Source organism: Chelonia mydas, chromosome 6 (genome assembly GCF_015237465.2).
Source record: "Chelonia mydas isolate rCheMyd1 chromosome 6, rCheMyd1.pri.v2, whole genome shotgun sequence".
In the NCBI taxonomy this organism is placed as follows: domain Eukaryota; kingdom Metazoa; phylum Chordata; order Testudines; family Cheloniidae; genus Chelonia; species Chelonia mydas.
In genome coordinates, this window is record NC_051246.2 from 122,794,349 (window position 1) to 122,938,527 (window position 144,179).

The 144,179-nt window shown below is 44.3% G+C and overlaps 1 protein-coding gene and 1 long non-coding RNA gene across 2 annotated transcripts; one reads left to right on the forward strand and one right to left on the reverse strand.

Annotated features, from left to right (window-relative positions):
* Nucleotides 1-8,958: 8,958 nt before the first annotated feature.
* On the reverse strand, nt 8,959-103,798 carry LOC119566480. The gene is made up of 3 exons (XR_005225637.2): nt 103,386-103,798; nt 28,847-29,107; nt 8,959-9,715 (listed from the first exon to the last, which is right to left on the reverse strand). It is a non-coding gene; the product is annotated as an uncharacterized LOC119566480 (long non-coding RNA).
* A 2,458-nt stretch (nt 103,799-106,256) lies between these two features.
* Nucleotides 106,257-115,522, forward strand: OTX2 (orthodenticle homeobox 2). Its single transcript, XM_043549756.1, has 5 exons — nt 106,257-106,505; nt 106,648-106,750; nt 110,841-111,059; nt 111,581-111,732; nt 113,877-115,522. Exons 3-5 carry the CDS (start codon nt 110,963-110,965, stop codon nt 114,495-114,497), a joined length of 870 nt encoding a protein of 289 aa, XP_043405691.1. The 5' UTR covers nt 106,257-106,505; nt 106,648-106,750; nt 110,841-110,962; the 3' UTR covers nt 114,498-115,522.
* Nucleotides 115,523-144,179: the final 28,657 nt, after the last annotated feature.

Consider the following 144,179-nt stretch of genomic DNA (forward strand, 5'->3'; position numbering starts at 1 on the left):
TCCTATAAAATTGAATACATATAAACCCAATTGTGTGCTATTGAAATTACTCTGAAAGCCTATAAAATTTAAAAGAAAATGATATTTGTTCTATAAGAATTTTTTAAAGCTGCCTTTGGAATTTTATAGCTAGTATATTAAAGGTTAACATTTCTATAGGGTCAATAAACCAGTACAAAAGATATTATTTTCTGTTATATTCTATAGGAGTCTTCCATTAGGGTTTGCAAGTGAAATTAGTGATGAGCATAAAACAACAATAAGCGACGAATGTAATACTGAATTGTGAGGTGAAATGTCTATATTTTGTGTCTATCTAGTGTGTACCTGTCTGTGTGTGATATGTGATTACGATATATACACACACATACAGTGTATCTGCTCTATATATGTATAGTGCTGTGTATATACGAGTGTAACATACAATAATTTGTAATATGTGTGGGGTGAGTGTGTGTGTGCGTGTGTGAGACAGAGAGAGAATGTCTGTAGACAATTTAAAACTGCTGTAACTATATGGAACCCAAGTGAAGTTAAAATACCCAGCTTGTTTGGGTGTGTGTGTATATTTATCGTAGTCTAGAGTTCATGGACAATAAAAAAAATTGTTTAGCTTGACATTAGGATTTATTTTGCTTACAGTATATTCTCTTGATATTTGGCTCATCTCTTTGTACTGTCTTTTATCTTAATTGCTTTTCAAACTATAATTATAGAGCCACCATTCACACGGCTATAACACCACTATAGTTAAAGCTGACAGTCTTTCTATTACAACTTCTATTTTTAGTTGTTGTTTTTAAATTCAGGCATCAAATGTACATACTGCAGGCCTGTAATTTAGCAAACAAAGTCTAGGCCTGGGAGAAAAATCCTTTTTTACAATATTTGAGAAAATCAAATAATGTGCTGCATATTAAATTACAGGTGAAAAATAATTAAATTAGTCATCTCAAATTCTGCAATTGCTAAAGAAGAAAAATGCTCAATTTAAATATTCCTCTGAAATGTTGCATGCCAATAACCCTTAAATACAGACTAGTGCATTTGGGTATTTTAAGGTGCATATGCTGAAGACATATTGACACAGCAGACTATAATTACTCCTTAAGGAAATACTATAGGGTTTAGTCTCTTATGTAAGTAAGCTATATGAATTTTGAATGTTTTCACTGGGTTGGTTTTAATAACATATTGGTCAGCTATTCTTATTTTAGCACTTCTCTAAATATCTATTTTGAGAATAGACTATACCAATCCACTAAGCCAGTAACACAGTCGAATTTTTAAAAAGTCTATATAGAGCTGTTAACACTGTGTCCTATCATCTCTAATCCATCTCTCTGAGGGAATATTTGTTCTTTTTCTTTTATCTGAAACTAACATAAGATGAAAAAGAAGATACAGACAACTGTTTCATAGCACCCCCTCTCCCTGTGCAAACATAAGTAACATTAGAATTGGGACACAAAGTGATGAAAGAAGGAAATTCCACATTTCACCGAGCACTCCATTCTAGAGAATTCATCCCACTGGGTGCACCCCTCAGGAGATGAGATATATAATTTCCACGGATGTCTTGAGGTAACCTGTGGTTCCCCTTTAGGCACATCTCTAGCACTGGGTTATCTCATGTCACTGCTGTATGGTTGGCACATCAGTGCATAATATGACCCACAACACAGTATATGTTGTAGTACCTAGCTTCAAGAGGACGACTTAAAGACAGCTGGTCTTAATGTTGAATTTCCTTGGGTGAGTGTGCTTGTATTACAGCCTTAAGGAACAAGGAAGGTTTTTGGTGCTAATGCTGTCTGGATGCTTTGATAAAGACAGGGTCAGTCTTCGAACAGTCAAAAGCCATTTTTTTTATGCCTTTCACGTCACTATTTGTAAGCAGCCTCTTTCAGGTTCAGAGGTACAATTGAAGACCTACTTCTTGGTAGGCCATATTTCATCGAAAAGCAAATAATAAGGGTGCTAAATACTGCCGATCGTAAAAGAGAATGACAAAACCACAAATACACAGATTGCAATAAGAACAAGAACACTGTGTCTTTTCTCCCTCAGAAATGACTCTGAGCTTCCACTCACCCTCCCAGCTACACTTACTGTGGCTTGTTTGTTTTTGTGTCTCTAATGTGACTTTCTGAAGGGGCGGCCTGGAGCACCCAACCCTGCTGAACACCCGCAGGAGCAGCAGCTTCTCGGTGGCTGCTCTTACGCCACCTCACCGAAGTCACTTCTTCCAGTTGCACTCGTTGCTAGAATGGCCGATTATGAAGATCTGAAACCTCTACGATAAAATATTTTTTGAAAGGACTGTAGCTTCACCACTCTCCCAGCCATTTCCAGTGCCACGATATTCCCCCCTCCCCCTTCCTTTGTGTTCCATTCAAGGTTTTCTGAAGTGAGGCAATCGTTTACATTTTTTTCTTCTTGTCTGCATCAAAGTTAGGACTTTGTTAGGGATGCTTGCTATCGGCATCTGTTACCTCTTTTTCTCAGGGGCTAAGGAGGAGGCTGCTGTATGGCTGAAAAAGACTCTCATTCAGTTTGGAATTGCTTCTCTTTGCTTTCCTGTCACACTGTCAAGCTCAATCAGAACGCAATGAAAGTGATACAGAAGCAAAGCTTTGCTGGCTAGTCTTAGAACAAAGAGCGCTCCATAGCCTAGTACAGATTTCACATCCAATTTAACTCTTTGGAAAAGGATTTCAGGAAATACATAGTCAAGAGTTGACAAAATGGAGTTGGGTCTACTATAAAGGCTAAAAGTATTATCCTGGCTTAGATAAGCTACAAAGATAGGTTGATACTATTTTCTAGCATAAACCACATTAGCTGGCATTACACATTGAGCTTTCTTTACTCGTTAAGTTGCAAGGAGATTTGAGAGGAATTTAGCAGCTACATAAAATGACTCTTTCATGATTCTAGCTTTAACAGTCATTTTAGTTGTACAAGGTGCATGAATAGCGAGGACCTAAATCACGTTGTTTAACAAATCTGGTATTAGAGGGTTAGTCTCAGTTTACTTATTAAGAATTTAGTTGAGTAAAGGATTTTAGGACTCAGTTCTTTGTGTAGATAACAATGAAACAGGCCAATACTGGTATTTTTGGGAACATAAATCAGCTACACATGTTTGAACTATGCTCTTGGGCCCATAACTAATGTTTTGCATTGAGTATATTTTCTGTTTGGGCTCACAGTAAAATAAGGAACATTGGGAAAGACAGAGACTGATGGTTATTTCACTGCGTTACTCCTCAGCAATATTTCTCAGATTTACTATGAGCTTAACGTACTTCTGCTTCACTTTGCATAAGTCTTAGTGTTACATCCATAAACTTTTTTGAAACTGATCCCATTGGGAAAAGGGATGGAAAAAATTAGATCCACCTATCTTTTCCCTTCCATCATTAAAACCACTCTTTCTTTATGTATGTATAAGGTCCATTCTAAATACTGAATTGCACCAATTTAATCAATGGCAATTCTTTATCACACAACTCAGATCGATAGATTAGATCATAAACATCGTTAGTGGCACAGCCCCATACACTTTAAATTAACGTACAGTTTAAAAACTTCCCCAGCTAATGACACATTTTCTTTGCAAAAAGGAGAAAAAAAAATCCAGTGTTTATATTTCAGTATAAAAATGGGGTTTTGTTTTTGCAGGTCTGCAAAAAGTCAAATATTTTTTAAGGCTGTTGGCATTTTATAGACACTCTCTGTATGAGTGAGATGGGTTTCACATATTATGCTATTCAGAGAAATGCCTCTTAAATAGCTTATAAAAGTCATCTTGCTCATAGAGAACATCTCTCTTTAGAAATTCCCCATGAACAAGAGATGATTACAAGGAAGCAGTATGACAGACACCAACATTTCATCTCTGCATACAATTATGGTACAAATTAGAAATGCTATTATGTTAGTGCTCCATAATTAAGTAAGCAATTAAAAACAAAAACAGTTCATTAACAAATTGTCATAGCTATGCAGACAAGTGACCAGCAAGGTCATGGGAGGCAATTGCATGAGACAACTGAATGTTGGGAGTAGCAGAAAACCAAACAGAATAACACGCTCGTGGTTTATAATTTGTATATTTTGCCAACAATTATTTTGAGGGCAAGACATAGGTAGATAGATAGATAGATAGATAGTTACCTAGATAGATATCGATATAAAAATCCAAGTGGGATTTGATTTTTAAAAATAATCTTTCAGAAAATTAGTAGAGCAACTGGTAACGAACCAAAGATTTGGGTCATCCATGGGGGGGAAAAAAACTTTCATAAATATAAGTCAGTTCCTTGTGTATCTTCTTGTAGTTATTTTGAAGACTAAATAGGTTTTTCTGTTTCACTTTATTAAAACACACAGTAAATTAAACATTAAATTCAGACTCTGATTGAGCGTTGTTGATGGGCTGAAGGCTCTAAATGTTTATTGACTATCTCTCCAATGACGTCAGTGTGACATTTCCTCTCCTCAGCATCAGATTTGTTCCCAAATATTTTTTAAAATATTTTTAGCCATATCAACAAAGGGAATAAAAGAGCCCTATCTCTGTTAAACAGATTTGGTAAATAAGGACAACAAAACAGTGAAAGAGTTAATCGCCATGCTAATGATTTGTCCTATTTTTGTTAATACAAATTAAATGTTTCACTTGGTTAATGACAAGTTTGATCAAACAGGTTCATAAACTGATGGATTGACTTTGAAATGAATTCACGGGGAAAAATATGACAGGATGCAGATTTGGCAGAGGGCCGTCTCTAGTGGGAACAGATGCCCAACAAATTTGGCGTCTAGTTTTGTTCTCTTCTATCTGTTGCAGTTCACAATCCTAATGAATGTTATGTTTAAATAACATGAATAAAGATAAAGTGAAAATGAATTCAACTCCAGTTTGAGCAGCAGAATAGAAATGAGCAAACTGTATTATCTTCTGCCACCTAATCTGGGTTGAATTTCCTCTGTATCTTTTTTTGTTTGTTGAAGAATCCTTTTCTTGAGTCTCCTTGGCCATTGACAAGGTCTTTTGAGATGAATATGAAAAGATAGATTTAAAGGTTAAGGCCAGGGTCAGATGGTTGCAGATGTTTTGTGAGAGATTGTTCGGTTCAGTTGTGGTACTTCTTCTGACTAAGGTATTTCAAACAGGCAGAGTCATGGCCAGCAACTGTCAATGAATTTTGTTTGTTGCACAACTGATCCATGCAAACACAAACACAGATGAGATGAAGTGTTTGGGTTTTTTTTCTGAAGGCAGGCGAATTCTCTTCCCCCCACCCTGTTGCCAAAGGGTTGCTTGAATCCAGAGCCATCGCCTGGGTTTTGTTTCTGGGAAGAAGGGGAGGGGCAAAGTCCTGGTCCATACATGCACATCTGTGAAGATGTGTTTAAAATACGATCCTGGCTTTTAAATAAACTTATCTGAGATGCAGAGCAGCTCAAGCCAATGTGTTTTCAGGGATTTGGGAAGAGGAGTGCAGAAAGGACAATGAAAGGTCCTAGCTTGCAAACCTTTACTCATCTAAGTAATGCCATTAGGGTCAAGGGGCCTACCTGTATGAGTAAAAGTTTGCAGGGTTAAGTCCAATATCTCTGATTTGGTATGAACCCTGTTCTGGGATTCATATGTTGGGATGTTGGAACCAATTCACCACTGTGTTACTTCTTTTATACCAGCACGTATCTTCTTTAACTTCGGTAAAACCAAGGACACAGACTGGAGGATCAGGCCCATTGGGTCAAGATCTTCCCCCTATAGACATTAGAAAGAGAGAGGATCCAAGGAGAAACATTTCTACTGTTAACCCTACACGAAGAAAAACACCTGTAAATGACTTCATTCTATAAACTTTGGCAGACCCTACAGTCCTGACTAGAACCCAAAAACAACCTATAAAATGAAGAACTTACCCTACAGTGGTAGCTCCTGTGGCTCCTGCCCTACAGGGTTGTGTCTGGCTTACTGCTGCAGGTTTTGCGGCCTACCGCACTGGGTCTCAGCTTCTCTGAGGTTTGGCCCAGGCACCCCTCTGTTATGACCGTATCCCCCTCCTCCAAGATCTCCCATCCCCCGCAGGGGGCAGGACCTGACACTCCTTCCAGGGCTTCCCACAAGAAAATGAAATAAAGCAAAATTCCCCCCAAAATAAAATGAAAAATTATTTAAAAATAAAAAGCGTTTCACAGGGCTCTAGTCCTTACTCTAACAAATCTCCCATTGACGTTAAGGGAGCTGTGGGGGGGGGTGGGGTCCGGATCCAGTCTGAGAATGTTCAAATGTCACAGAAATAGGTGCATTTTCTCAACTGGTTACCACACAGCCTGCCTGAGCTCTATTCAAGGGCTTTGGTTTTTAAAGTATGAGTTGGAAAATCAAACGTAGGATCTTGCGTAATACTTAAAAATCTAGAAATCTCCCCTGGCAAAATCTATATAGCAAACTTCTAGAGTTCATACTTCACTCATCATTTCAGCAACAGTCACTCTTGACTTCACATTCTTCTGAATTTTACCCTGCATAATGTTACCAGTATGACTTGGTTAGTCTGACATGATTTTTTGTAAAACGGGGGCATTATTAAAAAAAAAAATCTAAAATGCTTATCCATTCAAACTTCTTCTCAAGGGACAAAGATAGCGATCCATTTTCCTACCAAAGGCAAAATTATGTTTTTTTGTTTTAATCAGTTCTCTGCCACACAGAAGAAAACCAAGTTATATTGCCAATGAATGGCTACTTTCATTCTTGATTCTTACTGTATCTCTGATGGCTTTTAAGCACAAATGATGAATGTTCTCCTGGCACTCGTCAGAGAAGCTTTGGCACCCCTTGAAAACAGGTGTCAATATACCAGACAGCTACTATGGGTTTTGGTGTAACGCTATGAACGCTTGAATGGGTAGAAAAATATTGAAGTTGTTCTCAATACATCTTGCGTTGGACACCTGTGTCATCTACCTGCTCTATGTATATACACAGTCAGGGAAATGTATTTACGACATAACTCCTGCTAACGGGATCCAGGAAATATTTCTAGTTTTGCAGATTGTCCATTGAGATGATGTCGGTTCTATATAACGTTTCCCTTTTCATTCAGACATAACCCCATCTGGGATATAGAACCTCAGGATTTCAGCTTGGGATTTTGGTTGATTAAATACTATTACCATAGCTTCTGTGTGCCCGTGGAATGTCATTTGAAGTAGTGGTGATCACTTGTTGTTTTCTTTGCTATCCTAGATATATAAAATGTACTTTTTTTTTTTAATCTATAGCTCAAGTAGTCAACTGCTTGAAAAAAATGTAACTGACAGTTGTGGGTTTTATGCAAGTGCTAGCATTAAACAGCATTATTTAAATTTGCTTCTAAATACTTGTTTGATAAGTAGGGATATGTATGATTTATTCATATCACAATTTACTAAAGGATGTTAGCTAGTTCTTTTCTAATTCATACCCTACTGTCACTCTGTTTTTATATATGTTCGTTTTAAAAGATTTACCCAATGTAAATAAGAACAATTTCAGAATTACAGAGCAGGATTACTCCTGAGAGAAAAAAAAAACCCACCCTGAATTGTATTCTCAGTGGCTATTCTATTTGACTTCATCATTAAGGAAAGTATTCAGAACGTCTAAAGGGTGAAGAGTGGAGGGGTGTGTTTTCTTTTCGATATGATAGCTGCATTCAAGTTATTCTTTCCTTTACAATAGATTTTACCTAGCTTTATCTTCGTAGGAAGCTGCTTTCAGTGGAAAAGCAGGAGTGAATAGGAGTGTCATGACATCGGATTAACAGTACAACTGGATAGTAAATCAAATGTTTGAGATGGAAAAATGTAGAATGTGACATGCATCCGTCGAACGAACTAGCAGGACTTCCTGGAGACAAGTGAAAAGATAATATATAATTATCTGTTCAGGTTCTTGAGACCTGTACTTTAATTCAACTTTCAGAAACACATGGCCTATGTTAACCAGTCAATCTCTGTAATGAATCTAATCACAATGTAAAACATTCCTCAGGACTTTAGGCCTTATGGAGTGCTAATTATATATGAAACTGGCCCAAGCCTTTATATAAAAAAAAGAAAACCATAGTGTTTCAGATGGACCCGAAATGCCAATTTAGGGCAAATAATGCAAATGAAGGGGACAGCTAACACGTGCCAAAAAATAAAGAGCGAAGAAAATGCAGATATAAAGTCTTAGATATTTTGCTACCATGCAAGAGAATGCTTATTAGTCTTACAACAACCTGCATGTATGGGACAGAAATTACAACCTCTTGTTATCATTCATATCAGAAAATACTCTGTTCTCTCTCATCAGGTTTTTTTTTAATGCTTGGCACTATTATCACATTAAAATGAATCACTGAAGATAACTTCATTCAAATTTTGAATTTTGCTGTATGATTTTGATGCACTTACTGTTCTATAGTTATGATTTAAAATACATAGCAGAGACCAACTTGCAATACTTTTAACGAGGTATAATCTGTCTGGTTTTAGTCTGAGATGGTGAGACATTTCCTATGAACAGCAATGGATTCATGTTGCCTGTTTAGAAAATAGAAATGGATTTCCATTAGCTTTAAATTTATCAGTATCTAGTCTTTATAAGGTTTGCAGAGGAAAAGGGGTTAAAAGAAGGTTTGAATTCTGTCTCTAATATTTCCTAAAAACTTTGTACAAAAATATTCTATGCCACAAAAGCCCATTAAATATTCAAACTTTAATATATGTTCCTCAATAACAAATGTACAGTTAGATAACACATAAAGAATTATGAATGACTAATTATATTTTGCATATTTACAGCAAAGACAATTAGCAAATAGCTTTTATATGCAAAATAAATGAAAAAGTAATTAAGATGCACTAACTAGAGCAGCAATATCAAGTCTGTTGTCTTGCGATTCATTCCTAACAAACATAATAATTATGCATTCATTGTCGTATAATTAAAACAGCTCTGTCCTTTAGAAAACTGGTTATTTACTGTATAATAACCTGAAGAGTGGCAGAAGTTCCTCATAATGGTGAGAAGGATAATTAAATATTTCTTCTTGGAGTCTGCCTACCCAGTTCAGTTTATTATCTGAAACTTGTACAGGAAAACACTTTGTCTGGAATTCCAAAACATCTTCCTAGTCCTTCTGTTCGATAGTGTGAATGTTCTGCCTTTCTGTCTTTATATTGCATGGAATAATGATGCCTTTGGCCACCGCTCACTTCTTCCAGACCATCCAGCTGACCAAACCATTCACCAAGAAGCTATTCTATTACGAATAGCAATGAAAAATTGCCCCACGTTTAACATTCTACAGTCTAGAAGCAGGATGGTTAAGACACAGATCTGAGGAGATCTAGGTTCAACTCCTACCTTGCCATGGACTCCCTGTGTGACCTTCGTAAATCACTTATGCCCCAGTCCTCTAAAGACATGCTGGATCCATGAAAGAGAGCACTTGCTCTGGCCCCAGCTGCCTCCGTTGCTCACCTCCATGCTGGCAAATTCCAAACCTTTTGGGGTAAGAACAGGTAGTGCCTGGTGCTCACTGGGTTCCCTGAATAGCTGCTCTGCCTGTACTCCTTTCCCTCCAACGTGCACCTGCAAGTGGTTTCCAGGCAGCTAGATGTGGTACTACGTCTTCGATCCAGCTTCTCATTGGACCTGGATGTACAACAGATAAAGCAGTTCCAAATATGCCTTTGCATTTAATGAATCAGCGAAAGGTGGGATTCGCGGTAGCATGGAGGGGCCTACACAAAGAGGGTCTAGCTTATCCCCAAGGCAGGATTACCGGGGGGGGGAGAGATGCAGGGGAATCCCCTGTACAGGTCCGTCTCTGTGTCACAGATAGGATTTCTGCAAAGGCCAGTGTACGTAGAGGGAACACCAGAAGAGGGACACTGAGTATCACTCTCGGGGGTTACTGGGCTTGTGCAAGTAGCACAAAGGGCTGCAGCTTCTATTGCAGATCATAGGCTAGAGAAGCAGCCGTAGAGGCCATCTCCATGCTTTGAGGCCAGGTTGTAGGGTAGATTTCATTGTCTTCAGAGCCAATTCTCTGCATCTGCAAAGAACCCGGTTACTAGGGCTGTAGGTCGGGGATCTGAACTTCACCCAGAAGGAATGAATAAACCAGACCTTTCTAACAACTCTGGTAAGTGATCAGTTCTCGTAAATAAAATTGACTAATTCTCCTGCAATTCCACAGTACGTGAGGGAAAGCCGACTCAGACCCTACGGCAGATTTCATCGATTCCAAGGCCACAAGAGACCACTGTGATCATCTAGTCCGCCTTCCTGTACCATCACACAGGCCAGGGAACTTCCCGAGAATAATTCCGAGAGCAGAGCTTTTACAAAAACAGCCCATCTTGATTTAAAAAATGTCAGTGATGGAAAACCCATCACAACCCTGGGTAAGTTGTTCCAATGACTAATCTCACTCCCTGTTAAAAATGTGCACCTTACTTCCAGTCTGAATTAGTCTAGCTTCGACTTCCAGCCAGTGGATCTTGCTATATCTTTCTGTGCTAGATTAATAAATGTTCGCTCTGCATGTAGATATTTATAGACTGCAATCAAGTCACCCCTTAACCCTCTTTGTTAAGCCGAGTAGATGGAGAAAGATTCATGTGCAACTTCTCAGTAGATAAGGAAGTTCTGCGGTGAAAATGGAGAAGTAACTTTACAGTCTGGACTGGATAATTTACTCAGGCTAACATTGCAAGAACCATCTAAGGGCCAGATTCACCACTGCATTATTCCAGCCATGGAACCTTTCAACTCTCTATCCATCATCTATATAGCAAGGTCCTTATATTGACAAGCACCACTGTAGTACATAGGCATTTAATGGGCCTCGTCCCAGGCATACTGAAGTCAGTGAGGCAACCCTTTATAAACAATGTTTCGCTAACACCCCGGGACCAAATTCTGCCATTGGATGGGTGAGGGCAACCCCCTTTGAGCCGAATGGGCCCAAATGTGCAGGGGTGTGAGTTACACCTGCGCTGAGTTACACCTGCTAGCCCTATCGTGAGACTGACCCACGGGGAGTCAAGTGTTGCTGTCTGAGAGCAGAAATTGGTCCTGTTCCGACAGCATTATTACAGTCAAAGGAAATGCCACGCAGACTGTTGCTTTCTCCTTCTAAAGTAACAGACAATGTGGAGCCTTTTTCTGTTCAGTAAGACTTGTTTATTTTACCCAGACTCTGTGCTGTCTGCATCGAAGAGTTGATGGCTACAGTTTGTTTTGGCTTGGCTGTTTCAGTATCAAATTGTACTGATCAGAGCGTAAGAAATATAGGGTCCAACCCCGCAGCCCCCCCCTCAGGTGGCGTGGTGCCATTGAAATCACAGGGCCTGCTTATGGGAGCAAGGCTTTGCAGGGCTGCACGGGTGGTTTGCGTCCTGCTCAAGGCGCGGGTTCGCTCCTGCTCCCGCTGACGCAATGGCCAATCTCCCGTTGATTTCAGCGGGAGTGGATTATCTCCTTCTGTCTCAGTAGCTACTGAGCACTTCGTTTTCTAAATAGCTTCAAATAAAAAACGAGAGAGCATCGATTTATTATTCCCATCTCGCTCTCCCGTCACAGAACTCTGAGGGCCCAGTCGGCCTTCTGCAGTGCTCCGCACTCCACAGGAGCCCAGGCCTGGGGATAACTGTTCACTCTGCTCCGCTGCTGAGGGCAGGGCTGTGTCCGGCTGGGTCCACTCGCAGCCCTAGCCGCTCCACAGAGGACACTGTCCAAAGCTGACATTCTAGAGAGCGCAGCTTTATGCTCTAACTCCGCATTGCACCCTCCCGGCCTGCTGCGCTGGCCACACTCTTACAGAGAGCAGTGGGTGGGTGCACGTGGTTCTCCCTGCCAAAAAAACCCTTAGGGGATGGATGCTTAACAAAGTACTCTGAAGTATCCGGGCTGACATCTTTGCCACTCCCTTCATTCCCCTCCCCCTTCACTGTCTCCCATCTTTTCCTCTTCCACCACCCAACCTAGTTCAACCAGATACTTTCCCCCCTCCCTCTCCCCAAATCTAATCTCCTGCCTTGATCTTTTTCTTCTCAGCACAATCATGTCTCTGGCTGATACAGCCAGGTTAGACCCAGTGACTCCCATTCTCTCCCTCGGGGTTCTTTCTCCTTCCTCACTTGCCACCTCACCCCCTAATTTTGCTGCTGTTTCCAAGATGAGATTTGAGCCCGCTTGGTAGCCTCTGCTAAACCCCTTCTGGGCGTTCTCTTAAGACCTTATGCTCTCTGGAGCTTCCCAAAGTTAGAGGCATCACAGAATAGTGTCTGCATCTCTGACTCCGGGGAAGATTTGAGACCATCAGGACTGGAAATCAGCCTATCACAGAACCCCCCTGAGAACCCACCATGAAATGTACTGAGTGTCTAAGAAAGGGAAAAGGAGAGTGGACTGTACTATGTATGAAAGGAATGGCTTACACGTTGATGCAATGGCCAGGCCAAATGTTAACAAAGGTGGGGTTCAGTTCAAGCTTTGGGTTAGTCCTCCAAACTGTTGTTGTCTTTATCAGGGCCCAAAGCTCCCTTCCCATGTAAAACGGATTGAATGGGAAGTGACGCATTTCAGAGAGATCCTCTATTAACCACTACTTCGAACATCTTCTCCCTCCATTTGGGCAAGCCAGCAACAGCATGTAAGTAACATGGCCTACAAATACTGCCCAGACCCAAGATCTGCAGGAACTGCCTGGGAATACCCCTGGGCAGGGTCCCCCATTGGATCCATGCTGTTCCCCACAGCACCGGCATGTTTTATAAAAGTGGCATGCTGCATTGACTGACCTACCACCAGCCCATGCTCATACAACTTCCATGGTCTACCAGAGCTCTGCGGGGAATGAGGGAGATGCTGGGCAGCACTAATATACTACACATGCTCTAGCCATCTTTATTTATCCTGCTCGGATGGAATATGCTGCACAGAGTGGCTCTTCCCCCCACATCTCCCCCTTCTTGCTGGCCATCTGGAGGCGATACCATGGCATACCCTCTTCCTCCTCCCCCGCCCCTCCAAAGCATTGAGGATCCTCCTGCTCCTCTTCATGCTGTGAAAGTGATGGAGAGCATTGAGCCCTTATAGTGAAGCCTAGTGGTTAGAGCATGAAATTTGGAAGCAGGATTCCTGGGTTCTAGTTCCAGCTTTGTGGGTCACTGCCTGTCCTTAGGTAAGTGTCTTGACTTTTCTCTGTCCCAGGTTACCCAAACAGGGATAGTGAGAAGCGTAATTAGTGTTTGTAAAGTGCTTTGAGATCCTGTTATAATAGGCACTATGTGAGTGCAAAGTACTATAATTATTATGACACACATCATAGGAGAATTATATTATCTAATTAGACTATATTCATTTCAACGCAGCAGGCAGAAGTGCCCAATTTCCATTTTAACTTCTTATTGTACTTGCATCCAGAAAATGAAAGTTTCTTAAAATAAAACCAGCTAAGAAAGAACAACAGCCCCAACCTCTGTTGAATATTGAATCATTAGATGTTACTTTATGCATAGCCTTGCAGGGATTCGATTTTATCAGTAAATGTTGGTTTCACCATACACACACAAACTGACAAAAAATATTTCCATCAATAATAATCGAAATTTACAGGAAGGCAAAGAAAGAAAAATGCTGCTTGAGAACTTATTAGGGTTTGACCTAAGGCTATTTCCCGTGTATATTTTGACACGGGATGTTGACAATTTGCACTTTCACAGTTACAAAGCTTTAACTTTCTGAATCCCAACGTCGACCGTCATTAAGTAATTATTGTTTGACCCCAACCCCCCCATTGTCTGACCTCGCCCCGAATTTAAATTGATAAAAGCGTGGGGGGGGAAATGCGTAAAAATAAATATTGATATTATCTGCTGAAATTATAAAAAAACAAAACAAAACAAATTCTGCTAACCTGATTTACACAAAATGAGTTGTCAGTTGGAACTTTGAAAGCATGTAATGAAAAACGAGCAACACGTATATGATAAGACACACGAAACACAATATACAATTGCTGCGACAAATAATGCATACATTCATTTCTGACTAGTTATCTTGGTCTTTTTGGAAAGCTGATTTTGATTTCCAACTTTTCTGTGTCCTTATTCTTATACCCAGGATCTCAAACACAGTTTGGCGTACAATTAGAGGAGTGAAGACTTGTGTAGGAAGTTTTATACTTACCCATACAAGTGCTGACTGTTTACGTGAAAATAGGAGTTTCTCCTTGATCTCAGATGAAATCAGTGGGAAAATCTGTGTCTCCCTCGAAGTTGCAACACACTTTAAAAATTGGGAAAGCAGAATACTGAGTAAAATATACACAGAACCGTCTATATCAGGATGGTTATTTCAGGGTATGTCTATACTACCCGCCGGATTGGCGGACAGCGATTGATCCAGCGGAGGTCGATTTGTCACGTCTCGTCTAGACACGATAAATCAACCCCCAAGTGCTCTCCCGTCGACTCCTGTACTTCACCGGAGCGAGAGGCACAGGCAGAGTCGACGGGGGAGCAGCAGCAGTCGGCTCACCGCAGCGAAGACACGACAGTGAGTAGGTCTAAGTACAGCAATGTTATTCACTTAGCTGAAGTTGCGTAACTTAGATCAATTCCCTCTCCTAGTGTAGGCCAGGCCTAAGAAGAATAGATCAAACTAGGCCCTGGAGTGAGTTAACATTAATTTAACACGGCAGTAAAATCTAGGGGCAACCGTAAGTTTTAAGAAGGGTGGCCTCCCTTTTGCACCTGCAAAATGAATTGTGGATGCTGAGCTGAGGGCTTCTGCCTCTGTCACCTGATTCTGGCCCTGATTCAGGAAGGCGATTAACCAGATGTATAACTGTAACTATGTGAGTAGTCTCACTGAAGTCTCTGTATATAACGGCCATACTGGGTTAGACCAATGGTCCATCTAAACCAATATCCTGTCTTCCAACACAGGCCAATGCCAGATGCTTCAGAGGGAATGAGCAGAACAGGGCAATTGTGAATGATCAATCCCCTGTCATCCAGTCCCAGCTTCTGTAATTTGGAGGTTTAGGGATACCTGGAGCATGGCATGGCGTTGTGTCCCTGACTATCTTGCAGTTCATAGTTAGAGGCAGAAGTACTCAGATTTGCCCTCCCAAGCTGGGCCTCAACCCTCCTGAAAATGTCCATTAAAATTAAAAGGAGTACTTGAGGCACCTTAGAGACTAACAAATTTATTTGAGCATAAGCTTTTGTGGCTCACGAAAGCTTATGCTCAAATAAATTTGTTAGTCTCTAAGGTGCCACAAGTACTCCTTTTCTTTCGGTGGATACAAACTAACACGGCTGCTACTCTGAAATCTGTCATTAAAATTAAGATGATGACTTTGTTTTGGCTGCCATTCTCTTTGAAACCATAGAGTTTGTAAAGAGTGTACAGCAAGGCCAGCTCCATAAATTGGTCTTTTCTTTACTTGGGAGTTTCAAGGCAAAAGACCAATGATTTCCTTCCCCTTTCCAGGGTGCGGTTCCCATGCAGTTTCTCTTTCTGTTGCAGAAGTGGTCCATTGTTGCATTTCCCCTAAGCACAATGGTCAGAACACTGCACTAGGCCAGCAACTGGGGTTTCATAAAGCAACGTTCAAAGAGGAGCAGAAAGGTGCAGTTATGTTATGGGAAAGAATGTGCTTGGTTAGGGATAAGAAGCCTCTCTCGCTATAAAAAAGAGCCCTGAAAGTAGAGAAAATAAAATTCCACTCGCTACAAGCCAGCTACATTCTCCTGAAATAATCCAGAAATGAACATTGATTCTGAAGAAGTCGCTTCTTCAAACTTTAATGCAACAATTAAGTATTCCATTGTCATGGCTCAATTAAATGGTATGGCCTGAGAAAATTGGGGATTGTAAAGTGAGGATGGAATGTGCTTTGATCCTCTTTCCAGGGTTATTGTTTCATTAATAAATGAACATGTCATTTGTCTCACCAGAGGGAGCTCATGCCCTCCAGGCTTTTTCCCTTTTTTGTTCAGGTTTTATAAAGATGAATTTCCAGTGCTCTGAAATACCATGGATTAGTAGTTAAGCCTGACAGCACTTCGGGGAGTAGTGGGCTTAAAGTGCCTCACACAGGTCTCCAAAGCACTTGTTTACTAATAGAGGAAATCAGCGACCGTCTGCAGCTGCTGATATCGCATTACCATTTGGAAAGACAGTAGCTGAGATAACAAATCACACAGTTTTAATAATTACTCCTGCATTCCAGTTTTTTGTTTCCTGCATAACTGCAAAGGCTGGATTTCTTCCAAATAAACAGATAAAAACAGTATGGAACTTTTATCTTTTAATGATAATGACAACACATCATGTTTCACTAAAAGTTTCCTGCTGAATTTTTTTCTGATTTCTAGAGTTTCAATAAAATGTAATTATACTTTATAATTCAACTCTTTTAATCTTCACTTCAAAAACTATTCACAGTTAGCAAGTTTTCTAGGCATGGAAGGCGGGTGACAACGGCAACGGACTTCCCCCATATTGGGCGCTTCATAAATTCTATCTTGGGGTAAACCTGTCATTGAAACTATATACACAAACTGAGCTACTTTGCATTCAAATTAATACCTCATTTAATTTGAATGTAAACTAGCTCCATTGATGCGGTTATTAAAAAAATAATAACTAAGGCATCTGGCAATGAATGGATGTTTAAGCTATGATACATTTTACAACATATTTCTTATTTTTAATCCCAGATTGAACCTACATGAGATGAACCTTATAAAATCTGTGTAGTTCATATGTGTTCTGGGAATCAAAATGTGCCCATTATACAAATACTGGATTTGACTTCATGAGGTTTGTTCAAACAACTCTGCACATTGTTGTTTTAATATAGTAGAAGAAGGGAAACTTTATTTGCTAAATAATTACAGAGACTTATTTTGAGAGGATGGGGGCGGAAAAGAGAAGAATACTTAAATGGCATCTTCCTCTCCTACCCTGAAATGTACAAATTTGAAGGTAACCAAAACTTTTCTCAGAGCTTTTAGTTTGCTTACGATCAGCCCATGTTCCACTGGGTGATTAAAGAAAGCTTTTTTAAAGCATTACTTCAGAATGATCTTAATTGGTGCAAGGTTGAGCCCTTTCTAGGAGGGGAGGGAAAAGGTTGAATAGCCTTTTCAAGTCACATGAAAGTTTCTAGGATGAATGTACGATAATTAGATTAATAAGTAGCTTAATTTATCACAGCTGAGGATTTCAACAGCCACACATTAGAGCAAGAAAAAAAAAGATTAGTGTGATTCCAGTTTGTAAAAAATTGTACTGAAACTTGATTAACCTTAAACACAAAGTGCCTTTCTTTTTGTGTGTAAATTTGGTGGTTAAAAAAAACAACACTAAAATAATCAGGAAAGTCCTGTTCTGTTCCTTTGTGTTTTCCACTAATGAGAGTATCAGGATTGTTCACAACAACTTTTCCCTATGACGTTATTCTTCCTAACATGTTGGATTTGAACTGAAATCTGCAGTATTGGATTTTTCCGTTCTCAAAGATGTGCTTCTGATGTGGTGTCTATTCTAGTTATAAACAGCTCTGGTCTTAGCCATTTTAATAAGAATCTAATGAACATATCAAGAGGAAAAAAGACCCTATAGATATATAATATTTTAATGCTAAATTTATACACCTTTATGCCACTGACAAAAAAAAGTGTGTGTGTGGGGGGGTAAAACGGGTACTGCATACTACTCAGGTATGGAAAATGACTTGAACTGAAGACAATGCAGATTGGTCAACTATTGACACTGATCAGTTATGAGATATCAGTTAGTGCAATGTACAATTCGTAAAACAAGGATTCTTTTTATAGCAGAGGAATTCCTCTGTTGACCTGAACATCTCTTTGAAACCAACTGTAGGCAGTCTAAAAGTAGGCCAACAATTCCACGTATAAAAGAGAATCATTGAGTGTAAACAATAGATTTGAGTAAAATCATTCTAGAACTTCTAGCCATTCCTGAGTCTCCTTCTCTTTTTTCCTTACAGAACAATCCCTTCACAGAAAGACTGTGCTTTCTGATGTTCCCATCCATGCCGAGGTAGCTGTGTGTGTTGTCATTATTTATCAGCGCGAACGTCAGATTGCATTAACCTAACCCCCTTAACTCTTGTAGTGCTCTAAACAAAATTTCCCAATGCTTTGATTAAGCCTGTTGGTACCAGAGTTAGCAACACTCACTGAAGACTCTGGAATACAGTGGTAAGGTACCTGTCAACACTCAACAGCCATCAGCTTGTTCAGAAGACCTAGTGCAAACCCAGCAGTACACAGATGTGTTTCTCCAGAGTGTGTGATTCCCTGTACAAACCACCTCTTTGAAACAGGATGATAGGGGAAGGTTTGTTAATACTCATCGGCAACTGTAACCAGGTACTCGCAGCCTAAAAATATAATACTTTAATGAAATAAAATATAGGCCGTTTCTTTTAATTTTATCTGGCACATAAGAGATGACTAGGAGTGCTAATGAAAGGGAAAGAGTTGAGAGTGTAATTATAGCCTAGAGTGCATATTGCAAATTCTGTAATGTCTGAAAGGTTAACACAGGCAAAGAGAGATCATACAAATGAAAGTGGTTAAGGGCATTCATGCATTGGCCCGTTTGATAAGATTGATAACTGTAACCACTAGCTTAGGAGAATCGATTTCCACTGTAGGAGAGCTCTCCGCATGCTCACATCTTTTCTTCTGTTTATATGAAAGTGAAGCTTTAAAGATGTTTTATCATCTAATGGCAAATATGACACACAGTTACAAACAGAATCTTTTTATAATCTTGGAAAGAAAATTTAAGCAGGCCAGTGGTTCACTTTAATTATGTATATTGAACAAATTTAAAGAGATGAGAAGAAACTTGTTTTTCAGCCCACTGAACCCAAGTGCTTGCCTTAATCTAAAATGGGTATCTAATTATTGTTTAACATTATTTATTTAGGAGGAGTTATGACCTCTAATTTGCCTTTAAATCATTAATTTAGTGTTTAAATAAAGCTCCTTTTATTTAATAATGTTTTCTTTAACCAATCTTCACTAATGTCAATAAACTCTTTGTTTAACCTTCTTAAAGGAAACATTTTCTCAGCTCTGAGACAATTATGAATTACCAAACCCATATAGAAAAATGAGCTAAGTAATTATCTAATTTTATTGCAACGTGGTTAAGAATAAAATATTTCACATCAGTAACATAAAGTAGGAAACAGGAAATTATTTCCTTAATACAGTGCATTTTAAACCACATGCAGGAGTTTGAGATGGTAATGCAGTGCAGGAGTACTACAAAATATTAATAATTTGGCTAAATGAACAGGCCCACTTTTATTCTAATTCTGAAGTGGTGCTCAGATTAGAATTTTCAGACACAAATTGAGCAGCAGTAATATACATCTACATATGTGGATGGATGGTTAGATTTGGAACAGTGGCCTAGATCCTCAGGTCCAGCCAGACCGTGGTAAGCACAAGACCCAAACTTGAAGGCAAAGGTGGCGTTATGCCACTTCTATGGTTCCTCAGGCTGGGGCCAGCTGGGGGCTGCTTCAGATGCTGGTGCTAGTTAGATCAGTCCAGTATCTCTAGCGTGAACTGGGTAGCTTTCAGATTATACTTGATAAAGCATGTGTGTGTGTGTGTGTACATGTGCACACCCCTATATATATAGGATTGTGCATGTGTGTGTGTGTGTCTATATATATATATATATATACCCCCACCTTCCAGCCCCGTCCTGATTTTTTAACACTTGCTATCTGGTCACCCTAAGTGTATGTAGAGTGGCAAACTTTAAGCACCCACTTTTGAATAGACACACACATGCGCGTGCATGCACACAGACACACACACACATATATGGATATATAGGCCAACATATTCAAAAGTGGGTGCTTAAAGTTTGCCACTCTACATACACTTAGGGTGACCAGATAGCAAGTGTGAAAAATCAGGATGGGGCTGGGAGGTGGGGGTTATAGGGTCCTATATAAGACAAACCCCCTAATATTGGATGGTCCCAATAATATCTGGATGTCTGGTCACCCTAACACACTTATTTAGGCTCTAAATATGGATTTATGTGCCTATCATTCGGAACCTACTTTTGAATATGGTTGGCATCATGGATATAGTATTGTATATGCTGTATTTATCTTATGTATATGTTCTACATTGTGCCACGTTCCCTGGCCTGAGAAGCCTACCCGATGCAATAAGACAAGACAAAGGAAGACAAGACCCATTGCCGGGCAGGAAACTTCAGGAAAGGGAAGTTGTGGAAAGTTACCCGGCGGCACCAAGAAACCAAGTTAGGCTTCTTTTAAAAAGGGGAGGAGGAGGAGGAGAGAAAGAGGTTGCTTCGCTCCAGGGGAAGCCTAGAAGAAGAGCAGCAGGACTCAAACTGCAAAGCCAAGTGTGGGAGAAAGTGACGAAGAAAACAGTCAGGAGAGAGGTTGGGAAGCGGGTGGAGAAAGAGAGGAGGAAATGAGAGCAGAGTCTCACAGGTGAGAATGAGGAGCTTGAAGGTAAAGTGCGGTGAGAGGCTGGAAGCCAATGTAAGGTGCTATGGCTGGAGCATCAGGAGCTGGCTTAGCAGCTGCGCTTTGAATAGCCTAGAGGAAGGAGAGAAAGTAATCGGTACACATCACACACTTGGATTGCCAGGTTCAGTCCAGTTGGCTCAGACACGAACATGTGACTTAACATGGACAGGAACTATTTCTCTTTTGGGTGGCTGGTGAGTAGACTTCTGAACGACTGATGGGCTCCCCTTGGTTGAGACAGGTCAGATGACCATGAGAGGGAAAACAGAGAAACCTCTGCCCCAGGTGACTGCAGCTGCTGCAGAGGAGAGGGCAAAACCACCCTGAGCTGCTTGAGACATTAAAACGTAGCCCACGCTAAGTGCAGCAGCTGGAGGCTAGAGCATATTTATTTGTCCTCTCTTATCCTTAGGCTTGTCACCTGCATTGTAGCAGACAGGGGGACTAGTTACATGCTGTTTGTGAGAGCCTAGGCGAGGCCAGTACAACCCAATGTGCTGGAAGAGGTGCTGTTATAGCTGCATGAAATACTGAATCCTTTAGGGATGGGTGGGAGAAGGTCAGCTGCTTACCCATTGCTCCAGGGAGTCCCCTCTAAAGGGGGTTCATCACCCTAGAGGGCAGTCTTTGATCTTCCCTGGCTGCAGCAGGGAGTGCAGGGTAGGGGGAGGGGAGAAACAGGGCCTGTGAGGGAGGAGAGGGTGGGCCATGAGCGCTGGTGGAGGGCACCTCATATTGCCCCACCCCGCACCCAAAGGTCAAGGAGCTTCTTGAAAGTGAAGAACCGGGGCAGTCTCAGCCTCTAGATCCATGTAGCCCAGGAGTAGGGGCAGAGACAGAGGGAGGAATGCAGAGGAACCCCTCATTGAGTTTCTTTACCTCAAATAATTAGTCCTGTAGCTCAAGTGACAGAGGTCTGGGCTGGGGACCTGAAGGTGCATGGTTCAGAAAACCTGCTGATGGATAACATGTGGTGTCTTTATTACAGGAAGGGCTGGCAGCTCTCCCTGTCATTAAGGTTGCCCAACATTTCCCATTATAAGACCCTGTTTTCAACTGCTTATAACTTCATCAAACTGTAGCTGTTGAGGTGGAAATTCTCCATGCCAGGGATCTACCTTGAGCTAAAAGTTTATGGAAAATTTCAGCCATAATGTTTGAGCCGTTTCTAAGAACAACGGGTGGTGGGAGAGGAATACATCATTTTTGCAACCACTTTGATGAGAAGCTCTAACACCCTGATACTTTGGAGCAGGGCCCGGAAACATGTTGTGGGTAAGTGGATTTTCCTGGTGTCAAGGGTCTGCCTTTGGCTAGCTCTGTGAAAATTTGCTCACATTTGGCCAAGTTACAAGCATCCAAAAAATCTCACTCTGCACATGCTCAGTAGAGGCTCATTTGAGCTTGGTAGCTAAATTCTCCAAAGAGTTTGTCCTCACTGAGCATGCTCTGTCCACGGCACATGCACCGTCCCCACTGAGAAGCTGCAGCCAAGGCCAGCAACAGCTGAGCAGAAGTATCTCTGCAATTTGCACTGGACACCAGGGCTGAGAGCAGGGAGACTGTCTCTCCTGTGCTCTCCATGCACCGTGTCTAGGCAGGGGGAAGGAGAAGGTGGAGTCAGCCTGACTGGAATGTAAAGGGGTGAAGAATAGGGGAGAGGAGGTGGCAGGAGCTGGCAGAGTGATGGTGGGTGGAGAGGAACAGAGAGGGGAAGAGGGTAGGAACCGAGAGGGGAGAGGTGGAAGTGAGGAGGACATGGTGGGTGGATAGGAGCTGAGGAGAGAGAGAGAAATGGGGGCAGGAGCAAAGGGGGAAGGTAAGGAAGGAGAGGGGGATCAACTGAAACAATAGTATGTGGTCCTCCAGTTAGGCAGTATCATGTTGCATACACACAGGAGAGCCGAGTTAAATTTGTATGGACATCCTGAATTCTGGCATTTCCTGACTTTTGAGTGCTTGACTTTGCAACCTTAAAATCACTCTTTTAAAATATTTTTTCCCCAGGTGGGGTGGGGACGTTTGTTTGTTTTTGGATGTAAAAGAATACACAGAAAGCTCTGTGCTTAGGGCTCTGAACCTGGGTTCAGTTTCCACCTCGGCCACAGACTCCCTGTGTGCTCCTTGAACAAGTCATGTAGGGTGTATTTAGAATACAGAAGTATTTAGGCACCAAAATCAATGGGAGTTAAGTATCTAAGTATCTCTGTGAAGTAAATAAATTGGTTAGTCTCTAAGGTGCCACAAGTACTCCTTATCTTGGTGATGATGGCTCTACGTGGCTCTGGGAAGAAGGATAAAGGAGTTGGAGGCGCAAGTGGTGTTCTCGTCCATCCTCCCCGTGGAAGGAAAAGGCCTGGGTAGGGACCGTCGAATCGTGGAAGTCAACGAATGGCTACGCAGGTGGTGTCGGAGAGAAGGCTTTGGATTCTTTGACCATGGGATGGTGTTCCATGAAGGAGGAGTGCTGGGCAGAGACGGGCTCCACCTTACAAAGAGAGGGAAGAGCATCTTTGCGAGTAGGCTGGCTAACCTAGTGAGGAGGGCTTTAAACTAGGTTCACCAGGGGAAGGAGACCAAAGCCCTGAGGTAAGTGGGAAAGCGGGATACCGGGAGGAAGCACAGGCAGGAATGTCTGTGAGGGGAGGGCTCCTGCCTCATACTGGGAATGAGGGGCGATCAACAGGTTATCTCAAGTGCTTATATACAAATGCACAAAGCCTTGGAAACAAGCAGGGAGAACTGGAGGTCCTGGTGATGTCAAGGAACTATGACGTGATTGGAATAACAGAGACTTGGTGGGATAACTCACATGACTGGAGTACAGTCATGGATGGTTATAAACTATTCAGGAAGGACAGGCAGGGCAGAAAAGGTGGGGGAGTAGCACTGTATGTAAGGGAGCAGTATCACTGCTCAGAGCTCCGGTACGAAACTGTGGAAAAACCTGAGTGTCTCTGGATTAAGTTTAGAAGTGTGACCAACAAGAGTGATGTAGTGGTGGGAGTCTGCTATAGACCACCGGACCAGGGGGATGAGGTGGATGAGGCTTTCTTCCGGCAACTCACGGAAGCTACTAGATCGCATGCCCTGATTCTCATGGGTGACTTTAATTTTCCTGATATCTGCTGGGAGAGCAATACAGCGGTGCATAGACAATCCAGGAAGTTTTTGGAAAGCGTAGGGGACAATTTCCTGGTGCAAGTGCTAGGGGAGCCAACTAGGGGGGGCGCTTTTCTTGACCTGCTGCTCACAAACCGGGTAGAATTAGTGGGGGAAGCAAAAGTGGATGGGAATCTGGGAGGCAGTGACCATGAGTTGGTTGAGTTCAGGATCCTGACGCAGGGAAGAAAGGTAAGCAGCAGGATACGGACCCTGGACTTCTGGAAAGCAGACTTCGACTCCCTCAGGGAACAGATGGCCAGGATCCCCTGGGGGACTAACATGAAGGGGAAGGGAGTCCAGGAGAGCTGGCTGTATTTCAAGGAATCCCTGTTGAGGTTACAGGGACAAACCATCCCGATGAGTCGAAAGAATAGTAAATATGGCAGGCGACCCGCTTGGCTTAATGGTGAAATCCTAGCGGATCTTAAACATAAAAAAGAAGCTTACAAGAAGTGGAAGGTTGGACATATGACCAGGGAAGAGTATAAAAATATTGCTCGGGCATGTAGGAAAGATATCAGGAGGGCCAAATCGCACCTGGAGCTGCAGCTAGCAAGAGATGTCAAGAGTAACAAGAAGGGTTTCTTCAGGTATGTTGGCAACAAGAAGAAAGCCAAGGAAAGTGTGGGCCCCTTACTGAATGAGGGAGGCAACCTAGTGACAGAGGATGTGGAAAAAGCTAATGTACTCAATGCTTTTTTTGCCTCTGTTTTCACTAACAAGGTCAGCTCCCAGACTGCTGCGCTGGGCATCACAAAATGGGGAAGAGATGGCCAGCCCTCTGTGGAGTTAGAGGTGGTTAGGGACTATTTAGAAAAGCTGGACATGCACAAGTCCATGGGGCCGGACGAGTTGCATCCGAGAGTGCTGAAGGAATTGGCGGCTGTGATTGCAGAGCCCTTGGCCATTATCTTTGAAAACTCGTGGCGAACGGGGGAAGTCCCGGATGACTGGAAAAAGGCTAATGTAGTGCCAATCTTTAAAAAAGGGAAGAAGGAGGATCCTGGGAACTACAGGCCAGTCAGCCTCACCTCAGTCCCTGGAAAAATCATGGAGCAGGTCCTCAAAGAATCAATCCTGAAGCACTTACATAAGAGGAAAGTGATCAGGAACAGTCAGCATGGATTCACCAAGGGAAGGTCATGCCTGACTAATCTAATCGCCTTTTATGATGAGATTACGGGTTCTGTGGATGAAGGGAAAGCAGTGGATGTATTGTTTCTTGACTTTAGCAAAGCTTTTGACACGGTCTCCCACAGTATTCTTGTCAGCAAGTTAAAGAAGTATGGGCTGGATGAATGCACTATAAGGTGGGTAGAAAGCTGGCTAGATTGTCGGGCTCAACGGGTAGTGATCAATGGCTCCATGTCTAGTTGGCAGCCGGTGTCAAGTGGAGTGCCCCAGGGGTCGGTCCTGGGGCCGGTTTTGTTCAATATCTTCATAAATGATCTGGAGGATGGTGTGGATTGCACTCTCAGCAAATTTGCGGATGATACTAAACTGGGAGGAGTGGTAGATACGCTGGAGGGGAGGGATAGGATACAGAAGGACCTAGACAAATTGGAGGATTGGGCCAAAAGAAATCTGATGAGGTTCAATAATGATAAGTGCAGGGTCCTGCACTTAGGGTGGAAGAATCCAATGCACCGCTACAGACTAGGGACCGAATGGCTAGGCAGCAGTTCTGCGGAAAAGAACCTAGGGGTGACAGTGGACGAGAAGCTGGATATGAGTCAGCAGTGTGCCCTTGTTGCCAAGAAGGCCAATGGCATTTTGGGATGTATAAGTAGGGGCATAGCCAGCAGATCGAGGGACGTGATCGTTCCCCTCTATTCGACACTGGTGAGGCCTCATAGAATCATAGAATCATAGAATCATAGAATATCAGGGTTGGAAGGGACCCCAGAAGGTCATCTAGTCCAACCCCCTGCTCAAAGCAGGACCAAGTCCCAGTTAAATCATCCCAGCCAGGGCTTTGTCAAGCCTGACCTTAAAAACCTCTAAGGAAGGAGATTCTACCACCTCCCTAGGTAACGCATTCCAGTGTTTCACCACCCTCTTAGTGAAAAAGTTTTTCCTAATATCCAATCTAAACCTCCCCCATTGCAACTTGAGACCATTACTCCTCGTTCTGTCATCTGCTACCATTGAGAACAGTCTAGAGCCATCCTCTTTGGAACCCCCTTTCAGGTAGTTGAAAGCAGCTATCAAATCCCCCCTCATTCTTCTCTTCTGCAGACTAAACAATCCCAGCTCCCTCAGCCTCTCCTCATAAGTCATGTGCTCTAGACCCCTAATCATTTTTGTTGCCCTTCGCTGGACTCTTTCCAATTTATCCACATCCTTCTTGTAGTGTGGGGCCCAAAACTGGACACAGTACTCCAGATGAGGCCTCACCAGTGTCGAATAGAGGGGAACGATCACGTCCCTCGATCTGCTCGCTATGCCCCTACTTATACATCCCAAAATGCCATTGGCCTTCTTGGCAACAAGGGCACACTGCTGACTCATATCCAGCTTCTCGTCCACTGTCACCCCTAGGTCCTTTTCCGCAGAACTGCTGCCTAGCCATTCGGTCCCTAGTCTGTAGCGGTGCATTGGATTCTTCCATCCTAAGTGCAGGACCCTGCACTTATCCTTATTGAACCTCATCAGATTTCTTTTGGCCCAATCCTCCAATTTGTCTAGGTCCTTCTGTATCCTATCCCTCCCCTCCAGCGTATCTACCACTCCTCCCAGTTTAGTATCATCCGCAAATTTGCTCAGAGTGCAATCCACACCATCCTCCAGATCATCACTCCTCATCTGGAGTACTGTGTCCAGTTTTGGGCCCCACACTACAAGAAGGATGTGGATAAATTGGAGAGAGTCCAGCGAAGGGCAACAAAAATGATTAGGGGTCTAGAGCACATGACTTATGAGGAGAGGCTGAGGGAGCTGGGATTGTTTAGTCTGCAGAAGAGAAGAATGAGGGGGGATTTGATAGCTGCTTTCAACTACCTGAAAGGGGGTTCCAAAGAGGATGGCTCTAGACTGTTCTCAATGGTAGCAGATGACAGAACGAGGAGTAATGGTCTCAAGTTGCAATGGGGGAGGTTTAGATTGGATATTAGGAAAAACTTTTTCACTAGGAGGGTGGTGAAACACTGGAATGCGTTACCTAGGGAGGTGGTAGAATCTCCTTCCTTAGAAGTTTTTAAGGTCAGGCTTGACAAAGCCCTGGCTGGGATGATTTAACTGGGAATTGGTCCTGCTTCGAGCAGGGGGTTGGACTAGATGACCTTCTGGGGTCCCTTCCAACCCTGATATTCTATGATTCTATGATTCTATGAGGGCCATATGAGTAACTAGATAGATGTAAATATTTCACAACCAGACTACTCAGGTAAAATTTCCATTGAAATCAATGGGTCACACCTGAGGTGCTGCCTTGGATTTGGTGGGAGTTGCAGATACCCAGGTACCTATCAGCATTTAGCCCAAGAGAGTTTTGCTTGATTAAATGCTTTAGGATTTGGCTCAGTTTCCAGCAAATCAGTTATTTGTCCTTCCTCTGGGGGATCCAACAAGGGTCCAATCCATGCAGGTGCTGAGCTCCATCAATGTCCAATGAAGTGGTAGAACATGCAAGTACGATGTGGACTTCAGTATTGCCAACCCCAAGCATTCAAAAATCATGAGTCTGACCCCTGCAAAATGAGATTGGCTTAAAAATCCTGAGACTTTAAAAAATAATAATTAGTGGGCTCTTTTTATTTACTGTCTGGTTTCCGAGCCTTTAGGGTGCACTCGGGTTGTGGTTTTAAGCTTTTCCTCACAACCTTGATGAAAGCTGAGATTCTCACATATTCACATGACTCCAGGAGCGAGGACTTGAAGAAATACATCAAATATCATGAGAAAAGTTGAGCAGAGAGCTGAGTCTCCAGTCCAAAGCCAGCAGCAAAGTTGGGGATGGAAGCTAACGATTGGACCAAGCGGAGGATACTGGAACTGGGTACCTTCCCACTAGGGGCTACCACGTGTAGTTTTTCACCACCGGCGGGGACCACATGCGCAGCAGGAGCCTGCTGAGAAAGAGCTGCTTGAAAGCACTTCTGTGCACATTATGGAAGTTCCATCTTCTCTGTAGGAAGCACTTCCTTGTCCTGCAGTTTGGGTTTTTCTCCCATCCATAGTTGGGTGAGATACAGGAAAATGTGTGTTCTGTGGAAAGTAGTTCATTTAATGGTACGTGTACTGCTGTTGCATTGGGTGTCAATGCAAGGTGAATGGGGAACCATCATCAAGCAGGGATCAGTTCCTGGCCCTACACTACAGTATTTAACCTTTTTATCAATGACCTGGAAGAAAACGTAAAATCATCACTGATAAAGTTCCACGGCCTGTGTTCTACAGGAGGTCAGACTAGATGATCACAATGGTCCCTTCTGGCCTTGGAATCCATGCCTGAGCACTCTGTATTGCTGTGGGTCACCTGACCCCTTTTGCAGCTGGCCCAAATAAGTCACAGCACTGATGCATATAATTAAAGACCTTTGGCTGCCACTTTATTAGCAGATTGAATTTAGCTGGAAAGTAGGATGTTGCTTAGCAGCATCCCAGGTCCAAGTGATCCTATGAACCCCACATAGACCCAAATGCCCTGGGGCACAACTATGCCCTACTTTTCGGAGGTGGACAATGGTAAGACAACCCCACTCTTCATCCCTTCCCTGTGGAAGGAAGTAGGCCCTTTGCCATGCCTGTACTTGGTACTAAGCCTTGTCCCCATCACCAGAGTCACCACCAGCAGCCATAGCCAGTCTAAACCTGCATTTGGTGTCCTAGAGAGGCCAATTAGCCAGGGATTCTGCAACAGGTGTTTCAGTATTGAACATATTCATTCCCCACTACCTAATGCTGATATTTGTAATATTCCATCCTCACCTAGCTCTTTATAGGAGTATTTGAGACCATACAACAACAGGGTCTGGATAATGCCATCTCGACAACCAGATGTCCCTTTTAACCTGAACCCGCAAACTAACCTCTTTGTAAGTAATGCAATCGTTGCCCACAAAGTGAATGATAAGGACTGTGGAGCCCAGAAGTCCCTTCCAAGGCTAGCGATGATGGGATGAGCAGCTTCCGCAACAACCCCTTGATGCTGTGCCAGGACATCTGGAATGTAGAGGCTCTGAATCCAGCTGTGTGCCTTACCCTGGGCTCTCTGTGTGCTTCTGTTCCCAATGAATGCAGCTGTGCCCACCAATCCAGATATTCACAGAGGAATCCAACTCTCACAGTCCCTAGGTAAAAGGGGAATAAAAGGATATAAGCAATTACCTGGCACAAAACCTCTAGGTTGTCACCTCTACTCAGCCTTTTGGCTCCTGGCATATGATGAGAAGCAATCCAAGCACCATCTCAGCTGTGTCTGGGTGCCTGATGCATACAGCCAATGATGGCGATAGACGTGGCTGCCTCCATGCAGCATAAGTGGGCGTCATACTGCTCTCGACACAGCCATCGCAGGCTAGTCCCTTCATTAAAATGCCTATAAACCAGCAGCCAACCATCCCTGTGCATGACCAATTGCCCTTTGCCCACTAAGTGTAGAGAGAGGTGCCAGGATAAATTGCCCTGCTCCATCTTTCATGCAGGAAGGTCTATTCCTCTGAACTCACTTGATAGGTCTATGGAAAACAGGGCTGACCCATATTTTCCCATTCCCCCACGGGGGGTTGCTTAATTGCAGTCTATCCTTGGACACACATGGGAGGAGCTTTCCCAAGCAAAATGCCTCCCAAATCATCACCCTGAAGACTGTCCTAAATAGGATGTAGTCCTGTTTATTCACCTATATGGTCCCAGGCACCTTGTAGCACTTGGATGACAAGGATCCTTCTGATTAGCACTCCTCCTTATTCTCATCACCCTTAGAACATGGATTCCCCAATTACCCTGCAAAGACCAAGAGTTCCAGCTAGCCAAGAACAGAATCTTATGTCTCAAAGGCATATTGCAAGGGTGGATGGGGAGACAGCCGTTGCCTGACCAGCTAGACCACAAATTGAGCAATCTAGATTTCTGGCAAGGCCATCGGTAGCCCTTGTTCCTATCAGAAAGAAAAGGAGCTGAAGAAACTGCCCCAATAACTTCTCCCAGCTCTCTGGGGCCGCTGATTTTTCTAGAGAGCCATGCAAGATCTGAACTGTTGAGAGTCCAAGGGACTTTGAGAATTTGGAGCCAGCCCTTGCAACTTGTCTATACGGAAACAAGATAAAGGCATCCTCTATGCTGCTGCTCATTCCTGTGAAGTGCCTTGTGATAAAATAGGAAGAGAAGCAGGGTCCCTTTTTCTGCCACAGGGCAGAAAGTAATGTTATGGGAGCCGACAGGAGAATGCCGTGTGACCTTGCGTAGGCCACCTGCAGACCTGTCACTAGGTCAAAATAATATTGAATACTAATGAACTAGGCAACAGGGTAAAGCTATTTTAGTCACACGGTGCTCAGATACCATCGCAATGGGTGCACAGAAAACCCTAGACAGAATAGTTAGAGATAGATGATCCTGTCGCGGCCCTTCTGATTGTGCATTGCCCTCAAAAGAAAATAAAGGGAAAGCAAGCTGGAAACTTTGTTCTTGTTTGTTTACTAGAACAACTTGGAAATCATTTGTTGTAAATTCACCCCCTTCCCTCCCATCCCATGCTGAAATGATCGTTTCAGCCATAAAATACAGTGAAATTTCATTTGCAGCATATGGAATTGGGGACGTACCGGTATATTTTCTTATGCAAGGGAAGAGAAGCATGGTTGGCTAGTCTCTAATACAGCTTAGAAACGATTATATAGAACAAAGAAGTTAGTTACCATCAAAGATTTTAATGCCAGAAGGGACCATTATGCTCATCTAGTCTCACGTACGCCATAGATCCTCGCCCAGTGATTCCTGCATCAAGCCTATCGCTTGTGGTTAAACTACAGCGTGTCTTTTAGTCCAATCCTGATTTAACTACTCCAAGAATCCCCCTGCCCCTTGGTGGGTACATTTGTTAAAGTAGATTTGGGTTCTCCCAATGGTTCATATATTTTAATTTAATCAATAAGCTATAGTTAGTATCTGAACGAGTGTAATCTTATCACGGTGTCGTCCCTTTGCAAGAAATGAATCATATGGATTAGAAGGGACTCTGAGTGGGTTTAGCTCATTCAAACATATAAAGTGGAGGGACAGTGCCAAATGTAAGACCCTTTTCATAAATATTGACCTCTGAAGGTGTGTTGCCTAGTATATGCTGGCTAGCATCTATCTATCCATCTCATATTAATAATATATATGATCTACCATCTATCTATCTATCTATCTATCTATCTATCTATCAGTGTGCATTAAGCACCAATAATATTAAGCACACATATTGTAACAGTGATATAGCCTAAAATGGCCTAAACCATAGTCCTGTTCACTTATGCTAAGAATCCCATAACTCCTTACATTTGCTGAAGTAAGTATTTGGCATAAGCGGATAGGAAACTTGTCAAAATCAAGATACATTCGTTCTATGTCTTAGTACAAGCTAGGGAGGTACCTTCTCGGAGCAGTACCTGGAATGCTAGTATCCAAAACAAAGATAAGGAAGGAACAGAACAAGAAGTTATAGAAGTGGGACAAACCGATGGGTTGGATTTTAATGACATGTACAGAGATGTATAACTTGTAAAATCATCATATAAATAATATCAGGTGAAATGTGTGTCTTGGAGAGCACACCTTATATATAACGGAAATGTAACATCGCTTCCCAGAGACTAGTATCGTACTGAACCTTTTCCCAGTACTGTATCATTATTGGCTTATAGCAGTAAACCTGACTGACATTGGTTATTTGGTCTCCTGGGTATACTTCATAACAAACCAAAGTGTGATCAAGCAATTGACCATACCATTTATCAACAGCAGCCTCATTATTCCAACAAATTCTGGGCTGTTCTAGAGTTTGGACCATTAAGTTCCCTGCATCAGACTGAGGTAAGAGTAAAGCAAAAGACATGGATGCCTTTTAGCAGTGCAAGGCATCTATCTACACAAGACCCACAGAACACCTTTAACTGGATATTTTACAAACTTATACTTGATGCTGGTTTAAAAGTTGTTATACTTTAAAAATTAGAGTAGGAATCAAAATAATACTTAACTCTTATAGTGCTTTTTGTCAGCAGATTACAAAGCACTTTACAAAGGGGGTCAGTTTCATTAAGCCCATTTTACAGATGGGAAAACAGAGCCACACAACAGTGAAGTAGCTTGCCTAAAGTCACCCTGCTTGCTAGTGGTAAGAATAGAACCCAAGTCTTTTGAGTCCCCATCTAGTGCTTTATCTAGTAGGCCACACAGCCTCTCCCTAGCACTTCCTTTATGTTTTACATCATCCTACTTTGCTTTTTCATTTGTGTTTTAATTTAGGATATGTCTACACTAGAATTGTAAATCAACCTATATTCTCAGCCGCTCCTGCCATGAAATTGACAGGACAGCTAACAGCCGATGTTAGAGACATAGTGTCTATACAGATTCTGCGTCGCCCTAAACACAGCGACAGAAGCCCTACGCCTCTCTTGGAGGTGGAGTTATTATGTTGCTGTAGCAGGGCACTTACATCAGTGGGAGGAAGACTGTAGTGTAGACACTTTAGGTCGGCATAAGTTGCCTTATGTTGATCTAAATGTGTAATGTAAACCAGCCCTTAGCCTTACAAAATTCTACTGCCCTGCTTGAATGGGGGCAAGTAATATTGATTGGTGAATGAATAAAATATCAATTTTCCCACTACCATCTTTCTATTAGTAAAGGGTTGGTGCGTAGATTTTATGGCTGGGCTGTTACATTTTCATTTTAATCATTATTATTATATGTATCACACTAGTGCCTAGGAGCCCAGTCACGGACCAGGACCCGATTGTGCTGGGAGTTGTATGAACACACGACAAAAAGACAATCCTTGCCACAAGACCTTATGGTGTTGCAAGGCTGTTTTAAGTAACTTTTTTTCCTATCTCCAGAGAGTTAATTCATGTTTTGAAAGTAGAGACTGCATGACAGGAATTAGTTTGGTTTTCCATTTTTCTTATACATTTATTAAAAATAATCATATTTCAGTTTTTGCTTTGAGATTGGGATTTCATTTAAGAACATGGGAGCGTTCCCAACATTTATTTTATTTCAGAATATATGGATGTCTGTTCAAAGAGAGAAAACCAGGAACAATCCCCATTCTGTGTAGAGGGAACGTCTCCCCAACTGGTAGAATCTTTCAAAACTGGTAAAATCTTTTAAAAGTGCAACCACTGTACCTCTTGGAGGTGCAAAGTAAGAATCATTTGTTCCATACCCCATTCATTTTCTCATTTTACAATGGATGCAGATGATTTCAAATCATTTCTCATCTTCTCATGGCCGATGTGCACAAAAAGCTTGAAGATGGTGCATATGCTACATGATCCTGTTTTGGTTTTGCTCTCATGTTTATTTTCATCCTGAAATTAATTGCCCCATAATGTCTGATTGGCTTTATCAATTAGCATTTGCTGTAGGGAAATACGTTAGTGCCTAATAAAGCATAATGATTTTTTTTCTTATTTGCCAAGGGGGTTATTAATAAACGTCCCCACTGGGGTTAGAATGTGCTCTGGTGTTTGCTTTAGGGGAAACAAGGGATTGTAGGAAAATCCTAACCAAACTGAGCTATAATTAGAAAGAAAGTGTTAGCAATTAGAACTATATGTTAGGCTGCGCCCACTGTAGTCAATAGCAAACCTCCCATTGACTTCAGCGGTAGCATGACCAGACTTTGTTTTCCACCTCCAGAAGGTCCTGAAGTGCTGGGTTTTCTTTTGTTTTTAGCTATAATGAGAAATATTGCATTGTTTGGCCTTGCCCATCTCAGAGCATGAAAGCATTTGCACACTGGGTAAAATCCTGACCAGGGCGCCAGAACAAGGGGGCCAAGGAGCCATGGCCCTCCCACTTTTGAAAGTGGACGGGCCTGGCCCATCCACTTTTCACCATGAGCCCCTCCCTCTGCCCCTCCTTTTCCCCCTGAGGCTCCGCCCCCAGCCAAGCTGGAAGCTGGAGCCCGGCCCAGGAAGCCCAGACAGCTGTGGGGAGCCACAGACCCTCCACCTACCCTGGGTGGGAGGTCTACGGGGGTGGGGACACAGGCCAGGGGCTGCTCTCAGGCCCCCCACCCCAGGCAGGTGGAGGGGCCCGGGCTCCCAGAGGTGGGTCTGATGCATCCCCGGGAGCAGCCCGTGCATGGGAAGAGGAAGTCCCATCCCCCCTGCAGCCCAGCTGGGTCTTGAGCCACGTGCATGGTAGGAGCCACCAGTCAGTGTGTTCCCAGCCCTGCCCATCCCCAGCTCCAGGAGCACCTCAATAGTCAGTGAGAGGGACAGAGAGTCCAGTCCTGCCCCCCAAGGCGGCGATTTGCATCTCCCCTGGCTGCTCCTGACATCTGAACCAGATCCGCCCCCGCCCTGCAACTGCTGCCTGGGAGGGGCATGTGAATCAATTTTTCTGCAGGGAAAGAGTAAAATCTGCAGGGCACATTAATTCTGCACTTGTGCAGTGGTGCAGAATTACCCCAGGAGTAAAACTTTGCATTGTAAACCTTTACTTAGAAAAATCAGGTATAAATATTAGATATTGAGGGTCTTACTCATTGGTGGGTCCATTGTCCACTTGTCTCAGGACCCAGTGGTGGGAGAAAGCATAGAATCACAGAATCATAGGCTTGGAAGAGACTTCAAGAGGTCATCTAGTCCAGTCCCTTGCACTCATGTCTGGAGTGAGTATTATCTAGACCATTTCTGACAGGTGTTTGTCTAACCTGCTGTTAAAAATATCCAATGATGCAGATTCCACAGCCTCCCTGGGCAATTTATTCCAGTGCTTAACCACCCTGATAGTTAGGCTGGACATTAGGGAAAACTTCCTAACCTCCCTTGCTGCAATTTAAGCCCATTGCTTCTTGTCCTGCCCTCAGAGGTTAAAGTGAATAATTTTTCTCCCTCTGCCTTGAAACAACCTTTTATGTACTTGAGAACTGTTATCATGTCCCCTCTCAGTCTTCTCTTCTCCAGACTAAACAAACCCAATTTTTTCAATCTTCCCTCATAGGCCATATTTTCTAGACCTTTAATCATTTTTGTTGCTCTGCTCTGGACTGTCTCCAATTTGTCCACATCTTTCCTGAAATGTGGCTCCCAGAACTGGACACACTACTCCAGCTGAGGCCTAATAAGCGTGGAGTAGAGCAGAACAACTACTTCTCATGTCTTGCTTACAGCACTGCGGCTAATATATCCCAGAATGGTGTTTGCTTTTTTTACAACAGGTTACACCGTTGACTCATATTTAGCTTGTGGTCCGCTATGACCTTCCCTAAACTGGAGCCAGTTGTTATGGCTCCTACTGCAATTTGTTGCAGCCTCGGGGTTGCCCTTTTTTCTCCTGTCTTTGTTTCAATTTTTGGTGGTTTCGGCTCCGTTGCGACAAGATCCTTTCCCCTTCACACCTATGTCCCCGACTCTGTAAGGCTCCGATGGAGAAATCTAGCCCTGTGGAGAATGAGAAGCAGTAGAAACTATTGTTGATTTCTCAGACTGGGGGATTCCCAGGCTACTATCAGAGCCTGGTTTACTTTCAGTAGACGGGTTGAATATCTTTGCTGAGGGGGGGTCTTGGCTCATATTCACTGGCTTTGATTGCAGGAAAAAAAAAGAGCAGCCGTCACATTGGCTTTGCTATATCGGCTCTGGATTTAAATGCCCCAACGCGGGAAAATGAAGCAGTTAATAGAGTCGCATAGCAATGCTAACTCATCCCCATAGCTTGTGCTTGGGTTGATTGTGCTCGATGCAGCAGTCAGTGGGAGAAGTTTTGTGGCCTCTGCAGGAAGTCAGACTAGATGATCACAATGGTTCCTTCTGGCCTTAAATTCAATGAAGCTATGAATCCTATTTATCGGGTGGGTAATACACTTGCCCCTAAAGACATTAATACACCTCTACGTAGATATAACGCGGTCCTCGGGAGCCAAAAATTTTTTACTGCATTATAGGTAAAACCGCGTTATATCGAACTTGCTTTGGCCTCAAACATTTCCGTTATTAATAGTCACTTCCCGCCCCCTGACTGAACCCCTCAGAATCCCTGACCCATCCAACCCCCTCCGGCTCCCTGTCCCCTGACTGCCCTGACCCCTATCCACACCCTCACCCCCTGACAGCCCCTCTGGGATTCCCACGCCCTATCCAACGCCCCTGTTCCCCGTCCCCTGACTGCCTCGCCCCCAGAACCTCCAAACCATCCAACCCCATCTGCTCCCTGGCCCCTGACTGCCCCCCGAGACCCTCTGCCCCTTTTCCAACCCCTCAGCCCCGGCCCGGCACCCTTAACACGCCACTCAGAGCAGTGTGTAGGAGCCAGACCCGCTGACGGGCTGCTCCGTCGGAGCATGCAGCCCCACCACCCCCAGAGCACTGCTTTACCACGCTCTATCCGAATTTGTGTTTTATCGGGTCGCGTTGTATCAGGGTAGAGGTGTATCTTAAGGACACATTTGGAATAGAAAAAACAGCATATGTGCAATGCAGCTAAATCATTTCCTAGCTTCTGTGCACTTAAAATTGTGACCTTCCGTTTAACCGTTTGTCTTTCCATGTTTTTTTCATAGGAAAAAAAAGGACCAGTTGATGATGCTGAGCTATTCGGCTTAAGGAGATTACGAGCGCTTGGACTTGCAGAGTTTACAAGCTCAGTTGGTTGCACCTGTGGAGTCTGTAAGGAACAGAATATACTCTCGCGGGGCTGGACCATGCCTTGTAGGCAAAGGCCTGTATTGGGGGCAGTGAAGAGCTAGGACATTGCTCTGCCTCAGCTCTTAGGCATGCCAAGGCAGCAAACCGACTATTGCAAGGCTTTATGGGTTTGGCTTTTTGCCCCACATGTAGCTGGCCAGCTCTGCAAGGGGCAGCAGAGCCCTTGGCCTTGACTGCTCCCAGACATCTCCGTGATCCTAAGGGCATCATGTACCCACCCCAGTGATGGATTACCGCGCAGACCGACAGGGTTCATGCCCAGGAGCCCCAGACAATTTGGGGCCTCCGGAAAAATCTCCCCCTGCATGGCCCCAGGGCTGGAGGAGCTCTCACTGCCCACTCTGACCCCGGGGCCACAGCAGGGGCACAGAGCTTCTCCGGACTGGGTGCTGCAGCGGGGGTGGAGGAGCAGAAAGGAGCGGGCAGGGCCGCAGGGAAAGGGGCAGAATGGGGAGGAGCTGTGGGTGAAATGGGGGCAGGGCTACAGGGGAAGGGATGGAATGGGGCAGGGCCATGGGCAGAATGAGGGCGGAGCCAAAGGGAAGGGCGGGGTCACAGGGGGAAGAGGCGAAATGGGGTAGGGGACACAGGTGGACAGGGTGAGGCAGGGCCATGGTTCCAGTGCCGGGGCCCCTTCCCTTACTCTGGCCCACGGCCCCAGGAGACCTTGACCTGCCTCTGACCCACACAGGAATAGACAGAGAACAGCATTTTGTGCAGAGACTACATTTCTGCTTGGCCTGTTGTAGGAAGGGGACTATTGGCCTCCACGGGTCACCCACATAAGGATGAGGCAGAATTTAGCTGACAGTGGTCTTGGATCCACAAGAAAGTAAGGCCCTGCCAAACTGAGGAGCTCCAAAGGGGGATAAGCTCTCTCCTGTGGAGCTGGTGGGCTCCACAACCACAGGGGCCGGTTCCACAGCCCAAAGGAGTCGATGGCGCCTTAACAGCATTCCCCGTGATCTCCCCGCACTTCAGCTTCCTCTCCAGAGTGGAAATTCCAGTTGAAATTTCTCAGCTAGTTCCCCGTGGCACTATGTTTTGTACAGAGCAGCAAGTCTGGTTCTTGGGGTTACTGGTTTTCCGACAGAAATAAGGATACCGATAGAAACCAGATGTATTTCAGGAACACATGAGGGCCCCTACATGCTGGTCAGTGCACATACACCTACACTCTGAACAGACATAACAGACTGGAAGTCAAGTAGAATCTCCGAGGTCTGACACCAGAGTTACAAACATTTCAGAGTTACAAGCAACCTCCATAGCTGAGGTGTTCAGAGCTCTGAGGTTCTACTGTATTACTATTGCCATTTTTGGGAGCTGGGGGCGGGGGGGGCAATGGAAGTGCAGAGAGATCATCTGATTGGTTTAATCTAAAACTTTTTGTGAGCCTGCATCATTTGCCTAAGGTCACAAACGAAGTCTGTTGCAAAGCCAAGAACTGAACCCGTATTGCCTAATTCTCACAAGACCATCCTCCTTTGGGAAATGAAATCCTGATTCCAGCCAAGTCAATGGCAGAACTCCCGTTGACTTCAGTGGAGCCAAGATTTCACTCTTGAGGTCTACTAGAACTTCTGCCAGGGGTCTTGGGCCAAAACTAGAAATTGCAGTTGCAGTTTAGAATCTTAACCTCTGAAAAGCTTTGATTATAGAGACAGGTGAAGGTTTGACTGGATCTGATTTCCTCATCCCTAGTTTGGTGTGAACATGGACATGTCACCTCTGGACAGATACCTCTTTAGTCACCCTTTCTTAGTATTTTTAATTTCTTTAACTGTCACAAACAGTTATACATTAAAACAAATGGATGATTTAAATTTACAAGCATTTTTGAACCCTAGAAACCTGTGGTTGAAAATAGAGCTGCTGGTTGAATTTCCCCCACTCCACCTAATGTATAAAAATAACACCAAGCTTTTCAGCTACCAGCGTTTTCTTAACCACCACAAAAAATCGTACAACCCGTTTTAGATGCTTTGACATAGTCTTTAATTTTCGCTCACAACTGTGGCAATTAGAAAGTGTACTTAATGGAGTGTCATGTTAATTGTGGCAGGGTTAACCAATTTCTCCATTTAATTGTCAATTGATTAACCTATTGAAATGTTAAGTGACTCAGTTTCCTTCCAGAGCAAACAGTAGCAACATATTGTAGCTTCATCAGCTGGAGGGAATACTCATTTGCCCAGACTCAATGTGCTGGTATTTCTCTACACCTCCCTGAGCTTTTAATTAGATGAGCCAATTTTACATGTATTTGTCTGCGGGAAAGGTTATCAGTGCTTTAGCTGACCTGCAGAGACAAGGTTGAGCCTAGCAGCCTTAATAGAAAAGGTTTTCAGCTATGACTGTTGTACTTGATTGCATTGTAATGGTAATTAACTGGAGACTTTGCCTTCCTCGCTGTTTTTTTGTAGTTCTAACTATGCAATGAGATGTTTCCTCTGTCATATATATGCACTTATTAAGCACTCACTGGATTCTAATATGCATGCAAATAGTCAAGAGTTTCTTAAGGCTAATACTCTACTATGTAGATTGTGGTGCCATTAAGTCACTGCAAATATAGTAGCCTGCAGCACATTTGTAAGGTGGTTGTTTTTAAAAAAAAAACAAAAAACATGGTATGGGAACTTCTTTATTTTCCTGATGTCTTATTGCCCAGAGGATCCACAAAGTATAAAATACATATTGACAGATTTACATTAAAGAATGAGACGGAAGATGGCTTAGTTTTTTGGTTTGGTGTTTTTCTTAAGAGAAGATTCAGATTTTTGGTGCAGTTTTCTACATTCATGTGGAATTTATTATCATTTCCCCACATTTCTATTAGCGGAGGGCTTTAAAGCCCTCGGCGTTGCCTGTCTTTCTGCATGTTCTTTTTACAGTACAGCACTGTCGTTTAATTACGAGACAATCCGCCACAACTGAGCAAGCATGATCATCCTTGATAATGTTGGTAGCGAGCAACTGAGACAAAATGATTACAAACCTATGTTGCCCTCAATAGTCCTTTAGAGGATTTCTCTCTTAATAGTTCTGGCTCATTCATGTTTGGTTCAGCACATTTGTTCTTTCAAAGAAGGCGTAGATTAGAAGAGTTTCAGGGTAGGTTAATAACTCAACTGAAAATGGCTGCTTGCATTGTCAAAGCATGTTCCTGCAGTTGCTTGGTGCTTTCTTCAGTTCTGCCTCTCTGCAGCTTTGGCCCAGTTGGTAAACAGCTTAAGTCCAGACATCTTTTCATTCTCTGCGCAGCGGATTGAAATAAAAATGCATATAAGTGGCGACTGACTGGCGCTAGCCTAACAATAGCCTGTAACATTATGCATGGGTATTTACATAGGAATAAGGCCTTAGTAAAGAAGATAGGGGCAATTAATGACTAGGGCCACACATATAAGGAAAGTTTGTCCAATCCTTTCTTCAATAAAGATCTTTTGTAAAGTGCTATGGAAACTCATGGAGGCCCCCAAACAGATTAAGAGTGGGACTTCTGTGGTGTTGGGTTTTTTTTAACTTTAAGTTAAAGGGGCCAAATTTTTAAAGCTAAAATTTAACTTTTCTACCGTTAGGTTGTTTTTGAATCTATTTTGTACATCTTTTTTAGGTAATGGGGAGTGTTTAATAAAGGAATAAATATAGCAGCGTGTCTGGCTTAGGAGGGTAGTGGAATTAAAAGAAGCTAAGCAAAGCAGTTGCAAGACCCCGGCTATTCTCATTACTATATGTTTGAAATTTATGCTGATTTGTATGTATTTAGGACCTGATTCTGATTTCGCTTATACCAGGGAAACTACCCTCTATTTATGCCAACGTCATGAGATAAAGAGACAGTCCTTTAGGATTTTTATCTCTCTTTTTTTCCCCTTCCCCCTTTTAAATGTACTTAGTAATTAAATAACACTTTTAAAAAGAGAGAGACAGAGAAAAAAATCTTAATGACTTGGATCTTGATCTTGGTTATTCCTCTGTGCATATGGGATGACTTCAAGGGGAGCTGCCGCGTGCACATATCTGAGGGCAGAATTTAGCCCCCAAGTCCAAGTTCCCACAGGGCTGGTGAGGGCAGATTGGGCCCTAGGGGATTTAATATCAGGTGTCACAGCTATGAATAAGATATAGACCCTGGCTCTACGTGGGGGGATTTTTGCACGAGTGCAAACCCCCAACACAGATATGCTGCACTCCTGGAAAACAGTGAGCTTCCACAAGTGACTTACCCTGCTTTGCACCAGTGCAGTGTGTCTATAGTAGGGTTTGCGTGAAGCTGGTGCAAATTTCCCTGGTTTAAACAAGTCCACATTCACAGAGGCACATCAGCACCCAAAGATTCACAAGTGATTCTACTACTATTATTAGTGGTGTTTATTATGGTAGTGTCTAAGGATCAACTCAGAACGGGGCCCCATTGTGCTAGGCGCTGTACAAACACAGACAGGTAGACTGTCCCTGTCCCAAATTGCTTACAGTGTAGGCAGACAAGGCAGAAACAGAGCAGGGTGAGGGGCTGTAACACAAGCAGAGTGGCAATGTGATGGCAGCAATCGTCACGTTAGTTGCACAGTTATAAATAAAGAAAAGTAGCAATAGGAGAATTAGGGATGGGATTCTCCCACTTGCCTAAGTGATTTCGGAACACAAAACTGAATGACTTGCAAGGGAACGTGTGGACTTTGGAAAATCCATCCTTGGGATTTTGGTACATCTCATGCTGCTTCTCTAAGGGTCAAGCTGTGAGCTCTTTACTCACTTTCATGAGCCCTTATTCCCATTGCCTGCCATGGGGCTGCTTGCGTGAGAAACTGAGCATCAAGATGAGTAAGCCCTAATCTGACCCTACCCTTATGGCTACACTAGAGAGAGGAGCTATGCCATGGAGTTGCTTTGGCAATGTAAGGAGAACTAGTGGAAAAGCTCACAGGAACCATTTAATTAGCCCCATAGCAACCTTCTCTGAGTCTGTATCCAGATATTTAAGCAGTTTTCCTTGTAGTTTCACCTGTCTCCATGGAGCTGGCAATCTTTTTGTTTTTATCAGTCTGCAGAGGCAAATCTGTAGATGGTTTTACTCATATTATGGTACCGTTACAACACCTGTAGTTTGAATATACCATGCCAATTGTTTTCTTGTATTCTCATAATTATCGGCTCCCATCCACAGTCAAACACACTCTGTGCTGCTCTGACCGGCGATGGCTTTGGCTTATACAGCACCTTTTTCAACTGTTTATCAAAAGAGCAATAGCCACTGAGTGAATAAATATCTTATTGGCATGACAGCGGGGCACCTATGATATATTCAGAGGGCCACATCTTCCGCTGTGTAAATTGGTGCAGTTTCATTGACTTCATTTACACCAGGATCTGGCCCCAGAATATCTCTTTCCTGATTTATGTTCAGAAAGAGATTTTTTTACAGCAGAATGTAACTCTGAAAGCTAGCCCCTGTCATGTTCCTTATCTTCTAGAAATAATTTTAAAGCCACTCCCCTGTGGCATCTAATTCCTAAAATGCCATGTGTACATTGACAGGGGGGAAATACATGTTAATAACTCAAATGTGTGGTTCTCATGAAAGAAACGTGTGTGTAGCAGAGAATGCCACTCTGCTTCAGCCCTGAAAAGCTACAGAAATCAATGCCTCATTCAAGGCTATTGATCAGCACTAAATTAATTAGACTTCAAGGCTTATGGCAGTTGATAAGACAACTTGTTAATTTAGTCAATGATAGTGTTTTCCCTAAAGCAGCAAATACCCTCTTGCTCAGAAAAGACATCTCAAACACGAGCAAAGAGAGTGTGTTTTGTTGGTTTTGCTTCCGTTAAAAACTCACTTGTACATTTAAATGAAGACTAGAATTGTAGGGGAAGATAGTTTTATTTACTCCTGTTGGTGTTCTCTTGCTCTAATATGGTGTCGCTACCGTCCAATGTGATTTACTAGGGCTACAGCATACATTTAGCATCTGCGACCCCAATCCTGTTATTCCGTTGACTGTGTTGTTCGTTTGGAAAGGGGAACACTTTCCAAATGTGCAGGGTTGCTTGTTTTTTTTAAATGGCAAGCATGGCTTTTGCTTCTCATTTAAACCTGTAACAGTGATGTTCATAGTCCCTGACAAAGACACTGGCCCCGTTGGTTATGCAAACTGTGACTGGAATGAAGGTATCCCAGAATGCTCTAAACATGGGGCAGTACTTCCTGCTGGCTGGGAAGAACAAAAGGACAAAGCACGAGGAGTGTAGGGGTCCCACCAACAGCTCTTGGAGGCAACAGTCTGCTATCAGCAGTACTCCAACCCTGTGAGAATGCTAATAAGCCAGTGAAGAGCCCAGCTTTCCTGCCATAATTCTATAGTGCAGTTGAGGACCCCATAGTGTTCACTAAATAAAGACAACTAATTGAGAATTTTTTGCACATTTTGCTCAGTGGACTTGTTGTTCACTCAATTCATTGGGGAGAATGTACCCCTCCTGACAACAGGGGTTGATTGTTTTGGCAGCCTCCATGTTACTGCTATTTCCCGGGTCTAGGGCTGACTTTCAAAGTATGACAAAAATGTTTAATTTTGATTTTTTTAATTATGTCGCTGGGAATTATTTTGGCGTCTCAGAGAATAGGCCATCCAGTGTTCATGCAAAAAAATTGCTGGCAGAGTTTCTTGGAATTAAACCCTTGGTCTTTCTCTTTCTCTCTCTCTCTTTTACTGTATTTTCTGTGGCGAGGCCTACATTTTTGTGTCTGCAGGTGACACTTTGATTGAAACTAAAATTAATAAATCAGCTGAAAAGCTCACACCTACAGCTCACAGCAGGGCCTTGAAAACACGGTTATAAAGGGAGCTTTATGCCCTTGTATAAAGAAGGAATAAATTACAGAAGCACTTGTTGCCCTTGGACTCAATTTTGCTTTGCAGTCTGGTATCTTATTTTTGGAGGCTTATTGTTAATCAACAGGTTCCTTGTAGCTTTAGCAGGTGACTTTGCTATTAATCTCCTATTTGACCACTATAGCATATTAATGAGGTAGGCTCCTAGACATGGCTCTATCTCCAGAACAAGATATTAGTTTAAAAGGTGCACTTTTGACTCAATTGCGTGCAGTTAGCAATGCTGCAGGCCAAATGCAAAGTCACATTTTCTCCAGCTTGTGCAGCATTAAGAGTGTTTTACTAACATTATGTTTCTTACTGTGCTTTTCTTTGGCCGTGTACTTATTTCTTCTCCATGGAGGGCTATTATCGGGCTTACTGGTCCTTCTTTTTCTTTCTCTTATTTTATATTTTTTAACCAAATAAATAAATTATATACAAATAACAAAATGATATCCTTTCTTATTAGCATGCACCTTGGTTTTAATTAAACAATTTCAGGGCTCTTTGGAGGTGCTGTCGGATTTAAATGGAATGCTGGAGATTGTTCCGGTCAACATTTCTCCCCAGAACTGGCTTTAATAAATGTCATTATAAAGTGCAGGAATTCAGCCAGCCCTGTTTCACCTTCTATTTTGGGTCTGATTTAAGCTGGAAGTGAAGATACCTATGGGGTAGTTTAAGAATATAAAGAAAAGCTGAGGATTTACGACTTAAATTTGTAATTACAAGGATCTGCTGAAATACATAATATTATGAACCAGGCTACAAAGCACCCCCATGGAAAGAACAGCTTTGTTGTAATACAGTAATTTACACATGCCAAAGAACTTCACTGCCATAGATTGTCATGACTGGTGTCTCTTTTCATAACTTGGATGCAGACGTGTTGTCTCCATTGCAAACGGATACATTTCCCTATTTAAATTAGTGATAAATGTCAAGCTTATGTATGCATATTTTCAACATTTTTTAATAAGGTCTCATAAGCAAAGGCATATTTGTGTCAGGGTAACTGTCAGCCTGGAGTTTTAGCCTGAACTGCAAAGTATCTGTCTTTTGTGGATTAAGGTCAGAGCTATCATGTTCCTTTAGCCTGGTATTTTGTGAGACGCTTTCTTTTCTGTCTTTTCTGTATGATATTTAAAAAAGAGAGAAGGAGAGAAATCTGCCAGTGAACTGTTTGAGAGTGGACACAATAGATATTAATAACTCCTTCATAGCTGATGTGCTTCATTAGGGCTTCATCCTGGCCCCTTTCAAGTTGGTAACAAAACTCCCATTGACTTCAATGGAAGCAGGCCCAAAATGCATATTTAAGGTTATTGAAAAATATAAGCTTAAATGTGCAAAAGTGACTTGTGATTTTGAATGCTTCATCAATGATTTAGATCATGGCATACAGAGTACACGTATGCAGTTTGCAGACAATACCAAGCTAGGAGGAGTTGCAAGTGCTTTGGAGGATAGGATTAAAATTCAAAATGAACTGGACAAACTGGAGAAATGGTCTGAAGTAAACAGGATGAAATTCAATAAGGACAAATGCAAAGTACTCCACGTAGGAAGGAACAATCAGTTGCACACATACACAATGGGAAATGACTGCCTAGGAAGGAGTACTGTGGAAAGGGATCTGGGGGTCATAGTGGATCACAAGCTAAATACGAGTCAACAGTGTAACACTGTTCCAAAAATGCGAACTTTATTCTGGGATGTATTAGCAGGAGTATTGTAAGCAAGATACGAGAAGTAATTCTTCCACTGTACTCCACACTGATTAGGCCTCAACTGGAGTATTGTGTCCAGTTCTGGGCACCACATTTCAGGAAGGATGTGGACAAATTGGAGAGAGTCCAGAGAAGAGCAACAAAAATGATTGAAGTTCTAGAAAACATGACCTATGAGGGAAGATTGAAAAAATTGGGTTTGTTTAGTCTGGAAAAGAGAAGACTGAGAGGACATGATAACAGTTTTCAAGTATGTAAAAGGTTGTTACAAGGAGGAGGAAGAAAAATTGTTTTTCTTAACCTCTGAGGATGGGACAAGAAGCAATCGGCTTAAATTGCAGCAAGGGAGATTTAGGTTGGACATTAGGAAAAAATTCCTGACTGTCAGAGTGGTTAAGCACTGGAATAAATTGCCTAGGGAGGTTGTGGAATCTCCGTCACTGGAGATTTTTAAGAGCTGGTTGGACAAACACCTGTCAGGGATGGTCTAGATAATACTTAGTCCTTCCATGAGTGCACTGACCACTTAAGGTGCCTTCCCATTCTATGATTCTGTGATTCAGTTTCTGGGCGCCTACCTTGAGACGGGTGAAAGGGCTTTATTTTCAGAAGTGCCAAATAACCTCCCCGCTGAATATCAGGCCATCTATAAGGTGTCACAAGATGGACAACCAAAATCACCAGTCACTCTTCTGAAATGTAGGCAGTGCATTATTAACATAGTAAGCAAAAGACTTTCATGGACCCTTATACTCTACAGCGTAATACCAGTCTACACTGGAGCTGTCGCAGAAGAATACACGCGCGCACACACGTGCAGACGCACAAAGAAAGTTTGAATCCAGTTCAAATAATGATTCTAACCCATCCCTAGTTAAGGTGAATTTATCTCCTGATGGCAAATTAAACTGGCCGATTTTCAGATGTTAACAACTCTGCCAGCTAACATTTTAACCCCAAAAGAGACCTTCTAATATCTGGCTAATAATGACCACACTTCATTTGAAAAATGATGGGTTTGGGCTGCCACCCTACACATAATTAACATCCACTTTATTTTTCTCCATTCTTAGACTTTTTTTTTTTAAATGCAGCCACCAGCTAAACTGTGGGTTTTTTTTTCCCCAGTGAAGGTTTGAGTTCAGGTTGTGTATGTCAAGGATCGACGGGAGAATGAAATTTTATAGCTGAGGCACAAACCCCTGTACAAGAGGGTTCATCATTAAAACACTGACAGCCCCTTCACTGAAGTGGTGCTAGCAGTGGCTGCTCTAATGCGTATTTATAAGTAGGAATAGTTAGCACAACACTGTTGGAGAGACCTTCCCCTCCTCCCGCCCAATCTCCCCCGAACTACTTACAGCCAAGGAAGGTTTCAGCTCATTTTGTCTTTTCACAACTTAGCAAGATCAGACACATTTCTGCAATGCATATGCAGATTTTACCTCTTGTTACTTTCTCTAATGAGCTTTCACTTAATCAATTTGACAGTAGCCTTTATTCCTTTTTGCCTCCCATCCACTAGGAAAGTATTCAGGGGAAAGTGTTAACAGTTTCAAGGGGTATTAGCAAAATGAAATGGTGGCATAGCCAAATTTCAGGAGATTGCGAAGTACTTTACTGAAGGGGAGGTGGGGGGAAGTTAGAATCGTGAGTGTAGGTTTAACAAGAAACTATGTCTAGTAAATGAATAAAAATGTACACATGGATTTACACCTTATATAATTAAAAGCAAGCTGCTATTAACGAGTAAAGAAATCCTATCTAGATTATAACACTACTCTCTCTCTTTAATATAGAGCTCTCTTTTAAAACACTCCCTTGGTAATGGGCTGCAAAACTTTGGCTCCCAGCTACAAGTCACTCAGTTACTTCATTGCATTTATTACACTGTATTATGTCGTATTACAGTAGTGCCCATAGGCCTTCCCTGAGATTGAGAACATGCTTATTGTAATGGTTTGGGACCTGGTTACCTGAGAGATCATCTCTCTCTCTCTAATATACTGCGATAGCTGGGATCAGCAAAGGAGCTGGAATTGGTGCTCTCTATGTATAAATGAGAGGGAGTGTTGGCAGGACCTTCTCTTGGCCTGCCAGAGCCCAGATCTGCTAACTTTCCAGGCACCCTGCAATACCCATCTTCCCCCTCCTGCCGCTTCTCTAAGGCTGTTGAGGAAGGGGGTGGGCTTTCCTGGAGTTATTTATGGGCATCCTTTATTTACGTTCACACTCTGCTTTGTACTTTATGGGATAGGCACCTAGAGCATTGGATAGGCTACTATAGATGCATTTGAAAAATGTGAATAAACAAATAGACTTTAGTAGCTAGTTCCTTCCCTGAAGAGCTCACCGTCTCAATAGACAATGCAGACAAAGGGTAGGGGAAAGGAAGTGGTGTTATTCCCATTTTAGAGAGGGGAAACTGAGGCACAGAGTGACTTGCCCAGATTGACTTGCCCTGGCTGAGCCAGGAACAGACCCCAAATATCCTGAGTCCCAGTCCAGTGCTTTAACCATAAGACACTTCCTTTGACTATTGAAAATACCAGTTTTCTGTATAAAATTCTAGGCCAGACTCACCCAGGGTCTACGCTGGCTGCTGTGAGCATGGAACTTGGCCCAAGGGAAAATGTACTGGCAGGGAGAGGTGCCAGCAGTATAAAGTATTTACAGCATTCCCCCAACAAGGAGGTTCTTAGGGGTCTGCACAGCCAGAAAGTGGCTAGCACTAGGTGAAAGAGGGCATGGTCCACCATGGATAGCAGAGACACCAAAACCAGCTCTTTCCTTCAGCAGGGGATCTTGTCGAGCAAAGCTGGGAGCCCCCATGGAAATCCCCAAGCGAAAGGACAGCGCAAACACTTCCTGGCTCCTTCTGGGTATGTCTGCACTGCTTTTGAAAATCTGAAGTCTCTGAGCTCAGGTCTACAGACTTGGGTTCGTGGGGCTTGCACTTCGGTGCTAAAAACAGCCGCACAGAAATTCAGGCTCAGGCTCTGAAGTCCAGGGAGGGTGGTGGGTTTTAAAGCATGAGTTTCAGCCCAAGCTGTGACATCTACACTGATGTGTTTCGTGCAGTAATTCCATGAGCCTGCGTCTGTAGACCAGAGCTCTGAGACTTGCTGCCCTGGGGCTTAAAACGCGGTGTAGACATCCCCTTGGAGGTGAGTCCCTCCTCAGAGCAAGGTGTCTGGCACGGGCGGAGAGGTGGTATTGAAATCTCTCTGCCCCAGCTTGTGTCATCTTTCAAAAGGTTAGCCTATAAGTATACAAACCCTTCCGCTTGTGGGCTAAGCCGACTGTTAACTGACAGGTTTGGGAAGGAACTTCCCCTGTGGGCAAGTCATTCCATACAGTGGTTATGAGAGGAAGTTGCTTTCTTTTGGGAAGGATTGCCGGCTCCAGCAATACTCTACGTTTTAGGCATAGGATCTGATTTTGCAAGATGCTGAGCACGTCCTGAGAAGAGTTAATCCCAGGACCTCAACTTCAGCAGGAGTCAGACATGCACAACCCGTCACAGGAGGCAGCCGCGAGCCCCTTGCAGGCCTGGGCCCATAAAATGCATTTCACAAACAGGGGTCATTGTTCTGCACCATATAAATAAGTACAACAGGGGGGAGCCAACTGCCAAACTGGAAACACTACCTCACCTTGAGTCACCATTAACAAATCAAATAACCTGTCTGAGTTATGTCATCTGTGATGAATAAGAACATAAAAGCTGCCATACTGGGTCAGACCAATGGTCCATCTAGCCCACTGTCCTGTGTCCAACAGTGACCAGTACCAGAGCTTCAGGGAGATTGTACAAAACAGGGCAGTTTTGGAGTGATCTACTCCTGTCCTCCACTTCTGGCTTCTGGCAGTCAGATGTTTAGGGTCACCCCGAGCATGGGGATGCATGCACCTAGTCATACCTTCGTCATAAGATCATTAGAAGTACAGACAAGACTAAATAATGCCATGTCCTTAGTCGCCCACTCTGACATAATATGGCAAGGTTCTAGCCAAGTATTTCAGGAAGGCTGTAGGTGCCTTCAACCACAGTGAAATGGTTTGGATGGAAGGAAAGCGTTCATGGCCAAGGTCCTAATGATTTTGCGTGCGTCCATTCTGGAAAGCCCAACCTGAGACATCTTAAAGTAGCCTGATATTCACCAAGTGTTGAGTACCCAGATTGTGATAATCAGGCCTTTCAAGACAGACACTCCGAATCACACTCACTTTTTAAAATCTTGGACTGTATGGTCCTAGAAATAGTCAAAATATTGACACTCTCTGTTGGGTAGAAATTAGATGCAGTAAGCAGGACTGCACCCCGGTAAGGTGTATGCTTTCTTTTTACTCGAGTCATGCCATAGAGAAATGGAAAGATCCATTCTTTACTATCATATGTATTTATAGCAGTATGACCATCTTAAATGGTCTATGGTGATAAGATGACTCAGGACTGCATGACAGATTTGCTTGGTATAGCTACGTCACACCATTTCCTCCTGACAAGGGTGAGGCCCTGTGGTGTGAAATGGAGAATGAAATGTGGAATGGCATCAGACAGTGGAAAGTTTCCTTTGAACTGAAAATAAAATTTACATTGGGTTTGGATTAATCTTCCCTAGCAATCGCCGCTTTTCATGGGGAAATGGCTATAGAATGCAGATTGTCAGCATATAAGAGAAGAGGACATGGCTAGGGCACAGGCCTAGGTCACCTAGGTTCCTGTCTCTGCATCACCACAGTCTTCCTGCCTGTCAGGGACCCACAGCTGAACCTAGACCCAGCTCCTTTGCCCTCAGCTGATGCAGCTAACGAACCTGGACCCCTGGTTGGCTGAAGACTCCAGTAGGGACATTCTCGAACCCTGCAGCAAGCCTGGGTCCCTGTCTGCTCAAGGGGGTTCCATGCCTGCAGCTGTGTTTGGTTTACTTCCTATTACTGCGCCTTCACCTGACTCCAGCTTCTTATTCCTGCTCCAGGTCTTCTACTCCTTGCTCCTGGATCTTGGTTCCTGCCCCTGCTCTGGATGATACTCTGGTTCCAACCTCCAACTTCTGTTCCCTGGCTCTTGGCTCTGGCTCGCTCCCTGGACTTAGTCATTTGACTCCTGATTTGGGCTCTGGCCACTAGACCTGATCACCCCTGTTCTGACCATTAGGCCTGCTTCCTTCCCATTAGGGAAGGCCACCCATGGCCTGGTCCATAACACTTCCTGTGTGACCTTGAGTAAATCACGTATCCTCTCTGTATAGCACTGCCCTAGCTCACAGTGGTGTGAGAATAAATCCATTAAAGATAGTCAGGTCCTTGGCTATTATCATGTTGGGGGGGGGGCATATAAATACTTAAGATAGATAAGCTGAAAGGTCCCAGAACGGAGCTTCAGTTTGCCTGGCTTACCTCCATTCTGAAACATTTGGGGTTTTAGGAGAGGAAATTTCATGTATCTTCTTCATTTCAGCAACTCCCACCCCTTTTGGCTAGTGTTCTGCCTCCTTCACAAGATGAACTCCTTCCTTCTCCCCATACTCAGCAGAAGTGGAAAGACTGCCTTCTCCCTCTCAAATCCCCCACCCCCACCCCTGACGCATGGGCCTACTGAAATTGGTGGAATATGGACTTCTTTACTAACAGATCAAGTTAAATCCGTCTCTCTTGTGTGAAAATTCCATGAAAACCTGAATCTTGTCTGTTGAAGCTGAAGCTAGTTTTCAAAATTGGGCTTGAAAATTGTCAGCAAAGCATTGTATTGTGAAGGGTTATATAGCAGTCAAACCGTACCCTGAACATCTATCTAAACAGATGAGGTGTTGTACAACATTTTATATAAATACCCAGAAGATGGATGCTGCTTTCCCTAGTTAAAACTTACGGGTGATTTTCAATGGCCTGGGTGAATTCAGACTACTCATGCTCATAATGAGGAACAATAATGCCATGGCGGAGCTGAAAGTTGCAGGTTTGCAGCACAAGAGAGACTCAGACGAGCCAAACAGGATTTAGTTGGGCGGGGGGCGGGGGTTGGTGTTTGTTTTTTGAGGCAATATTTCCTCACTGAAATGGAGAACTTGTTCCAGTGTTGAGTCAGAATCAATGCACTGGTGTAACACTCCCAGAAACTGTGTTTACAAACATTTTAACGCTCTCTCCATTTTAAGCTGTGGTCCAAAACATTTATATCGCTGTATTTGTAACTGTCAGCAATATTTTGGCTATTTTAAGAATGTAGGACAGGGTTAAGGATTAGGACTAGCCTTCTCTTTTCTGGGTATCAGAGCTGCTTAGCAGTAATTAATCAGGACATTGGGTTTTGTACTCTTGGTTCAGGTCATTTGCCTATGAGCAGCTCAAGCCTTTTACAAAGGCATACTGCATATGTTTCTGGGTACCTTTTTGAGAAAAGATTTAAATTGGCCAGATGAATAATACTTTGCCACAAGTGTTTTGCCCCAGGCAAAAAAAGGTTTTTTTTTATTCATATTATCATTGCCTGAAGCTGCAATCCTCAAGCTGGATGTGACTGGTCTTATACTGTCACATGGCAATGATGTAAGAACAGGAGCTCTCTGTGTCAGACAAATCTGGATTTAGGGGAATTATAGCAGATGTTGCAAAATGGAAACAGTTTAGCAAGTTCCTTTCATCCCACAGTTGGGAGGCAGGTCCACAAAGTGTAGCAGACAGAAAAGAATGTTATCTTTGATCCTTTACACTCTAGGGTACGGGGACCTCACCCGTTAGACTATGTTGTGACGAGTCAAATAGTCTAGATGTACAGTAACTGATCATTTAACTTTAAGAAAATTAGAAATTCGTGGGGGTTTTTTCCCCCAAAGACATATAAAGATTTTATCAGCAGCTGTGTTCATTCTAATCTGTTTACTGGGCATACCGTTCAGTATTAAGACTAATGACATGGAAAAACACTTGAAAATTTGCATGTAGTTAGAATACAAAAAAGATTTAGATTTTCCCCCATCCCCCAATACACAAACACACCCCACCACATATTGTTCAGTTGCATGCTAGGGAAATAAGAAAGGAAAATTATAATTGCTAAATGTCATTAAACCAGGAGCAATAAGTTATACGCAGGGCTATTTTCTGCAACAGTTTACACACCATTTAGGATTTTTTACTGTGAATTTATAAACGTGAGTTCTGGGATGTTACTATTCATCTGCTCGTTCTTCTTTTGTGTAAATAACTAATTTACACACAATGCTAATGAGATGGAGTCTCTTTAAGAAAGGAAAGGAAAGCCCCTGACTGCAATAAGTAAAGTATGCATGTTCAAAGCAAGTATCTTTTCCTGCAAAAGTTTGTTTTGTCTGGGTGTAAATCTGACCTGAGTTTGAACAAACTTTGCAGGGTTTTCCTAAACTGTCCGCCAGTCCATTTAAAAAAAAAAATTAGTTTGATGACAGCCACAGAATGCTGCCTTCGAGCACCTTAAAAAACACCACAACAAAACCCAGGACAACATGCCTGCAGCAGCACATAATAAATTTTATCAGTGTTCTCACTGGATATAACCATAAAATACTGCAAAACAAGTGCACAGAACGGTCTGTCAAGCTATTCAGTTTCCACTTTCACACTATATAATGAAACATAGTTGGCCAATTTTTTCCAGTTATTCGGGTCAAATTCAGAGCTTTGGCCCCAATCCAGCAAAGCACTGCACTAATCCCATTGAAATGCGACTACTCACTTAAAATTAAGCATACGCTTACGGGCTTTTTGCTGGATCAGGGCCTCATTTCCCTGAGTGCAATTCACTTATTTCAATGTGTAGTTGAGAGCTGAATTAGACCCTGATTCAGCAAGCTGCTTACATGGGTTCCTAACTTTAAGCATTGGACCTGTCTGAAGTCAATGGGGCTACTTGCAAACAAGTTATGCATGTGCTTCCATCCCTGGCTGTATCAGGGACTAGAGCTATCTGGGATTCTTGTCTATGAAATGTTTTTCGACGATAAATGCTGATTGGTCAAAACCAAAACTGTTCACAAAACAGTGTTGGGATTGATGAAACACCCAACTGGAAAAGCTTTAATACAAAAAGATTGTCAGGCTAACAAATTTGTGTCTTTCCTGTTAAAATTACCTTGTTTCGAAATTGTAGTCAATTTCCACGACAAAAGGTCAAAATTAAAACAAAGCATTTTGAAACTAGCTAACAGGACATTCTGTGTGAACTGAAACACTGTTCTAAATATTTGGTTCATGAAAAATTTTTGGAGATTCCAACTTCGGTCCTGATTCAAAATGAGAAACATTTTCAAAATGGCAAATTCTCATAGGATGGAAAATCCATTTCCTGCCCAGCCCTATCAAACCACAGACTGAGAAAAAGGCAGAGTCATTCTCCAATATGCGATTTCCACACTTGCATACAGTTAGCTTTGGAGCAGTTAACTAAATAACTACCAAATTTGTCTCACAGTCTAACAGCGGTACCTGTGTGCTGTGGGGCTCTGTAAATACATAGGGGCCGAATTGTGCCATTCAGGCATTGTGAGGAATAGGGATTTCCAGTGTTCTTCCCTGAGCACCCCTATGTGCAGGGGAGGTGCCAATGCTGGGGTCCCTTTCCATCCCCTCTGCGGTACTGTACATCAAAGACATGATGCAAAGCTGTAGGTTCCTGCACTTCCCCAGGAATTGCAATCTGCCGTCCGTTCACACATGCAAGGGTCTGTCACAATCCGGCTCCCCTGATGTGACATTAGCAAGGTAAGAATGTAACCATCATGACTGCAGATGAAAAATAGAATTCCATCAAGGCTAGGCTGTTATATTCCCATTCTGACATAGAGAGGTTGAAGTACTTTTCCCTCTTGATGAGCAGCATCATTTAGGTGTATAGAGAGCAGCACTGTTCTCTGGAACCAGCTATTCTGTTATAGAACCCAACATATTCCTAGCATTGAAATGATTGCCATGAGAGTTTTGCTTAGCACAATGGGGCCCAACCTAGTTGTGGACATTAGTGGCTACCACAATTATAATGATGATAACAAAAAGCTTCCTTCAGTATGGTACAATCATAGCACAGCTTACACTTAACACTGAAGGTAGCATCAGAAAAGTACTTGATCAGTGAATCAAGAATGAAAATGTTTCTTCAGCCTTGTCTAAACACACAGCGGAACTAAAGTTGGTTTAAAATTGATTTAAGTGAACCAGTGTAAAGCCTTTTGAAGACACTCTTAAATGGGTTTAAAAATGGCTTATATCAATTTAGTTTGGCAGTTGGTAACTGAAGTAAGCTAAGTCAGTATAAGCCAGGTTTAAATCAATTTATGAGTGTCCACAGATGCTTTGGCACTTGTTTAACTAAATCTCTTTAAAAACTACACCTTTATTTAAACAGTCGCAAGTTGGGGCTTTTTAAAGGGATTTTTAAGCCCCTGAGGCAATTTTTTTCAAAATTACTTATGTCCCATTTTCAAAAGGGGCTTAGGCCCTGAAGAGGAGAGGTCTCATTGAAAGTCAATGAGTCAAACTTTACCCCTAGAGTAAAAAAGACAAAGGACCACCAGATCTTCAGCTAATACAAACAGGGGAGCTATCAGCTGAGGATCTGGGGCAAACTGTCCCTTAAAACTTTAAAGGAAAAGCCACCGAGCTAGGCTCTGATTGGGGCTGGTGCTAAATGCTGCTCTGAATATAACCTACAAAAATGTGTGGCGTTTTCTGGGGTTTTTTCTCTTCACTCTGAAATGTCCTCTTCACAGGTATACTAGATATCAGAAAATATGCATGTAGTCAAACAAACACAGTGCCATTCACAGCATCCCTCCATCCTCCCCGAATTCCCACACTTACATGGTTGTGTATAAACACAGTCTGGAAGATATCACAATCCTAGCAGCAGCATCTGTTGTTTTCTTGCTTAATGATTTGTACTTGGCCAAAGTAATAGAATGGAGACAATCCTTCTTAGTTTTGGCATGCCTGACATTGGTCTTTTTGAGTCGAAATGTTTATTCTGTGGTGTTCCCGCTTAGCTCTGAAAGCTCATGTGTCTATAGGTATTTGCATGTTTTGCTTGACTCGGCACAAATCCTGCTCTGAACTGGAAATATCACAAGGGTAAATAATTTGGAGAGGTAAGTGTCTGAGCGAAACTGGTGCAAAGGCTATTTGTCATTTGGATTTTGATCTCAAAAGATTCAAATATGAGCAAACTTTTCATGACGGGTTTTGCCATTTGTTTGAACACTCCTGTAGTAATTGGAAATGCAACAATTGTTTAAAAGTGGCATTGTCCATGAAAAGATTTAGTGAGGGATGAAGAAATTTCTTGAACCTAAAGACATAATCTGGTGATCCAATTCTCCCCACTGTGTCCATTCCCGTGAAACTCCATTTACTTTCTCCGTTCCGTCACCAGCTCCCCCGCATCCCACCTAGCCAATCCTCTAAGTTTCCCACATTGTTTCCCCTTTTGTCTGTTCAGTCTAAACAGAAGAACAACAGACAGGGTTCTGAAGGGCAGGGAGCATCAGGAGCTGGAAGAGAATGGCTAAGATGAGGGTCAGAGTCCTGCTCTTACTGCCAACAGTTACTAGGGTTTGTGCTGCCTGGCTGGGCAGTGTTCAAAGACTTTGCTGGGCTTTGTTGCACTGTGTAGGGATTAGGCCTGAGGTCTGAGAATTTGCCTTCTAATTAAAAAGGATAAAAGCTAGAAGTAGCATTAGACTAAAACATAGCAGTGATACTTCACAGGAGATTTTTTTTTTTTTTTTAATAGTCACAAGACAACGCGAAAAGTTGTCAGGTTGTTTTATTTCTTTTGTTTTCTGCTTAATTTTTTTTAAAATGTGGGGTGGGAGGGATGTTTTCGCAACTCTTCCCAGCTGTTCCATATTGCGGGAGGACACCTTATTGCACGTGAAACTTCTGTGATGTACAGTGTCACAATTATACTAGCTGACCACTGCTTTTATTAATGAGGATTATTGGGTGTCCATTTTCTATTGGGTTGTCTAATGATATACCACAAGGTGAGGGATTTCCCCCTCCCCACTCAGCCCCCCCTCCTCCCCCAGACAAAAATTGCTCATCCCTTGTCGAGATCTTTCAGGAAACCTGCATTTATTTTTCTTTGACTCGGTCATTTTTTGTTCTTGGCATTTATCTGTTATTAGGTGCATTCTATATAAACAGATGCAGACGCTCATTAAAAATGACTCATTATGCATGCTATTTTATCCATGCAATATTAAGAATGCTAGAGTGATCTGATCAAATTAGCCCTGTGTTATCATTATCACTAAGTGCGAAACCTCTTCATTTTCTGAAAGAAAATTTAAGGCTAAATCCTGCAGCCACTTACTCATATATTCCTTTCTCACGCATTAATCCCATTGGGGACTACAGAGGTAATTAAAAACTACTACTGACAGTAATGATTTGCAGGATTGGGCCCCTTATCTATAAATCCTAAAAAATAGCTGTGTCAGCCAACATAACAATGGACAATCTTAAGACACCCTACAGCGACACTGCAAATATTAAGAAACCCTTGTCAGTTATAACATTCTGCTCAGCTGACTTGTGTATAAACAGCTGTATGTTTAGAAGAGCTGTGCCACAGGCATTTGGTAAATTAAGGGAAGGGAGCCATGTGTTTTCTCCGTTGTACTTCAGAGGCTGGTTCAGCCACTTTTCTCATAAGGAAGAATTCTGAGGTGGGTGTTTGTGTAAGCCATTGGCGAGATTATATACATTACTTTTTAGAGGCGGTAGGAGTTTTGTAGAAGACTTCAGAAGCTTTCAACGCAGCAGAGCTCAGATTGCATACAAGTATAAAGGAATGTCCTTTTGTTCCCACACATCTCATGTTACGTCATGAAGTAGGGGGCCGAATTTCTTATTTTCTCTTCGACCTCTGTTTGCTTGGTTGAATTTGCATGTGGTAAATAACTTAAGAAGAACAACGCACAAGACAAGGTGAAAAATATTTACAGTGGTCTGAGCAGATAAGCATTTTCCCTGTATAAGTTTAAGAGGAAAAAGTACTTTTTAATATAGAAGTGTTGTTTCATTCACTAAATTTTTGTGCAAGCATTTTGTCCTTTGGGTTATACATCGTATTTGTCATGTCCAGTAACATGAGAATGATGGCGAGAACGTAGAACTAATTCTTTATTGAGTGTGGTGGTGTTTGTGACAAAAACTAAGTACTATTTTTCTGGTATATAATGCGTTGGCTATAAAGTAATAGTAATGGGATAAGTTGTGCCACTGGGTTTTTTCAGTGGGATTCTTCATTGAACTATATCAGACTATCCATTTTTAAACAAAATCAGTGTGTCCGAATCAGCACATCAGTAAAAGTTTAGTGATGGCCTTAATTTTATATATTTCCTCTGAGCCCCAAGGATATGGAATATTTGCTAAGGTAGACATACCATTTGCTGGATATTGAGATTTGAAAAGAGGATTGATCTTCTTTTATGGCTTAAAAAAAAATCAGTTTTCCCATAGGACACTAGCATTCCCCACCCCATTCTGCAATCGGCTCATTTGGGGCTGGCCCCTTCTCCCATATGGAGCTAAGTGCAATATCAGGGTCTAATTTTGGTGTGACAGACTATTCCACACTGATCTAGGTTATCACTGCACCTTTTTCCTTAAAGACACAAACATGAAGAAAAAGTTCACACACCCCCATTTTGAATTCCAGAAGACCAAAGATCATTTATGGGAAATTTCCAGAGTATTCCATTATTTAGATCATTTTGAGTAGAACGTCCCCCCTGCTGGCTCCCCAAACATAGCAAAGCTGTATCTGCTCGTTTCACTGTAACGAAAACAAGAGTGATATTCTCGTGGACATTGACAATTCGTCTGACTGTTGTGGGCCGTTAGATATACTCAGATCTTCCCCTAGCCCCCCTAGCATTTAAAATGTGTCAGCAACTACTACAAAACAAATCCAGTGTAAGGAAAGAGATAATTCACAATATCGTATGTTTCAATTTTTTCCATCAGCTACAGAATAATATATGGTGCATAAAAAGAAATCTTTGTGTTTTTTCATAATACATGTGAAAGCTTAGTGAGAAGTAGAATGAAAAATGTGTTTGCAGTATGTATGGAAAGCTCTTATCAAGATACTGGGTCTTCAGTATTTGTATTTACTGTATTTGTATTTATTGGCGGAAGTTTATGAGAGATGGGTGGTCTTACTTTACTACTCTTTTGTTGTTCAGTTAAGGGGAGATATGATCTGGGAATTTAAAAAGTGTTTTACAGTTTAAAAAGTGCCTGATATTCATGCTGTTCACAAAAGTATTTTAAATGTCCAATGAGAATCAGAGAAAAGGTGGGTGAGGTAATATATTTTATTGGACTACACCTGTTGGTGAGAGAAACCCGCTTTCGAAATTACACAGAGCTCTATTTCAGGTCTTCAGAGCTTTGTGTACATAGGTACTGGAACTAGAGGTGCAGGGGTGTTGCCGTACTCCCTGGCTTGAAGTAGTAATAGCAACCCAAATACAGGGTTTCCGCCTTCTGCACCCCCACAACAAGAAATGGCTCCGGCACCACTGTCTGTGTAAGCTCGAAAGCTGGTCTCTCTCACCAACAGAAGTTGGTCCAATAAAAGCTATTACCTCACCCATGTGTCTCTAATATCCTGGGGCCCACACAGCTACAACACCACTGCACACAACAAATGAGTATTTGTTCATTTGCTTAGTCTAATGATCTATTGTATTTTCACACCCATCTATTCTTCCCTTGAGACATGTGTGGAAGTCCCGTTAAGATTCATAAAAGTTTCACATGCACAGAGGGAAGGTTAGACCCTGCCCCAGCCTCCTGCTTCCTCGGATTCAAGCTCAGAACCCTCACTAATATCATCAAGTGCCACGTGTCCAAAAACCGGTCTGATCGTGTGAGGTGCTGGCCAGCTCCGGTTGAAGGGAATGGAAGCTGGGGTTGTACAGCACCTATCAGAGGGCATTCGTTATCCCCCAGGATGCAGCCCTCTGTGTAGCCTATTATCCTTAACTTTCAGTAGCGGTATTATAGCTGTATATATTTGCCTGTGCGGGGCGATCTACTGTCTCACTGTGTGCTCGGTGTAAATAGCACGGCATCAAATAGGCGATATGGAAAATGTATCCGAGCCACCTGTCGCAATTTTTTAAAGATTGGTGTCTCGACATTAAGCATGACAACCCGCTCATACACAATATCCAGAAGGTTTCCAAACTGGGGTATGATCCAAAGCCCACTGACGTTAACAGAACTAGGGCTGACTTTGGATCAGGCTTCGTCAATTTGGAGAGTGCCTTCGTTGCCAGCCAGGCTCCCAGTCGTGCAAACATTTAGACCTGTGAGTAATTTTGAACCTCAAAGGAGTCCTTGTGCCTAAGGCTACTTACAGTGCTGGGGCCTGAGAGTCATGAGCTAGACACAGTGTCTGATCTTGCAAGGTATTGAGCATTCCCTGAAATTCCCTTTGATAATTTGATGTGATTGGTTTATTTACATGGATCTACCTGTCGAAGTTTATAGATTCATAGATACTAAGGTCAGAAGGGACCATTATGATCATCTAGTCTGACCTCCTGCACAACGCAGGCCACAGAATCTCACTCACCCACTCCTGCGATAAACCTCTCACCTATGTCTGAGCTATTGAAGTCCTCAAATCGTGGTTTAAAGACTTCAAGGAGCAGAGAATCCTCCAGCAAGTGACCCGTGCCCCATGCTACAGAGGAAGGCAAAAAACCTCCAGGGCTTCTTCCAATCTGCCCTGGAGGAAAATTCCTTCCCGACCCCAAATATGGCGATCAGCTAAACCCTGAGCAAATGGGCAAGATTCACCAGCCAGATACTACAGAAAATTCTTTCCTGGGTAACTCAGATCCCACCCCATCTAACATCCCATCACAGGCCTTTAGGCCTATGTTGTGTTGATGATGTTATTTATTGTATCCATACCTGTGTTTTTTAAAGTATATATACATATTACATTAAAATAATAGGCTAAATTCTTCCCTGGTGTAACTCCCTCGAGTTCAATGTCACACAGCACTTCTACATAGCCTTTTCCTGTGAAGAAGGGTGGGAGCATTTAGCCTGGTATTTTTTGAGACTCTTTCTTTTCTGTCTTTTCGGTATGATATTTAAAAAAGAGAGAAGGAGAGAAATTGCCAGTGAACTGTTTGAGTGTGGACACAATAGATATTAATAACTCCTTCATAGCTGATGTGCTTCATTAGGAGTTCATCTGGCCCTTTCAAGTCGGTAACAAAACTCCCATTGACTTCAATGGAAGCAGGCCCAAAATGCGCATATAAGGTTATTGAAAAATATAAGCCTAAATGTGCAAAAGTGACTTGTGATTTTGAATGCTTCATCAATGATTTAGATCATGGCATACAGAGTACACTTATACAGTTTGCAGACGATACCAAGCTAGGAGGGGTTGCAAGTGCTCTGGAGGATAGGATTATAATTCAAAATGATCTAGACAAACTGGAGAAATGGTCTAAAGTAAATAGGATGAAATTCAATAAGGACAAATGCAAAGTACTCCACGTAGGAAGGAACAATCAGTTGCACACATACACAATGGGAAATGACTGCCTAGGAAGGAGTACTGCGGAAAGGGATCTGGGGGTCATAGTGGATCACAAGCTAAATATGAGTCAACAGTGTAACGCTGTTGCAAAAAAAGTGAACATCATTCTGGGATGTATTAGCAGGAGTGTTGTAAGCAAGACATGAGAAGTAGTTGTTCTGCTCTACTCCACACTGATTAGGCCTCAACTGGAATAGTGTGTCCAGTTCTGGGCGCCACGTTTCAGGAACGACGTGGACAAATTGGAGAAACTGCCTAGAAGAGCAACAAAAATGATTAAAGGTCTAGAAAACATGAGCTACGAGGCAAGATTGAAAAAATTGGGTTTGTTTATTCTGGAAAAGAAAAGACTGAGGGGGGACACGATAACAGTTTTCAAGTACATAAAAGGTTGTTACAAGGAGGAGGAAGAAAAATTGTTCTTAACCTCAGAGGACAGGACAAGCGGCAATGGGCTTAAATTGCACCAAGGGCGGTTTAGGTTGGACATTAGGAAAAACTTCCTAACTGTCAGTGTGGTTAATCACTAGAACAAATTGATTACGGAGGTTGTGGAATCTCCGTCATTCGGGATTTTTAAGAGCAGGTTGGACAAACACCTGTCAGGGATGATCTACATAATACTTTGTCCTGCCTTGAGTGCAGGGTGCTGGACTGGACTGGATGACCTCTCGAGGTCCCTTCCAGTTCTATGATTCTATGTACATAATGCATCTTATGGCCCAGTCCTGCAAATATTTACAGACTTGTTTAAACGTAAGCATGTGCGTAATCTCATTCCCTTCAGTGGAATTTCTCATGTGTTTAAAATTCAACACGGGAATAAACAGCTAATATATATTTATCACAAAGAATGTTTCCTTCTTGAAACATCTTTTGGCAACATCACTATTAGGAATCTTTGAAAAGAGTTAATAATTGTATCTGTTTGCTTAAACCTGTAATATGGCCAGGCCAGTGGTTTACAAGATGGCTTTAAAAAAAGAAATAACCTTTATCATTTTAGCTATTTCAACAACCATGTAAAATGTGTTTTGATCTCCCTGAGGTCGTCACCCTGGTTCTGCGAGCCTGAATCCTTAAAAAGCCCATGCTGTGATTTGCTTTTTATTTTCTTTTTTGGCTTAAGAAACAGGCTTGAAAGTAGCAGCTCTGCAAACAGATTTCTTTATCCGTACGCCAGTTTGGAGAGTATCCACAGGCTCTTATTCTGAGGCTCTTCGGTCCAGTTTCGAAGACTGCCATCTCTAGGATGGCATATGAGATGTAATTTAGTCTGTGTTAGTTTAGCCGAGGGTCTCTTCTGAACAGAGAATGCCAGTCTTGCCAAATTGCGTTTAAACTAGGGATGGCGCTTTTGTGATACGGTCAACTGTCTAGGAGCGATTGAGCAGAGACGACCAAACTACTTTTAAATGAAAGGCTCAATTTGGACTTGAACCAGGTCGCAAGGTAAATAGCTAGTGCTTTATCCTTTCTGCCAAGCTCTTGGTAGAGGGGGCTGCTTTGATGTTGGGAATGATAGTCCACAGTTTCTGAACTAATGTCCAAGACAGTGATGTATAATACATGTGCTTCCATTTTACAGCTGCTGGTTTGAGTGATGGTTAGTTTCAACGTTATTGAGTGACAAAAGAGCATTTTAGCAAATCCTAGTCTAAAAAAAATGGACACATCCCCTCCCCCCCGCCATGTCCCCATCACACTCATGTCTTTTAAATAGAAGCCGCGCCTTTGAACATTAGTTTGCTTTGGGTCTGATCCTGCTCCCATTGAAGTCAATGACTTCAGTCAGACAGACCCTTGGAACTCACACCCTTAGGGCTGCAGGCTTTCCAGACGTTCAGAGGTGAATGAGCTTCCATTTTCTGTGAAAACTACTGCACTGAATAGCATCACTGCTCAATATCTAAGGCGCTGGAGTGGACATATAGCCTTCATCTAGGGCTTCTGGTTTTGAGGCTTCGTTCATTTCGTTTTGGGAGTCTATTTTTAGCATTTTATTTTTTTTTTTAGTTCTGTGTAGATGTCTGAAAATTTGGGGTTTGGGGGGGCTGTCTCTTCATTCCCTAGTGCACTGTAGTGAAGCACTGTTTCAAAAACCACAATATTAAAGCGCACTAGGGATCCTCCAGTGCACACCAGCAGGGTCTACACGGACCAATTAATGTACAACACATTAGTGCGCTTTAGAAATCGCACCCCAGTAGTCTGCATTGCCCAAGGGCTTGTCTAGATGGCATCTGGGTATGAGCCTCCCAGCCCACGTCCACAGGCTTGTGATTGCGGGGGAGGGAGCTCGTGAGAGCGCACTAATAATAGCTGCGTACATGTTGTGACTTGCGCTCTGAAGTCTGGAGAGTTGGGTGGAGCTCCGGCCAGAGCCACAAAGTCAAAGCCACGGCTATGCAGATAGTTTGAGCGTGCTAGCAAACACACGTCTGTGGACCTAGGCTGGGAGGCTTGCTCCCAGATACAGTGTAGACACAGAATCATAGAAGTTTAGGGTTGGAAGAGACCTCAGGAGATCATCTAGTCCAACCCCCTGCCCATACCCTTAGAAGTCAGGGAGGAAGGGCATCACCTGTAAAAACAGCACTGGAAGAGGGGTGAAGTCAACCTGAACTGAGCATCCATTTCTGGTGTGCATTTGGACAAACACTGATTTCATTAATTTTTTTTTAAAAATCAGGGGTCAGAAGCCCAATCTACACCCTTTATTACGGTGCTCCTGAAGCTATCCTAGCAGGAGCAAGAGAGGGCTGCTATACCAGCATCACAGAACTGCAGAACGCAGTGGAGAATGGACAGAAGGCTAGCTGGGAATGAAGGAGGGCCTGGGGAGAGGACATAAGGCCAGTAGCAGTAGAAACAGACATGAAAATGGGGGCTGAGGAAATGACAGGGCAGCGGTGGCTGAGCCAAGCACTGTTATCCTGAAGACGCACTGTACATGTGCAGAAAGGACATTAGATAGCAATGGGCAGCAATACTATGGCAGAGGGAACGACACACCTATGGAGAACATAGTGGCATCATAGACCACTGCTAGAGAAGAAAAGGAGGACTTGTGGCACCTTAGAGACTAACAAATTTATCTGAGCATAAGCTTTCGTGAGCTACAGCTCACTTCATCGGATGCATTCAGTGGAAAATACAGTGGGGAGATTTATATAAATAGAGAACATGAAACAATGGGTGTTACCATACACACTGTAACCAGAGTGATCAGGTAAGGTGAGTTATTACCAGCAGGAGAGCGGGGAGGGGGAGGGGGGAACCTTTTGTAGTGATAATCAAGGTGGGCCATTTCCAGCAGTTGACAAGAAAGTGTGAGGAACAGTGGCGGCGGTGGGGATGGGGCGGGGGGAATAAACGTGGGGAAATAGTTTTACTTTGTGTAATGACCCATCCACTCCCAGTCTTTATTCAAGCCTAAGTTAATTGTATCCAGTTTGCAAATTAATTCCAATTCAGCAGTCTCTCCTTGGAGTCTGTTTCTGAAGGTTTTTTGTTGAAGAATTGCCACTTTTAGGTCTGTAATCGAGTGACCAAAGAGATTGAAGTGTTCTCCGACTGGTTTTTGAATGTTATAATCCTTGACGTCTGATTTGTGTCCATTTATTCTTTTACGTAGAGACTGTCCAGTTTGGCCTATGTACATGGCAGAGGGGCATTGCTGGCACATGATGGCATATATCACATTGGTAGATGTGCAGGTGAACGAGCCTCTGATAGTGTGGCTGATGTGGTTAGGCTCTATGATGGTGTCCCCTGAATAGATATGTGGACACAGTTGGCAATGGGCTTTGTTGCAAGGATAGGTTCCTGGGTTAGTGGTTCTGTTGTGTGGTGTGTGGTTGCTGGTGAGTATTTGCTTCAGGTTGGGGGGCTGTCTGTAAGCAAGGACTGGCCTGTCTCCCAAGATCTGTGAGATTGATGGGTCGTCCTTCAGGATAGGTTGTAGATCCTTGATGATGCATTGGAGAGGTATTAGTTGGGGGCTGAAGGTGATGGCTCGTGGCATTCTGTTATTTTCTTTGTTGGGCCTGTCCTGTAGTAGGTGACTTCTGGGTACTCTTCTGGCTCTGTCAGTCTGTTTCTTCACGTCAGCAGGTGGGTATTGTAGTTGTAAGAATGCTTGATAGAGATCGTGTAGGTGTTTGTCTCTGTCTGAGGGGTTGGAACAAATGCGGTTGTATCGTAGAGCTTGGCTGGAGACAGTGGATCGTGTGGTGTGGTCTGGATGAAAGCTGGAGGCATGTAGGTAGGAATAGCGGTCGGTAGGTTTCTGCTATAGGGTGGGGTTTATGTGACCATCGCTTATTAGCACCGTAGTGTCCAGGAAGTGGATCTCTTGTATGGACTGGTCCAGGCTGAGGTTGATGGTGGGATGGAAATTATTGAAACCATGGTGGAATTCCTCAAGGGCTTCTTTTCCGTGGGTCCAGATGATGAAGATGTCATCAGTGTAGCGCAAATAGAGTAGGGGCATTAGGGGACGAGAGCTGAGGAAGCATTGTTCTAAGTCAGCCATAAAAATTTTGGCATACTGTGGGGCCATGCGGGTACCCATAGCAATGCTGCTGATTTGAAGGTATACATTGTCCCCAAATGTGAAATAGTTATGGGTAAGGACAAAGTCACAAAGTTCAGCCACCAGCTTTGCCGTGACATTATCGGGGATACTGTTCCTGACGGCCTGTAGTCCATCTGTGTGTGGAATGTTGGCGTAGAGGGCTTCTACATCCATAGTGGCCAGGATGGTGTTTTCAGGAAGATCACAGACGGAATGTAGTTTCCTCAGGAAGTCAGTGGTGTCTCAAAGATAGCTGGGAGTGCTGGTAGCGTAGGGCCTGAGGACGGAGTCTACATAGCCAGACAATCCTGCTGTCAGGATGCCAATGCCTGAGATGATGGTGCGTCCAGGATTTCCAGGTTTATGGATCTTGGGTAGGAGATAGAATACCCCAGGTCGGGGTTCCGGGGTGTGTCTGTGTGAATTTGTTCTTGTGCTTTTTCAGGGAGTTACTTGAGCAAATGCTGTAGTTTCTTTTGGTAACTCTCAGTGGGATCAGAGGGTAATGGCTTGTAGAAAGTGGTGTTGGAGAGCTGCCGAGCAGCCTCTTGTTCATATTCCGACCTATTCATGATGACGACAGCACCTCCTTTGTCAGCCTTGTTGATTATGATGTCAGAGTTGTTTCTGAGGCTGTGGATGGCTCTTTCCTAATCCGGTCACGGTGTTGGTAGCAACCAGACTCCTGTGGTATATTAGCATCTATCAGCTTTGACGCTGGTTCTTAGCTCTAGAGTCACAGGAAGTCACTGTACCTCTATTCCGAGCAGGATCGGGGCCTTCATTTCTCAATCTCTGCTATATTCCTTATAAACACATTTCAATACAGGGAAAGGTGGGGATGGGTGGATAGTTACAGTAAGTAGTGGGTTTACGACAGGATGCAATAGAAGCCAGGAAATTATAAATGAAGGCAGATACATCCTGCCTTGATACCCATAGCCAACTCATGACGTTGCACCATCTTCCAAGGCAGGAAGTACTGCAATAGCTAGGCACAATGGCACGCGTCTGCAAGCACATATTCACCTTACCCTTTAATTTCTTGGCTATTGTCATCACCACAATATCTGTTTAAAAGATGGCTGTCTCCGTTTTGCTTGGCACAGCAGTCTGAAAGCACACATGAAGAGGAACACTTGTCCCGACATCTAAACCGTGAAATGCATGCGAGACTAAAAGCTTTAATTAAAATGCTCATTTCTGAGCATCCAGCTAAGGATGCTTTTTCTGCAAAAGGCTCTCCTCTCTGATCCAAACACCATGGGAGCCTATTGCAAGAGATTACCAACTAGTTTTCTACCTACGTACATCTCGGTTAAACATAAAAGTAAAACAGTACAGTGCAAGAACTGCATTTCTTATTGTTTCTAAGCTGTGTTCCAGTAGCACCAAGGTGACCTGGCCAAGGTCAAGTTCAACCCCACTTTGCTAGGAGCTGGGCAAATGGATAATAAGAAACAGTCCCTGCTGTGAAGAATAGACAAGGCAGGAAAAGGGAAGGAGGAAGGAAGTAGTATTAACCCCATTTTACAGATGGGGAATTGAGGGGCAAAGCGAAGGCCTGATTCAAAGCCAATTGAAGTCAATGGCAGTTTTTCTATTAACTTTGAATTAGGGCCTCAGTGGCACAGGAAATCTATGGGAGAACAGTGAATTAAAGCCAAAGGAAGGATGATCCAGTATTTGAGGCATGAGCCTAGGATGTTGGAGATCTAGATTCAAGTTTCTGGCCCCAGCACAGACTTTCTGCGTCTTTGGCGAAATCACTTAATGTCTCTGTGGCAAAGTTCCCCATCTATAAAATGGGGATAAGAGAAGCTCTCTCCCTCCCAGGGAAATTGTGAAGGTAAATACATTCTGGATCATGAGATGCTCAGATACTACAGTGATGGTGGCCATAGAGAGGTACCTTAACTAGCTGTCCTCGGACACTGCCTTAGCCACAAGGCCATCCTTTCTCTTGAGGTGTGTTGCTTTTGTTAGGTGGGTCAGCAGAAAGACTAAAGCTAAATCGTGACAGGGAGACTAAAATTCCCTTTCCCCCTTTGCGGCCATGCCTCTGAGACTGAGACACATTTCCTGAAAGCTGGCACTTCTATTAGATCTATTCAGTGGCCACAGAGAGGGTCCTCAGTCACCTTTGCTATCAATTTGGTGCCTTCCAAGGGCACTAAATGTACATGTCCCAGTACAATACATCTGTTAGGAATGAGCCGAGAGACAGCCCATCCCGTGAGCAGACTCGATCGCTCAGTGTTTTCAATTATTTATATAAATAAAATAAGGATTTTTTTCAAAAGTTCCCCAAGCTTTCAAGCCTAGGCAGGGCTGAATGAAAGTCAGTGGAGAAATGAAGTGACAGAACATTCTGATGGCAGAAACTGTAAAATGGAGGGTTGAAATCAGTCCAGAGCAGAAGAGGCTTGGTGCCAGTCTTTGAGTCAAACGATGAGATGCCGCTAGCCAGATTCTCTGCTCTGATGTAGCAGCTCAAAGGGGCCGGGAAGCTGCCAGATCTACCCAGCTGCTACAGAAGTGGTGTGGCTGGCTCCTACATCACCCGGTTCCCAGAAGCCCTTGGCATATGCAGTGTTGTAGGATGCACGTTCCTCAACCCCTGGCTAGCAGATGGATTCAGTGTATCTCAGAGCAGCCCTCAGGCTGCTCCAGCGCATGCTGAAGCCAGCACAGAAATGACCTGGAATCAGGGAGCTACAACCGTGTGGCTCCCATGCTCCTACCTACCCCACATATACACATTGCTGTGCCCAGCAGCAAAGCAATAAGTCTTGGAGCTCAGCTCCCATTTAGGAACTTACATAAGGGCTAGATTAATCCTACCCCTTATTGTGATGCCTAACAAGGAGATGAGCTGTACTGGAAAATCCAGCCCCAATTGTGAGTGCTGTGTACTCTTGGAAAACTCTGGCCATACAGAATTTTTAGGCATAGTCTCCAGCAACTGGCTGCAATGCCTGATATGTTTGCTCCCTTCCAGCATTATGGTGCCTTTCTGCCATCCCTGCTATCCAGCCGAAATCCCTATCGGCATTGACTGGGCACACAGCAGTGATGCAGATCTTTGGGGTGAGACATTCTACCTTGGCAATTTCTTCACTGATGACATCTCTGGTCTCCTAAAGTCCAAGGCAAGAATATCAGGTCTTATACACAAGAAATTTCTAAGCTGTTTATCGCAAACTGGCTGTACACTGGCTCCTTTGTTAGTGATAATAATAAAACAAGGGGACACTCATGGGTAATAGGACACATTCATTATTTTAAGCCAAATCCTGTCCCCAGCGTGGGACCTCCATAGGGGTCTATGGATTCCTTTCTTCATCGACCTCCCAGGCTGCAGAAGAGCAGAAGAGTTACACCCCAGCCTTCGCTGCAGCCATCTGTCTATGCTTCTGTTCCATGGTACATATGCACAGCCACAGACCTACTGGTCCCATCCCTTCTCCAAACATCGCCTCATGCTCAGTTCCTGGAAGCCCTCAGACAGCTGGGTTCTTCAGGGCTCAGGGAGTGTCGACCCACTGCATGGGGTACCAGAATCCTGCCTCTCCCCCACACAGTACAGCCACGCTAGGTCAGCTGCAGGCAGAGCCCTGTAGTCTCTACACTTTGGTGGCAGATTGGCTGCTGCATGCGATCTTTGTCTAAACCTGGGTCTGCAAGGAGCAGTCTGTCTCCTAAAGTTGCAGGGAGAGAGAACTCATGTCGGAATGACATCCAACGAGGGAAGCCACTTTCATCATCCAGTGGCTGTCCGTGTAACTGTGGCCACGTGAGTGAGTTTACACATTGTCTTCTGGCATAGGGTCTGGTCCAAAGCTCATTGGAATCAATAGAAGTCTCTCCATTGGCTTTGAATCAGGTCCTTAACTGGCAATGTTAATTACACGTGGGTTGTGATGAAATATGTTTGCGAGCCTGGCACCACAGTCATTTAGAGTCATTTAGAGCCTGGCACCACAGTCAGGAGTCATTTTAATGCCCAGTTTTACATTAAAGAATACAAAAGTGCTCCCCTTACCACGTCCAAAAAATTAAGGGGGCTTGACATACCCTAAAGAGTTCCTGGATTCCTCCGAGTAGACGCTACAGTGCATGGTTCTGTCTGCCCACAGGGATGCAGACCAAGAAGGGAGCATGGTCAGAAGGACTAGCTGGGGCCAAAAATTCATGGGATTACCAGGAAAAAACGAAAATAGCTCCTCAAGAAAGCCTATCACTTTGACACAATCAAATCTCCACGTGCAGAATTTATATTGGAATAAATGTGCTCTCTCAAGGTGAAATTAACAAAACCATCAGAACGGTCATTGCGGCTAGGACCGGTGGCCTGCTACTCCAGCTGCTGCTCACAGACACTTGAGAGGGAAGGGCTAGAAACCCTGTAATTGACAATTAGGAAATAACCTGCCATAGGGGAAGCTGTTTCCTAACCCCGTCAGTTAATGGATGACTTAAGCCCTTCAGCGTGACAGTTTATATTACTCACATTTTTTATCCCATCTAATGTAAATGTGGATGATTATAACTACTCTTATAAAGGCCTTATCTTTTTTTTTTAATCCTGCTATGCTTTTGAACTCACTGATGCCTTGTGGCAGTGAGTTCCATAGGTTAATTGTATCTTGTTAAACTGTGTTTCCTTGGATCAGTTTTAAATTTTTTACTTCAGTTCCGGGCCCCCTTTTGTTCCCATTTTTCTTTTACTATGAGTGGTAAATCTGGTGCTTTTATTTATCACCTCATGTTCTCGCTTAACTTCCCTCTAAACTGAGCAGTCCCTCCTCCTCCTCCAGACGTTTCTCCGCATCCCTCCAGTCATTTTCATTGCCTGTCTCTTTCTGCTGTGCCGTTTTGAGATAAGGACACCAGACCTGAGCACACAATTCCAGGTGGGGGCGGACCACTTTATTTATTTATTTATTGTTTGGCTGCGACTGCACATTGAGCCGTAGATTTCATTGTGGTGCATAGGCCGCGGTGGGGCTTCAGTATCCCGTAGTATTTCCCTGCATCCAGGCCCCTGGTTTGGAAGTGGATTTTACCTCTCCTACCTCTTTAGTGAAATGCATTTGGTCATACCAGCCAGATCCTCGCTTTGTATAAATCAGTGCAATTCCATTGACGTCAAGCCGCTATATCAATCTACGCAATCTGAGGATCCAGCCTTAAGTTTTAGTAGAGAAAGGGCTGAACCAAAAATATCACATCCAAACACACCTGAACTTTGGGGTAGGGATTGAGATTCAGATCCAAACTTTGTGGCTGGCCCCTTTCTCAGTAACATGCTGAACAAAACCCCCTGGCTCTTATCACTGCAGACTATGAAGAAGTTCAGCTCCAAGTTCTAACTCTGAAGCTTGGGCCCAACGCTGGGTCATACTCATGATCGACATAGTCTTGTCTGAAAAAATCCCAGACATTGAGAAATACGTAGACTGCCCATCTGCCACAAAAACTCTTCTGGGACAACAGTCAAGTGTCCTCCTGATGCTGATCGAAAAAACAGATCCTTAAAAATAACTTGGGGGATGACGTAGTGTTATAAGACAAAAGAAATCTGGGGACATGCAGCGCATATAGGAAATAACTCTGGTGGAATTAGTGCAGGGTTTTGTTTTTTCATTGCTCCAACCATGCATATCCTCTCCCCGTTACTCTATCCGTACCTTTCTCTGCTCCTTCAACCCCGCCTCCCCAATATTCCCCCCACCTACCAAAAAAAAAAAAAAAAAAAAAATCTGGGAAATCCCGTTCAAATTTAGATCCTTCTGAAGTTGCATTATGAGTTCTGTAGCACTGTAATTGCTCTTTAGACCCCCATGCTGGAAGCCCTGGGAATGGCTCTGGAAACTCAGCAGCGCTAACCCAGGCCATTTCATCACTGCCATGCAAAGATACTGTACAAGTCAGGTAAATCTAAGGAGCCTGGAGGAGACTGCTTGTTAGAGTACGCATTTCTGTAAACAACCTCCTTGTGTCTCTAATACAGATTTAAATTTGCAACACCGCTCTGTGCGAGGGACTGCCATTTTTGCTATCCAGACATTTCTTGGGCTATTCCAGCTCTTTAAGACCCTAAGACCTTTAAATTCCATCTAGTGTCTATCACATGCCATTGACTTGGCATGTTTGCAAATTGCATGCAGTGAGATCCTTCCATACCAGCAGCTCCGTCTCAGATTCCCCACCATCCCTGCCAAAGTCGTCTTGCCTGCACAGTTTCTTCATCTTTTCATTGAGTTCTGTGTGTCAGCCAGCGCATTCTTCCGCACAGGCTTCAGTCGGCATGGTAACTGGTTCCTGACTGCAAGCTGCCTTACACGTTTGCTCCTATTTCTTTCTGGATTTTTTTCTTCTTCTTCTTCTTCTTAGGTGATGACTTAAATGTGTTTAGTGTTATCAGGCCCATCTGTTGTGTTTGTGATAAATTGCCTAGATATAATAAAAGGCCCTAATTGAGGTAGTGATTCATTGAATAAGCAAAGCTTGTTCATCAGGACTGTGAATCTGGACTGTTGATAGCTGCAGGTACCTCAGGGCTGCCCAGAATGATTGCTATGTTGACTTTGTCTAATTGCCGGGGAGGAGCTAGGAAAGCAGTGATGGGCAGTGTAACACACAGTAGGGCGGTTGAAAAATACTGGCATAACCGTGCAGAGCTAAACAAACGGACTGACAAAGCTCTTGGCATATTATTTAAAAAAATCTGGCAAAATGCTCATCTCTTGACAAAAACGTAGGAAGACTAGTAATCCATAACTTTATCCCATGTTGGATTTTAAAGTGGCTAATGCCAAGTTGTCTGTCAAAATTAATAGGGCATTGCTGCTTCTTATAGAACAGGGAAAAGATTCCTCATGCATCATTTTTGTCAGCAATGAATAAAATATTTCTGCTAAAAATTATTTAGAGAAAGCTTTGGTAGATGCAAATTTTGATTTTGAAAGAGCAGCACTTTAACAATGAAGTTACCCCTGTACTTACTTGTGCTAAAGCATAAAACCTCCTATTGATATCAGAAATCTGCTATGATCTCAAACTATAGTACAAGGAAGTTTAAATTCCGATATGTTAAATTACTGATTGACACTTTTGTCTAGATTTAGGGGTTTCCTCCCATTACGTCTAAAACTTTTTTTGAAAACACTTATTTAATTTCAAGTGTTGTGATGATAATGAGGATCTTCACAGGTGCTGATCAATAAACAGACTCGTTTATAACCATGGTGGGTGGTATTTACCCTCTTTTTGCTACTGTGAAAGATATTGACTATTAGTTGAACTATTGCTACTTTACACTTGAACTTTGGGAATGTGGCTCTTAAAAATATATTCTACATTATTCTGCTCTTTATGGAAAAATCCTACAGGGGCTTTCTGACAGCTGTGACTTCAGTGGGAATTGAAGGTCCTCCACCACACAGGATCGGACCCTTAAAAGTTTTCTTCATTGGTCAAAAGTGTGTGTGGGGGGGAGGGATTGTTTGTTTTTTGCTCTAGAGGAATTTTCAGATTATAATCTGAATGATCATTCGCGGGAATTAAAAACTCATGAAGGGAACCCCATTCTTTGCATAACACTCTGGAAAAAATACCATCAAATGCTCGCTAGTTAAAATTGGAGCTCCCGGGTGTAAAGGACAATATAAAAACTGAGAGTTACAGGAAGCATCTTTGCAATTTAAAATGATGTAACGGCTGACTTGCTTTCTGGTCGGATGCGCTTCCTTAGTGTTTAAATACAACACAGATGTTGTCATTATTATTTACTGTTTGAGTTCTGGGAGCACCAAAGGGCCCTAAACAAGGAAGCAAACTCCATTATTTTAGGTTTATTATGCGCACACCATGAGAAGACAGTCCCTGCCCCAAAGAGTTTACAATCTTAAATAATGTTCAATTTATGTCTGAAAAACTGGTTTTTCTGACAAATACTGTTACTAGTTATTACATTTCCATGGCCTGTTAAGGCCCAGGGACCTAATCCTGGAACCCCTTATGCACGGGAGCAACCCCAGTGACTTTATGGAATAAGCTGCATGAGTCAGGATGGCTCAGACACACGATCTGGATGTAGCAGACATTTGAAGACAGAACGTAGTTATATAGATTAGGGCAAAAGTCCTGTTTGTCAGACTCCCACTGAAGTCACTGGCAATTTGCGGCGCGGAAGGAATGCAGGGTCAGGCCCAAACGCATGGTAAAATGTTCGTGCTGCTCATAATGGAGAGGCTCTGACTTTGCTGTTACCTGAAATAAACGAATGTGGGTCAGCGTTTTTACCACAGACGTAAAAAGTGCAACTGGTGAGTATTGTCCTAACAGGAGTGTCAGATCTGGGTGTCTCGGAGGCTAGCACGAACAGCACATGTGATCACATAGGCAGGAGTGTGAGTAAACTTTGACTCTTGACTACAAGAGGGTCGTGCAAATGTTCTTCAAATGCTGATGGAATAAACATGTAAATAAGAGATGGGCTGATTTCCTGCTGTTCATGTTTGCTCACTGTGAACATTTGGTTCACTTGGCTTGCCTCATTATTTCAGCTGGGGAAAATCACTATATGAATTAATAGCAGATTTCCCTGCTGAAAATAAATGTTTACCAGCTTTTTGTTTTTTTTTCTTCCTTTTGGCAGAGACCTGGTTTTTCCTCTGACTGCCTCCTTTTTTGGCCTGCACATCCCCGAGGTGTGTAATTAAAGTGAGGGAATTTGCACACAGTGCTTTAGGGGCTTAATGAATAGAAAACACAGGATATTTCATTGATTTGGTGCATATGATACAGTCAGTGTATATTTCCTTTGTAAATTTCAAAAAGAGGCCCCTAATAACACATGTGCATTCAATCCAGTACAATAAAAAAAGGGGGGTTGGGGAAACTGCATTTGTTTCCAAATTCTAATATACATACACTGAAAAGAGCAATTTAGATTAAAGCAAAAAGGGTTGCAAGTTCAACATGGTTCAGAATTAACAATCAAGCTATATTTTGCCACAGATATAATTTCACTTAGTGTATATATGGAAATATTTGGAAAACACCATTATATATTGCAACATGTGAATATCTGATTCTGTTAGCTTAAAAACTCATAAACTCCTCTTAAAAAGATATGTGCATATACGTAGCTTAATATTATATAATTTGTGTGCATAGTATAATTTATAATTGGCATGGGTATTTTTTGAGTAATGTTGTTTATATGATATAAATATATATAATTATTGGGTGTGGGACGGGGCGGGGGGAAGTGCGTGCCATAAAATCAATTCTTCTTTGCAGGAAGCTTCCCAAAACTAGTCTTCAACCTATCAGCAACTCAGATTTGTGGACTTCCCAACTAGAAGTATAGAAATACATTTTCTCACTATACTGAGCAGCACAGTAACCCCTATTTTGGCCCAAATTCTGGACCCACTTAAACAGGTACATGGTTTTGTATGTACTTGTGCAGCACCAAGCGCAAGGGGGCCTTGATCTTGACTGGGGTCTCTGGGCCAAACCTTTGGATCTGCTGTGTCAGGGAATTTGCATCTTCTCTGCCCCATTGAGAAATCTCTGCAGGGGGCTCCATGGCTCAGCATAGAAATTGGAATGTGGCTGGCGGGTGGGGGCTAGCCCATGGATCTGTGCACAGCAGAAACAAAGCAAACTTGGGAAGAAAATCAGCCCAAATCCGCTATTCCACCCTCCTGTTGTGGCCTCCTGGAGCTGAGGATTCTCTCTCTCTCCACATCCTGCATAATTCCTATGAACAACCCCCTTTGCTTGCAGCATCAGGAACTGGCCCTTGATTCCCTGTCTTACCCATTAAAGTTCTCAGTCTGCTTCTATAGGAGAAGACAATTGTCTGGAATCTCACCATTTACCTTAAACACACCTCTACTCCTCTGGCTACGCTTTGTCTCTTTCCAAAGACAGTCCTCAAATGCCCCTGGCTGAGCCAAGTCACTCCCTCCCCCAAAATGGGTGCCTCTCAATCCTCCCTCTCCCTGAGGAGCCAGATGTTTCCCTATTCATGGTGCTGCTATTAACTCAGGGGCCCCATGACCAGGCTCAGGATCTGAACTTAGTTCCACAATGGTCTAGTCCATTGGGCCATCCCCAATCACCCTTGTTTTAAATGGAATGTCTGGGCTTCCAGGAAAGAGCAACCCTAGGAACATCTGCCAGGCTAAATCTGAGTATGGAGGAAAGAGAGTTTAAGGGTGTGTGGAATTCAGAGAGGAAGGAGAATCTAGAATCTCCATACAACTCCATTCTGTCCTTACAATGAAGACCAGTAACATCTTATTTATATCCAAATAAGGAGAAAAAATAGTTTTTCTCTATTCCTTTAACCCTTTTGCTATGATCTGTTTTTCACGGCAGAAGATTGAGTTTGATTGAAAGAATCCATTGGATAAGACGTGCGCATTGAATTGAAAAAGGCATTTAATCATTAGAAGACAACATTGCAGGGTGTGTGAGGGGTCACAAATGGAGAAAGGTTGTTTCCAAGGAATCTCAGGCCTAACTGGAAGCTAGAAGAATGGTTGGAAAGCTTAGCCTTCCATGGCAGTTGTGGTCAGAGGCCTCTGTCAGGGCTGAAAGGTATCTGAACTTCAGGGGACTTGTCCTAGCTGGAAATGATCCTCCAAACCTTTTGATATTCACCTTTCTCTAATGACAAGATTATTTGTCCGCGTACTGGACTTCATCATTTAGTGCCTGGTCATACACCACTGGAGGATGACTTAGAAATCTGCTAAAGAGCTGGAATAGTAAGTTGGTACAGTAACCTCTCATCAACCGAACCCTCAAATCTGGTAAGTGAATAGAACTCGATATCTTCCTGGTCCACAGTGAACACATATTCACATCTCACAATCAACACAACGCTGAATAAGTCAGCGTGGTTTTCAGTCTCTGCTCAGATGATTCCCAGGAGTCGAACGGGAAAGACATTCAGGTCAGGATTTAGGTAAAGCTAGGTGGAGAATCTTGCTGAGTTCTGGCTACTGCCATGTTCATCCGTTCCAACACTAGGATATATCCAGGACAAAAAGGGAGAGGAAAAAGCATGTTCAGCATATGGATCCAAATCAGTATGCTCTAGCTGTTCGTTGGCTTCTTTTGTTTTTGAATCAAACGAGGAAAACCAGCACAAATACTCTTCAAATGCAGCAGTGCAGTATCTTGGTTTTTCATCAGATTCTCACAGGCCATTGCACGCGTACATTTTACAGCGGGGAAAAAGGAAAATGTATGTCTCCACACTTCTTGTCTCCAGCTGCAAGGGCTCCTGTGTCTATTGGCTGTTCAATTGTTTGGAGGGTGTGAGAACCTCTTAGAGAAGCTAAATTCTCCAGGCACCCTAAGGACCTATGAAGCGATGCTCTTAAACAGGCAAGGCACTCGGAAACGTGGCTCTTTAGATATAATGGTTATGTGCTATTCCCCGGTCTTGAAATAACCAAGTGTTTTAATCACAGACAGTTTGCCCTTTTGGTCAAGTGGAACATTTGTTATTTAACGTTTTTACTTTTCATACCACTCATTAGATATTCTCCTGAAACTAAGTAGGGGGAAAGGCTTGTGTGCTGAGGAGGCATGATTAAGGTACAAGACAGGGGCTTGAGAGATCTGGATTCATTTTATGGCTCTGTTTCAACCTTCCTGTGTGACCTAGGGCTAATCATTTAATCTGTCCATTTCCCATCTGTAAAATAGGGATAATAATCCTTCTTCTCTCCCACCCTTTGTGTCTAGACTGCTTACTTGGCAAGCTATTTGGGGCAAGGACTGTCTCCTTTACTAGGTGTACTCCTGGTGCCTGATATTGGGTGGGCTCTCTAGGCACTATTGTGATGGTGCCGTTCTTAATGACAACAATGGATGCATCAATTCAAATGTGGACCCACATTCAAACCAAACCTTTCTTTAAGGTTCTAATAATTTTAGATCATTTTTTTAACTTTGCCTGGAAGGATCAAAATGACAAAAGAGAGGAAATTTGCTGGTATCAAAAGCAGAAGTTGGACCAAGAAACAGAAATCTCATGAGAGAACCTGTCTGGGAGGACTTGCAACCCAATCTTGAATCAATCAGTGGATTCATGTAGTTAGGACAGACCTTGAGTGAGCATCCAAATTTAGGATATTTATCCAACCCTAACCCATATTATGAACCTCCTGAGGTTCATCCACCCTTAAAAGTAGTGTGCGCGTGAATACATGCACCACATCCTTGCGCAACAGCTACTCCACAAAACCTATGCACACATACGTGCGTATACACAAGAAACTTCTCTTAAATTGGTCGAGCTTCTTTAGACAACATATTCCTATATTTGCCTACCAAGCAGGGATTGGAGTGACTTATATTTCTTCCCACGTTGTCCGCTGATGGAGTTGATGTGATCTGTAATAAATGCAGCTATTGCAGGCAACAGCCATAATGACTAGACAAATCACCCCCAGCCTTGCCTCTGTGCAGGAGCAGAACACTAGTCCTTCAGCTTCAGCAACATAGGCCTTGCTAACATGAGCTAAAGGAGACACCCCTTAGGCTGGACTGCTAATAGGTTATTTAACCTCTCTGAGTGCTTGCTATATCAGACATGCACCGCTGTCCCAGTCTAATTTCACCAGGAGGGGATTGTTCATAAGCAGAAGCCAGTTTTTAACTGTTAATTTGGAGGTCAGTCTTCCCAAAATGAGCCTCAGTGGCAGCTGCCCTACAGATGCACGTGGGGCCTCTTGTGCGTTGCAACTACAAGGGCTGATCATGAACCTTCCATGGAACCCTGTCCTTTGTGGTGGTCATGGAATGTCAGCTTATGCATTATTCCATGGCACCCCCTTCCTCCTTTCCTTCCCCCTGTCAGATTCTTTAGCATGATATTAACCTCCTCGTGTAAGGCTGTGGATGTCCTTTTTGGGTGGGTCAGGTCGTCCTGGGTACAGAAAGCACTAAAAGGACCCTGGCTGTTGAACTCTTCCATAGGCTGAAAGATCCTCTCCTAAAGATGCAAAGACAGAGCACTTTATCCCAGTGGCGTTACAGCAAATGGCTAGAATAAGGAATTTGGTTTGTCTAGAATGAGAGCTAGACCTGTCACCTAAGGGTGGCACGAAAGAAACTATGTGTGCACGTAATATGTTCATCCTCTCGCTTTCTGAGCCCTTTCCGAAAGTTATGTTGTTGTTTTTTAACTCTTGTTAACACTAGAACATAGGCCGCTCCTTCTCCATCAATCGTGGTTATGCAGCAGAGTTAACGGGTCCTGGAACTGGAGGGCTTTCCATTTTCTATGCAGCCAAAAAGAGGAATTTGAAAGGAAGGAGGATCAGGAGCTGTGAACAACGGAGTCTGCTCCTCACCATTCAGCCACTCACTCCTCCCCAACCCCCACCCCCTTGGGCTTCCCTCGAAAGCTGATCATTTTCCTGAATACCATAGATCATTGTCTTCCCACAGCCTCAGGATCTGCAACCTGCTGGGGCCTGCAGTGCCAGAAGGCAGCTATTTCCCCATGGAGCTGGGACTCCTGGTTGCTTACATTTTATTTTTAAATGTTCTCAAAAGGCCTGGGGTTCACACCATTCACTGATGTCACACACATTTTCATCTGAACGTGGTAAGCTGTTTGCTTTTAGTCATACAAATGCCAAACAGACTTAAATCTCGTACACCTCTGTCTTCCCCCACTCCTGGCTTTGAGCAGCCCCTCAGAAGGAATTGCAGAGAGTTTTGCCATTCAGTTGGGAGAAACTCACTCCTAAGCAGAGAGCTTGAGCCTGGCAAATTTCAGCTAATGCCTTCGAAATAGAGAGCACTGATATGTGATGCATCCGATGAAGTGAGCTGTAGCTCACGAAAGCTTATGCTCAAATAAATTGGTTAGTCTCTAAGGTGCCACAAGTCCTCCTTTTCTTTTTGCGAATACAGACTAACACGGCTGTTACTCTGAAACGTGACTGTGATGGTAGGTATTTCAGTAATGCAGCTGAGGGCTAGGTGGAATCAAGCTACTACAAATGAAAGGTGAATGGGAAAATTTACCGTTAGATGGGAGTTTAGGCCTAGATTTACCTTATTTGAACACGGATAGCTGTTGCTGTATTATAATCAGATCCTGCAGCCTGACATAGGCAACACTATTACTTGCTTTAAGGGCAGTTTTGCCTGAGTCCGGACTGCAGGATTCACTCCTATGTTTACATAATGGGCACAAAAATATTCACAGTAGTAAAAAAAATCACAAAAGCAGGAAAGGGATTTATGAAGCAGAACTCTTCAGAACTGATATGGGGCTTGTGCTGCGGTTCGGTCCCTAGTACGCGTGCAAGCCCGGCCTTTTTACTCCTCAGATCCGCTCCCTGTATGGACGCAGAGTCACACCCAGATCCCCGACACGTGTATGGTGCCTTCTGTACCTCTTTTATGTCTGAGTGTCACAGTGCCTAGTGGAGGCCTCTAACAGAAGTAATCTCCGGTTCAAGTGGAAGTGTTTCATCCTGCCTCAGTAGTAATATGTAAAAGTGTTCCACACGATTGTGAACAGCAGCTGTGAACTCCACCTCCTCATCTCTAGGACTCAAACAATGTGATGCCCAGAGATGCATAATCATTTTTTTTGTTTTTCCCCCTTCCCCCCGCCCCCTCCCAAAAAAACCCAACAACCACTAAGTCAGGTCAGTATCAAGTGGGACTTTAATAAACAATGCATCTATGAACAGGGATGGCATGAGAATAGTTGGACGCTGGGGACATTTACAAGTCTTGATTTCCCCTTATTCAGTTTGGGCTTGAACCAGCAAGGGGGTGCATACTCTGTCCCAGATCCAGCAAAACACCTACTTAAATTTAAGCATGCGATTAGTCCCATGGGCCGGCTACCCACATCAGACACAGCACCTAGCCGCATCAGTTCCTTCATTTCTAACGTTGCTTCGACCTATAAAGGTGTAGACTTTAGTGAACCCTTAGCTGGAGACAATGTGGCAGCAGGAATACGAGCTGCAGTGTAACACCATGGTTTCCAATAAAATCCCAGGGCTAAACTGTGCTAAATACAAGCCCAAAAGATGTATGCCAGAGCAAAGAAACTTGACTGGGAAGGGTTTGGGTGTCCAGAGTTCAGTTATCCCACAGTGCACTGGTAAATGTATTTTGTGAATATATTCTATGAAGCCTTATAGTAAAAGCTGTTATCCAGCACTTTATCAACGGGAAAGCTCTATGGACCGGCATTTCTGATCGCTCCCAGTACAAATCTTCAATCTAGTAACCGGGACTAGTATACTGCCCGGGCGGTTACACCATTGCACATTCTGCCCTCTACTTTTATGCAAAAGAGGCAGACAACACGTAAACAAGTTGATATCAGGGATTTATTAAAAAAAGCAGCTTCCAGGGTGTGTCAGAGGGTCATGACAGATTCAGCCCAATCTCCTACACCTTCTACAGCGACAGTGATAATTGATGTTGATAATGATGACCCTGAGGCACTGCAAGATCCTGAAGTGCCTTCTGAATCACCAAAGAGAGATTAAATTATGTTCAGTATATTTTTAGTGTTGTGTATTTTTAGTGATCTGGGTGTAAGCCATGCACGGCCCATAGTGATATGAAGTGTCATAAGATGACCTACTGTATAGAAAACTTTACCTGTATACACATAAGTGCCTCAAGAAACCAGCCACTCTGCAGGGCAGTACTACCACTGGATTGGTGAGTACCTGTAAACTATTTTATACTTTATTCCTTTTAATTCTTTGAAAATTGGTAACGTATAACTCTCTGTTAACCAGAATATCTGATTAACCGACACCCCCCATTCCTCCAGCATGCCGGATAACAAAGCTTTGACTGTATTTAGACTTCTTTTTTTTCTTTCAGAGCAGTAGCTTTAAAGATACTTAGGCCGGCAGCTCTAACTAAATGAATATAAGAAACGCATAAGTGGGAGGAAAAGAGAATGACTATAAAGCAACAATCAAGCCTGGGAAAATATTCATGACTTCTACCTTCCCTCCCCATCCCCAGAGGTTACCCTCCTATCTCGGAAGAGTGTTTGATGCGGTGCTGAAAGAAGACTAGTTAATATCATAAATTGTGGTTCTGCTCTGGAAAGTCACTGTGTCAAAATGAGACCTTTTGACTTCTCAGATCTGCCCCCTGTATGTACTCAGAGTCACACCCAGGTCCCCATATTCTGTGATTCCACCACTGCAGAATTTCTCATGGAATCTGCTCCTTGCTGCAGGCTTGTGCTCAGCATTTAAGCTGCTGTTCGTTAGACAAGGTTATCTTTCTAGCTCTTATGGTTGTTAAAATGCCCCTGAAAACATGAACCAAGTGCAGGCCAACATAGTGTAGCCTTTCTGAGTCTGCAGAGAGCCTGCACTTAGTACATTCGGGGTGCAGTTGGTAATAAATAATATTTACAGTGCCAGCCATTTACTGACACCTGTTCATAGGTGTGCCTAAGGGCATAGTGTGGCGTGCAAAAATGAAGGAGCTCAGCGTGACTCAGATCCCAGGTTCAGTTAACAGTGCTGCAAGTTAGAAAAAATGTCTTTTTACTTGCAGTAATAGTTGTAAGAGGGATAAACTGCCATGTTCATTTCTGTGGTGCATTGATTCTGAAACCTAATGTAGAAGCTAATGTGTTTACCCCAGCATCTCAAATTGCCTTCCCAGGTGCCCAAAACCCCAACTGTCCCTCACCCAGCTCCTTAACTTGCATGGGGAAGCTAAAGTTTTATGTCTGACCAAAGGAGACCAGATACATAACATACATAGTCTTCTCCAGCCTTAGTCATGAGATGTCAAAGCTTGTCTTCCTCCTGACAGTTTAATTCTCTGTCCCCACACTACCAGGCAATTATTGCAAGTGTCCTAGCTACTATAAAAGCCATGCACATGTCTTCTGCCAGCATGTAGTCGTGTCTTCTGTCAGTGTGTTACTTAGTACTCAATGTTCCTATTATTTTCAAACTGACTCTGGATTTGTTCCAAAGAATGCAATGCAATTCATGAAAACTTTGCTGGAGTGTATTTGTGCCTGTCTCAGCACTATGCTGACATGATTCTCATTTTCTTTCCTGCCTTCTGACCTTTCTCCTTCCACCAAAAGTTTATTTTAGCCCTGCTACATGAAATGAACATATAATCAAATGGGAAGAATTTAAAGGACTGGAATTTGGGAAGAACGGATTTCACTTTCCCACTGAGGAATTATTGGAGTTAACGCCTGGTGATATTAAGCCCCATCCCCCTTTTGATTACTTCCCAGATTTAGCACCGTCTCTGCTTTGTCCAAAACAAAGAGCAGAAACCTGACATGCAGCAGCACCAGCCTCAGAGATGAGCCGTTAGCAGAGACTTCATAAATGATCATTTTGAATAGCTACTTTGGCGATTCTCTTTTGTCTGCCTGATTCCTGGTGCTACCCACTTGCTACCCTCACTGGACTGGGCTTGCAAGCAGAACATAAAATTGGACTATTACCAGAATCATTCGCGCATATTAGTAGAGTTCTAGTCAAGAAAACCTTGTGGTGTAGCTGGTGCTAAGGCGTGTTTTCCCCGATTAAACCTCCATTTCCTGCATTTGCTTGATACACTACAAATAAGCAGTTGCATATATTATTTTATAGAAGGGTTATTTCCGTTACTTACTATAGTTGCTCTCTCGCTTGGCCTCATGAGCTGCATCTTTGGCAGGCACAATGGTTTTAGAGGCACAGCACTCAGACAATCTGCCGCCTGCACACCCTGCAAACATCTTGCTGTACAATCTGAGTCACATTTTCAAAGGTTAGAGCCTCTGTTGCTCATGCAAAAGGAGTGCGTGCACCATCCTCTCGCTTGCCTACGAAGCTCATCGTTTCATTACCTAGCTCATCACTTGTGCTTGCATATGCCCGGTTTTGTGTGCACAGGAATGGTGGCAAGTGCAGTGCAGTTGCAAATGTGCATACGCGTTGTCCCCGGGCAGCTCGACCGTCAGTTCTTTATACGCTGGCCAGGCTTCTCAAGGTAAGAGCTCTCCGGGGTTCGAGCCGCACAGGGATAGAGCCTTGCGCCTATGAACACCAGGGAAAAGTGTTAACCAGAGCCGGGAATGCAATTGAACCCAAACCTATGTTAGTGAGAGCGCTCCTGTGTGTCTGCCAAGTAACTGCTCCCTCGCAGCAAGAGGAAAGGCAAAGGGGGGATTGAAGCCCTGTGCTGGTGCTTCATTTTCCGGGTGAGAATCACTCTCAAACCCATATCTCCACAGCCACACCCTTTCTCTACTCAAGCTCCAATCCTCTTTTCCCTGGGCCCTTGACAGTGAGGGGGAAGGGTAGGGTGACCAGATGTCCCGATTTTATAGGGACAGTCCCGATATATGGAGCTTTTTCTTATATAGGCGCCTATGACCCCCCACCCCCGTCCCGATTTTTCACACTTGCTATCTGGTCACCCTAGGGAAGGGTGCACAGTCGATTTGAGCCTTATTTCTCTTCAGTGCAGACTACGCTCCGATATTTGCTTGCTTGCAACCATACAGAGCCCCCACTCACACTGGAGCTCCCTGTTGCAGACCGTGCTAGGCCATGCGTGCACTATCGAGGCCCAGATATTTCATAAAACTAGATCTGATACTGGTGCTTGTTTTAAGAGAACAGGTAGCTTATCTCAACCATTTGGAGGGATGGGGGGATGAGAGGGGATGGATCATTCAATGATTCCCTGTTCTGTTCATTCCCTCTGAAGCACCTGGCATTGGCCGCTGTCATAAGACAGGATACTGGGCTAGATGGACCCTTGGTCTGACCCAGTATGGCCGATCTTATGAGCGTCAACCCCAAGTGCACACAACTCATAATCAGTTTGGGCCGTACGCACTCTACAGTGAGTAGGCTGGGTCTGGTAAAGATTATATTTCTATTCCTGCATGTACAGGCCATGGTGATGGGCTGCACTGCATGTAAATAACCTAGTGGCAAGCCATGAGCTCGTTTCCACAGCGTGGTAGAGGCCAAAGCTGCTGCCTTTGTCTGAAAAGGCGGGAGTCAAATGGCTGTGATTCTGTATCCAGTTCCCTCAATGCCTGTACCATATTCATTTCAAGGTGGACTTAAAGGGGGTTCTTTTATTACTAGTTCCAAAATATTGTATGATCAGTATTACAGTCAATCGCAGAGGACCCCAGCTGAGATCGGGGCCCTGTTGTACAAACACATACCTACAGCCAGGCCCTGCCTTGAAGAGCTTGCAGTCTAAACAGACAAGATGGACACAGGGGAAATGCAGGCACAGTGAGGGGAAGTGAGTTGGACAAGGTCACCTAGCAGAGACCAGAATAGAATCCAGGTCTCTGGCGCTCCAGTCCTGTGTCCTGTCTGCCAGACCACCCGTGCACTGCAGCTAAGAGCACAGAGAAAGCGAAAAGTCCCCCAAAAGGAAGTGACGGGGAAACCTATTCTATTTAGTTTCTTATAGCATGCCCACCACGGCAGCATCTGAGCATCTATCCAAGGTACTGGACCACACTTTAAAGCGGCTAACAGTGTAAGGTGGAATATATTAATTGGACTGTGGGCCTTATTAGAGACACTGATTCTCAGAGCATTTGCTTGCCAATAGAGAGGGCCCCAGACAAAAAAACCTGACTCCAAACCCCCCTAAACTTTGGGGCTGAGGAGGGCTGGAATCTGGATCTAAATTTCCTGGCTGCCTGCTACCTCAAAAATCAGATCTGGATTCTAACCGTGCAATTTCTGCTTGTCGCCTCTTCTTTCTCAGAATGATACTATGAGGGAGAAGTGATGTATTTAATGAAGCAGTTATGCAGTTTACTGATCATCATTATTCAAGGAAAATGCTTTGAAGTAACAGCTTAGTGCACAGCTACAGTAAACAAGATATAGAGATATACCTAGATAGGAAGACAAATAAATGCCCATTAGAATTGATATTCTGTGTGCACTTTGCATTTATACAGCATCTTTCATGCAAGACTCTCCAGATGCATTTGCAAACAGTGATTAAGAATCATGACATCCCTGTAAGAGATGCAAACACTATTACAGTCATTTTAAAGATGGGGAAACTGAAACACAGAGAGGTTAAGTGACTTGCCCATGATCACATGGGCAGGCAGGAACAGAGCCAGGAACAGAAACCAAAAGTCCTGATTCCAAGGTAACCACTTGACTAATGCCAATCATGCTATGCCAGGATACTGTGGCTTGCATATACAGTACCTCCTACACTACCTGACCATATCTGGCCTGTCCAAATATTCTGCACATTTCAACGGCTGGCCATTTAAAAGAGCGGCACAGGAATACGGATAGGAATCCAGCAGTAAAAGAGTTAATAACAGTATACCCCCCGTCTCCTTGCACGTTAGCAGATATAGCAGGGGACAGGTATGATCTTCATTTTAAGATATAAATCATAAGCAAGGAATGCTAGAAAAGCTATTTCGTAGGAGGTATGGTAAAGTTATGGAATAAGTTTAACAAAGAAGCCTACTGAAGCAAACGATGTAATAGTTTAACGTGCGGGGGGGGTGGGGGAGGGCAGGGGAAGGAAGGCACCTTCTTACTGAGCAGCAGTCTACCCAGAGCATTCAGAGTCAGGTCAGCTGGCTTCAGGGACAAAAATACGTTTTTATTCCATTTTACTTCTATTAGCTCTGCAAAGCCAACAGAACTAAGGGAAAGTGAACAGGGCTCTACCCCTTCTTCTACGTCATCAATGTACTATGCCCCAGTATGTCCCACCCAGTGCAAATCCAGTGAAGGCAATGGTGGTGTTGCTGGTAAATTTTTTTGGCTGTAACTTTTTTCGGCAAATAAATGCAGACTCCGCAACACTGAAACATTTTGCCAATTTGCATCGGTTTCATTAAATTTCTTCGCAAAAAGAAAAGGAGTCCCTGTGGCACCTTAGAGGCTAACCAATTTATTTGAGCATAAGCTTTCCTGAGCTACAGCTCACTTCATCGGATGCATTCAGTGGGAGACCATGTCTGCTTCTGGGTGCACATGGGAATTGTGGGAATGCACTGGAAGTTTATCATAGAATCATAGAATATCAGGGTTGGAAGAGACCTCAGGAGGTCATCTAGTCCCACCCCCTGCTCAAAGCAGGACCAGTCCCCAACTAAATCATCCCAGCCAGGGCTTTGTCAAGCCTGACCTTAAAAACCTCAAAGGAAGGAGATTCCACCACCTCACTAGGTAACCCCTTCCCACTGAATGCATCCGATGAAGTGAGCTGTAGCTCACGAAAGCTTATGCTCAAATAAATGTGTTAGTCTCTAAGGTGCCACAAGTCCTCCTGTTCTTTTTGCGGATACAGACTAACATGGCTGCTACTCTGAAACCTGTCATTAAATTGTTCATCAACAAAAACAAAACAAAACAACAAATCCCCCCAATTAAAAAAAAAATCAACCACCAGAAAAGCACACAAATAAGCCAACATTCTGAAAAAGTCTAAATGTTTCCAGTCAACCTTTTCTAAATGAAATGCTTCCAGTATTCAGGTCAAAATGACTTTTTGTTTTAAAATTTTCTTTAACTTTAAAAAATGCCAAGCATAAAAGAAAAATGCTTGAAACTAAAACAAAATGTTTCATTACAGGTGGAACAAAACATTTTGTTTGACTCAAAACTTTTTTTTTTACTTTTTTATTTACCAAAAATTGAAAAAAAAAAAAATAATCGCTTCTTCGTTCATAGATGAGAAGGTGAGACGAGGCCACAGTGATAATCTAAGATGACCTCCTATATAACACGGACCGGAGGCCTTCCCTGAATTTATTCCTGTTTGAACTACTAGAGCACATCGTTTAGAAAAATATCCAATCTTGATTTAAAAATTGCCCTGATGGGAAAGCGACCACAACCCTTGGTAAGTTCTTCTAATAGTTGATTACCCTTTTAAAATTTTGTACTTTATTTCCCATCTGAATTTTTCTAGCTTCAACTTCTAGCTAAAATGATTTTTTCCCAATTATTTTGAACGTCCAGCAAACAGAAAAATCCATTATTCACACAGTACTAGTTATGGGACATACATGAAGAGAGTGGGCTTGCACAGAATTGAGGGTCTAATTTGACCTGTGGGATCTTTATCAGTGGCGAGAAGGAAAGAATTCTGCTTAACTCTGAAATTCCAGAGGGACTTCACAGGACTGGCTTCTAGAAATACCTTCATTCTTTTTCGCTTCTGAACTGAGCACAGATTGGACAGTAACCATTAAGCTGAGAAATTTAATTTTCTCTCCCTTGGCCTCTTTTGGTTCCTCTTAGGTTTTTTGGCTTCTCTTCTGTTTTCTATGGCCATAGTCATGGCAATGATGGTTGTCCTCCAGTCCATGCTGGTTTTAATGCTGAATTCCACAGCTCTCCGAGCTCTCACAAGGTAGGTCATAAAGGGGGAAAATCCTCTGCTGGATTTGACTTCAGCAGAGTTCTAGTATGTTACACTAACTCAGGGTCTGCCCCAATGAGTCTCTACAAAAACTGAGCCTCCAAGACTGAAGTAAACAGCTGGCACTATAGTGAGTCTCATTAGCTGCTGTGTTAATTGTTTCACTATATCCTTGCACACAACACCACTGCTGCATCAGATTCTTGCATCTATTTAACCCATTGAGAGTAAATAAATTCCCTTTTAACTGACAAAACCTCTTCTCCTGAAAATGAAAAATGAACTACCAGGTGGTAAGTACAGTATCCAGCAAACCAACTTCCTATCTATTGGGCTTCTTACAAGACTCCTTGGATGACTGCTTTGGTTTCCACCGTTACCAAGCTCACTACACATGCACATTATGATTCAGGACTAAAACTAACCTTGGTGTTAACCTTTGAAGACTGCAGACTTGTATTTCCTCCCAAGCATTCATTCACCTGGGAGGCTGTAAAATGCCAACATTCTGAGGGGCCAACTAAGGAATTATGATTTATCATAAATACTGTACACTGAACATTGCTCTCTGGTTTCCCCTTTGTTCCAATCTAATTCTACTTTTTACTAAAATTATGAAAACTAATTGCATTATTTAATCCCCATCACTTACAATTCTCCAGTGTTTCATTAATCAATGTAATCAAGCCAATCAGAATAGATAAAGGAGATCTTTTAGCAGGCTTTGATGAGATTTTATCAAAATCTCAGTGCATATTGTAAAGCCTTAGCACCCTCAGAAGCAAACTAACTACAGAATAGAGAAGCTTTATCGAGCAAGCACTAATATAACAGCTGATGTCTGGACCAGTTTAAGAGGCTCTCCCTACTATACTACTGACTGGGGAGGTGTGTGTGTGTGTGTGTGTGTGTGTGTGTGTGTGTGTGTGTTTATATATATACAGAGAGAGAGAAATGCTATAAAGCATCCAAGATTAATTTTTAAAACTATGGAAGAAAAAAAAGGAAGAAAATATCTGCTAATTAACAAACCATAAAGCCAGAGTATTGTAAGTAAGATGGAGTGGATAATGCCTGGGTTATATAAAAGTAATTGTAAATCAAGACCTTTATTAAAAAATTAAATGCCTCCTCTTTGGCATAGTAATCTTAGGCTATATCCATCTCCTTGAATTAACATGAATCAATGTTTGGAATACTGTCAGTGTGCTTCTCCCCTTTTTTTAATGTCATAAACCATATCTTTCAGCCTCCCGATTGACTAAAAAGTGGTATGTGCATTATGCTTATTTACTCCCAGCCAATGACAGCAAAAGTAGGTAGCCTACAACTACCCAGACTTATAAAATGAATATAAACAGGACATTTATTGTTAATCACCTGTTGTAGCTCCTGGTCAATATATAACTAGTTAAAATACTTACATTATAACCCTATTTCTAGGTAAATATATATCAAAAGTATCATTTTTCTAGGGTAATTAATAAATCAAACTCTGTTTGTAGAAAAGTGTCTTCGGTCAATGAAAGCAAGCCAGACATTTTGAGCCGTGAGCTATGAAGAAGGCGACCTTTTGTTTATATAGCACCTGTCAACACAAAGGATCCCAAATTGCGGGATTTAATTAACTTCTGATGATCCAGACCTACAAATTGCCAGCAGGGGTTCCTGTACCCGGAGAACCATTCCCCCCCCAGCAGAGAGATAATGGTGTTCATAGCGCCACCCTCCCTGGGGCTACTGCTGCACTCAGAGTTCTGCAGACACTCGCCGAGAGAAGCTGCCCAGGGAATGTGCTGATTTACACGCTCCCTACCAGTGTTGCCCATTTTGGATGCAGTAGCTTACTGCAGGACCACAGGTAGAGCTGGAACAGTGGGATGCTTTGCACCACCCCATCTTCCCAAAAGGCAGACTCATCACTCCTACAGGCCCTACACCCTGGGAAACTTCAGCAAACTACTCACCTGGCCCAACCCTACTTGTGAGAGCTGAGAAGCTCACAGCCCAAGGAGCAGACCATAAGGACCCTCCATATTACCCTGATCTTTAATGTGCAAACTGATTGCTTACAAAGCAGACAGGAGAGAAAGATGAACACTGCCTTCACTTTAAGCCATTTCCATTGCTCGTTCTGCTGTAACGGTCGGTTGTTTGCGTCTTCCTTTTCCATGAGGGCTCTGGGCCAGACCCTGTCCTTTGGATTCTGAGGAGCTGTCCCTTTATGTTTTTGTAAAGCTATACCACGTATGAGCAACAGGCGGAACCCGGCACTGGCCACTTTGGCAACGACTTTCGCAGGAACAGAATCCAGTGAAAATAATGATGGAGGAGGATCTTTATTTTTATTTCAAAGCAGGCAACATGGCAACCCTTGATTGCTTAGAAAGCTGCCACACTGAGTGTGTAGACTGTAGCCCAATAACAGGAAAGTCTATAGAATGCTATGATTGTGCTTTACATTATGCTTTCATTTCTACTGTACCTTGTAGGTGCTTTTACACTGAATTAGTCTCGGTCTCACTAAAAAAGGGAAGCTTCCTTCCTCCTCCCTCCTCCCCCCCCCCCCCATTGCTTTTTGTCCTGCATTTACCCTAGTATTTTAGGTACCCAATATGTACAGCACAATTTAAAAAGAAAACCAGGGCTGAGAAAAGAAAAATAGATTTGCCAGAGAAGTGCTTCAGCTCATCACAGTCTACAAAAAACAGGAGAGCTGGGTCTCTAAATGCCCTATCCCTCAAGGGCCCGATTCTGCTCCATTGGACGGGCAGTAGCAAAACTCCCATTGGCTTCACTGGTCTGAGCCTCATATGTTTGTATTACGCCACATAGAAAGGGAACAGTCTAGTCTGTACCTAGGCTGCCTCCTTCTTAGCTGATGGAAATCAGTACAGCTCCGCTGAAGTCAAAGGCATTTCACTGCGAAGCTGGCCTGCTCTACTTAAATCAATCCTTTTAAAATGAAGAGCTGCTTTGTATTTTTTGAATGGAAAATGTAACATATATAATCTTTACTCCTATCCTCAGCTTCACAGAACCAGGTTTCAGCCATACAGAACCAGCATCGCCAAATAATTTTGCGACTGACTCTCATGCTTGAAAGACAGGTTGCTCCACTTTCCCTGGGATCAGAACAATCTGGATAGGGACGCATAGGGCCAAATCCTCAGATGGTGTAAACCAGCATAGCTCCACTGAAGTCAATGGAGCTAGACCAAGTTACACGAGCCAAGGATCTTGCCCATATGCTGCAGTATGGATGCAAGCATCCCAATTCAGATCATCAGTTGGTCTCTCTCAGATAACAAATACAGTTAGTTATGCCTCACCACTGTTGATGGTAAGGTAAAAGTTGGTCATGTTAGTATCCTGACCTTAGTGGAATGGACACAAACTTACTTTTAATTAGTAGTTTTCCCCAGTTTCACATTTTTTCTTCACACCAGTGGAAACGTGCTTTTGTGCTTTATGCAGTTATATAGAAATCAAAAATGGTAAGCAACTTTTTAACATGATAAAATGGGGGACTGGGGGTGGATATTGTACTGGGGTGCTGCAATTCCATTTATCCCAGCATGCCACACCACTGCTCTTTGGACAGCAATCACAGCACCTAGACACCAAGCTGTGGAAGAGATTCTTCCAAGCTGCAGCAGCTGGCTCTTTGGCAAATGGAACAGGCGGTTGCACTGGGGGCTTTGGAGTTGCCTCTGGGTCTGTGGCATGGTTAGGCTGCTGATGGACTCTCGGAGATGTCTTGTCCTTTTTTTTTAAATTGCATTTCCTTTTGTATCAGAGGGGTAGCCGTGTTAGTCTGGATCTGTAAAAGCAGCAAAGAGTCCTATGGCACACCTCTGAGTGTGAAAAATCCATATGCCAGGACCCGCAAATATAGGCCTCATATTGTTCGTGCCTCTGCACACACCCTATTAAGGTAAAACAGGTTTATTTGTCATTGGCCAAACTCTGTATGTGTCTGAAACAAATCAAGCAGCATTCTGGGACCACATCCCAGCATTCTGGGACCACAGAAAATCACGAATAAAATGTCACCTCTGTCTTGTCTAGTTGAAGCCTGTCTCCTGTCTTTTAAGATGCTGTACTTGCAATAGATTTCTTTGCCCTTCGAATATAATTAGCTCTTAAGAATAGCTGCCTAATCTAGAGGTTTCCTTATTGTTCGCCATTCTCAAAGGCTTTTCCTGCATTCTTTTTTTTTTTTTTGGGGGGGGGGGTAGTGCCCCATCATTGCACTACCAATCTGATGAAGCTTTATAGATGGTAGCAACTGCAGGAGCCCCCTAGTATCATGGGGGCACATCCCCTTCTCTCCCCGTGATGTCTAGGTCCTGTTCTGAGAGGATACAATGGAATGAACACCTGTTCCGTGTCTACTCTAGCTCTTCCACTGTTGAAACCACTGCGGGGGTGGGGTGGGGGCTTCCTCTGGGACGGTGCAACAGTGGGAGTTTCCCCTCCCCCGCGAAACAAAACCTAGCACGGACACGACCAAAACCTGCACACTTGGAGGCAATTAAGGGACTTGAGGTCTGCATGGAGATGCGGGACCACTCTGCTGACTCATTTGGCAGCCAGACAAGGAGGCTCTCATCAGCTCCAGCTCAAGAGGATAAAAGGTGGAGAGTCCCTATGTCAAGAGAGGGGCTGTTGAGTCTTGCACGGTAAACCCTAAAACCAGCCAGCTTGGTAGGAAGCTCAGCTTGAAGTTTGTGTCTTTGGGACGCTAACACAGGCTGGGAACTCTGTCCAGGCCCAGGGGGCTTAAGAACGCCAAGGATTTAGCATGCAGAGTTTGCACCATTTAAACAGCATAGATGGAGACCTTGGAGCAATTATTTTAAATACTAGGAGAGGAGAGAGAGAAGGGGAGCAGGATGAGCTCTGCTAGGACCTTAAGAGTGAAAAAAAATCTAACTATAGAATTTGGAAGCAAAATCTGGTGGATTTGGAGATGTTATTCAGTGGCAACTACTTGGTGGATGATTTGGGAAACAAATAATCACTAAAGGCTTGATCCAAAGCCCATTGAAGTCAGTAAGAATATTTTCATTGATTTCAGGGGCCTTTGGATCTGGCCCCAACAGCTGTATTCCCTGCTTTCTCCCTTAATACACAAAACAATCATGTGACCTAAAATTAAGGCAGCCATCATTCCATGACAAAACATTGCACCCTCTGGGTCTACTGGGATGACCACCATTAGGTTCCCAATAGCCTTCACCCTGGACAAATTGGTGGTGGTGCCCGAAAGGAAGCAAGGAAGTAAATCTATTAGGAAAAGATGCAATCCAAAGAAAAAATGTGTAGCTGTGACTTTCAAATTGGTTAGGGGTAAATTTCAAGTGCTATGGAGCAAGGTCATGGCCTGTCTTGTGTGCTGGTGCAAGGGAGCGGAGAGGGCATGAGACACCCTATTACTCCCTTGCCCCAGTACCCCATCTTCACCACTTCATGCAAGAGGGTGAAATCCAGTTCTGCAGAGTAGCTGTGTCCCCCTCTTGCCCAGGAGAGCGGTGCATGAGCAGTGCTTTCCGGCTTGCCTAATGTTTGATTCACCGCTGTTCTTCCATTCTCTGAAAAGTGTGGACTTTCTGGGCCATGTATTTGCAATGGCTGCTCTCCAAACAGGGCTAAAAGTGAGTGGTTTTAGCAAAAGCACATAGGTTAGTTGTGTGCCCCCATCTGAAACACGGGGTTAATGACTCAGATTATGTCCACACAGGTTATGTCTAAACAGCAAACTAACCCCGGGCTCTGACTCAGGTTTGAACTCAAGTCACCCCACCCGCTTCCATCCACACCCAAATCAGTCTGACTCGGGTCAGAAAGCACTCTTGACCTGGATCCGAGGACCCTACTAGTGGGATAAGTCAGAGTCCAAGTCCCACTGTGACTCAGGTCTAAGCCCTGTCATTTTGCAGTGTAGACACAGCTCAAACCACAGACCTGAGTCAGAAGGTCGGCATACTGCAGTACGGACGCTTTAGCATGGTTGTGAGAACTGAGTCCAGGGATTGTAAACCCAGGTTTACAACGCACTGTGGATGCTCCAGGTCAGGTGTGGAAATGTTGCGTCAACAAGCCCAGGTCTCAGGTTGACAATGTAGTGTAGACATACCCACGCTGCCTCGTCCTAGGTGCAGCACTCCCATTGAAGTCAATCGTAGCTGTAATAAGTGGAGTGAGCGCAAAAATAGTGCTTGATATGAGGGTTTGTTGCAATTGACTTTGGAATGAATCATTTACACTCCTGAACTGCCTCAGATGTGTAGCCACATGAGTTTTTACACTTCTTTCAGCTAAATCGGGGAAAAATTTAGCACTCTGGAACATCATGTGGAGCTGCCCATTTGCCCATTTCTCCCTGGGTCCACAAACCAAGTAAGCGGTGTTTCATTTTTCACACATTTACGGTCGTTGTTACGCATGCAAAATTCCGTCTCTGGAATGAGCTGGTGTGAATCGTTTTCTCCTTGGGGTGATAATGCAGACACAAGGGAGCCTGGAGGAAGGATGGTCTTGTGTTTAAGGCAGTGGACTGGGTGTCAGGAGGTCTGGATTCAGTTCCTGGCTATCCCACAGACTTCCTGTGTGACCTTGGACAATACCTCTGCTCCTTATTTGTAAAATGGGGATGATACATCCCTGGATCACAGGAGTACTGTGAGGATTATTAAGATACTACAGGGATGCAGGCCAGAGAAAAAAACTACATAGGTAGCTCCCTCACCCATAACGAAGTCCATACCCTATTACCAAATCGCTCCCAGATATTTTGATTCTGGCTCAGTAGCCTTCCAAAACAGAGCAGTCCTTGACTTCACTTTTTTAAGGTCCCTTTTCTCCCTTGAGTGTAGAGATGTGTGAAAATGTCGTTGTTCAGAATTTTGCATTCATGCATTTGCCATTTCCTTTTGTGCATGCTTTTGCACCTCCTCGATTTTGGCAGCATTTGAAACCAGGCATATTAGCCTCAGAAGCAAGCAAACTTGCCAATGATCTTGTTTCAAGGTGAAAGCCACCTTTGCTTGAGAACTATGGGGCTCATTCGGCTCAGAAATATTTCTCCTCAAAACCAAGCCCATTTTCACTGGGAGAGTGGCCCATCTTTCCACGAAAAAGTTGCACCCCTTTCCCAGAAAATGGGCTTGTCTGTGAGACCATAATGCAATGTAAATTTTTTTTTTGAATTTTAAGTAGCTTTGTATTTGATCACTGATAATTTGTACATCTCAAACTGGAAGACTCCCATGAATAATTAAGGCGGGGCAATGTATGGCCAATGGTATGGATAACATTCTCCATTTTCTTCATGAACAATAATCTTCATATAATAATTAACCAAATGTTGGGCGTTACGTATAGAAGTTTAAACAGTCTTCTTTTTATTAAACTGTTTCCCAGCAAGTGGAATCTCCTTCCTTAGAAGTTTTTCAGGTCAGGCTTGACAAAGCCCTGGCTGGGATGATTTAGTTGGGGATTGGTCCTGCTTTGAGCAGGGGGTTGGACTAGATGACCTCCTGAGGTCCCTTCCAACCCTGAGATTCTATGATTCTATGATTCTAAGTGTGAGGGAGCACCACAGAATGGAAATTGTTTATATACAATGTAGTGTAACACATACTGGATATGTTGTATGGCTGGGCTATGTTTATTTTGTGATTGTAACCATCACAGCTATGATATAGCAGTGCGGGTTTTGCATCTATTCAATATTTTGCATTTCTTGACAATGAATATGTTGAATAAACTGTTTGAACTCTGCCATCTCAGTAAAACATTGTGAGTACACTCTCTGTGAAAGTCAGTATTGTGTGCAGTAAAGAAATGAATAGGGAACGAATTCTGGGTTGCTCATCGCAGATACAAAAGCATAGACACATATATGGTAGGTGCATATTGTATGTATAGATTGAACAATGGTGGCATGCAGTAAAAGTGCAGATACAGAAACCTTATCGAAGCCTGAGCCCCAAGCTCAGGTGTGTATAAATCGAAGAATGGAGTACAATATGACCTCGACTGCCCTGGTCACAAACAGCTATGTTGAGGTTAAATGCATGGATCTTACAAAGGGCAAGATTTGGCCACAGTTTCTACTTTCCTGTGTGTTTTACCAAAGTGATGGTACTGACTAAGGTGGCGTCAGGGCATATTAAATTTCACATTTCTTCTTTCTCTAAAGCAGTAGAGGGAAAGATGCATGACATTGGCAAGTCAAGACATTGTGAGAAGCTGAGAATTGAGAATCCCAGAGGAGATATTATTGTTCTGACCCATGCACTCAGCCTGGGACACTGAAAAGCTATATGGGGACAGTCGCATATGGCCAAGGTTTTCAAAAGTGACTAGTGATATTGGGAACCTCAGGTTTTGGGTGCTCAGATTGAGAAACCTTAAAGGGGCCTGAATTTCAGAAGTTGGGTTCTCAGCAATTTCTGAAATTTAGGCCTCTTTACGTCATCTCAGGTGACATGCCCGTCACCTGCGGCTGCCAAAATCACTAGTCTCTTTAGAAAATCTTGGCCACGGGCACCAAGAAATGGTCACAATGAAGGGTTACAGGAACAGAGGATTTTCCGCTACATAAGGGCAACGGTATTTCTGCTCTGGAACGAGAACGCTTTTCAGAGCGTTCTGTCTTGCACCAAGCTATAGAGTCAGGAGTGAGTGGCAGTGGTTAAAGCAGGTCAGACTATGCCCTCCATCTGATGTGGGGACTGCATTGTCTTGTGGTGACAGGACATGGCCAAGAAAAGAAAATGGGAACAAGATCAGCTTCTTCCCAGTGTCTACTGATAATTCATCCTAGGCTCTTGATGTAAAACCAGCTAACAGTAGAAATGCAAGGAGCCTTTCAGAGAAAGTTTGAAATGCCGGATGCAATTTCCTGCAATTTTAGGGGTCGGGACATTTCAGAAGATAGTGATTTTTCATGAAATCTAGCTATGCTGTCTCATTTATGTCTTTCGCCCAAGAGGAGCAGACCCTCCTCTAGAGAAGAGCACATAGACAGGGGACTCCTAGCAAAGGTCTCTCTCTCCCTACTGGCAGAAAAGCTGGACGCCCTGGAAACTCCTCAACCACACAACGGCTCCCACTTCAAATGGTGCTGCCGAGCGGTAAGGCCTCTCCTCACCAGCCAAGGAAGGGGAGGAGCAGCACTCCCCCAAGCTAAGGTGGGGGAGAGGAGGGGAAGTCATCCCTCCGGCTTGAGCAGGGAGTTACACTCTCCCATACTTGAATTCCAAAGGCATTGATTACAGGGCAGATCAGCTAGGGAATGAGGAGTGTGCCGGTGATGGGCAGGGAACGGGTCCTGAAGGAATCAAGATGCTTTGGGTAGGAATATGTTGCAGGAGAGTGAAGAGGGAGCAAAAACCTCCAAGCCAACAGGCCACAGCTTGTCTGTCTGTCCATCTGGGGGAGAGAACCAGCTGGCACTTTGTTATCATTATTTCACAGTCATATTGTGTGGGCATCTCAAAGCGCATGCAGGTTAGACCCCTTTGTGTTCTGTGTGTCCATTGGAGGGCGGGGAACACTCTTCTGTCTATCTGGGAAAGAGCATTAGAGGGTCACATCCCTATCTGTCTCTGGGAGAGAAATAGTGGGGCATGGCTCCCTGTGTGGAAGGAAATTCCTTGCCAGTCTGCAAACTTGTGGGAGCTGGCTGGGCACTTACCTATCTGTCTGAGATCAGCAGCTGGCCGGGCACGTACCTGTCTGAGGGCAGGAGCTGGCTGGGCTCTGTCTGTCTGTCTGAGGACAGGAGCTGGTGGGGTACTCTATGTCTGTCTGTCTGTCTGAGATCAGGAGCTGGCTGGGCTCTACCTGTCTGAGGACAGGAGCTGGAGGGGCACTCTGTGTCTGTCTGTCTGTCTGTCTGAGGACAGGAGCTGGAGGGGCACTCTGTGTCTGTCTGTCTGAGGACAGGAGCTGGAGGGGCACACTGTGTCTGTCTGTCTATCGGTCTGAGGACAGGAGCTGGCGGGGCACGCTGTGTCTGTCTGTCTGTCGGTCTGAGGACAGGAGCTGGAGGGGCACGCTGTGTCTGTCTGTCTGAAGACAGGAGCTGGAGGGGCACTCCGTGTCTGTCTGTCTATCTGTCTGAGGACAGGAGCTGGAGGGGCACGCTGTGTCTGTCTGTCTGAGGACAGGAGCTGGAGGGGCACACTGTGTCTGTCTGTCTATCGGTCTGAGGACAGGAGCTGGCGGGGCACGCTGTGTCTGTCTGTCTGTCGCTCTGAGGACAGGAGCTGGAGGGGCACGCTGTGTCTGTCTGTCTGAGGACAGGAGCTGGAGGGGCACTCTGTGTCTGTCTGTCTGTCGGTCTGAGGACAGGAGCTGGAAGGGCAGGCTGTGTCTGTCTGTCTATCGGTCTGAGGACAGGAGCTGGAGGGGCACTCTGTGTCTGTCTGTCTGTCTGTCTGAGGACAGGAGCTGGAGGGGCACTCTGTGTCTGTCTGTCTGTCTGTCTGAGGACAGGAGCTGGAGGGGCACTCTGTGTCTGTCTGTCTGTCGGTCTGAGGACAGGAGCTGGCTGGGCTCTGTCTGTCTGAGGGCGGGAGCTGTCCAGGCGCTGGCCGGTCCCCTCCCCTCTCTCCTCCGGGGCCGAGCAGCCAGCGGGCCGGGCCGGGAGCCGGCCTGGCAGCTGTCCCTGGCGGGGGTTGGCCAGGCGGGCTGAGCCCGCAGCTGGCGGCCCGCAGGCTGGGCTCGGGCCCGGGGGAGCCGCGGCGCGGGGAGAGCAGCTCCGGGGAAGCCGACTCGCCGGACTGAAGCCGGGGAAGGGCCGGGAGCTGCCAGCAGCGTGGGCCGGGGCTCGGTGGCCGGGTCCGACCGGGCCCAGAGCCCTGCGCCGAGGGGCTGGCAGAGGGGGGGCCCAGCCTGAAACCAGCCCCGGCAGGGGGAGCCCCCCCCCCGCCAGCTGGGCGCGTGGGCTAAAGCTCCCGGGGTTATTGGAGGGGGGGTGAATCCTATTTGGGGAGCTGCAATCCTGGGCCACCCCCCAGCCCCTTGGGGATTGCCATGAGCAGCTTCCCCCTTCCCTCTCCCTCCCCCTGAAAATTAAGGCGAGCGATTGATTGCTGCAAGGGGGGGACGGGGACGTCTGGATCCATCAATAGGCCCGCCTGGAAACCTGCTTCCCCCAGGTTTGCAGCCAGCGATCGCCGCCAGCAGCCCCTGGAGTGGGGGTGGGGGAAGGAGAAAGGTCAGGGGTGACCCCACCCTTCTGGTTGCAGGACCCGCCGGCGTGAATACTTGCAGGTGGGGAGGGACCAAGGCCATTGGGAAGACGGGGCTGGATCGGGGGCAGCAAAAATCTCCGACAAAGCTTTGCCCTTCTCCTACCACTCACCCCCACTGCCCCTCAGCTCCCGACGCGTCTTCCAGGAGCACCTGGGCAGGGCACGTGTGGCGTGGGGCTGTTCTGTACCTTGTCAGGGGCCCATCGGCCAGATCCAGTGATTAAACCTAACTCCGCCCGGTGCAATTAACAAAGAAGAAGAAAGAAATGATGAGCTAAACTCCGGAGCAGCAGCGAAAAGAAATCGGTTTCCATAGACCGAGATAGGATGTGTCTCTCTCCCCCCCCCCCCCCCCAGCTTTTGTCTTGAATGTTACAAAGACCTACAGAAAACTTCTGTGCAAATCGTCTCCAGTGAGGCTGGGTCGTGTCGGGAAAGGAACAGTGAAGTGAGCTGTAGCTCACAAAAGCTTCTGCTCAAAGAAATTGGTTAGTCTCTAAGGTGCCACAAGTCCTCCTGTTCTTTTTGCGAATACAGACTAACACGGCTGCTACTCTGAAACCTGTGAAAATGCAGGAGAGACGCTGGACAGTCAGCCATAAAAAGTGTGTTTGTGGTATTTATTGTGGGGCAGGGGAACTGACACCTGCTGGCTTGTTTGTGTTTTATTTTTAATTCATAAATCGACTTCTCTGCCGAAGGAGCTGTATCGATCTCGACTTTGTTTCGTTTAGGGAAAGCCACTTCCTCTAAATGTATCTTTCCATCTCTCTCTCTAGTCAGACATTTCACACTGGAGTCACGGCTCTTTTGACCCGAAAAGAGAAGCTTGGTTTGGAAAAAAACAAACCAACAAACCCCAAGATCTGCATAAATGTAGCTTTCAGCAAAACCATGGAATGAAAGCTTATTTCAAAATAATAATAATAATAATAATAGTAATAAAAAACCCCAAACAAATGCATTAAACTCCTGCGTGGTTTAGATGAAGGATCATCTCTAGCAAGGCTGGGAATGAGAGAAACGATTTGTCTGCGGCTTTGGGGGACACACAGTCGTTGGCGGCCGGCCGATTAAATGCTAACCCCACTTCTGCCTTGCTCTGGCCGGAATGAGGCCGGCCCCCCAATTAAAGTCCCTTTAAAAATGCGCAAGGAGACGAGCTGGATTTGTCCAACTTGCGGCTTGATGCTGCCATTGTGAAAACGACCCAGAAATCGGTGGCCATCCATGCCTCGCTTATGCTCTTGGTCAGTTTATCACTGGACCAGAACCAACGTGGCCAGTCCTCACTCCTGTTCCGGGGTGAAATTAGCGGCCGGCCAGTGGACCTGGAAGGGGGGGGGGGCATTTCACTGTCTGGCTCAGGTATGGGCAGTTACCCTGACAGGGATGCAACTGCATTCGAGTTCATGGCAGCAGGCTGCTCCTCGCTATGAATTGCCTTTGTGTTTGGATAAAGTATGTAATCTTCTCCTCACCCACACCATTAAACCAGGTTGCCTTTTCAATTAAGAACTGTCTTGAGCACAGCAGTCAATTTGCCTAATGAAGATGCATTATATTTTCACTCCCCCCCCCCCCCCAATAATGGGGAAATCCCACTTTTTCATTAGACACGATTACGGAGAAAGTACAACCGGGGGAGGGGGGGGGGGCGGACTGCCCAAACTAAATGTGGCCCACGCCGTTTATTAAATACCAGGCTTTTAAATAAATTGAAATTTCATACAGATAAGACGCCAGCTTGGGTTTCAAATATGGCCAGGCAGGCTCGCTTCCTTCAGATTAAAAAACCAACCCACCCGAGTCCATTCTTTAAAACGCACTCGTCAGACAGCAAATCCCGATTAACCCAAGTATTGTCGAGTCTCCGCTGCAATTACGCGGGCAAACTTTTTACTCAGTCCAGTTCGCTTCCATTAAACCCGAGTCGGATGCTTTCGAATGGACTTGCACTCGTCCATAATGTGCCGCTTTGGGGGACAAATAACACCGTTTAATCAGGCAGGAACACAGGGGAGCCGGAATGGCTTTGCAATGAATTTCAAATGGCAAAACAAATTGGAGCGGGCGGTATTGTTTAAAACGCTGCCTTCCCCCCCCCCCCGCCCCCCCATCCCCTCTGAGCAAAACACCGAGCCCGAGTTTGTGAGGAGGAAAGGCTGCTTTTTGCCATTCGAAAATAAATATCTCCCGAAATGAAAGAAGCGAGTTAAGTTGGACAGCATTTAACAAAAACAAACAAAAACGGGTTTAAAAAGTGTGATATTCCTTCCTTAATCGTTGGCAAATTAAAGGATTTCGTTTACTAGACGGTTTCCTGACCGTGTTCTACTTGTTTGATCTTTGGTAACACACACACACACATACACACACACACACACCCCCCACACACACACAAATCCGCCCCTTTCTTTTGGAGGTAAAATAATATTTCCAACGTGCCATTTAAAAGACGAAACTATGGATATAGTTTTCAAGGGTATGTTTAGCGATGGGTGGATAAAAACCATCCAGCAATAGATGTAAGTCAGGGAAAGAAAGAAAATAATACGAGGGTTCATTTCTTAGTCACAGGGTAACAACAGTTGGTTTCTGATCTTTTGCAAGTTTTCTGCATTGTGTGGGGCTGGGGGGGGGGGGGCGCTAAATGAGTATTTGTTTCTCCACCAGCCAGCGGCTAAAGAAGATCTGCAAAGAATAGTAAGGAAGATTTTCGATTAAAACCTTATCCCAGCTCCACGGATTACTTTATATCGATTCTTATATATGTGGCTGCAACTGATGGGTTCTAATCAAAAGTCCAAAGGAAAGGAAAAGTTCTTTGCGGGTCTCACTAAAAAAAGTTTTTTCCTCCCCATATGCGGGAAATAAAGGCTGTAAAAGGTTAGAAAGGAAAGACTCGTTTCAAGCTTCGCTGGGGATTTATTTTCTTCTTTCTTACAACCCCCCCACCCTTTTTTTTTTGTTTGTTTCTCCCCCGCAAGCTGGCTATGAAGTTTGCCAGCATGCTGGATACTGGAGTGTAATCGTTATTTTAATATCAGGACTGCCAGCTATAACCTGCTTGCTACACAGAGCTGCTCATCCAGGCAACTCAGGGCAAGAGAGGAAAATTACGGAAGCGGATAGTTACCGCCTTTCATGAACAAACACACACGCACACACCTGACCCACCGGCTCCCACACTTCCCCGGGGGATGCACAGAACATTTCCACACTCGTTCGCACCCGACCCACACCCAGGACACTCGTCTGGCACAACCCCCTTCCAGCTCTCTCCGGAAACACACAAGATCGGCTCTGGTTATGTTCACATTCGCACTGCGAATTTATTTCTTGATTTCAGGGAGATTTTTCTGGTTTGGACCCTAGTTCGTGTTCAGCCCTTCCTCGGGCGTAGTTCCCTCTCGCTCGCTGTACCATTTGTAGGAAATAGAGGGCTGTAAAACGGGCGGCTTCCAGATTGCCAGATTTCTCCCCCCATTTCCTCCCCCACCCGTACAAATTATGAAAGTTGGTTTAATCGAGGTTGGGATGGCGACTAATCAAAACCCCCAAAGGAGCGTATGCAGCTCTGAGACAAAATGAAAAGGGAGCTCTTTTTAACATTGCAAGGACTGGTAACATTTCCGAAACGTGGCTCGTGGTATTTGTGAATGGCTGTTTAAATCGCACTACCCCCCCATCCCCCCCAAATAAGTTTTTAGGGGGTCAGGAGAAGCGTTGGAAACCGCAGCTGGATTGCAGATAAACTGTAAGGGAAGTGTGGAATATTTTGACTAGACACAAATCCGCTGAGGGAAAAGCTAAGTGAGTGCCATGCATTGCTCTCCGGATCCGACCAGGGACGGAAAGGTGGCAAATCATAAATCGGTTCGTTTTAAGGAAGCTTGCTTAAGTCTCTGATAATAAACTCTTTCTTTTTGTCACCAGATACTAAACCGAGCAGTTCAAAACTATCAGCCAGCGGGGTAATAAATACAAACCGCAATAAACGCTTGCAAAACAGTCAACTGAGAGTGGGAAATAATACCAAAGGAATCACAAATAAATAGAGAGCGAAAGAGAGAGAATGGATCATACATATATGCAGAGAGAGGGGAAATGAATGGCTATTTAACACAATTGGTAGTGGAAGTTGAAGAACTTACTGCAAATCAGAAGTGAGAGCGTTTTTCATCCCAGAAGTAGAGTTTTGGTTCTCAGAGGACACAAGTTCTTATAGATCAACACGCAGGGTCCACTCACTATCACTTTTTCCCGGGCTAGATTGGGTTTCTGGGGCTGCACCTGGTCTGAAATGGTTTCCAAATGGAAAAGAAGAGATTGGAAAGTTTTTAAAAAAAAAAAGAAAGAAAGAAAACGCAAGTTCTTACAGCTGGAGAACCAGTTTTTGCAACTTTCCCATTAGCTGCAGGAAAACTGAAGCCAGAAGCTGCTGCAAACTCTGTGCAGAATTCCTCCAGAAAGAAGGTTCCCCCCTTCTTTTTTCCCCCCTTTCAGATCCAATCTTTGCAAGAGCCATTCCAGCACATTGCTAAGCTAAAGGGAAATTCTCTTTGATAAAGCGGTGTTCCCAGCTTCTGGGTTTTAAAACCTAAATCTATATTCAAATCTGGCTGAAGGTGTGTTCTGGGATTTATGAAAGCCTCTTAAAGGGGTAAATTTACCAAACCGTGACAAAATCATCACAATCTTACTTTAGACATCTGAAGTGGATGAGAATTTTAAAGAGACCCTTGTTTATTTAAGTAACACCGTCCATTTCTGCCACTTCTTTTATTGGCCGTGCGATTATTCCAAAGTTATTAGACTCGAGCGGAGAGCTGGCCTCATGCGGTCCCCTATCTACGGGGAAGGGAGCTCCCTTATTCACACTGCCCCACAAGATCTAAGCACGGTCAGTTTCAGGCTCTGCGGCGAGACTGGATCTCCACGGCAAGCCCTGGGGCTTGGAATATCGTTCCAGACCTAGCCCCGCTTTTCACTAGTTTCTCGGGCGCTGTATTTTATTTAACTGCATCTCCAAGGCCTCCCCACTCCACCCCCGTCCCCGTCCCCGTTTACTGCCCCCCCTTTAAAAACAAAATGATTTCGACTCAGGAAAAAAAAAATCCTTCTGGCCCAGGATACACGGGGAAGAATTATCTTTCGATTTCTTCCAAGGGGGATTAGGGTTACTAAATAGTGTGGGGACGAATGGGGGCGGGGGGAGCTGATTTTCGATATTTATTGTTACTGCTTGTGTTGAACGGCATTTTGAGGGATGGGGTGGCGGTGTCTCCACCGGGATATTTACATCGTTTCGGAGTTAAGTATTGTGTGCACAGATCTGTATCGAGTGGGGAGGGGGTACAAAGAGCCAGGACTCACCCCCCCCCCCTCAAAATAAATGTGTCAGGGCTCCTAAAAAAGAGGGATGGTGGCTGGATCTATGCTAGGTTTCAGAGTAGCAGCCGTGTTAGTCTGTATTCGCAAAAAGAACAGGAGGACTTGTGGCACCTGAGAGACTAACCAATTTATTTGAGCAGAAGCTTTGCTCCAATTCTAGGCTCTAATTCTCTTGGGCAAGCCGGGAATTGGGCACGGCTCTGGCCCCAGCAAGGAGCGGCCACTTCAGTTCCGGCTTCTCTGGGGCGCCTCTGAGCCAGCAGGACCTCCCGAAAAGTGAGAGAAGAGCAGAGCAAAGGGACAGGGACGGAAGGGGGGGGGGGTGTTGTTGTTTTACTTTTGCTTTGGTTTTTGTTTGGCTTTCATTCCCACCCCCCACCCCCCAAATAAAGCTCCAGAAGCCGCGCTGCAAATCGCTAACTCGGCGGCATTGGACTCATTCGTTGCTTGCCGCCCGTCCCAAGGACAACCGCATTTGATTACACACATACCGCCTAAGAAAGCGCCTCAAAGAGACGCGTTAATTACTCCAACTCCATTACCCCCGGTCACCCCCATTCAAAGGATCGAGCTGATTTTCTTCTGTTTCCCCCTCCTGGTGCCAGCGGAGACAGGGGCGCCGCTCGCTCGCCGGCTTTCTGTCTCCTGATCGCTGCGAGTTTTGGGGGGTGTTTTTCTTTTAAGTCTATTTTAAATGTGTTCATTTGGCTGCTCTCGGCGCTGGGGGCGGCGGCGGGGTGTGTAGGGGGGGAAGTTAGGCAGCGATCGCAGTCCGATTGGACGTGTGCTAGCAAGTCACTGCGACGGGCACCTACAGCTCCCTGGTGCTGCCGGTAGACAGCTGGCATTTCGGGATTGCTAGGAACCGCACAATACCCCTCTCCCCTGCTGCATACCCTTGATTTGTATTAAAATATTTGCATGTCCTATAGGGACTGTAAATTCAATCCACCTCTCCCCAATCCCCCATTTTGACTGCATAGATTATATATATATATAATACACACACACGCATATATATAATACACACACACACACACACCCCGGGATGGCTGATGGCTCGTTTGCGCTGGCTATTCCTTGCCCTCTGGATTCCTTATTCTTGCATCAACCCATTGGACCCTAACCTGGAAATCTAGCCCTTTTTCTGTCTGCCCTGGTCCTAGCTCGTATCTGATCCACATTGGTGTGTCTGGTGTGGCAGGTGCGGGGCTAGCCCCCTGAAATAGTTTGTGCTCGCGCTTTCTTTCTCTCTTTCTCTGGCTTAGTTTCACTTTCTTTGATACCTCAGATGCTTCGTCTTTGACAGGCGTTTTGCTTTTAATCCAAGAGCTTCTTGGCAGCTTTTGCTTTGTATTCCCCTGTATTTACCCATTCCCCCCCCCCCTTTCCCATCATGTTTACTCTTATATTTTAATATCCTCGTGTGTGTGTGTGTGTGTGTGTATCCTTCCTCCCCGCCCCCCACTTCCTCCTCTCCCCAGCAATAGGGTAACGTGATCCTTGCTGTCCGTCACGTTAATTGCACAATTAGTTCATACCCCCCAGCCCAGAATGTATATTATTAAAGCGAGCATCGTTTCTTTTATGGATATTCTTGTGTCATTTTGGTCGCCGTTATTTGTTGCCTGATTGTCTCCCTGGTGCAGCAGTGGCCTGTTTTCCTCCCCCTGTTGTGTGTTTTTATTATTTTCCCCCCTGGCTTAGATGTGTCAATCATTCTCCGCCTGCCATTGGTTGGAGAGTTTGCGTCAAAAAGTTGCCAGAGCGGCTCTTTCTCAGCAAAGCTCCCTGAGAGAGGTAGAGACCTCAGCTCCAACTCACTCTCCCCTGTTATTAAAAAGCAAATCGCTTGGCCAGATCCTGCAACGGCCGACGCTGTACGTCCCGAGTCCACACCCCGGCTCCTTGATCGCCTTGAGACGCGTGTAGCCTCGCTCGCCCCTTTCCCGTTGACTTCTTGGGCCAGGTGGAGGCAGAACGCGAGATTTCTAACCTACTGCTTTGTGATTTCTTTTGTAGGAGAACTCTTTATTTTGAATTTGGCCAGGAGCATTTGGTCCGGTTTTTTTTTTTGCCCTCCTCCCCGCCCCCCCCCGGCACACGCCTCCCTCGACGCTTCAAGGTAAGTGAGAAGGGTTTGCTTTTTTTAAAGAATTAGGGTTTTTTTTCGGAGCATGTGGATGGGACTCTCCTCTACCCCCTGTAAAACTGAGCTCCTCTTCTTTTTGTCTCGGGAGAGTTTGCAGCGAGCTGCAACACGCCTGCTTGCTTTTGGGGGACCGGGTGAGGGCGGATTTCTCTTTGCACCGGGCAGCGTCAGGACTCTCTCTAGATATCATTTTTGGAAGGAAACGTTTCCCATCGTTATTTTGATTTTCGCACCCCGGATGGGGAAGGAGAGGGGGGGCGTGTTTAGAAACTGGCTCGCGTGTGCCCCCCCCCTTTAATTCATTTTCATTTCCCCGAAATCTAGAGTCTTTCCTCTGCATGAAAATGCAGGGACCAGATCAGCTAATTGAGGAGGCGGGTAGATACAGCCCCTCGAATTTCCCCCCTTCCCTTCCTTTATGTTGTCGTCTGCGGGACTCTCCTCCACAAGATCGAGCTTTTCCTTGGAGCTGGGCTGGGGCGGGGGGGAACCTTATTGTTGTGGTTATTGGCCTGATCCTCTTGGCTCGAGCCGCTCACATGTACTTTTTAAATAAAAAAATAATTGGAATTAAATCCCTGGCCTCAGCGGTTATTGATAAACAGATTTCTGCCTAAGACTCCCGATCGATAGCTTAAGCAAAGGGGAAAGTCATTTTGCAAACATGGCTTTGACCAGAAAGGACTCGAGGCAACAAGGAAAGGGTCAGATTAAAAAAAAAAAAGAGTGTATGTGTGTGTGCGGGGGGGGGGGCTCTTTAAAGCATCTTGGGGTGGAGAGAAAAATAAATAAATAAATGGGAAGCTGCTTTTCTATCTGCTGTTTAAATGAATGACAGGAATTGGATCGATTTCTAAAAGGGGTCTGGCATTGGAAAGGTGCTTTCAAAAAGGAGCCATTTGCTTTATCTAGGCGACTCTGGCTTATTTAGGTGACAGACAGTTTCCTTCTTTGCAAGCACCTTTATTAACTAAACTGGAGCTCATACGTGGACACCTCTCTTTGACCGTGTTCCCCTTTAGTGGAAGGAAGGTAAACCCACCCAGTGCAAGTTTCTCCCCGGTGGTAATCTCTTCTTTATGCAGAATAATTCGGTCAGTTGCGTCTATGTCTGTTTACATTCATGGAGACCCAAGCGGGTTTAAGGTGCAAATCGAATCAAATGTTTTTTAAAAGCGTGAGCCTGGCAGGATTTGGGGTTTTTTCATAGAATACGGTTGGTTAGTCCGTTCACGGGTTGAGTTCTGGTTTTACCCCTGCCTGCGGTTTTATTGTATAGCAATGAAGGGCTGGGTGTTTAAAACTTTTTTTTTTCTCTTTTTTTGGGGGAAGGAGAACTTTGAGGGTTTTTTGGCTGATTTTAGCTACACTGGTGGGGTCGAATGAAGAGCAACATTTGATCAGACCTCTTAAGCCACTGCCAACTCTGGAATACAAAAAATTCCCCTTCCTGTTACAAAGAGAGAGGGAGAGAGAGTGTCACAAAAAAATATTAAAAACCAGAAAGTGACTACGCCCAAAAAAGGGGGTTCTCTCAGTGTCCATCCTTGAAATGATTCGATTCCCCAAGGCCTAAAACTTTCCCTGCAGTTCTTAAAAGGCCAAACACCGGGCTTCTTGTTTTGAGAAACAGGGTGCCAGTCTATATACGTTTTGTTTCATTGTCATCAGGCAGAAAATTAATCAGTGCACATGATCTGCAGAGCTGGGTCTGGCGGCCCGTAATTAGGGACCGTGTGCCACTCGGATTATCTCGTTAGTTTATCAAGAAAACATTTATTATAATTAATTCTTGGACGGGGTAATTATTATTGAGCGAGGGCAGCGCAACTGGTGGACTGGGTCTTTGGGAGAGAGGGAAAAGGTGACAGACAGATTGCGCAGAAAAGCCGTTAGATATAAACCAGCGAGCCTGCTATGAAGCCGCTCAGATCCGCCAACCCGCATGCAACGGGCTTCGCTCCTGAGCAGGAAGGACGGGACCCCAAACTTTTCATCGTATTTCCCGCTTTGCAGGCAAGTTGTGTGTTTTCTAAACGCCTCGGATTTAGATCGTCTCCCTCCACTTTCAAAGTGACGCCGGTTTTCGGCACTTTTTAAAAAAAAGAGAGAGAGAAAACCTCTCCCACAAAGCCTAAAGCGAATTCACTTGAAAAAAGTTTGACACCAACGATGGAAGCTTTTAATCCTATTTCAGAAGGAAACCGGGCCTGGGAATGCCCCTCTAAAAGTTGGAGGTGGTCAAACATCAAAACAATACAAATAAGAGCGGTTTTTTGTTTTGTTTTTTTTGGTTCTGAGAATTTAAAAAATGTAATTTAAATTCTTCCATAAGGATTTTAGTGAAACAGATCGGCGAATGAACAATGTGTGTGTTATACGTCACACACAAATATGCACACGTAATATTCTTTACAAAACCAATATCTTGTTTTTCTCATTGATAGAAGAAAGATTTGCAAATTATTTACAATTAGGTTCAAGAGGAAATACAGTAATAAGTATGTGAATTTATGAATTAATTCATGCAGTTCAGGAAAGTTAAAAAAAAAAAACAACCACCTCCAAGTAATATACTAATTAAAAACCTTCCTTAGACGTGGATTGGGGTTTGCAGTAACATAGGAACTGAAATAGAGGAAGGTGGCTTTGTTTATAACTTGGCAGAGATGTATTTATTTAATGAAATATCCACCTTTGAATATGGGGGAAAGAAAACCCTGAAGTGCCTCAAACATTCACTTTTTCGGTGCATGAACTTGGAATTAAAGGAGATGGGTTTTTGTTACACGAAAAATAAATTAACTTCTCTGTTAAGGAGTTCATTAAAAATAGCTGTCTGTGCAGGAAGCCAGCCAGTCTAAATATCACTGTCCAAATCTTCTAGAGACTAGTACACTTGGAAATTCCTTCCCCTTTGTCCGCCATTTTGGAAAAAAAAATGAGCTTTCTCAGAGTTGCAAAGTCTTTGGCTCTTTCCAAGAGCAGGACAACATTTTATGAAAGAAATGCTAATGGTTTAATCTGTCAGGATGTGTTAATGTCACACTTTGGAATCCCGAAGCGGGGTACAAAAGTAAATCGTTTTGTTTTTGTTTTTTTTTTTGGGGGGGGGGAGGCGACTGCATTCCAAATAGGTGTCAGAAGGGCTAGGATACAACAACCAAAGCCAATTTGTGGCTGGAAAATTCTGCTTCCACCATCACCAAATGCAAGAGTGGAATGCATGGTGATGTGCATCTCCCTGTAAACACAGGCTTGCAATGGAAGGAACATGCTACCGATCTTTAATGTTCCTCTTGTACTAACAGGGGAAATTTGGAAGCAAGTTTAGCCATGTGGTGATTTCTGTTTGGAAGTTAAATGCTTGTTTGTTTAGCGTTAGCTCCATAATCAGGAGTTTCTGAAAGCCTAATAAATCTCTTACTTACCTCTAAATCTAATTACCCAAAGTACTAATTAGGTGAAAAATGGCTGATGGAAATCACTGCAAACGTGGAATGATCCTGGTGGGACAGAAAAGTTTGCCTCTTTCCAAGATAGCATTTCAGCTCCGCATTTTGGGGTTCGTAGCAGTTGAATGCGGCAAAAGCTGGGGTAATTAAAAAGCCCTGCCACAGACTGAGGGAGAGATCGGTTTCTTGAATTGTTTCTTTGTTTCTCACCAATGGGCTTTGTTATCAGCATTATTTATTTAGCCAAGGAGGTCTTTGTGTCTGCAAATGGCCCCAATCAAGTTTTGTTTGAGACAATTAGCTAGTGCCAGCCAACGAATCCCATGCAAATGTCCAGGGAAGCAATACAATGTGTGCATTTGAAGGCATGGGGGGGGGGGGGGGGGTGCTCCTGCGAGGCGGGTTGCAATTACTGTATGGGGTGTAATTTATTTATTTTTTTTAAATGCGTTTATCGAGTCAGTATCCTCCGGTCCGAAATGTAGCTGGGGGTCTCGGGATTGCCTGCTAAGAGCCACGCTCAGACAAGCCAGCGGAGATAAAAGATCGACTCCAGGCAGCTCGGTTAATCACCCCCCCTTCTTCCCCTCCCTCCTTTCACTTTGTAGACCCCTGATTTCAGCCGGCCCGCCGGGACCCGGACTCTCCGCTCCCGAGGGAATCGAGACCTTCCGGGCCTTTCCCCCTTCCCCGGATTTTTGGCCGACTCTCCTCCAAGCACAAGTTTAGCATGATGTCTTATCTCAAGCAACCACCTTACGCAGTCAACGGGCTGAGTCTGACAACCTCGGGCATGGACTTGCTTCATCCTTCGGTGGGATACCCGGGTAAGCGGCGTGACCCGGCCTCTGCGGCCGAGGGAGTAAAGGGCTCCCCTGGGGACGGGCTCAGGCCCCCAGGGAGCAGGGCTCGCCCCGGCTCCCGGCCGTGGGGTACACTCCGAAGCCGGGGCAGGGCTCCCCAGAACTCCCTGCCTCCTGCCCGGAGAGGCGCAGCCGGCCTGGGCCGGGAAGGGGGAGGTGGGCAGCTTGGGGCTGGGGCGCCGGGGGACCTGGCTGAGCAGGGCGATCTGGCTCCCTGTCCCTGGGAAACGCGCCCCTGCGCCTTCCCCCGCCGCGTTAACTTTCCCCGCTGGTGCTTGGGGCTGGGGGAGCGGGTCTAGGCGGGGGTCCCACCATGAGGGGCTCGGGGCGCTGCTGCTGCCCTGGCTGGGGGGGGGTGGCTGCCCCCGGGGGGCGCTGCTCAGAGGGCGCGGGGAGGGGGTCTGCGCGGTGCCTGGCCCGGTTGCCCGGCTGGGCTGAGGGGCTGCTGCTGAATGCCACTAAGGGCCTCCGGCTGCTCTTCGCAGCGACCCCTCGGAAGCAGCGGCGGGAGCGCACCACCTTCACCCGGGCGCAGCTGGACGTGCTGGAGGCGCTGTTCGCCAAGACCCGCTACCCGGACATCTTCATGCGCGAGGAAGTAGCTCTGAAAATCAACCTGCCCGAGTCCAGGGTGCAGGTAGGGACCTGCTCCCGTTCACCCGGGCCAGGCACCCGCAGCGCTGGGAGCCTCCCGGGCCTGGCGCCCCAAGACACCCTCCATCACCAGCCCCTTTCCTTCCCCAAGCGCTCACCTGGCCGTTCTGCCTCCCACCCTGACCTAGCCCCAGCCCTCCGCCCCTCGCCGCCTGGAGCCCCAGCCTTTATCCCCTGGAAGCCAAAGACCACCTCTCCCCAGCAGCCCTCCCCCTGGATCACAATTGCCAGAGGCAGGTTTTGTGGCCAGGATCCGCCGCTGGGCCGGGAGAGTTCAGTTCCTTTGCCGGTGTCTGGAGAGCTGGGACAGCTCAGGGACAAAAGCCCCAGGCCCAGCCAACCCTTGCTGTCCTGGAAGCTGCTGAAGGGACCCGATCCTTGCTCCCGCTGAATTGCAACGGGTCCAGGGAAATTGCATTGGAAGCTCAGGGAGGAAACCTCTCTGGCGCTGCACTCCTGCAAAAAGCATTACCGGGGAGTCTGATTCCCCGCTTTCTCCCTGCCTGAGCTGTGTCACAAATAGACTCCAACCCAGGGCCCAGTTTCTGCTCCCACAGCCATGGCTGGGCCCGCCAGCCCAGGGGGCCTCTTTGCAGCTTGGAAACAGCTCCCAGAGCCACTGGCGGAGGCTACAGAGACTCCATAGGCAACGGGGACAGCTGCAAGGTCTTACCTCCGCCTGCCCAGCCAGCTAATTGGAGAGCAAGTGTCTGGGAGGCCATTCGACTCCAGACAAGGGACCCCTCCTGCACCCAGTCAAAGCCAGGGGTGTTTTGACGTCAGTGGATGAAGGCTACAGCACGGGGGAGGGGGGACCCTTAGCAGTGTTTCCAACTGAGCCAAGGAGCAGCAGAAAGCTGGGTCTCACACTCACTGAGGGACTGGAGTGATGGATAGGGAAGAGAATGGGGGAGGGGGGATCTAGTCCTGCCTTCCTTACTCAGGCCAAAAATCCCAGGGTAGTCCCTTTGTCCCGAGTAAGGACTGAGCTCCCAACGTTTTTTGGTGCAAACAACTTTCAGAGTGTTTTATTACCTCACTCTTCTCGTGTTTGAGGGCGCTAGTCTCCCTGCTGCTACCCACCTTGGTTGTAGGGTTTTTATCTGAGAGCCTCGCAGAGCCAGTTGTTGGAAACTTACCAGGGTCCCACTCCCACAGGTCCTGTTTTGCCACTGGGCCTAGGAATGGATAGCTCCTCTGCAGGATCGGGACCTAAACCTGAGTGAAAGGGTTCATGCTACCATCTCTGTGTCCCTGGTCCCAGGGCACCGATAGGGCCAAAAGGCCAATTGCAGTAAAGGGCAACAAATCTTTAAGTAATCAACAGCTGATCTTGGGAATCTGCAATGCCTGGTGCAATAAAGTCTATGGGCAACACAAGCAACTAGCTACAGCGAAGGTGCCATCTGCAAAAATCAGCAGTGCTATCATGTTAAAGGCCCCATTATCTCTTCTTCTCCTCCTCCCCTCGCCTAGTGAACTGTCCACACAACCGGCCCCTAGACTTTCTCTCGACCCAAGCTGGCTAACGGGCAGCGAGCAGAGCCTTAGGGACTGGAGTGAAGGGCAGAGGCGAGAGGGCACGAGTGGCAGTGGCTTGTTGGTATCAGCGGGCAGCAGCCCCGGGTGCCTGGGTTGCCGGCGGCGCTGATAATCCCCAGATCAAATGCCTGCTCTGCGCGGCGCTGGCGCCCCACCGGGGAGGCCGGGCAGCTGGGCCGTGAGCGGAATCCCGGGAGCGGGGAATCCGCCGCCGGCCTCGGGGACCAGCATCGCCTCTGCAGACGCACTTTCCCCTTTGTCTCCCGGTTTCCTCCCGGGGTAAGGGTCTATTGTTTCCGATTAACTGGAGGCCCTGGTGGAGGGGGGGGGGGGGTCCCTAGGCAGGCAGGCAGCGCAGATTGAGAGGGTTATTCCCCCCCCCCCCATGCCCCTATTAAACATTTTGATTTGCTCATTTCTACTTCTCCTTCCTCCCCATCCCAGAGCCTGGGACCCCCCTCCCCCGCCCCCCTTTGAAACCAGCCGCCGCTGGGACGAGGCCCTGGTGCCCCTGACTCCGCCTCGCCCCCGCTCGGGGTCCGGAGCCGCGCTAACCGCCGGCTTCTCTCTCGCCTTCCCCCGCAGGTGTGGTTCAAGAACCGGCGGGCCAAGTGCCGCCAGCAGCAGCAGCAGCAGCAGAACGGGGGCCAGAACAAAGTGCGGCCGGCCAAGAAGAAGAGCTCCCCGGCCCGGGAAGTAAGTTCGGAGAGCGGGGCCAGTGGGCAGTTCACTCCCCCCTCCAGCACCTCGGTCCCGGCCATTTCCAGCAGCAGCGCTCCCGTGTCCATCTGGAGCCCGGCTTCCATCTCCCCGCTCTCAGACCCACTGTCCACGTCCTCTTCTTGCATGCAGCGGTCCTACCCCATGACCTACACCCAGGCTTCAGGCTACAGCCAAGGATACGCGGGCTCAACCTCCTACTTCGGGGGGATGGACTGTGGATCTTATTTGACCCCGATGCACCACCAGCTTCCGGGACCAGGGGCCACACTCAGTCCTATGGGCACCAATGCAGTCACCAGCCACCTCAACCAGTCCCCAGCTTCCCTCTCCACCCAGGGCTATGGAGCATCAAGCTTGGGCTTTAACTCAACCACCGATTGCTTGGATTATAAGGACCAAACCGCCTCCTGGAAGCTAAACTTCAATGCTGACTGCTTGGATTATAAAGACCAGACATCTTCATGGAAGTTCCAGGTTTTGTGAAGGCCTGTAGGACCCCTTTGTTATAAGAATAAATATTAATAATAATAAATAATAATAAACACGCTGGGCTGAACATTCCAGTTTTAGTCAGGTCTTGGTTAAATTAAAGAGGAAAAAAAAAAAAAGAAAAAAAAAAAAAAAGAAGAAAGAGACAGCTGGTGTGATCATACCTAGATTCACCTCCTGCCCAAAAGCTCTGGAAAGGAATAAAGATGAAATGAAGGAAGAAGGCCTTAAAAGGACAGATCCATCTACTGAGCAGAAGCAGACAGACCAACCTGTGTTCTTTATAGTTTTAGCCAATTGTTGGGTTTCTTTGTTTGAAAGGAATGGCAGCTCATTCCACCTATGGGCCAGTTTTAAAAAGAAAGTCTAGGTTTGGGTGTGGTTGTTTTTTTTTCTCCTTTCTTTTGTGTGTGTATGGAAAGATCCTTCACCCAGAGGTTTCCAGCGTGCTAGCCAACCCTTGGTTAAAAATCTTTGGAATGGACAGCATCTCTCTCTCTCTTTCTCTTTCTCTCTCTCAAGTTCATTCAACTGTTTCATGCCCAACTTGCTAGTTGGCACTGACAGACCTTGGTTCAGGGTTGTGTGGGTTGTGTGACTGATTGTCCTAGCTGCACTACTTTATTTAAAAAAAAAAAAAAGAAGAAGAAATGTTCATAAGGCGTCAATATGTAGTTTTTAAGAGACAATCAGTGTGTGTCTTATATAAATGGTACATCTGTGGTTTTTAATCTGTGCTAGACTTCAAAACTGTGATCTCCTGTATTGTATGCAACTGTGAACTCCTCCCCAGCAGGGGTTCTGCTGTGATTTAAATAGGTTATAATTATAAGTGAAATTCAGAGCAACTGAGTTACCTAGTATCATCTTTAAAAAAAAAAAAAAATCGCCTTTCACCACAGGTGAACTGTACTGAAACTTTTTCCAACAAACTGTCTCTGAATGAAAGAGAAAGAAGAAAACCACACAAGGACACTAAACTCATCCGTAGTAACTTACTGCTGGCCAAGCCGGCAGTAGAAACAAAACAGGACATTGGTCAATTGCTCTGACCTTGATGAATTTACACGGAGACATTCGTTGTCGTTTATGCTTGCAGATGTTAATTGAGAAAAAAGATATATATGCATAAACCTTTTTTTCCCTGGATTTGGCAGATATGTATAATTATATTAAAATGGTTCTAGCACAATTTATGGTTGTCTTCCATTTTAATTGTACAGGGTGAGTCAGGGAAAGTACCTCAAGACAGCATACTTCAAAGGACATACAAAACAAAGGGGCTGGGGGTTACAAGGGAAATGCAAATATTACTTTGCTATACAGAACTGAGAGAGCCTCTTTTCTCTGATTTCAGAGGGGTAGCCGTGTTAGTCTGGACCAGAAAACCAACCAGGAGTCCTTGTGGCACCTTAGAGACTAACACGTTTATTTGGGCCTAAGCTTTTGTGGGCTAGAACCCACTTCATCAGATGCATGGAGCGGAAAATCTCTCTGCGTTTACGTTCCCCACCTGCTGACGTTTTTCCTTTGGTACAGGTAGAAAATACAAGGGCTGATTTTGTGTTAAAAATGGTCAGTGGGCCACGTCAAGATTGGCTCGGCTAATATGAAAATAATCATCGGCTATCTTCAGAGAGTGGCAAGGGGCTTTGTAGTCGGTGCCCATATGCCTGGGGGAGGGGGTGGGGCGGAATGAAGAGAGGGCGCGAGAAAGTTTGGCTAAAGGGCTGTTTCTCCTGCGACTATAAACTTTCTGGGGTAAACAGGGGAAGGGACGCGATCAGAATCTGAGAGCAATTGAGGCAGACGTGATCACTGAACAAAGGCGTTCGGGAAAAGTTTTAAAGCTATAATTTCGAAAGCCGAGTACAAAGAGCCCTGGTCAGCTTTGCTTCTTTCTTGAAACTGCTGGGGGGAAATTGGTCCCTTTAAAAAAAAGAGGAAAAAGGTACCTGCTTGTCTCCCTCTCATCACACACGCAGACGGGCAAATAGTGCAATGGGCCCAGCGCTAGCCGGATTTAAAATGAGATTCTGTTCGGTAGCCACGGGTCAACAAATGGAAGCCAAGTCAGTCTCAGCTATTTATTATGCATCTACTTCAAACCTTGGCCTGGTATGTCATTTTCTCAGATGGATGTGAGGCCTGGGCTCAAGTACTTCTAATAACACAGTTTGGGGGCTTTTTTTTTTCTTTTCTTTTTTTAAATCTGTTGAAGGAAATCCCTCTGAAGTCTCTTGAAGGACAGATTTACAGGACCTGGTGATATTTGCACTTGATTCTAGTTTATGATAGTTAAGAAAAGAGAGTTTTCTTTGGAAATTCTCCATATATTATCTTGTTGCGTCACCTAATCTCTTCCATTTCATCAGCCTTCCCCCAGTCTAACTTGATGGTATAAATTATACAGATCTTATGCATGTAAAATGACTCACTTCTGATTAATGTATTTATTTCTGTTTTAGTGTGCCCTAGAATTGGAAGGCAAGATTAGCCTTTAAAAATAAACAAGCAAATCTTCAGCAAATCAGTCAGCTCTCAAATGAATGGAAGTTTTTAACGCTATTTTTCTGTTTTGAAATGCACAGAGAAAGAATTAATGGTTTTCAACTGAAATGAAGTTCAAGGAGAACTAGTGCTTAATAATCCTTGTAGGTCTTTTCTAACCAGTGTATAAAGAGCAGAACACTTCAAAGAAAATCAATAAATAAGTGCATTTCCCCTGTAGGAAAATGTAGAAATGGTTGTAGAAATGTTCTTCCTGACTACCAAGATGACTGCATAAAGTTTCTTTCCATTGATCTGGTTTAAATCAGCAATGGCAAAAACGGATTTAAGGGAAATATTAGCTGAAAATGATTTTTCCTTGTAGGGAAGTGTAATAACTTAGCTCACGTTTTTCTTAATCAGAAAAGCTAAATAATTTCAGGATTTTAATTTTGCTTAGGGATAGCTATCAATGTAAACAAATCCGTATATTTATTTATTCTGTTCTAAAGCAGATTTAGGTGAAAAGTCTTTTGATGCTATATTGGCAAACTGCAAAATCGAGGGGCGGAGGAAAAAAGAAAGAAAGCAAACATTCAAGACACATTTTTAACTGCTTTTGCCGATCGACATTCCGGTTCGATTCGTTTCTCATACTCTTCATTCTGGAAAGGCAATTCGGAACCAAATCATTCGACGTAGCGGGGAAAGAGACAGGGGACCCGAATCTATGTGACGTGTAAGCCAAACGGTGAGGTTTTTAGGTTCAAGTATCAAGGCGGGTGTTTTTCCAAAAGGAAATGTAAGTTAGAGCCCTCACTCAAGCGCTGTGATCTGGAAGGAAAAATTTTAAAGAAAACCCGAGAGGACAGATCTTTTTTTAAAAAATCGACCTCCTGCATTTCACCCCCATGGCTCCGCCGCTCCTTCTCCGATTCTGCAGGGTGATTCTTTCCAGCCAGAGCCGCAAACTCCACGAGCAGTTGCACTCCCAGCGCGTCTGAATGGGCTTTTCTCGGGGCACTTCCCGGGGGCTGTTTCCTTTAAGTTTCCACATCTACAAACGCTTCTCCTTCTGCTTCACGACCCCTCTGCATTAGTCCTCGGCCCCCCCCTTCTCCAGTCTGTGCCCCCCTCCAGTTTTTTAATATCATTTGTTTTTATTTGAAACAAAAGACGATAAGCCTCTCCCCGACTCCCCCCCCCCCCAACTGCGGAGTATTGTCAGTTTCCAAGGCTACGTGGGGGGATAGGTATTTAGAAAAGTCCGTCTTATTTACTCATCGCTGTCGCCTGCTTGCATGTGTCCTTCTGAGAAGACCCAGGAGCATCCCCGTCTGGGCTGGGAACTAAAACCGCTCGGAGCTCCCCCAAACGCAGCGTTGCTCTTTCTGACTCACTTCCCCAAAGTTTTGGGTTCCCTGACAAGGAACCCCTCAGTGCGGCGTGGTACTGGGCTGGGCGGGCACCCCACCGGACAGCGGCGCCCCGTACCCCCAACCTGCGCCAAAAGGCCGCCCCAGGCGGTGAGATTGCGCCCTAGCACCCCGAAGCCCGCAGGAGGGGCGGATGGCGGGGAGTGGGGGGTGGGGTTGTATGGGGGGGACTGCAGAAACTTAGCTGGATCCCGGAGCTTTTCATCACAATTGCAAAGACCCAAGCTACCAACAGTCCCTCTCGCCCCCCCCCCCCCCAACACGTGCTGGGGCCGGCCAGATGTGCAAAAGAAACCGCTTCCTCCAGCTGCGCAGACTTTCCCTCCCGGCCTCCCACCCCGCTCGGGTTAAGCCCAAAGCCCTGCCCCGTACGCCTGGTTTGGGGTTGCTGGGGGCATGTATGAAAGTGGGAGTCCGGCCCCAACTCCCCTCTTCCCATGCCCTCCCTAGTGGGCTTGTTTCCGGCGCTGCTGCCCCGGTGTCACCCCTCGCCCACCCCTCCGGCCATGCGGGGTGTGTGTGGGGGTGGGGGTGGGGGGCAGCTGACCATGAAAGCAGCGCGCAATCCCTGCGCGGCGCCGTTCTCAATATTCATCCCCTGCCCTGGCCACCTGGGAGTCCCCGCCGTGCAAGCGCAGGGCCGGCAGAGGCAGGAGTCACCCCCCCCCCCCCCCCCCCAGGTTGAACAACGCCGGGAAGGATCTAGGAAGCCAATTGACCTTGCCTTCAGCGAGGAAACGCAGCTAGATGGTGGCTGTCCTGGCCTATGCACACGCCCAGCGGTTCAAATAAAGGCGCAGGCGCTAAACCCCACAGGATCCACCCCCCGATCTGCTGCCAGGCAAGGCAAAGTCTCCCTTCTGCGAGCTGTACAGTGGAGAGTCACCCAGAGAGGTCAAGCTGGGCCTTGGTGGCCAAGAACGAATCACCGGCTGCTGCAATGGAATTAGAAAGAGACTTCCTACCAGAGGGACACCACCCCAGCCAGGTTTAGACGGCAAACGGAGCATCACACTTTGCTTTTGGAACCATTTTCAGAATCACCCTTTTAAACATGTCCTATTCTTTCCTGTTTTACCCTCTGATCTTATATATTTCCACAGCTTCTCTGCAGAGACGGTGGCCAACTTTTAAAGTACATGATATTTACGTGTGTGTGCGCAGTTGTACTCTGATCACACACACCCCACCCCCACACGAGATATACACAGATCACACACACAACAGTGTCCTCAATTACCTGTATATTTTATACCTTCTCCCTCCCCGCACGCCAATACACATCTGGAGTTCACCATCTGGGCTTTCAAAACGCTTTATCTGACATATAATGGACAATCATGTCCCCACCAACCCCCTCTCTGAGAATCGTCCCCCCACCCCCCAACTAACATTACCAGGTCTCCATTTCATTCTGTAAGAAAGGGTCCCTTCTGCAGCCCCTGCTGAAGTCAAAGCGTTTTGCCTGAGCCAGACTAGGGGCCCTCGGATGGCACGGTGTGAACGCATGGTTTGGACTGGTCTTTGAGCCACCAAAGACGCTCCAGAATTAGGAAATTGTAACAAGACTCCGGCGTATTGCGGCATACTGCGGTGAGGCTCTCTGGCTGCAAAGTGCATCGCCTCCAAAAAGCAAAGACCATTTGAAGGCTTTCAGATACTAAATGGGATTTTGTATACACACACACTTAGCTTAGGGACAGCTACGGAGTTACCGATGAGTGAACCGAACAGAAACGAGTAAGGATGGAGAATCATGCGTTTCAATCCAGAAGTGACTGAAAAATACAGAGGAAACCCAGAACCATCGGGGCGGCATCAGGTCCTCAGCTGCTCCCTCCGATAGCTGGCAAGAGTTTTTACCGAGCATACCAACACCTTTCAGATGCAAAGGTTAGTGGGACAAACCGACCCTTCTACATTCAGGAATGCAGGGCCGGACCCTCACCGACCACATCTTAACTGCGTTTTAACACGGGTGATTCCACCAGCCAAGCCAACAAATAAAATCAGGGCAAATCCAGCGGGCCAAGCAATTAGCTCAGAGCTGCCGACGTACCGAGGCCCATCGGTTGTGCCATCGTTTGTGCCTCTGAACCCCTATGAATAGCGATCAATACAGCACTTAGCGTGCATTTGAACCCTTTCACTCCTAGCCATCTTTACTGTTTGGTTCTTTTTAAAGTGTAGACACAATTTTTAGAAAGTTATTGTAACCACGACACAAGCCGCCCGCAGGGAAGACACCCAATTGGTTTTAAAATCTCCTGCTCGTTTGAAATCAAAAGGAACAAACCCAGGCAAGGTCGAGGCTCATGAGAATTTAAGACACTTATGTTTCAAACGACACAGCGTCAGGATGGGGCTCGTGTTGATGTCACACTTCACTCGAGGGAGGGTACCTTCAGCAAACACGTAGGCGTTGCCAGCTGAGATCAGCTCTACAACGACGCACTATAATCCAGAGAGCTATATTTTCTTGGAGGATTGCAGTTTGCTATTTATAATGCCGGGTCTAACAAGAAAAGAAAAGAAAAGAAAAGAAAAGAAAAGAAAAGAAAAGAAAAGAAAAGAAAAGATTTAAACAGGGAAAGGTCTATAGGGAGTTATCAAAAATGTCCTAGTAAATAGATCAATTCAACCCTAGTTAACAGCACCGTTCGTCTTTCCTCTTCCTGATCTGATTAACTTTTGTTAGATCACTTAAATTGGGGGGAGTAAAACATTATAATAAATAATACCACAAACTGTTAAAATCTGCTCCGAGAGTCAATTTTGACTTTTAGGCTCATGAGCCATTAATAAAAATCTCCTTACATTCAAATGGCTCTAAAATGCCCTGATAGCGGATTACCAGCTCCTAATGGAGGCATCGTCTGATAAAATGGTCTCTAAGCAGCAAGGTCTAAAGTATTGGGGGTGGTCACTGCTCCCTGATTATCAGCTTATCACCAAATACTTCTTAGTGGGTGATGCTTCTCAACCAGCATTCTTCCCAGAAGCCGATCCGGAGCGGACTTCCATGGTCTTCATTTAAACAGATTGGGAAACAACATCATATGGTTTGTGAGAAGAAAATAAATCTTAATCATTTACTTAGGCTGGAGATTCGTTTTTATATCTGCTCCATATGGTATGGGTAATATAATATATATATTACCCATACCATATGGAGCAGATAGATAGATAGATAATTTTAAACCAAACCCTAAACCCCTCCCATCCCAAGCCCAGTAGTAAACAAACCCCTGTTACCAGTAAAGTCCAAACAGAACCAGGTCAGTACGATGTCATGCCAAACGCTTCCGGGCAGGGAGTTATTTTATGCCAATGTCTGACCTTTATAGGCTGGGAGAAATCTATTCCGAGCTCGTAAAGGGAGTTTCTTACTAAATCAGCACATCCAATTACATGCAAAAAAATAACGTGGGTTTTTTCTCTCTTTTTTGCTCATGAAATCCCTTCTCTAATAATAAAAAACCCAACCAACAACGACAACCTGTTGACTAAAGCATCCTAAATACTGCCAGTATTGCTGGGGTTTGAGTCAGTCAATGCAGCTGATGAATGAAGGCTCGCCCCGCTTTCCTCAAGACTGGGGTCTTTCGCAAAACAGGGCTTTCAATGTTAAATAACGCTGTTTTGATCTGTCCTTTCATCAGACAAAAAAAAAAAACCGCTTGAAACACAGCATCTCGGCTGTGGATGGGGGGGTGGGAAGGAGGACGGGGCGTTGTTTGGCTGGGAGAATGCCCGGACAGCTCTTTTCTGACCAAGCAAGAACCGCAACGAGCAGGTTTTTAGAAGACTGCGGGTGTATTTCTGGAGGTGCCCAGAGAGCTCGCCCACCGGCGGGTCACTGATGGCTACGCTTGGCTGATGCCAGACGGCGATTAGCCACACTCCAGTCACTTGCGATCCGCAGCTCCCAGGGAGCGTGGGGCGAGCACCGCCCGCCCGCCCGGTGCAGGGCGCTCCGGCAGTGCCAGCCGGCGCCACGGGGCCTTTCTCCTCAGCTCCTCCGCATTGCGGATCCTGTCCTGGTCCTTCAGCCGCAGAGAGCCGCCGGCCTGGCACCCCTGCGTGCCACCCACGCCCTGCACCGGCGGGGGCAGCGAGCGGGTCCTGCCCCTGGCCCTGGCTTGCGCAGAGTCACTGAGGTCAGCTGGGAATTTGTAAAAGTCTTATTGTTGAAGAGAAGCAAAAAGATGTGACCCCCCCCCCCCCCATCTATACGCACACTGTGCAAAAACCACACACACACACACTAAGTAACCCACACACCCCTTGGGTGTGGTGTTCTGTCCCCTCTAGGGGCACCGAGCCCACTTGGAGATTAATGAGTCTGCTACAACCTTAGTTAAGAACCAGGTGGTTTTTAGCTCATGCAGTAGAGGTTCATGCATTTAACTCCAGAGGACCCAGGTTCGATCCTGCCCCCAAACAACCCAGGTCTGTCGGTGTTACATCTACACACACTGTGTACAGGTTTCAGAGTAGCAGCCGTGTTAGTCTGTATCCGCAAAAAGAAAAGGAGGACTAGTGGCACCTTAGAGACTAACCAATTTATATGAGCATAAGCTTTCGTGAGCTACAGCTCACTTCATCGGATGCACTTAGGCTGGAGTATGGTATGGGTATGGGTAATGTACACACACACACACTAAACGCACTATATACACCGTACACAGACTACGCATACACACCACACATACATGTCTATCTAAACACATACAAGGTCTGTATACACACACATACTAAACACACTATATACACACACGTACATGTGGATTGAAATATATGCACACTATACATACACAAATATATGCACACTATACATACACATTATATAGGTACACACACACACACATATACAGAAACATACAACACGCTTTCATGCCCAGATATGCACACGTCTACACACACTCAGGCAGGTGGGAAGCTTCTCTAAGGGAGCCTCTCTCTGCAGCAGCCCTGAGCGTGCCCCTTATTCACCTCCCCCAGCAGTTGCTCCCAGGTGAAATGAAGCCAGGGCGTGTGTGTTTCAGGCCCCACAGTTGCAGGCGATGCAAGTATAGGACCAGGACATTATTCTTAGCATGAATAGCAGAAACCCAGAGCCTTGCCCAGGTTCCTCAGGCAATGGAGAGCACCAGAAGCAGCACATTTGGGAGCCAGTGGTCACCTGCAGCCAAACAGCTTTACTCTCCCATTGCCTCTATTCCACCCATGCAGCCATAGAGCTATTTGTGGGGGTTACCTCACCAGTTGGCTTTGCTCCTGTTCTCCAGCAGCAGACACCCTCCCTGCAGGAGAGCAGGGCGAGGAGCAGTCCCACAAGCAGGGGATGCTTTGTCAAAGAGACATGACCAAAGAAAAGAAGCACATGTGAAGGCTTCTGGCTCCCTTACCTTAACCTCTCTCTCCAGAAACAAACCCCTCTCACGTCATGTGTGCCCCTGCAGCAGGGCAGCCTGGTTGTGCCCAGGCTCACTGGTGTAAAACAGGAGTCTTCCATGGCAGTCAGTGGAGTGGCACAAAGGGCATGTGAGAGGAGAATCTGCCGCCATTTAGGATTGCTGCTGACTTTTACGTCATTCACTGATCAGCTGGCCCCCAGAGTGCTTATTCTTTAGAACTGTCTGCAACTGTGTTCTGTCTTACTGCCAACTAAGTCAAGTTTTGCCATTGACTTCAATGAGAGGAGAATCACTCATTCTGTCCTTTTTATGCAACTCCAGTGGATGGAAAGGTGGCTTAAGAAGTTCAGGGTCTTGGGGGAACCAGGGGACATAAAGCCAGCATAGTACACTGCTGCCAGTCCCCCCTCTCACCCAGCATAGGGTGCATGGCTGGAGTGCCTTGCACTCTAGTGACCCTAGGCTGGTGGAAGGATTCCCAGCTCACCCTGGGTTTGAGGGACAGAAAGGTGATGGAGAGACATTGCTCCCATCCTCTGCTGCTGCTGAAAGGTTAACTTATCACATGACTTTAGGGTATTGTGGAACTGGCAAAGGTTCAGAAAGGGCAACAAAGACGATCAAGGATATGGAACAGCTTCCATGGGAGGAGCATTTAAAAAGATTAAGGTTGTTCGTCTTAGGCAACTAAGGAGAGACATGATAGAGGTTTACACAATCATGAATGGGGTGGGAAAAGTGACTGAAGATCTGTTATTTACTCTTTCTCACAATACGAAAACCGGGGTCACCTGATGAAATTAACAGACAGCAGGTTTAATACAAACAGGAGAAAGTACTTCTTCACACCACTCACAATTAATCGTTAGAACTCACAGCCATGGGATGTCGTGATGGCCAAAATATAACTGGATTCAAAGAAGAACGAGATAAGTTCACGAAAGATAGGTTCATCAGTGGCCATTAGCAAACATGGTCAGGGATGTAACCCTATGCTCAGGGTGAACCTATACCTCTGGCTGCCAGAAGCTGGGAGGGGAATACAGGTGTGGCTCACTCCAACTTCCCTGTTCTGTATACTCCCCCTGAAGCTCTGGTACTGACCACTGTCAGAGACAGGGTACTGGCTTAGATGGACCACTGGTCTGACCCAGTCTGGCATTTCTTATGTTCTTAAATAGTGAACCATATCAATGTTAAGTGCACCAATCACAGGTAAACCATAATATCAACACAGCAGAATATCAATGGGCAGTGGTGAACATTTCCAAATGTCAAATCACCATCACTGGAAACCTACTGTCAACTCCTGGAGATATTATCCTTCCACAATATAGAGAAGATGAGTAAAAATAAAGAATGCAACAAAACAAACAACTCTAATGATGCTGTGACCTACAGAGTTCTTCCATTTGAGTCTACGATTCCATCACACTCCATTTTAGAAAGTATGCTGATCTAAGCACTTTACTGGTATTAGGTGGCAAATCATGGTGCACAGTGTTCTAAATAACTCCCATTCAGTGTCTCAGCACTTAATGTAAATATGTGTTCATTGGTCTCAAATACCATTCAATGATACTAGGCACTTGCCAGGATGAAGTCATTGTATGTGATGTATAATTACTCGGCAATTAAACAATTTGGAAGCCATGAGGTAGGATCATTAGAGGGGGTAGGATCATTAGAGGGGGAATGAGAAGAAAGGGCTTGTTTCTGCTAAAACAGAGACCTTGTTTCCATGATTCCGATTGAGCTGCCTGGAGAAAAAATTGACCTTATTTTCATTATTTTCTATTTTTGGGAGGGGGTGAGGAGTCCCCCCCCCCCACAATTCCGAGGCCTGATTTCTATTCAGATTTGGATGGAGATTACAAAAGACTCAAAATGCCTATCAAAACCTCAGAAAATACATGGTCTTACCATCCACACAAGCTGGTAAATTTGGCTTTCACATCAGTTTGACTTATTTGCCCTAACAATGGCTGGTCAGCAGAACCTGATTACTCCTAAAGGATCGGGTGACAGAAGAGAGGAGACAGAAGTGACGAGAGGGGAAAGAGAGCAAATGACAGAATTAATGTAAGTAAATCCCTTCATGCTTTTTGGTTCAGCATTTGATATAGGGCCCTGAAAGGACTGCAAATGCAACATTAAGAAAAACATGTTCTTCTTAGCAAGTAAGCTCCTTGGGGCAGGGATTGGGTCTTTGCATGTGCTTACAGGCCCCAGCACAATGGAGCTCTGTTACTGAGCCTCTGGGAACTACTGTAATATACGTTGTTAATAATGATAAATAAATCATCATCATCACCCTTTAGCCTTGAGATGACTTCACTTATGTCCAGCATGCACATTACTGATGGTGTGCAAAGCTCAAATCAGTAGAGCTGCGGGGGCTGTGGGGAGGGGGGGAGGTCCTGTCCCACAAAAAAATTTGAGATTTTGAAAAATTTTCCCATCCCAAAAGTTGAATTTTTAAAAAATTTTCATGAAATGAAAAAAACCCACCTAAACAAACAAACAAACAATCAAACAAACAAACAAACAAACCAAAAATGTTGGTCAGGTAAATCAAAACATTCAGTCTTGATGATTTAAAAATGCTTTCCTTCAATTTTGATTTTTTTACGATGAAGTGAGCTGTAGCTCACGAAAGCTTATGCTCAAATAAATTGGTTAGTCTCTATGGTGCCACAAGTCCTCCTTTTCTTTTATTTTTTACTGAAATTAACAAATTTCAAAACAAAAAGTCGTTTCAACCCCCCCTCCCCTACCCCCCCCCACCCCCCAAAAAAAGAACACCAGACTTTTTTTGTTTCTAAAATGTCAAAACAGGACATTTTGACACATTTGGAACTTTTTTCAATTTTTTTTCCCCAAAAATAAGCAGTTGATCAACAGTGATCTTTTCCCATGGACAGTTTTGGTTTCAGCAAACTGGCATTTTTTAATGAAAAAGGTTTTATTGAAAAATACCTGACCTGCTCTGCCAATGAAATACAATGGCTGTTTTGTACTTCCTATCATCTTGCTAAAGGGACTTTTCCTCCATTCGATGGAGGACAGTGTGCGCTGATCAACATTTACTGTAATGAATGTATCAGAGCTCAGGAATACTGTCAGCCACACACCCGAGGAGACTGGAGTCCTCTTATTGATCCACATTATAGGCATAGCACGGGTAGCAGAAGCAAAAGCTTCTGCACAGTGTGCAGTCAACGTGCATGACTTGGAGGGACTATTTTTGTGCATCAGAGAGTACTCCAGTTGCCATAGCTTTGGTTTCTCTGGCGAGACTGCTAACAAGGGTTGCAACTACCCCAGATTTCAGAGTAACAGCCGTGTTAGTCTGTATTCGCAAAAAAAAAATAATTGTTTCATGGTCTCTGTGTCTATAATGTCTTCTGCAGTTTCCACAGTATGCATCCGATGAAGTGAGCTGTAGCTCACGAAAGCGCATGCTCAAATAAATTGGTTAGTCTCTACGGTGCCACAAGTACTCCTTTTCTTGGAACTACCCCAGAGTGTGTTGATAGCTCTTTTGTCTACTGAGAACTGGAGTGCATTCTGACCACTAGCTCCTTTCACACAGCTCACCAGGTAGGCAAGTAGCCACATTCTACACTAGTAGAACTCCAGTGGTTCTAGACCGGTTGCTTTTCAAGGGTACTTCCAAACGGAGCTCGTTGCAGCAATCCAGTCTGGGGGATCACAGACACTCGAATGACTGATTCAGCACCTCTTCCAACAGACTCTGCAGTGGGACTGCTCTGGAACTCTGGATGCTCTTCCATGGCAGAACCCAGAGGGAAGGGATGAGGTAGTATTGACTCGTTACGGAGCAGCTGGCCTACAGGGCACAGGGATTGCAATTTGTACCCTCCTGGGGGTGAATCAGGTTCTCTGACATTACTAAAACACCTGCCATGGCACCTCAGTACATTTCATTTGCAAAATTACTGCAAGCTGATTTGGGTATTAGCCTTATGATAGGGACTGAAGGACGGAAAGCAAGGAAGAGCCATGATTAAAGGCAACATACTGAGTTGTGGCGTTTGCTAGTGTGGTGTGGAGGAAGCAGTGTGAGGCTTGGCTTTATTTAACATTTTTATTAATGATGTGGAACAGAGGGTAAACAGCATGCAAACGGAAGTCTCAAATACTGAATTGCCAGCTCCGGTGAGGACAGAGAAATAATATACAGAGACTTGCAGAGGACAGAGGTACAGGCAAGAACATCAACTATGGAAAATGTGGGCAATCCAGCTTGAGAAATAATCAGAAACTTATTCTAGATCTCACTGGGATGGAGATTATTGGAAAGCAGCACTACAAAAAGAGGCGGGCAACTGAGACAGAACAATCTGGACTGCATGGTAAACTGGGCACAATCAAACGCACACAGGTAGGAACAAGAAACATTGTTCACAATCATAGGAGGTTGAACCATTCCCTGGGAAGCAGTGACTCTGAAAAGTCATGATGGAAACCAAATGAACATGAGCTCCCATACAATGTGGTGGTAGAAAGGGCTAATACAATCCTTGGATGTACAAACAAGGGTAGCAAAAGGCTGGAGTAGGGAAGCGTTATTATCTCCATATATAGCATTGGGGAAATCATTATTGGAATACTATGTCCCACACTTCAAAAGGATGTTGGAAAACTGGAAAGGGCTCAGAAAAGAGAAAAAAGAATGATTCAAGGACAGGAAAACCTGCCTTGAGGATCTCAGTCTATTTAGTTTAAGGTTAAGAGGTGACTTAATCATGTTCTCTGAGTATCTACATGGACTGAAGAAAGCTGATAGTAGAGGGATCTTTAGTCTAAGAACTTGTCTTCACTATGGGAGTAAGTTAACCTAAGGGCAGGTTTACACTACAGCCGGGATTGACGCTCTGATATCGATCCACCAGCGGTCGATTTAACAGGTCTAGTGAAGACCCGCCAAATGGACAGCAGATCGCTCTCCAGTCAACCCCTGTACTCTACCACTGACGAGAAGAGTAAGGTAAGTCAACGGGAGAGTTTCTCCCATTGACCCCCTACGTGTAGATAGACCCCGTGGTAATTCGACCTAAGGTACATTTACTCCGGCTACATTATTCACGTAGCTGGAGTTGCGCAGCGTAGGTCCGACTTACCACAGTAGTGTAGACATAGCCTAGTTTAGGTCGACTTACCCCGGTGTCTTCACTGTGCTGAGTCGACAGGAGACACTCTCTGGTTGACTCCCCTTACTCTTCTTGGAGAGCTGGAGTACCAGGGTAGATCAGAGAGCACTCTGCCATCGATATAGCAGGTCTTCTCTAGACTCGCTAAATCGATCCCTGCTACATCCCTGCAGCAGCGTCTATCTCCCCGTAGTGGAGACCAGCCCTAACAGACAAAGACAAAACAAGACCCAGGGCTTGGATGTTAAAATTAGACAAATTCAAACTGGAAAGAAGGTGTAATTATTTTTTAATAGTGAGGGTAATTAATCACTGCAACAACCTACCAAGGGAGGTGATGGGATCTTCAGTGCCTGAAGTCTTTAAATCATGACTGGGTGTATTTCTAAAAGATATGCTCTAGTTTCACAAAAGTCATTGGGTTTGATGCAGGAATCACCAGGTTAAATGTATGGTGATATGCAGAAGGTCAGATTAGATGATCAAAATCATTCATTCTAGGTTTAAAATCTATGAATTTCTTAGGAAGTCATAGCGAACAGCAAATTAGATAGTATCTTGCACTGTAACACGAGGCCCTCAAAAATCTGATTTGGGGCTCCATATGCAGAAGCATCATCTCATTCTTAATTATTGTTATTATTAATAACCATTTGAATAGTGGGCCATGAGTGTGCATATCATTGTACAGACTGAATAAATGGAGTCCAGTCTTTCTCCCATTGAAGTCATGATAATCCGTTTTATGGATCTGAAGGCTATAAGTATAAAGGAGGGAGATGCATTTTTGAGATGGAGGGTGGTCTTGTGGTGAAGGCATTGGATCTGGGTTTAATAATTTCCAGCTCAGTCACAGACTTCCTGGGTGACCTTGGGCAGTTCACTTAGGCCCTGATCCTACAACTGGATCTGGATGTCAGTGGCGCTGATGATCAGTGGAATTCTGGATCCAGTTGCAAGATGGGGGTTTTAAAATCTCTGTGCCTCATTTGCGAAATGTAGATAACGCTTTCTTGCCTCCTCCCTTTGTCTAGTTTAGTTAGACTTTAAGCTGTTCAGGAGAGGGGCACTGTCTTACTCATGTGTGTATGGTGCCTAATGCAATGGGACCCTATCTCAGTTGCTACTGTAACACAAACAATGAAAAATAAACACAATTAAAATGAATAATTAGGGTGGTTCGAAGGGGTATAAGTAGGAGTAATGGCATAAAAATCAGAAAGAAATCCTATGGGAGAGATTGAAAGATTCGACTGCAGAATAGTGCTCAAGGAAAGTACTGAAATTCACCTTAAGACTTTTATAACTGGACTTGACCACTGGAGAACACTATGTCATTGACAGATGAATGGACTAGATAATCTAATAGGTCTTTTCTGTCTCTAATTTCTATATTATTAAACACTGGCCTTGTTCCCAAGTCTCTAGATAGTTTTAGAGCTATGTCTTCTACCAACAGTAGTTGAGCAGTATCTAATAATACAATTATCCAATATATGGCACCTAACATTAAGATCTGACATCATAATTGACTTCCTTTGTGAACACTAAGTTCCTGAATAGCCACTAGATGAACTGATATGACAACATGTATTTCAGTGCCAGCAATACACAGATGACACACAGCTCTACCTATCCTTCACCACACACAACCATACCACTACACCAAGATGGCCTAGTGCTCAGACAAGATCAGCTCATGGCTGGTTGAAACTGAACCCAAGCAAGACAGAGGTGATGCTGGTGGGCACAGGAAAGCACTTTGAAGCATTTGCAGCCCCAGTGCAGTCCCATTGGATTGAAGGTACACACCCACAGCTGGTCAGTTCAGTCCATCATTTAGGAGTACTCTTGGATTCCTTGCTGATGTTGAGCTCTCATATAGCTGCATCTATGAGTTATACTTTCTACCATCTCTAGCTGGTGAGGAGGCTCCATCCCATCCTGGAGGATGATATTCTGGTTTCAGTAATGAATAATCTTTGTCACCTTCTGTCTGGACCACAGCAATGCAATTTACTTGGGCACAAAGCCATCAGCCCATAGGAAACTCCAACTAGGAAGAACTCTGCAATGCACCTCCTCAGCAACATGGTCTACCGCAAGCACAACGGCCCAGTCCTTTGTTCTCAAAACTGGCTTCCAATAGGTTATCAAATCAAGTGCAAGGGCTTGGACCTTGTTTTCAAGGCACTCAATGGTTTGCCCCCAGCATATCTATCTAAAAGAGCTTAAAGTTCCATGACAAAGAGTTTGGTCAAGAACTCCACTCTTCTGGCACAATGGAACTTTCTACCATAAGGGTAAAGCTCACCTATGCAGGGGACAGAGCTCAGGATCCAGCCCCAAATGTGAAACAAACTCCCATAGGACCTAAAGATCATCATAAACCTCTCCGCCTTCTGCTCCCAACAAAGAGCAAGGTGTACATTTATTAAAACCAAACAAATCCCAAAACAAAACCCTACCAAAAAAACCCACTCCACTGAGCACACAATTCTCCCTTTGGGGAGAGAATGAACTACATGTGACAGATGTTAGTCACATTACTCTATGCATGACTGGAAGATGTTCAGATACTATGCTGATGAGGGCCATATACGAACCTATTTAGAATTGAAGAGAACCAGATTCAGGTTGGAAGGTCCGACAGTCAATAATTTCCATGAGGACAGGATACAGCTTCCATTGAAGTCAATAGAAAAGGTCCCATGAACTTCAATGGGGTTGGATCTGCTCCTTCTGCAACTGTCCTATCAGAAGCACAGCACGGTGCACGCACTTCTACAAATATATATCACATTTTGCTGGGTCACGACCTGGAAGCATTCATGTATATAAGCAGATTGATTGCAATGCAGAGTCTGCTCTAGCTGAAGCTTTGACAGTGCAGTTTTTGCAGCCACATTTACAGGCCACAGTGATGAAAGGCTTGGCTGGTAACCGATTAAAATGTATTCATTTTGCACTACCTTCAAGTGCAACACACCAAAAAGCACTGACTTGGTTAAGCCCAGCTCTAAGGTGCTGCAGCATTGTCATGAAATAGCCATCAGAGAGCAAGAGATCCGAATGGTATGTAACTGACTGATTATTATCAATATTAAGGTAGGCCTAGAGACTCCTATCAACAGTGGGACCCTACTGTACTAGGCATTGCATAAACATATGTAAGAGACAGTCCTTGCCCCATAGCGCTTGCCCAGTTAATAGACAATACAGAAAAAGGAAGGGTGTAATACCAGAATCACAGTGCGGGAAAGTGACTCACCCAAGGTCACACAGCCGGTTAGTGGCAGAGCAGGGAATAGATCTTAGGTTTATGAACCCCAAACGCCTAGAGTGAATTATTTAACTCACTGAGACAGGGGCTGATTGAACTACTGTTGAAGTCAACGGAAGGTCCGCCTCAGGCTTCAGCTGGCTTAAGGTCAGGCTCAAACAGAGCACTGTAACTATTTAGTCCCAAATCTGCAGCATAACCCCTCTGCAGAAGGAAGTTCAGTGACAAGCAACCACAGAGGATCTGAAATATGGACAGAATAGTTGGGCACTAGCCCAGAATAAATGCCGCAGATTGCTTAGCGTCTCAGCCCTTTCCTGACATATGGAACAAGCCATGTGTTCTCTGGATCTCAAGAAGGGAGTTCTCACACTGATATTGCTACCATCTCACTGGGTGTTTACCCCTGTGGTGAAATGTGATCTTGGAAAATGTCTTAAAAGAATTTATTGGAATACTTTGTTTCATCCCTCTCTTCTTCCTCCTCCTCCTCCTCTTCTGCGTCTTGGTTCTGTTCTTCTATGGAGTTGTCTTTCTAGTCCCCCGCCCCTGAAAATGACATTGTAAAGCTGACCCAGCCAGGTGTGCAAACTTCCCACCTCCTCTGACACTTCTTTGGCAGAAAGCGCAGAGAACTCAGCAGGTAATGTCAGGGTCAAGTTAAAAAATAACAAAAGCTGCCAATGTGGATTTCCTTCTGCTGGTACCTGTCATGAATGGGGTAAGTTCTGTGTACGCTGAGTGTTGCTTGAGTATTTCCTTTTTTTACAGCTAGCTCTGAATTAACCTCTGTTGTTCAGCTTAACTTTCTACTTTTGTTCTGGGGATGCTTTTCAGGGTCCAGATGGGGGTGGGGGCAACATTTTAACTGGTCATCCAGATTCATTGCACAAGGCTGTTACTTCACAATTTTTGCCTCAGTTGCTGATGGACTGATGCAAAAAATGGATGACTATGACCAAACACTCAAGAGTTCACTCAGGGTACAATTCTTTTCTCAGCTGTACCTGTGTGAATCCAGAAAAACTCCACTGAAGCTTGTGGAGTTACTCTGGATTTACACCAGCATAAGTGAAAGCAGAATTAGAATCTCACTGCACTCATTTTTAATCAAGTGTTAATTCCATTCCAAATTATAATTTCTCCACACTTTGCTTGAATCATAGAATATCAGGGTTGGAAAGGACCTCAGGAGATCATCTAGTCAAACCTCCTGCTCAAAAGCAGGACCAATCCCCAATTTTTGCCCCATCCCTAAATGTCCCCCTCAAGGATTGAACTCACTACCCTGGGTTTAGCAGACCAATGCTCAAACCACTGAGGTATCCCTCCCCTCAATTGAATTTCTAGGGAAAAGATCTACTCAGTTCACACGCTGCTTTTGATGGCATCACCACCCACCAGTAGATGTGCCAGCAGATTCCATCTATTTGGATTTTGTTATTTGATTCCATTTATTTGGATTCTTATACGGAGCCCATCACCATGGTATCTGAGATGCCAGAACTGAATGCAGAATTCAAGGCTAATATGCCATCAAACAGCAACACTGATTCATTAGCAAAGGCAAACAGCCAGATGCCTCTGATGGCAGAGTTTCACTAACACGTATGTTATTTATGGGTAAAAACTAGTTTTGTTTAAAAGGCTCTGGGTGCTCATGTCTTCAAATCTCCACAGAGGCATTGCCTATAGGTAAGCATGTCTGGAGCAACACCCACTATTGAAAGAAGTTCTGCGATTTTTGCATTATTTTCCTGTGCGCCAAGCATTTTGTAATAGACACTGGTAAGCTTCCAAATGCCGCATTGCAATGGTCAACAGTGACATTAGCTTTGGGGCCTTGGGCCTATATAAACACACCTCATTCTAGCTATTCCGTACAAAACAGGCCACGAAAAGCCATTAGCATTGCAAAGCAAAGTGCTCAGAAGGCAGGAAATGGCAAAGTTGAGGATGTGCATGTAACATTAACTCTGCTCTCTTCTGCATGTGTATTATGATTAAATGTTCTATCGCATGGTCACAAACGATTTCCTAGATAATAAAATACAATATCATACAATTAAAAAAATCTTAAGAGATATTTGTAGCATCTTGTAATAACCAGCATAGGACGCATGGTCTCATAATATTTCTCATATTATCCAGAGAGCTGCAAACTCCTTGGGCCAACAAGACACTCCCATTTTCAGTGTCTCAGCATTTAGTGTAAATATGTGCAGCTGTATTTTATAAATGTCTGTATCTGATCAATTATATCCAATGGAGAATCCATTGGTGTGTGTAGACCTCTACTGGGAAAATATAAATGACACGCACCATAAATTTCCTCTTTGTTAGGATCATCCATACCATTTCTGCACTAACTTCTCTATGAGACAACAATTATATATAAACCAGAGTCAAATTGCCAGCAGAGACCATGAACAATATGCATATTTTACCCACAGAGATCATGAACAATATACATATTTTTCACGTGCCTTCAAATCAGAGAAAACAGCAAGTACTGTTACATCCTTTCAGGTTCAGAGACACCAATACAGGTTCAATGGCTTGAAAGTAAGCTGCTCGTCAATTTCTGTAGATTTATTTAAGAACAACAACAACAAAGGGACAAATGCATAAGCAGAGTTTCAACCTGGCATTAGGACCTCTATTAAGGTCCTTACTGAAAAGAATACGGTGGAGTCGACTTACATAGCACCTGACCAATCCTCTATCATATGAGTATTCCCACGTTCTAAAGAGACATGGTTCTCCCGATAGATCTAATTTCCCACCTGTTTACTGGCTGTCATTTGCATAATGAGTACAGTACAAACAGTTATTAACATGTGCTAACATCTATTCTTGATAATGTTACAATGCAAACAACTTATACAATAGGGCTATAATGCAAGGCAGGTAATTTCTTTATGATTGCATTGCCATGGAAATAGCCAAAGTGTTGGATAAAGTGGATCTCTGAAATGTTAGAGGTTAACGTAACCTTTCGCAAGACTTCATTAGGAGAGAACTAATTTTGCGGATACGTGGACTGTTTGTATTGAAATCTGTTGTAGGAAGCCAGGGGGCTGGGAAATATTCTAAGCAGAAGCTCTGCAGTGAAGCAGAGAGAGAGCAGCTTTAGGGATAATATTTTGACCTCATTCTAATAAAAGTTTCTTGTTCAGTGTTGAAAGAAAGGGTCTCTTTTGATAATGCTGTGTCATTGGCATAGGACATGGTGTCAGAAGTTGACTTATTTTGATCCAGCATAAGTAAGAGGAAAAGCGAATGTCAAAGTTCAATTCCTCGTGTGATTTGCAGTTTGATAAGCCCACAGAGTGGCCCACGCAGGACTCTGCTTCACCAGATTGTTGTGGGTCACCAGATTCTGACCCACAACAAACCTGAACACAGAGACTGAAGTACAGCTATTATTATATGCAATAGGGAGGGAAGCTGAAATTATTTATAAATCGCTTGCCTTTAATGAGGAAGGAAACAAAAATAAATGTGTCATTCTCTTAAAGAGATTGATGTGCAGTTAATTACAAAACTGGAATGCAATCCAGGAATGAGGGTGCAAAGGTCCAGAGAAATCTTGCAAGCCTTAGGGATCAGTGGGATCAGTGAGAAGAAGACGGCTTTTGAGACTATTTAGAAGTTGAGGTTTTAAACTAGGAATTTTGTGAAAAGATACAGTTATTGTCTGAGCTACCTCTGGAACAGGTGATGCGACCAGCACAGGAAACGGAGCTAATAAAAATGTCAAGTCACTCAGCAAGAAAGTGGCTGGAGCAGGGTGCAAGAAATTGCAAAGAAAAAATTCCAAAGGAGAAAATTGGAAGCATCATTAAAACATGCTTTTTAGGAGCATTAAGGGCCTAGGCAGAAATGTGGCAGGCAAAGAACAACACAGGACAAATGAAGTCTGCCCAGCCAGTGGGAACACATGCAGGAAATATAAGGGGAAAAAAAAGATAATGGGACCAGGTCTGTCAAAGCAAAGGAATGAATGGTCTGCTTAAAGGGGCACCAACGTGGGTTATTTCTGAAAAGTGACGAGCAGAAGTCACTCTTCTGCTGCAACTTTAGCATGAAGGTAACAAAGTGAGTGGTAAAATAGGCCGCTTGTTTTTTTTCCACTAGGGAGCTGTTACAGTCTCATAAAAATTGAGAACATTTTTGAGTCAATCTCAGAAAAAGTTTCTTTTTCTCACAAAATGGCCAACTTGATAATTCCCTGGTTGTGCTCGGATTAGGCACTTTGGCCCACACTGTGGATTTCTTATCTGTAATGTGGTTCTCTACTCCATCTCCTATACTTAATCCCCTCACAAAACTCCTTTTGATTCCAGTGACAGTCCCTCACAGAGATCAAAAGCAGCACACTGCTCTGTCAGGTAGAGCTGGGTGAATAATTTGTAACAAATAATTTACCCAATGAATTTCGCCTTGTATTCTGGTCGCAAATCGTCCACCCCACAGATCACAATTTTAATATGTTATTATTGAATGAACTCTTCTTGGTCTATAACTTTCTCCTGAGAAATGTGTAGAGGGTTTTTGACTTTCAGCAATCAAGATGATTTGACGGCACACATACGTGCCTCTGATCTTCAGTCGTGTGAAGCATCTCTCAACCACAAGCATAGGTCCACACTGCATATTAAGGTGTGATTGTGGTGCAAGTAGGCATACCCATACCAGCTCTAATCTAGCTAGTGCAGGTAATAATAGAAGTGAAAACAGGCAGCATGCCCCACGGACCGACCCTGGGTATCTACTTGTGTGGCTAGCCCGCTGTACGATCATAACTTAATTTACAGTGTAGACATACCCCAAGTGAAGTGAAATCAATAGACATGGCATATACTCAGCACCTCTGAAAATCAGTCTCATAGATTACATGGTATATTCCCTGTACCCAATTAGAAAGTCGTGACTTGCAGAATCAAGAGTTGCAGAGCAAATACTCTCTAATGCCATTTCAAAACGCCTTTGGACAGAATAGTCTGTAACTTGTGCCCACCCCTTCAGTGAACCTTATTGCTAACACACTCATTTGCTAGAATATTCACTAAAAGCAACCACCCAAGGGGGTGTGTGTGTGTGTGTGCAACTGAAGTGAACTGATTTAAAAATTGGAATGACTGTTCATGGAATCTTTTTTTCCCACTATTTGCCCAACTCTAATCAACCTGTTTTAGCAAGGGGAAGAGAAATGAGAAGAAAAGGCAGAATTTTATTTGGCATTTGGCTATACGAAAGGCCTGATACGGAGCAATCTGAACTCATTTATTAATTACACAGTGCTCGGAATTTACAAAATGACTTACAGCAAGACCCTTGAAACTTGCAACCAATATTAACCTGTTCTTTAAAAAAATCTGTACTGGCAGAAAAGCATAAAAGTGGCAACTTTAAGCTCCTCCATCTATTTTCCAAACCACGTTGGTAAAGTCTACAGAGAGCAGGGAAGTGTGCTGCTTTAGCAAGGCCCACAGAGACGCTTCATTAACCCAATTAAGCAGGTGGATGGAGAGGGTCTCTCTGATAATTTACACCTTGCTAATGAAGTGTGTGGCTCTTAATCTCCTCCAAACAAGATACACTCATGAAACGCTGGTGCAGGGAAAGGGGAAATTAATTAGGTGAAAAAACCATGAGATTATAGCAGAGGGATTCCAACAAGGCAACTGTAACCTGGCTGGTTATTCATTTGTGCCTTTCTTAAATTAATGGCTGAACTGTCAAGTAAATAAGACCTGGCACTATGTTGGCTTAAAAGAAGTTTTCAGCATGGCCTATCACTATGCACCTGATTGTACCGCGCATCATTCCATTTTCTGCGCTACCCCTACCTGAGAGCCAGTTGGGTGAAGGAGAACACAGACTGATCTTATCCCGAGTCACTTCTAAGAAATTCAAATGCACGCAGAGGCTATTCATTTATATATGGCTGTTTTCAAAATTGGGGATATTTTGTGTCATAAATATTGTCCATCCGGCTTTGGATACAAGGAAAAACCAATCACACCATTTGCTATTGTCCTTAAAATGGAGCTCAAAGTGGAGCTTCTTATCGTATTGTGTTGTTCCTTATTTGGCAAGTGCTGACAATGGGCCCTGTGCAGTACAAGACAAAATACAGAGAATCCTTGCGAGATATAATAGGATTTTATGGGTTTACTATGAGAAAAACGGACTTTCCAGCCGTAGCGATGGCAGTTCTTCCTGAAAACTAATATTTTTGCTTCTGGGCAGAGACGACTCGCACCTGCCAATGGTGAGGGGAAGAGGGGGCAGATCGAGGACAGCAGGGTTACTGAGCACGCTCAGTCCATGTGAGCATGCTCAGTGGAAGACAAACAGCAAATCTGGGGAGACACGTGATCCCTCAGACCTCCCCCCACACACGTGTTGCCTCTGCTTCTGGGAGCAATCCAGGTGTCGATATCTGGCTTGAGATTCGAGGTCGCACCGCTCAATCTTCGTTGCAGCATGGCAGTGAAAATCAGCTGGGCCATTTCATTCGCCAAAGCCGGAATGGAACAGCCTTCCAGGGACATCCACTGAGAGTTTCCTGCGGTGGGTGGAAAGTGCTGCCAGGCAGCAAGGGCAGTCATTGGACTCACGTAAGATTGGCTGGCACCATGCCTAAGAATGACAACTGCAGGGCTCCACTCTGGAGAACGCTTATGCACACGTGTAATGTGACGCATGGGTAGTTGCACTGACTTTAATGGAACGACTCACATGCTGAAAATTAAGCCCGGGTGCGCCTGAAGGATTGGGGGAGGGGGGGGGGCGCTATGGTTTTAAACTATGTGCGCTACTCAGATGCGGAGCTAATGGACACCACGTATGTAAAGTTATGTAAATAAAAACACACACATATAAATCTAGTTGGGGGTTTTCAGAACAGACTCAGGGATTTGGGCACACGTCTTCCATTCATTTAAATCCCCCTGCTGTTCCAACTCGGTATAATAGTCTTCATTATTTCCCTTTCGGATTTAAATGAATGGAAGATATGTGTCAAAATCCCCTAGACTGCCTTGAAATCCTCAAGCTCATCCTAGTCTCCGTCCAGACAATAGCAGGATCACCCCATGTCTGGGCCCTACTAGCCAGCTTTCCCTTCATTTCAACAGAGTGTCAGTTAGGGCCTTGAAGCTAACTGTATATAGTGTATTACAGTGCCACTAAGAGAATAGTTCATGGGCATGTCTGAGGCCCGCCATTTATTATATAGGGCAGACGGTCTCAAATTTTGGTCCATGAACCACTAGCGGTCTGTGGAACACTTGAATGGAGAGCTGACTGGCCACATGGTACCGGCTTTTCCTTATTCCCAGTGTATTGTGTTGGAATTGTAAGCTATCACTGTAACAACTCGGGGCTTGGGAGGGTGGCATTCCTGCTCCTAAAAAGAAAAGGAGTACTTGTGGCACCTTAGAGACTAACCAGTTTATTTGAGCATGAGCTTTCGTGAGCTACAGCTCACTTCATCGGATGCATAGCATATCGTGGAAACTGCAGAAGAGCAGTTTCCACGATATGCTATGCATCCGATGAAGTGAGCTGTAGCTCACGAAAGCTCATGCTCAAATAAACTGGTTAGTCTCTAAGGTGCCACAAGTACTCCTTTTCTTTTTACGAATACAGACTAACACGGCTGTTACTCTGATTCCTGCTCCTGTTTGCAGGCCAGGAGGTGCTGTAGCAAAGCGTGTGAGATGTGGCCTTGCTGCCTTAAGGAGCAGCCTATTTTCTCTCTTTCTGTGCTTTTGGGGTCTTGGGTTATCATTCTGAATTCCAGGAAATAAAGTAGTGTTATGCTGCAACCTTCCAGCAAGACTACGTATGGGGTTCTTCATCTACTTTCTTTCTGTGTAGGCCGTAAAAATAACACTGGTAACACATTAAATATGTTCTGAATGTTCCCATTCCAGGTAAACAATTGCTGTAATTACCACAGGGATTTTGTGGGATAATGACTGAAAAGGGAGGTGGTCTGCACCATCATGAAAAAAAAAAGGGGGGGGGGAGTTGTCCACAAGATAGTCCCTCTGTAAAGCAGTGGTTCACCCTATGAAGTTTGTGAACGTCGTATACAGGGAAATGGTGCCTTCAGAGCTACAGTGCCAGCTAGCATTCTTACTCCAGAAACCATCTCCACAGCCGTGTATCATTTAAACGGAACCTACTGCAGCCCCGGAAAAGAGTGCTGGGGCAACAGATCTGTTCAGGTTTCACACTAATAACCATGCTTTGTCCTAATAGAGCACCATGCATCCAAGGGTTTTGAAGCACTTTGCACACATGAATTAAATAAGCAATGAATTAAGCCCCACAGCACCCTTGTTTGGTAGGTAAGAGATATAGAACGATCACTCATTATTTCCCACTCCAGACATTCAAAAATCATTAGATCAGCCTCTCAAAATGACGAGATTGGCTTAAAAATAATGCTATTTTTAAAATAATACATTTAGGGCTCTTTTAATTTGTCTGCTGGCTTTTGAGCCTTTAGGATGCACGTTCTTCATGTTTCCAAGCTTTTCTCTGCAACCACAAGGGCTAACAATTTACCTTTTGTCAGGGTTCCCTCCCCACTCTGAACTCTAGGGTACAGTTGTGGGGACCCGCATGAAAGACTCCCTAAGCTTATTTCTACCAGCTTAGGTGAAAACTTGCCCAAGGCACAAATTCTTTGCCCTTGGAGGGTACGCTGTCACCACCAAGTGATTTAACAAAGAACCAGGGAAAGGACCACTTGGAGTTCCTATTCCCCCGAAATATTCCCCCAAGCCCTTACACCCGCTTTCCTGGGGAGGCTTGAGAATAATATCCTAGCCAATTGGTTACAAAGTGATCACAGACCCAAACCCCTGGGTCTTAGGACAAATCAGTCAGGTTCTTAAAAGAAGGATTTTATTTAAAAAAAAAGGTAAAAATCACCTCTGTAAAATCATGATGGAAAATAACTTTACAGGATAACAAAAGATTCAAAAACACAGCAGAACTTCCTCTAGGCTTAGTTTCAAAATTACAAAAACAGGAATAAACCTCCCTCCAGCAACGGAAAAATTCACAAGCAGAACAAAAGATAATCTAACACGCCTTGCTTGGCTTTTACTTACAATTTGTGTAATATGAGAGACTTTTAGGATGGTTTATAGGAGAATGAGTTTTCTGACCTGATGCTTCTCTGCTTCCCAAGAGAACACACAAAACAAAGCCTTCTCACCCCCGCAAGATTTGAAAGTATCTTCTTTCCCCATTGGTCCTTCTGGTCAGGTGCCAACCAGGTTATTTGAGCTTCTTAACCCCTTACAGGTAAGGAGGAATTCTAGGCTACCCTTAGCTGTATGGTTATGACACCTTTTATTAAATGAAAATTGAGATTCTCAGGCAATGTAATGATTTCAGCAGCTGGGGCTTTAAGAAAAACACTAAAAAACTCAAGCCTCATAGCAAAATCATCAGCATTGGCAACACTGATTCAACATATTCAGCTCTGGAGGTGAAACACAACTGCTGTTTATCGGTGTAGAGCAACACTAGACAAACATTTTTAGAAGGGAAGTAATGAAGAATATCCTATCTCATTGAAACTGCAGGAGAAGTTAGGTAGGTGGGATATAATTACCTATGCAGAATGGCACGTAACCCTTGTTGGAATTCTGCCAGGGCACTAGGGTAAACACCTCGGCTCACATGAAAACGCTTTGGGGATTGTTACTTGCCATAAACGGTCATCTCTGTAGTTCGGTGTCTCACATGCCGCACCTCCAGCAGCGCAATGCCCTCAGACACCATGCTGGGGCAGTGGGTTCGTATCGAATCACTGGGAAGAGTGCTATCTGCAGAATCACTACCACTATTTTTGCAGAATCTGAGGCACGCTGGCTTTCTCTGGAAGCGTGCCATGCAAGTACTGATCCATTCTGATCCTGCTTAGCGTTTGAGGACTGACCATATTGCAATACCAGGTGGCAGGGCTGCAGGCCACAACTTTGTGAACTTACCATACTACGAGAGCAGAAAACGATCAGGACAAAAAGAGGATGTATAAGGGCTAGAGCTGGTTGAAAAATTATTTCACAAAAGGTTGTGAAATGCTGAAGTTCTTTCCCTGTGGGAGCTTGTAGCGAGGAGGCGTGGCCTCCCTCAGAGAGTGACAGGGAGGGACAGCCACGCAGCCTACAGACCTGTTTTCCATTTCCCCCCAGCAATCATTTTCAACATTTTCCATTTCCTGAAAACCCAGTTTAAACATGTTTTTCAGCAAATTAAATTTTTTGATAAAACAATTCAGTTTCAAATATTGGAGAAAATTTCATAAGCAAGGAGCATTTTGATCAGCGGTGACCATTTCTGTAAAAAGTTTGGGTTTGAAAAAAGGCCATTCACCACTGAAAAACCCCTGTGTTTCAGGTTAGCTTAGTGTGGAACCACTAGCGTTCTAAGGAAAAAAATCCTAAATCCCACATATTTAAATTCCATGAATTTCAGTGGAAGTTTAGCTTGAGTCAGGCTGTACTTAGGACAAAGCCTTGGTCCTTGCACACTGCCTATTTACGGGGCGCAGGGGTTGTCTGCATGGCTATGAAATTAGCTTTATCCAGGGAATACATAGACTCACCTGCTACAGGTTGCACTATGATCTATGTCTCAAGTCTTCTCCTCTGCTAGGTCGGAGGAAGCTCCCACCAAGCATAGTTCCATAGCTCATCATCCAGAGTCACACTGGCTTTCTGCAACCTGTACTTGATTCAGGAGATTTGGGGCTAAGTGAACAATGCAAATTCAGTTACCTCAGACTCGTTATTTCTCCATTCTCATTGCTCTCTAGCTGGAAGGAATGATGCTGGGGCCAGCAGATACTGTCTATAAAAGACCCACTGATCTAGGATTTTCCATGCACACATTTTCAGTCTGCTCCCTATTTTTCATAAATCACTTCTGAAGCAGTGTTTCCTGGCTGACTTGAGAACCTTCAGGGGTCATGCTAAAAAAGTATTTAATGCTCAGGAAAGAAAAGAACATGTTCCTAAATGCAGTGTTTTTTGCTTCTTCTTAGCTATCACGGATTGGCCTAACAGTTGAACCAAAGTACATTATTAAACAACTTTTTTCAAATGGCTGCAATACAGGTCATGTGTAGGTTAGATATGGTAACGCTCTAACCACTGAGGATCTGTTTTATCCTATGTGCAAACCTGGTGTATGAAGCTTATCAAGAAGAGAGGCTTGGTACTGCAGTCTAGCACCCATAATTAATCCTGGAGACAGTGTGGATTTAGGATCATTGGGGCTAACTTCAAATTGAAAAGTTACTGTTAGCATGTGAAAGAGACACCATATGTTAAGTATAAACCCTCTGAATGTTGCAGAATATATATCTATATTTCAGTATCTCTATTTATAGATAAAATTAGGTATAAATGCATCTCTGTCAATACATATCCCTATTTAGTGATCTACATCTATTATTATATAAATAACTGTCACCACATGGACAGATCTATGCCCATATAGTTATCTCAATATTTTAAATCTCTCTATATTTTTGTGTGTATATATATATATATATATATATATATATATATATATATATATGTATGTATGTATGTATGTATGTATCTATACATCTATATACACACACCTCTCTGTTATATTTATGTGTGTATATAGATGTATAGATACATACATACATAGACTCTTATCTATAGATAGACAGAAATGTCTATATTTTGATATCTATATCTTATTTGTATTTTTATATACACACACAGAGATAAACAGATCCATGACAACTCAAGATAGCTCTGTTTATATCTATATCCATAAATGTAGATATACAACTT

Excerpts from the sequence above, each read along its gene's own strand:
- OTX2 (XM_043549756.1), top strand. The coding sequence starts at position 110,963 with ATGATGTCTTATCTCAAGCAACCACCTTACGCAGTCAACGGGCTGAGT. Across the intron at positions 111,060-111,580 it reads TCCTTCGGTGGGATACCCGG|CGACCCCTCGGAAGCAGCGG; the intron begins GTAAGCGGCGTG and ends TGCTCTTCGCAG. Across the intron at positions 111,733-113,876 it reads TGCCCGAGTCCAGGGTGCAG|GTGTGGTTCAAGAACCGGCG; the intron begins GTAGGGACCTGC and ends CTTCCCCCGCAG.